Source organism: Ammodytes marinus (assembly GCF_949987685.1).
Source record: "Ammodytes marinus genome assembly, chromosome: 17".
NCBI lineage: Eukaryota > Metazoa > Chordata > Actinopteri > Uranoscopiformes > Ammodytidae > Ammodytes > Ammodytes marinus.
In genome coordinates, this window is record NC_137221.1 from 22,473,884 (window position 1) to 22,595,779 (window position 121,896).

General features: G+C 42.6%; 3 protein-coding genes across 11 annotated transcripts; 1 reads left to right on the plus strand and 2 right to left on the minus strand.

Annotated features, from left to right (window-relative positions):
- Nucleotides 1-30,778: 30,778 nt before the first annotated feature.
- Nucleotides 30,779-41,865, minus strand: LOC307264558 (palmitoyltransferase ZDHHC18-B-like). The gene is given in 8 exon segments (XM_080045987.1): nt 30,779-32,557; nt 33,206-33,315; nt 33,615-33,719; nt 33,721-33,899; nt 34,587-34,724; nt 36,943-37,092; nt 40,024-40,184; nt 41,334-41,865. Coding segments are annotated over 8 exon segments (1,308 nt in total). The 5' UTR covers nt 41,597-41,865; the 3' UTR covers nt 30,779-32,355.
- Nucleotides 41,866-44,803: 2,938 nt separating this feature from the next.
- On the plus strand, nt 44,804-51,781 carry kdf1b (keratinocyte differentiation factor 1b). 2 transcript variants are annotated; one of them, XM_080045693.1, is made up of 4 exons: nt 44,804-44,911; nt 46,219-47,177; nt 48,217-48,303; nt 49,837-51,781. In XM_080045693.1, the coding sequence occupies exons 2-4, from the start codon at nt 46,238-46,240 to the stop codon at nt 49,899-49,901; spliced, it is 1,092 nt and encodes a 363-aa protein (XP_079901819.1). In that variant the 5' UTR covers nt 44,804-44,911; nt 46,219-46,237; the 3' UTR covers nt 49,902-51,781. The 2 variants fall into 2 exon arrangements, with proteins under 2 accessions (XP_079901819.1, XP_079901818.1); XM_080045692.1 differs by having other exon boundaries at nt 44,810-44,965.
- Nucleotides 51,782-59,474: 7,693 nt separating this feature from the next.
- On the minus strand, nt 59,475-121,630 carry arid1ab (AT-rich interactive domain 1Ab). 8 transcript variants are annotated; one of them, XM_080045425.1, is made up of 22 exons: nt 120,300-121,630; nt 105,211-105,270; nt 97,653-97,874; nt 91,164-91,859; nt 90,821-90,937; nt 89,475-89,555; nt 75,449-75,689; nt 74,686-74,775; nt 73,507-73,677; nt 72,437-72,734; nt 71,492-71,649; nt 71,264-71,367; nt 70,967-71,176; nt 70,071-70,275; nt 67,278-67,410; nt 66,426-66,601; nt 66,212-66,338; nt 65,597-65,716; nt 65,290-65,392; nt 64,103-64,925; nt 63,303-63,433; nt 59,475-62,945 (listed from the first exon to the last, which is right to left on the minus strand). In XM_080045425.1, exons 1-22 carry the CDS (start codon nt 121,230-121,232, stop codon nt 60,981-60,983), a joined length of 7,164 nt encoding a protein of 2,387 aa, XP_079901551.1. In that variant the 5' UTR covers nt 121,233-121,630; the 3' UTR covers nt 59,475-60,980. The 8 variants fall into 8 exon arrangements, with proteins under 8 accessions (XP_079901551.1, XP_079901550.1, XP_079901549.1 ...); XM_080045424.1 differs by having other exon boundaries at nt 66,212-66,335; nt 71,264-71,394; XM_080045423.1 differs by having other exon boundaries at nt 71,264-71,394.
- Nucleotides 121,631-121,896: the final 266 nt, after the last annotated feature.

Consider the following 121,896-nt stretch of genomic DNA (forward strand, 5'->3'; position numbering starts at 1 on the left):
TGTGTGTGTGTGTGTGTATGTGTGTGTGTGTGTGTGTGTGTGTGTGTGTGTGTGTGTGTGTGTGTGTGTGTGTGTGTGTGTGTGTGTGTGTGTGTCTGTGTTCATAGATCTTTGTCTTGGCTGTCTTTGTTCGCTCTAAAGTATAGTTTTTTTGTGTTCACAACTTATTCTGCCGATGTCGAAGTGGATTATCTGAATGATCTGTTATTGTAGATCTGAATTAGAAGGGAATATCCCCATTTGTAACTTTAACACAAAATGTGTATGAAATGTGATTATATCAAAGAAATGAACTGAAAGCAATGGCTAGCCTGGATGCAGGGAAAATCAAACTAAAAAACATGTGCTGTGCTTCAGAATGTTGTATATGCAATTTGTAGTTAATGGGCTAAGACGTGCAAAAACCACCAGCGTATTGCTTTAAAATGAACCTAACGTAGTGCCTTGGAACTGCTACAAGTAATTCTATATTTAAACTACTTTTTTGTTCAAACCAGCTGGTTTTGGGGTGCAAGTCCTCTTATCTAATATCAAGTGAAATGTGCCTCACCTAAAAAAAAAAGAGCAAAAGTTTCATTAGTCCTTTCGACTTAGATTAAATTAGAGGTCGTATGTGCAACGTTGAAGCTGGAGAAAACTTAATGAGGAAACCAAATTGCTATCATGCTCCATTATGGTGTTAAATCATCTGTTTTAATAGTCTATTTAACTTGTCAGGAATCAGACCACAATTACAGAGTCTGTTGTACCATATTTTTTTTAAGTGAGTAAGAAATTCTTTGTCTGTGACAAATGGGAAAAATTAGCTGCAGTTCATGAGTCAGACCCCAATAGGTGCCTCACTCTGGTCTGGGTGGCTTTCTCTGTCATTTAATTAACGATGATCTAATGAAATAATCACATGAACTACTGATCATCATTAGGAAAGAAAAACTACATGCCCTCGATGCAATCTCCCTGATTTGATATGCTATAGTAACCTTTCTTTTTAAATACATGCTCATGTCTATTTCGGTATAGGTAATATAGAGACAGTGCGGAACGCGTCATAATCGCGTCATAATCAGAGGCCACGCCCATCGTGGGGGAAAACAATTCACAGCGCTCCGTTCACTTTCTATTGAATGACACTCGTATTCGGCAAACAAACTTAATAAAAACGTAATACGACATGCCTTTCACAAATACACGTTACATACTCTAAAGCCACAACTCTTGTCTGTCTATACGAGCTGTTTTTGTGAAAATTGATTGAGTAATTTTCCATATCGAGACAAAACTCTTAACTAATGTATGCTTTATGCTAGGCTAATGTTAGCCTTCTGCTGTAGGCTAGCCAGGTCGGACGGGAAAAAACACCTCAATATCTAAAATTACTCAATCATTTTTCACAAAAACTGCTTGTATGGACAGACAAGAGTCGTGGCTTTAAAGAAAGTAATGTGTTTTTGTTAAATGGATGTTTGAATAAGTTTTAATTACGTGTGTTTGCAGAAGACGGGTCTCCTTCAATACAAAGTGAACGTAACGGTGTTCAACGGTTTCCCCCACGATGGGTCCGACCTGACAAAAACACCTCAATATTGAAAATTACTCAATTATTTTTCACAAAAACAGCTCGTATAGACAGACAAGAGTCGTGGCTTTCAAGAAAGTAAAACAATTTCGTTAAATGGATGTTTGATTAAGTTTTAATTAAGATTGTTTGCAGAAGACAGGTCTCCTTCAATACAAAGTGAACGGAACGCTGTTCAATGTTTTCCCCCACGATGGGCGTGGCCTATTTCATGCACTGTCTCTATGTCTCAGTAGTGATGTAACTGTTAACAAGTCTACAAGGCCTCAATGCAACTGAACATTGCACATCTATAGAAAAGGTTTACATTGTCTGGTGGGCCCATAATGTTGATGGTTTGTATGTACTATGTACACACGGCGAAGCCAGGAAACTGTCACATGTTGCTAAATATTAACAGGACGTTATGTTCCTTTTTCATGCTTCATTTAACATCAATGGCATTTCAAAAGCATTGGTGGCACAAGTGCAGCATGTTCCTTTAAGGAACAATGGGATATTGTCTGGTTTCTGTGAAGTTATACACATGTGTTGACCCTTTACAGTCCCTTGTTTTCTTAAGGTGTTTTGTTACTAACTTCCTTGGCAGCCATGGCCCATTAATAATCATGACGTACGAGATAACGAGAAAGTATGTTTCTTGCATCTACACTTTTCTTTTTTCTTTTCTTTCGACCATCCTCAGAATACATTACACCTAGTACTGTTTAGACCACACACTCATAAGTAGCCAAACCATGAATTTACATTTATACAATTGTTAGGGAACTCCATAGGTAGAAGCTCCTACATAGCTGATCAGCTACCTAGCTACATTAATACATTAAGTAGGATTAAGATCCGCCCAATTAGCTAACATGTATTTGATGTCAAGTAAACCCCAATACATTTAGTGAAAGAAAATAGCAATTCAGTGTAATTATCGGTTTATGCCAAATGTGCAGATACATGAAGACTAGTAGTAACACACGGTATGTTCTCAAATACATTAACATGTACAATAGACCAGCCAGTGGAAGCCAGAAATATACAACTTGAGGCTAACTGAGGCTTTTGTTGAACGATGAACATATTGGACATTCATTGGCTTACTGGCTTTCCGGTTTACTGGCTCTTCTTAAAACCAAAAGTCACAGATCATTTGATTTGAAAATTTTACAGATGACTTAACTAGCAGTTCACTTCACTACACCTTGTGAACTACCTCTATTCATCTACGACTCATAACAACACCAAAAATACCAGTTCAAGGTAGCGGAACACGGTGTCCTGCCAGCTGGATTGGAATCAAAATGAATAATTACTTCCTTGTTCCGTCTGCCGAGAAACATATTTTTCTGTTGTTAAATAAATAAATAAATAAACCCAGGTCAGATTTTTTTTTTCCGGGTTCATGGTTTGGCCAAGGAAAAGATCTAGCAACATGTTGTGAAGTCATGTACTTTATTATAACCAAATCAGATTGTATACCTCAAATTATACTGCAGACACAAACATCCCATGTTGCAATCAATTTAATACTGGGCTTCGTGGCACTGTATGTTCAAAATGAAATCGGATGTATTGTAAAAGGACCAGCGCACACACATAGTGCCTTGAAATTGAAATTCAGACCAGATGAAACCCTGCTTTATGAGGTGCAATGGCAGTAAATGCTAATGAATCTCCAGTAAAGGAACTTTCTCTATATGGCATCAAACAACCAACTGGTCTGGTGAGACCGCTTGCAGATCCAGCTCACCTGTGTGTTGAGATGCTGGAGGCCACTCAGTGTGTGCATACCTGTCTGGGTCTTTAAAGCTACAGAAGCCCGGCTTCTGGTCCATCCTCAGGGGATACACTGTGGCATGTGTCAGGTTTACCATAACTTTAAAAAAAACTATTAAATACAATATTCACATGTGGGGTTTTAATTATTGCAACTCCCCAGCCACTGGCTCAGATTACAGCTCTATTTATGTGAGATCGAGTTTTCTAGAGGCAGGTGGAGTCCTGTATTCAAAGACCAAAGAATGGCTGTCAAGCACATGTGTCAAAATCTGCCTTCTCCGAGATTTTGAACCGTCATCCAATGCAACCGAGAGCGCCCGGCTTCTTTATCTGGTGTACAATACTGTGGTTGATAACACATTACAACATTCAAATGGTCCATTATCATTAAAGTGTGGTCTGTGAGACCACACAGGAGCCTCTGACAGATAGTTTTGTCTTACTGCCTGTAGGGAAGTCATGGCTATAGAATACCTCTCATCCTCTTCGTGTGAATAACTGGAGACATTGGCGTGATCCTTTGGACTAAATCAGCATGTTGACAAACCAACTCATAACAAAGGGCACACTCTGGACCTTATCATTTCCAGAGGAATGAACATTTCAGACGTAACAGTGGCAGATATAGGTCCCCTCTCAGACCATTCCTGTTTATTTTTTGAGAGTAAAATGTCTGTGCACACAACTGATCAATCAAAAGTAATCAAAAAACGGTATATTACAGAAAATACCAGTGAAACATTTATTCAAGCATTTTCTTTAATACCACCCCTCCCCTGTAACTCAGTTAATGAGCTTTTAGACAACTTTAATGGCAAAATTACAAGTGTTATAGATGCTATTGCGCCCACTAAGATGAAGGTTGTCTCTGGTAAGAAAAGATCTCCCTGGAGAAATGCCCCGCAGGTCAGAATAGAAAAAAGAGAGTGCCGTAAAGCGGAACGCAGGTGGCGAAAAACAAATCTCCAGGTTCATTATGACATCTTCAAAGAAACTTCGCACTTTTAACTCAGAGATGAAAAGTGCAAGGCAGTCTTTCTTTTCTGACATCATCACCAAAAACAACAACAATGCACGTGCCCTGTTTGCTACTGTCGACAGATTAACAAACCCTCCTGTGTCAGTAGCATCTGAACATCTCTCCACGAGAGCCTGCAATGAATTTGCCTCCTTCTTTACTGAGAAAATTCACAAAATTAGACAAGCTGTCACTGCATCAATACAAAGTTCAACATATGTGTCATCGCTATGCCCACTTAAAATCAATCCAAATGCAATGACACAATTTTATCTGATAAACCACAAAAACCTGGAGGACATTATACAACACCTGAACTCCTCCTCCTTTTGCCTTGACATTCTTCCCACAGGCTTCTTTAAAACTGTTTTTAGCTGTATGGCCTCAGATGTTCTACAAATTGTCAACATGTCCCTTCGGACAGGTGTATTCCCACAGGCCCTGAAAACAGCAGTCATCAAGCCACTCCTAAAAAAGAACAATCTAGATACATCGCTCATGAACAATTATAGGCCCATATCTAACCTACCATTTTTAAGCAAAATCATTGAGAAAGCTGTTTATCAACAGCTAAATACCTACTTAGCAATGAACAACTGCTTTGATGTTTTCCAGTCAGGATTTCGACAACACCACAGCACTGAGACTGCTCTGGTTAAGGTCCTCAATGACATCCACTTAAACACAGACAGTGGCAAAAGTTCTGTTTTAGTTTTACTGGATCTCAGTGCCGCTTTTGACACAGTTGACCACAGCATATTACTAGATCGACTAGCAAACTGGGTTGGACTTTCTGGAACTGTACGAAACTGGTTTGAATCCTACTTAAAGGACAGAGACTACTATGTGTCAATAGGCAATTTCATATCTGAGCGGACACATATTGAATGCGGGGTCCCCCAAGGTTCCATTCTTGGGCCTCTTCTGTTTAACATCTACATGCTCCCACTAGCTCAGATTATGAATAAGAACAAATTATGCTACCATAATTATGCAGACGACACACAAATTTACATAACCATATCACCAGGAGACTACAGTCCGATACAAGCACTGAGTAAGTGCATTGAACAAATCAATGATTGGATGTGCCAAAATTTCCTTCAATTGAACAGCGACAAAACTGAAGTAATTGTCTTTGGTGCCAAAGATGAACAATTAAAAGTCAGCGCACAGCTTACATCTGTTATGCTAGAAACCACACACCAAGCCAGAAATCTTGGTGTTGTCATAGACTCCGACTTGAATTTCAAGAAACACATTAAATCAATTAATAAGTCAGCATACTACCACCTTAAAAACATATCAAGAATTAAAGGACTTATGTCTCAGCAAGATTTAGAAAAACTTGTCCATGCATTTATCTTTAGTAGACTTGACTACTGTAACAGTGTCCTTGCAGGCCTTCCAAAAAAATCTATCAGACAGCTTCAGCTAATTCAGAACGCTGCTGCTCGAGTCCTCACTGGGACCAAAAAAGTGGATCACATTACCCCAGTTCTGAGGTCTTTACACTGGCTTCCTGTCACTCAAAGAATTGATTTCAAAATACTGATGTTGGTTTATAAAGCACTAAATGGTTATAGCGCCAAAATACATTACTGATCTGCTGTTACGTTATGAACCGTCCAGAGCCCTTAGGTCGTCTGGGACAGGTTTACTTACAGTCCCAAGAGTTAGGACTAAACGAGGAGAAGCAGCTTTTAGTTTTTATGCACCAAATATCTGGAACAAACTCCCAGAAAACTTGAGGTCTGCTGCAACCCTCAGTTCTTTTAAATCGAGTCTGAAGACTTTTCTGTTTCCATTTTAACCTGTACTTTTTATTTAATTTAAATGTTTTACTTCTTTTCATTCGCTTTTAAATGTCTTCTAATGTGTTTTATGTATTTTAATCTTGCCCCTGTAAAGCACTTTGAGTGGCCTTGTGTTTGAATTGTGCTATATAAATAAACTTGCCTTGCCTTGCCTTGCCTTGCCTTGCCTTGCCTTGCCTTGCCTTGCCTTGCCTTGCCTTGCCTTGCCTTGCCTTGCCTTTGCTTCAAGCATTACTCAAAGCCAGAGTTGAACCTGTAATAATGTAACCCAAGCATATCTGTCACAACAGCATCAATGTTTTTTTTAAGATAGTTTTTCACACCAACATTCTTGGCTTTGTCACATGAAAGAGTTTCCTTACAGCTTAACAGTTTACACAAAGTGGCTCAATCCCAACTTGTGCATCAGTCAGATACAAAGCTGTTAAACTAAATATTTTGAGGATCTCAAGGATCCTTTCATAAAGCCTCTTGTGGGCTTTAACCCATTGATGACGGCTGCTGCGCGATGCCACATTGTATCTCCTGCCTGATGCTGCATCATGCAGCATTGTTACTTTATCTAATTTTCATGGCGTGCGCAACATAGAATGCACCGTCATTGGTTCAAATACACATGAGGTGGGTTTTGTTGATTTTTTAAGACCATGTGACCACCCAAAAAATGTGTGGTTTGCAGAAAATTACGCCAATCAAAAAATTAATAAATAAATAATAACAAAAAAAATACGCCAGCTGTGTCGGCGATAGTGTACTACAGAACAGTTAGTGGCGTTCGGAGTGCAGAATCAAGGTCTACTATAGCAGGGCTGTACAGTGCGACAGTTTTGATCGCATTTGCTACTGAAATTGATCACGTGCGATGATGAATACGAATCCATTCGCACCCGTGCGACAGGTTGATAATGAGGAGAGGCTGTCTTTGAAACACAGAGGAGAGATGCACAACACTGCTTAGAGGGCTCTACATTAACACTGCGGGTAAATGAGTCTTAGGCGAGTAAGTTATTGAGTCCACCCTCCACTTTGGCTGGTGAAAGATGTGTGCTCGAGATCTGTGCTCGTGCAGCGATTCCAGGAATAAAAACTTCAGGGCTTCAACGGCAATTACCGGAAGGAGACGGCACATTACCGCAGTTAAGTTAGCGCGTGTACAAACAGAACATTTCCTGTGCGCCTTCACATTAAAAGCCTGTTACTAGCCAAACGTGAGTTGACTTTTATTTTGAAGCCGGTAAGAACAGGAAGTTAGCGCTTTTTTCTAGCTTGAAAGGCAACTCCTTCAGCTGCAGAGAGCAGTCAACAGTAGCCTAGTCTATATAAACAAAGTTTTAAATAAGCCACTGAAAAGCTATTCCCAACACATTCACAACAACCTATTTAATTTATTCTAAATTGTACCAATATGTATACTTATTTATTTAATAGGCTATGTTTAATGTTTTAAAGTTTGGTTTTAATTAACAGAAGGACATTATAATAATAATTCTGAATCAGCAAAAAATTGCAATTGGCAGGTTAGATTCTTTTTTCTAAATTGCAATCAGTGCACCCCTATTCATTTTTCTACAAATATTACTGCACACACTAGGATATCATATTAATTGTGAATCTCAAATGAGACCAGGATGACATGCTCAAAGGTAATTAGAGCAAAATGCAAGGGTTAAGGTTATGCAAGTTTTCAATCATAGCCTACTTTGTGTGCTACCAAATTTATTTTTGTGCTACTGAATTTGTTTGCTTGCTAGCACCAGTGCTACCACCTAAAAAAATAAGCGTACAGCCCTGTATAGGCTACTGACGAAAATCACACAGCACATTGCATCTATTTATTAACAATATTTATGAATTTAGGCTATATTTTGCGGCTCCAACTCAAATTCAGCCCAGCCAGGTGATAGTTAAGTTTCAGTTTCGTTTTCATCTCCGTGGTATACAGCCGTTTGAACCAGCTGATCGGCTCCCGACAGCAGGAGTCAGTCTGCTTTCCAGTTGTACTGGGAAATCGGATTTATGGTGCCAGTGAAAACTGAACTAAATAATAAAATAAATCTATCTCCTCCTTCCTATATCTATCTATCTTTATCCCTCCACTGCACACTCAGTCACTACTATCCATGCTAAAAGGAAGCAGGATTATAAACTCGTTTAGCACATTATTTTTAAATATTTTATATTATTTATTCTTTTTTTTCTCCCCCATCTAATTTTGACGATTTTTAGAAAAATGTGTTGGTTTGTAAGCGCTAAGGGAGCATGTTTAAATAAAACCTGTGAACCTTACCTTTTAAATGTATTTTATTTCATGTTTCTATGTGCTACACAGGCTTAGATATTAAGGTTTTGGTAGACTTTACAATTCATACTATTTTTTCAGAAAACCCTCAGGCATTAAGGACATGCATCCTAGATTGCCATAGTCATCAATGGGTTAAAAGGAGTATGAACCGCACTTATCTAAATGAAATGAAGGTCTTCCTACATTTAGCCACTTCTGTTCTCAACTGAAGAAGATAGGATTTCAACATTTCTGTGATATATGTTTTTCACAGCTCTAAGCTGTTCCTTCTAAAAAAGGACACAGTAGAGCTTCAGAGTCCTTCACCAGCTTGGCCCCTGACTAACAAACACCCTAGTGTTGAGTGTCCTTTGGTTGAAAAGGTGTTACAGGGCATCTTAGCTTTATGTATGCAGCTGTATTCACAAGACTGTCACAGTACATGAGTTCATCTGGTGTGGGTAGACAACACAACAAAAACACCACATGGAAACGGCTTTTACTCTAGTTTGAAATGAGTGAATTCGCAATGTTTAAAGATGCCTGACAAACCAACTCAAATAAGTCATTATTACATTTGAGAATTTTTGATAGGCAGTCTATATTTTATAAAAAAGACTATTATAGTTGCTATTATTGGACATACGCTCATAAGAGCATATAGAATTACATAAGGAGAATGATGCCACTTGTGTGCAATAAAGATGAGGCTAGAACCAGGGGGATACAGTTAGTCTGGCGCCCACCAAATGCCATTCTACATAAACCAGCACATCTCAAATTCAAAAATTAAAAGTTATATCTTGTTGGTGGAATTCATTAACAAAAAAAACATAATATTAGAAATGTGCAGTTCTACTTCAGGGTGGTTTCACACCTAGTTTGCTCTATATCCCTTCCTTGGTTTCTACCAGATGCCAGTATGATACATTATTTTGTTTTCCCCCAGGTCCAGTTCTCTTTCACACCTATCGTTTCTTCTCGTCCGAATCAGTTGAGTTGGTTTAGTGAACCAGCGATATAAGCCACGTGACAACGTTCTCGTCACTCATTGGTCATATGTGTCTGGGTTGGGACCATTAATGTAGTTCCTGAACTGCTCTACAATCGGTCAGAATTTCCATTCAGAAAAACCTCAGAAATAGATTGTCGTCCTTATCCCATAACACATAGCATAGCTGTGTACAAGAGCTTGTTAAGTCCAAAAATACTCATTGCTTCCTGCAGTTGTGTCGGATAAAGTTGGATCACGTTCTCACCTCAAACGGACCAGATCAGAGCCCACCTCTTTAACAAGGTCTTGGTACGCTAATTTAGGCCACTTTTGGTGTGCACTCAAGTATGATTACTATGTTAGCACATAAATTAACCGAATCGCAGCAAAGGTGGAAACGGACACAGTAGGTGTGAAAGTGCCCTTAGTTTCCAATGGCTTTAGATTAAAATATTTAAAAAGGAAAACTATCATTTTGCTTGAACCTGCTTGTCTATTCAAATGTTGCATGTAGGTCTACAATAACGTGTCCTTTTTATCTGAAGGGTTTCCTTAGGGCCAAAGCAAAATCCAAGATGTGTTCTAATACTTCTTAAGATTGGGCTGTGGCTCATCTATTACAGGTATGAGACTCAAGGCTGACCTACACACTTTGACCTTGTATCCTGCATAAATGTGTCAGACTCTCTTCGCTTCTATCTGTGGCAGACTCAGAACTTTTGGTCAGTGCCAAGTCCTGATGATCCAGCCACATGCTTTTAAAAGCCGGCAGTATAAGACCCCAATTCAGAAGCAGAGCCTTACGCTCTATGGCCCTCCGCTAATGTTTTTCATTAGCCGTAAAGCACATACACAGGCTTACCTGAGCTTCAGCCCCCCGCCATGGCTCCCTCCTATCCCCTTGGAGAGAACAAAGGCCCTGTGATCCTCATTACACGCCATAGTGAAGATTGAAAGCAGATGTGGGGCCGTTTACGCTCAGCCCAAAATCCTCTTTAACGGCAACATAAATTCATCAGAGTCCATTTGTTTCATGTTAGCGGAGAGCAATATACATCGCAGGTGACAACATACAGGTCTTTGAAGTCTTGCAGGGATAGTCCAGGTATTTTTAAAAGGGTTATTTGATGAAATCATCGCTACTACACCTACAGTGAATCGCATCTCCCTCAAGTCTGTGGAAAGAAAAACGTCTGTTTTAAATCATCTTGCCAATTAGTTGATATATGTTGAGACTTAACATTGACACTCATGTACGCTACATGTACAGCTGACAACAATCACTCACATGTGCGCACTGTTGATTGCAATGAATGTCGTCCACACTGTGGAAAATTCACCGGCCTTGAAAATACAGTAGATGTGATAAATGGGCTTAATGTGAGAATTGTGGATCCAGCGGATGTGTTAATTGTAATGATTGCACAGTTCCTTGTGTAATACGCTGCAACAATACACCTTTGTGTGGTTTAACATATGGAAAGTGACTTAATGGCAGGGTCTTTCAGGGGTGGTCCCCCCTCATTAGGAGCTCCATCTTGATTTAGCACACTTTCACAATCCTTGTGGGCTGATGATTTGGGCGATGGCATCACACTGTGCTCACAGAAGCATGGAGAGCGCGTGGAAAAAGCAGTGAAATAAAGACCTCCCCGAGTGGCTCCAGGCCCTTACAGAGCCCCGCAGGTGTTATGGTGTAAAAATAATGTTTAAGCCATAATTAAAAGGCCCTACTTAAACATTGACATACTAATGCAAATCTCTTTTTGTTTTTAAATAAGTCACTGTACAATTCAAAGTTAGGCCTACAGGTTGCTGTCAATTTCAGAGGGCACCAAGTATCGGCAGAATATCCACTGTTAGTGGTTACAGGTATTAGCCCTACTGACTTTATCCTTCACATTGACAGTAAGCTGTCAAAGAAGCTACTTTGCAGACTAGGGGGTTTTGCGGAGCTGAAAGGCTTACTCAGCTGGCAGCAGCAGCACACATTGGACAGCAGCAGCACAGCACACTGCACTGGCAGCTGAACTGAAAGGAAATATAAAATTATCATTGATCAAAAGATGCACCAAGTGTTTGAATCTGAAGCAGGAGCAAAGCAGCAACCCACATCCACCAGGCTAGGCCCAGTCTTCACCACCGCTCCACCAGGCCAGGCTAGGCCCAGGCTTTCAGCGGCAGCTTATGCCTCGTTTCCACCGAGTAGAGCGGGTCGGGTCGGAGCGGCTCAGAGCGGGACAGCTCGCTTTTAAGAATCTCGTTGGTGTTTCCAGCGCCGACCCTACCCTTACTGGTGGAAACGAGGCATTACATTCGTATCATCCCCTCTGCACAGGGTCGAGATCTCCTTGAACAACAGAAGTTCTTTTAAAAGGACTGTCTTCAACAACAGGACAATACATTCAAAGGCTTTATGCAAATGCTCATGGAATCCTTCAACAAAAGACTAGACAGCGTCTCAAAGGAGGTGTGTGACCTCAGGGGCTGTTTATACGACGAGAAAATATTCTCGTGGTTGCACTATATCATTTACATGAAAACAGCAAACGCAGGCATGAAACCGCAAGTTTTTAAGATCTACTCCCAGGGAGGATTTTTTGGAAAACACAACGGTTTTGGTTTCTTGTAAACACCAAAACCATTTGGCCTGGTAACGCTGACGTCACGGCTCCACTTCACGTATGCGTAGTCTATAACATTTGCTGTCAAAATACCCACATGCAAGTTATAAAGATAGAAGACAACATAACATGCAAGGTGTGTCCGTGTCAGGTCGTGCAGGGCTCAAATATAACACTCGCCAATTTCGTCTAAGCGATTAGTAAGTTATTGAGACCACCCGCCACTTTGTCTGGGGAAAGATTTCTGCTCTGCCGGTTTTTCTAGCAAAATAAACGTGTGTAGCTTCTATGCCAGGGACACTGCTCTCTCTACATTAAAAAACATTATCCATAGTTCAGCGCAGCGGTTAAGTTACTGTTCAACAAAAGGAGCATTAAGGCTACAGCTTCACAGTAAAAGCATTTCACTGGCTTAACATTAATAGCATTTCACTGGGCAAACGTGAGTTGACTTTTATTTTGAAGTACACCTAACAGGAAAGTAGCCGCTCACAAAGCCCCTTCACTATCAGCATGTCTTCTGTTTTCACGAGTTCAATGCGGTGAAATAAGTGGACAGAAAGCTTGTCATTTACAATACTTGTAACCCTAAGCTTACACCAACCGCTTTATGAACGTTAGTGGCATTCATTTTCGGTTACAGTAAGGTTTTATGCATCAAATTGTACCGGAAGAACTATCTACTAGGCTAAGTGTCACCGCTGACTATTGGCTTGGCATGCCTACTACAGCGATGTCGGCCCGTTTCCTCTGAAAACATGTGTACGAGTGAATATTTCAAATAAATTGCGTCTGAAAGTTTTTTTTTTTTTAAACAAAAACGGGAAAACTGTCACGTTTTCACCGTGTAAAGGGCCCCTCAAAGCCAGTCTAAAACACACCCAGAAGGATGTGGATGAGTTCAAATCCCTTTCTGACAACTTATCTAAAAATTGTAAGGAGCCAAAATGTTCGCAGTCTTCCTAGAAATGATGATCAATTGGTACATTATTTATCATCTTTAAATCATGAGTGTTCTTTAATTGTTTTAACTGAAACATGGCGTGTCAGATAAATCAGGTCAAAAACTACTGCTTAGTGGAAATCCTCCTCCTTTTGGGCTGCTAGCTATCAGTTAGCTCTATATATGTTTAAAAATGGTAGCCCCGAAAGCTACTTGGATATTGAGTTAAGCTAGAATCACAGAAGCAGGTAGTGCTGGTTACGTTACGTGTAATGAAGCTAACCAGTTTGTCTGGTTTCCATGACCATTCTTTGGTAATGCTTTAATTGGAGCACATACTGTAGGCCTAGTCTACCTGCTTTGATAGGGCTGGATTTCATTCAGCTGATTAGAGATGCTGGAATGCAGGATGTTAATATATTTACAGAAACAAAACAACACAACGCTTAGTTCAAGCCATTTCTAAAATGGAATCGACATTATTCATTAGGATCTTCTTTGGTTCTGCTGGATCATCAAAAACTAACTTGTTCAAATTCCCAGGTCATCTTTTGCTTCTGACATAATTGGTGTCAAAAAAGAAGTTACGCATTATTGCTTTAAGCAAAAGTGTTAACTGGTCTTATATGTAGTAGCTAGCAGCTTGACAATTTATTCCGGATTACCCTGAATGTGTTGCCCTAGCTAACAAGTTGAAATGTAAAATCCAGTCAAGTAAAACGACTGGCTATGATTAGAAAAGTCAAACAACTAGGCTATATTTATGGCTCAGGCAATGCTATTGATATGACAAAGCAACAATTTTGGCTAGGGTCAGGGAGAAGCATTGGTTGTGGCAAAAAACAACAAAACCTTTAGGGCCTAGCTACAAATTAAAACTTGACAGTGTGTTCTCAGTAAATCATGAATAAAAGGCCAATGAATCACCACCTCAACCACAACACCCTAACTGTAGCCTCTCTGTCCTGCTCCTTCAATGTCAGACTGCATCCTGTGTTATGACCTAACTCCTACACACCCTTATGGAGGAAATTCAGATTTTTTTTCCCCCCCACTGTTGTGTATTGAAATGTAGGACAGTTGTCAACCAATTTTGTCACTTTGGAATTTTTTCTTTACATGATTAGACATATTGGGGTGAAAGAGTAGAATGTAAGAGGTTTGATTTGTTCAATCTTATAATCACTGTCTCTTTCAGTTATCCCTAGGCCTACCTCCTCCGTTGTCCTGCAGTACTGTGGGGTTCAGAGCTACTCTCTCCTGACAGTGTTGCCAACGCTGTGGGAAATCCAACGCTTTCCTCCTTCGGTTGCTTTATTTTGACTTGAATGGAGTCAAAAACGGATAAGGGAGTGGCGAGCCCTTTGATTATATTTTCCCATTGGATTATTTTTACTCGCATAACGCGCGGCTCATTGACAGAATTGCAGTCCTTTGCTTTATTTAAGGCCTCTTATTTTCTGGTCCTTGGTTGGGCTGGCACGGCAGGCCAGACCAAAGCTCAGGTCCATTTGCAGCCTTCATTCCCGACAACCTGCCGAGGTCAAAAAACAAGTTTAACAGGATGTCTGCTTTCTTCATGATACATAAAATCATTAGTATTCCTAAGCATTTTTGTTCATTGTAATCTTCTTGATTGACCTTGATTATTATTCAGCGATTGAATGAACAGCTCTGAAAAATCTCTCAGTGTTTCTCAGAATGGTAGCTTTTAACAAACTGGCGCAGTAGCTCACACAATTCCCAAGCAGAGCCCAAGAAATGTTTCAGTTGTCGAGTCTACTGCTAAGAAAAAACCTGGATGTCCAGCAGAAGGTATAAAATTCGTGCACGATCACAGAAGGCTTGCCTCATGCAGATGCATAAATACCCAGAATTCTTCAGGGGGGGGGGGGAGAGGGGCAACAGAAGTTACGCACTATAGCTTTAAACCACCTGTCAACTTTCGGCCCTAACGTTGATGAATCTATCTACAACTGTATACTGTAACTGTCACCAATTGCACACATGAACACACTCATCGCTCCTAAATGGGGGAACACTGTAGCTTCTTCCCTCTTGCATGGGCACTGTGTGAAAATGTGGTTTCTTGAAACAGCCAAAGCATTCTCTACCATCGCACCCTTTAAGCAAAATCACTTAATTTGCCTCAATTCTCACCGCAGGACACAAAAACACATTTTCACCTGCACGCTAAACATTTCATTCATTGGGCAGGGTTTCACGCTGGCGGACCCCACACGGTGTCAGAGGCGGAACAGTCTGTGGTGAGGAGGGTGAGGTGATGCCAGCCCACACTGTAAAACTGCCCACAGTTTACACTAATTGTACCATGAAAAACCTGACACAGGAATTCTGTCACAGTGCTTGCGCATCTGAAAGTTGAAAGGAAAAGGAGAGAAAGGTTATCCAGTCCATGCTGGACCTGAAATCCAAATCCAAATGAAATCCTGAAACATTTCTTGGGCACTTCTTAAGATTTTGCTGAGCTCCTACGCCAGTATCGGGGGGCGACACCAGTTTGTAAACACTGCCATACTGAGAAAAACAGAGAGTTTTGATGTGTGGATAGGCTTAATCAACTTTGATTCAACTTCTTTGGCGATGGCTTGAATGAGGCTGAAATTAATTTAGACGAAAAAGTTACGCACTATAGCTTTACGGTAAAATGCAAAGCAAAATGAGAAATAAACCACACCTATTTTCTCCCATCTACTCCGTGTACCATTGTCTCATTCTTCAGCAAAAACTATTTCAAGCTCCTCTCCAGTTAACACGTGGCCTCCAGGTGCTCCATCACAATTTCCATCTGCCGTCTGCTGTCAGGCAGCCTGCTACTGAACACCAACCAATGTAGAAAGAAACAAAAAAGACAGCGAGACCAAACACTTATCTGTTTTGTCTTGAATTCACACAGATTGAAGAAGACAAAAGCCAGTATGAAATGGAACAAAGTCAGCGGTGGACTTTCTGAGCTGAAGTTGAGACTCTGCGTGTACCTTCCCAAAGCATTCGAAGCTCTCCAGCATCTGTGTTGATGCTTTGGACATGTGACAAATCAACCTTTTCCCTCCGAGGAAAGACAGTGCTGACTGGAGGAATGTTCAGCATACTACTGAACCTGTTTGAATCACACACTCTACTACATAAATACAGTGGAATATAAAAAGCAGAACTCGCGGAAGCATCTGCTAGAGGTGTTGACTGAAAGCTGTGCTAATCAGTGCTTTGAATGAAATGCACATGATGATAGATTTAAAACCTGACCCAACAGGATGGAAGGTGCAACTGGCTCTGTTGGGATTTGCTCAGAAATATGAATTTAGCAAGTTACCCATAAGCCCTTAAGGCATATATGAAGTGTGATGCACTGCTAAGTTGAATTGCAGTCACTTCATCCCTGAAGTCATAAGTCAGTTTAATGTTAACACATGTATGTGATATCATCAGTGTGACTTACTCCTCCCAAGGACATCGTTACCTCCAATGTCCATTGCGAATAGACATCCATATTGAAGAAAACATACACTGTAGTCTGTGGATCATCACAGTTAAAAATATAAATCTGTATTAAAGTAAGTGATGGTTGTCTGTACATCCATGTGTTTTATTGCAAAAATGAACTGTTAAAAGCTAATTCAGCAGATGTTGAGGGGAATGGGCTTTTTTCAAAAAACATTTGGTAGAAATGGAATAGTTTATTCACAAGTATGTTTTAATTGTCTATAATCGCTTGGAAATAAAAGTTTAAGTTTCTATTAATACCTTAGAATGTGCATTATATGTCATTTATATATATATATATATATATATATATATATATATATATATATATATATATATATACTATACTGTATAGAGCGGCAGCTCCCACACAGTCCTCCATGTTGCACCGCCATTTTAAAACTTGAAGGCTTTACACATTTTGTCCTGAGGAAATGCACCTTTTGGAAGACGAAGAAGAGGTACTATAGAATAAATAATATCTTCATCTCATCACTTGATATTGTGGGAGGACTTGAGGCAATGGTGGATGATGCCATCTTCAGTAACCATAGCTTCTTTTCCTTGAAGGCCACTTGAAGGCTCTGTAAATTCTCTGAATCGAGTTGCAACTTAGAACTTTCACCACTAGATGATGGCAAAATATCACACCGTTTCCCTTTAATGGTGGCAATTGGTCCAAATTAGAACCAACACTGGCTGTCAGCTGCCACTTCAGTGCCCAACTTTTGCGACCCGCCTTCACCTGTCACGCTCTAGTAACCATCCCAGTCAGATGGTGTGTGTCCAGATGTGGATCCGTCCATCATTAAAATCCGTCTCTGAGATCCAGATCTTTAGCCGAAAGACTTGTGATCTTCAGATTTCCACCACCACTAGTCTAGACTGTTTAAGGGAATATTCCTGTGAGGGGAACTGGAAAGACTTCTTCCGTAAATTATCATATCCCAATGGATCTCTTCCCCCTCATTCAAATTGGGCAGCCTAAAGACATAGAAGAAAACTTTTTCCTCTCCTTTTTACTGCAGCTTTAAGCTCAAATGGACAATCGGTATTTTTTCAGTGGGGTTGTATGAGATACGCATAGTTAGTCAATAACTAATTAATTCAACAGCTGATTGGCAGACTGATACGGTGCAAATTAGCGTAGTTACATGGCAAAATTATGTTTGCAGAAATAAACAGATGTCTCGCGGCAAACTAAAGCTGTGAAAAAATACCTAAATTCAGTGTTCAATTTAACCGATATTTATTTTTTAAGTAGGCACTTATATACATGGCAAAACATCTCAGCTGGCCCCCTCTGCCAGGCTGACTTCTGCGACCGCTTCATCTCCCCAAACACCTTTTAGTGACTGCACTGATTGCCAGCTCCATTAGGCAACACACTAACTATGCATACGTACCTGATACAACCCCCACTTAAAAGATACTGAACTATGCCTTTGAAAATGACAGCCCTTTGTTGTCATACTTTAACAATGACTTTGAATCAAGTTTATATATTCCTGCTACCTTCATTACATCTTTTGTCAATACATGACAGTAACTAGAAACTATTTCTTTGTATATTTAGCCAAATCGAATAACGGTGGTTGAGAAACATTGGGTTCACACATGTGCAAGATTAGACAACCAAAACACTTGGTTATTGTTAGGGAAAGCTTGTCGTGTGTGTTGCATGTTTAAAAAGTCAACAGTGACCTGAGGCGTAAGAGAAGAATGAGTGTCTCCGTTGTCTGTCCTGTCCTTTGTACGCCCAAGAATTCACTCAAGCTCCTCCGGTCTCTACAATGCTTTGATGCAGTGTAAGAACATCACGCTAAATGTGTAAGTAATTCAGGCGCCACTGCAAAAGAAAATGTCCTCCAGGAGACAAAACAAATGTATCGCACGTGAATGTAATATGAAGAAGACATTGTCGGGCTTCCACACAGAAATATTCCACTGTTCTCACACGATCACCATGGATGGATCAGGGACTTTCTCCGTGGGCGACAGACAGCACAGCTGGAGAACAGCAGCCATGTGAAAAATGAAGACGCCACAGACAAAGATTCTGAATTTGCACACTGAATTTTGATATACTCAAAGGGGTTTCAAAGGAAACCCTAAAACACTGAAATCTGAAGAAGAAAAAACCTCACTTGAAAGTGGCTCTCATTAGATTATTTCCTGACAGCAGTTGTAGTCAACTTGGATTTACGGCAGATGGTGACCATAGCAGATGTTCATCTATAACAACACATCCGCAGCAGTACTGCAGACTTTCAGTCATCATTGGACTTAGCAGTGTAATTTAACATGAGTGCATCCGTCCGTTCTGTTCACCCTGTCAGTTTGGGGTCATGTTGGCAACAGGCTGACAAAAGTAGCTCAGACTGCCTGCTGACATGCTCTTTCTTCCAGTTCTTCCAGAAGATTCCTAAGGCCAGATGGATGTGCCTGGACTACCTCCACGATGAGGCATCCAGTTGGCATCCTAATCAGCTATTTGAACCACCTCAGTTGGCCATGTTCCACATGAAGGAGCAGCAGTTGTACTCCAGGCTCCCTCCAGATGTCCAGGCTCCTTGTCACCATAAGAGGGAAATTCATTTTAGGCTGCTTGTATCCACAATTTCATTATTTCGGTTACTACAGAAACCTCCAACCCATCAATGAGAACATCAAATATCTTAAAGGTCACCTATTTTGCAAAGACACTTTTGCAACATTAACACCGGTGTGTCTAGAGACTCCCAAAGTATGGGAAATAACCACCCTCTCTCATTTCTCTACATTCAACTTTTTGAAAACCTGTGTTCAAAAACCCCAGTGAGATTTATCTCCCCTTATGATGTCATGAGGGAGGAGCCACGCCCCTGCAATACCAACCTAACTTAGCACTATATATCCCCAGAAACCCCTACATTTAACTGGCAGCTAGTTTCAGGACCAATCAGAGCAGACTGGGATTTTTTCGAAGGCGGGTCTTTAGAAGCCAGGCTCTAAAATGGAGCTTTCTCCCGCTAGCAAATATCTTAATGCAGTTAAGTATAATGTAGATTCTGGGCTTATATGTCAGTTGAACGTTAGCAGAAGTCAAGTATGATATGAAAATGTTCTGGAGATTCCTGCCCTTGATCTTGACTTTGGTTGTGGGCTGTTGCACAGGGCAGAGGGCCTACACTTCAAAATGAGAGTTGGCCACAGCGCCTGATGAGATGTTATCGGTGCCAAGAAGGGAATGCATAGTGAAAGGTGATGAAAGGCCTTAATGCGCCAGACAAGGACCCCACTCATTTATGCAGACAGAGGGGAATCTCCTTGGCAACAGTACTGTGTTTACATACATGACACGGCCACGCACAGCAGACGAGGAAGGGGAGATGAGTGATGTTGAGCTGGCGGTGGTCCATAAACATTTATTTGTTCTTCCGAGGAACTCATTAAACGTGGCAGACTCTTTTTGGCCCCGGAGCAACCCTCATTTGTCTTGGCATTCCTGGAGTGTATGGCGGCGAGTGGGAAGCCCCGTCTCCCCTCGTAAGCTGCACATATGTAGGACAGACAGGTAAACCAGCAGTTAGACAGCTAGTAAATAAAAAAATAAAAATATGACTTGTTCAAGAGTTTCTAGATTCTTGGCATCTTTACAGTACAATAATCTCCAATGTTTAAGTCAGAGGCTTTTAAACCAAACAACAGTCATAATACATGACGTCATGTGAGGTCAACGTTTTAAGCTGTATACATAGGGATACGCCATGTCGGCCTAGGATGTTGTGTTTGTTTTAATTATGATGGATTATAAACAATGGACCAATATGAAGAGGATTACGAATCAGTGTAGTTTACAGTAGGGCCTCTGTAATGGTAAAAGCACATGTTAACTTCAGTGTCACATGTTGCATTTAATATTAATGGCTGCACAATTTAAAGGTCACATATAATGCTTACTTCTAGGTTAAAAATTGTAAAACTGAGGATGAAAAGAGGAGATTCAGCAATGGCAATGTGAGGAATATAGAGGGTTTTTTTTTTTTACAGGCGGGTGGGTGGCACAGGGAGACACTCGGAGGAGAAAACAAAAACAAACTTCTCTTACAAGAAAAGAGAAAAAGACGAAGACGCTGCATTGCTTACTATTAAAAAAAACGACCTCAACTCCCAATTCTGTGCTGCAGCATGTGATGCAACGTTTGGAGTATTTTATCCATGCGGAGCTGCAGGAGAAGGGGTCGTGGATCCACGTCATTCATTTGGTGCCCTGTGGTATTAATTGCACTATGAAGAAAATTGTGTTGTGGGCACGGGGGAAGACACACAGCAGGCAGTAACAGGTCTCTTCCCAGACGGGACTGTTTCAGGCAGCACCGTGCGCTTTTACGATTTATGCACGAGGCAAAGACGATCGGCCAGGATTTGATGGTGATGAATGTTCTATAATCTGATTCACACCCACACAGGTTTATACAGTGACATTAAATTAACAAAATGCAGTGAATGAACAGAAGAGAAATCTAAATCCAGCAGTGCCATAAGCTCAGAACTGTTGGAAACCAGTGGGACCCAGATACATCCATCTACTGTTCTCAGCATTGAGGATACCAGTAATCCTGATCTTCAACTCCAATTGCAGAAACTTGCAAGGAACTTCCACTATGCTTCACTGTTGCCTGCAGACACTCATTATTGTACCGCTCTCCAGCCCTTCGGCAAACAACTGCCTTCTGCTACAGTCAAATATTTCAAATTTTGACTCATCAGTCCAGAGCACCTGCTGCCATTTTTCTGAGCCCTAGTTCCTATGTTTGTGTGCATAGTTGAGTGACCTTGTTTCCATGTTGGAGGTAAGGCTTTTGGGCTGAAACTCCTCCATGAAGACCACTCCTGGCCAGACTCTACTGGACAGTAGATGGGTGTACCTTGGCCCCACTGGTTTCTACCAGTCCTGAGCTGATGGCACTGCCAGACATCTTCTGATTTTGAAGGGAAATAAGCTGGATGGGTTTTTCATAAAGTGTCCTTGGCCGACCACTGCGTCTACAATCCTCAACTTTGCCTGTTTATTTGTACTTCATCAAAAGAGCAGCACATCTTGTAACCCTAGTCTGCTTTGAAATCTTTGTCTGGGAGAGAGCTTATCCAGTTGTTATACCTTGTTCGCTCACCTAGCATTTTTTAAATTTAAAAATCAAATCAAAAATATGTTTTGTATAAAGTCCCTTTCTTCCCCAATCTGTTGCTCGGTTTGAACTTCAACAAGTTGTCCTGTCCAGGTCTACATGCTTAAATGCATTGAGTGATTAGTTATATGCGTTAACAAAAAATTGGTGTACCAAAAAAAAGTGGCCGGTGAGTGTATGTGCTATGTCAAACAAATAAAGCAAAAAATATTCTGACACAATATCATTCCAGCTCCTTGATCATATGCAGGAGACTGGTGCGATTGTTGGTAATTGGTAGAGGCTTCGGTGATGAGCTTTCACAATACTTTATAAAAAATAATTGACAGAAAGCAAAATGTTGTTTTTGTTCTCCACTATTGGCTCTGTGAGTGCCAGTGGCTTTAAGAACAAGCTGCTGCTAATAGACGTAGTGTTACTTTAAGCTCCAAAAACTAATTTGAGTATCTTGTGATGACAGACCGGAATCCAGTTAAACCTTTTTTCTCATGTTGTGAATTGTTGACAACAGGTTTTTTTTATTTTTAAACTGCAAGCCTGACAAGCAAGAAGGAAAGTAATTAACACTTGACATTCCTCATGTTTGATGGCTCATGACACAAGTATGACACGTGTTTTGAAGCTGTCCCAACCACATTTTTAGATTTGCATTTAGAGATTTAGAGATTTGCATAAGAAAGCTGAGCATTTTCTAACCTGGCACTAGTGACGTGAGCGGAAGTATGCCTTAAGGCATACTTCCGCTCACGTCACAAGTGCTTAACGTGTTTAACTTTTCCACATTAGGTCAATGAGGTTCAGGATTGCAGTACATCTGTTTGCTTTATCTACTTTATCTACTTTACTTTGTAAATATTACTGTGATGTCTTTTACTGTGACATCACAGTAATATTTACAAAGTACGTTTTTTTTTAACCCTATATTTCTCTTTCTGTGATGTCACGAGAAAGATAAATATAGGGTTAAAAAAAACACCCTTTCTGCCTTTTCTCAGGCTAGGATGAACCGATTTTAATTTTTTTTGCACATTTATACTACATAGGATCTCAGAATTCAATACACCTTCATATTCAAACCGGTGAAGTAGGCCTTTAATACATTTATCATACTGTAAGGCAGCTGTATTTTACAAAGGTTCTAAAACTTTTCCTTAGACAAAATTCCCATCGGCGGTGTTATAGATGAAAATAAGTTTGGCTTTCCCCGGACAGGTTTCTGGATTTGTTTTTCTTTCTCACCTCTTTCGGCAAATCATATGTGAAGAGAGGTAACTCATTTCCCTGGAACCGTCAGGATTTGGCAACATGGGACTCAGTACTCAGAGAACTGTCAGTCTCATTTTGTTCATTATTTTCTAATTCTCAAATGTTTCCATCATTACTTTCATTTAATGTGTTTGTCTTATTGTATATAATGATCTCATTAATAGCTATTACTTTTTTAAGGATTCTGTTTAATCATGTACCATTAAAGGTGGAATCAGTGATTCTGAAGAACGCTTATTGTCAAAATCATTTTTTGTCAAAATCATTAAATATCTCCTCATGATCCGATACCTGTACGTAGCCCAGGCCTACTGTGTGAGCTGCAAAAAAATCATCTGGTGTTAACATACAGCCTAGTCTCTGTAAACTGGTATGTTTACAAAGGGTATGTCAACGGAGAGGGCCCCCATAGATAGCATCATTCTCTTTTACAGAGCCTAAGCTGTGTATTAACACTAGGGGAGTTTTTTCAGCACACACACACACATTACAGACAGTTTGCCGATCATGAGAAAATATTAAAGGATTTTGACAAAAAGCATTCTCCAGAATCACTGACAGCCCCTTTAAATGATGACAGACGCTGGGTTGGTTTCCTCATGTTGCCAGGGAAACGCCAGACAATCAAATCTTATCAAACCAGATGAACTTCTGATGAAGAGGATCAGCTGGGTGGTTAAGCATTAAACACCCACACATTTTTAAAATGAACTCTAATTGTATTATTTACTTATAGGCGTAGACTATATTTCTATATTGTTATAGAAAAATAAGTTTCCAAACACATTTATAACACATCTCCCAAACTGACAATGTTGATTAATGTGGGCTGCTCACGAAAGAGAAGAACAGAGTTCATTCATTTCCTCCGTCTTTCACAGTCAGCTGTGGAATTCAGACCAGCAACCACACGGTCACACGTTCACCTCTCTATAGCCTCCAGAATTACCACTGCACTCATTGTACAGTAAAAAACCTGTCTGCTTTGGTTTTCTGGCATTTCTAACAATATGGGTGACTGAATTAACCCCCAAGAGACGTTATAATAAAGTCACAACACATGACATTATTACAAAGTAGGAGAGGGAGAAAAAAAGATGTACAGAGAATTGAGTGTGAGTAGATTATCTGACGGCAGCTCCATGTTTGTGGGTCATCACTGCCATCTGGTGGCCAATTGCAGCACTTCAGCTGTATAAAAAAAAATCCAAGTCCGATCGTTTCACTGAACTTTATTTTCCTTTTCCTTTATTGTATCAGCGTGGTCTGCTTTAACAACCCTTTCGTACAAATGCAGAAGAATATGTTTCCCCCTTAAAAATGCATTGCTTGCATTCACTCATTCACCGACATCCAGGAGGTGTTCAAAATAAAAAGGTAAGAAAAACGAAACTTTTTTATTATTGAGGCCAACTAAACTCTAAAACGTCTTTAGAAAACTGCCTACATTTTGGCCAAATGATTATCTTTTGTTGAGATCACTGGTCATTCACATGTAATGGAAATGTATCTTTCATATATTTAAAAACTTAAAACTGATTTTTAAATTCGACATTAGTATTAGAATGTCAGACAATAACAGATAACAAACTAAAACCACGTCCGTCAAAATGTTTATTCAAAAATTAAACAGTGTTAAAACTGTCTGAAAAAAACCCTGAACATAAAAGAATAATTTGGCACACAACTTGGAACTCTTAGTATGTAGAACTGAAACATTGAAGGAACATAACACATGAATTATAAATTATCCCAACAAAAGATGATTAGATGGCTCAAATGTCGGCGGTTTTCCTTCAAACGTAAAAGTTTTAGTAGGCCTCAAAACTCTAAAATCTAGTGAAGACTGCCTTGAAAAATTTTAAGTTTCCAAACTTTTTTTCTGACTGAGCAGTGAACAATTAACAAAGGGTGTGTGTGTGTGTGTGTGTGTGTGTGTGTGTGTGTGTGTGTGTGTGTGTGTGTGTGTGTTTGTGCGTGCGTGCGTTTGTGTGTGCGTGCGTGTGCCTGCGTGTGTTTGTTCATGCCTGCGAGTGCATGTGTGCATGCCTACTTTACAGTGCATGGAGATGATTGTTTAGGTCGTTGCATTTTTGTGCAGCTATTGCCATCAGGGTACCTATGTGGATACACTTGATACATTTCACATGGAACTTGCATATTGAATACCTAAGTCCTGCAGCCTTCCACCTAAGAACAAACCAACACAAAGGGCACAAAGTAAAAGAGTTTGAAGGAGACAGCAGGTATTGCTGGAAGTTTTCAAAAGGCAGATTTTAAATATTTGTGTGATACTAATGATAACACAGACAGGAGGTGGTGGTTCAGCACAGTCAATACTGCGTCAGCTCAGGTACAACACTAGATTGAGGAATCCAAATCACAGCTTTCCTACAAAAAGTGCTATAGGACCTCTCAGGTGTACAATCTGAATGGATGTCAATAAACAAAACGGAAAAATAACATTAAATGTATCTCAAGTCATTATCATGCAGTTGCAGTTGCTGCCATTGATACAGCACATAAATCCAAACAACGGAACACACTGATACAGCCAATACACACACTTTGACTCACTGTGCTGTTTGTGCAAAGTTAAAGGGAAAATCCACACAAAAATAGAGTTCACAAGTGCCATTTCAAAAAAGTTGAACATTACCAACCTCAGTCAGCGCTACCTCCACCATGTGAATTCAGATCCCCCTGAATCTAACTGTTAGATTCAAACCGGCAGTTTGATTTAGGGCCAATCAGAGTAGACTGGGCTTATTGGAAGGCGGGGATTAAAGACACAAAGCGTTTTAGACAGAGGCTGAAAAGAGGAGATTTAGCAATGGCACTTTGAGAAATATAAAGTTGTGTAATACTCCACCATGAAAACAGTTTGTAATAGAGAGCCAAACTACAATTTTAAACCTGAAAATGAGCATAATATGTTACCATTAAAATTCCTAAAGGTTAAAGTATGCTTGAAACAAAGTAGTTGTACTAAGTGGCGTGTTAATAGTTGTTTCTAACAGCCTCAGTACAAAGCGCAGTAGAAAGCCTGCTGTTACAGAGAGGGGTCAGATGCCATTCAAAACTTAAAGTTAAAGGTTCAGTAAGCGGAATGGTCAGTTTAGCTAACTTCCTGTCAGTGACCGCAGTTAGCAGTCCCCTCCCTCGTCCCTACGTCACCACATTAATGCACTGCGGTCTTCGTGCAGCGAGTTATCTAGCATAATCTCAGATCCATAAGTGTGATAAAACATGATAAAAAAAACATCAAAACAGACATTGGGAAGGATTTTTACCTGCTCCGCCATTGTAGGCGCATACACATTCACCCATCTGTCGCCCTGCACTTGCACCGGCAGTGAGACGGGTGCCGGTTTGTAGTGTTCTAAAAGTTTATTTGCAGATTACATGCAGAACGAGTGACTGAGAGATCGGCTTTCTAAAACGTGCACGCTGTATAAGTGATCACTGTACGAATAAAGAGCGATTTAACACTTATATTAGCATAAATAAATCACTTACTTCACCTTTAAGTTAAGTTACTTTTATAGTCAATAGTTACATTGAAATGTGTCTTTTCGCATATCCCCTCTCAAGTTACCACACTTCGGATGGGGTCAGAGCACAGGGTCAGTCATAGTACAGCGCCCCTGGAGCAGTTTGGGGTTAAGTGCCTTGCTCAAGGACACAATGGTAGTGATGGTGGGTCAGTGCTTTCGGATATGAACGGCAAAATATTCCCTTACCCCTGAAAATGCTGCATGGACGCAGTCCCATGACTTGTTCCGTAATCAACTGTCTACATTTAAAGATGACATCATCAGTACAAACGGTCTCTCTGCTGCTCAGCTTAACCACAAAATGTTATAGAATGGACATGTGTGAATTCAATATTCGGGATAGACTTTCCCTTCACTTTACTCCTAAAATTCATATTCTGAGCTCCGTACCAAGCTTTTTCAAGCTCCCACAGTTTGTCCATCTGATTCATCATTTAGTATTTCATGCTGGTAGACTTCCTCTTTTACATGAGAATCATCAGGGAGACATCTTTATTCAGTACACAGGTCTTCCATCTAACGGTGCACTCGTAGGCATTGGTACCATGCCCAAGCACGGTTACCAGCTAAGGTCTAGTTCATTTGTCCAGTGTGAACGCTCGGGGCAACTGGTCCTAGTGGAAGTGCACGCTTACAAATGCCAGGTGTGCTTTTCATTCGACCCCAAAAGACTAAGTTGCATCTTCTAAGCTTATATCTCCAACCAATCCGATCTGGTTTTCCTATTTCCACGTATGACCATACTATCACATGTCGTTGTGATTGTCGTCCTCATACACATTGACTTAACCGAGGACTTTTCAGAGACACCACTTATGTCTGACTATGTTACAGCATGCAAGCTTCAAACAGTGTGTGTTTTTCACTTGTGAAAGCTGTCAGTTAGTCAGTGCAGGGAGCTTTTGAGGCCCTCGGCTATGGAACTGGGGCCAGCGTCAGTAGAGGTAGGGGACACGGGGTCTTCGAAGGCGGGGTTAGGAATATGCAAAGCCTCTCGTTTGCTTTTCTTTGAGCAAGTCTTGGTGTGACGTTGTGGAGAGCTTTCGCCTTTGGAGGAGATGCTGGCGGTGCGTCTTCCCCCACAGCCTGTGGAAGGCTCCGGTGAGGGGTCAGGGTTGACCGCGGGGGGGCCCTGGTGGTCTGGGCTGGTAGGATGAGCTGTCTGAGGTTTCCCCTGAGGACACCTGGCCGACTCCAGCAGACCTTTAGTTCCCTGTGTGCACTGGGGAAGAGGGGGGGGGGACAAGAGTGAATGAAACAAAGAAAATCAATTAAAGGTGGAGTCGACGATTCTGGAGAATGCTTGTTCTTAAAATCACTTTTTGTCTAAATCAGTGAATACCTCCTGACGATCCTCTACCTGTCCGTACTGTGGATGTGTTAAAAAAAATCTAGTGCAGCCTAGGCTCTGTAAACGGTTATGTAAACAAAGGGGGGGCACCGTAGCTAGCCTGTTTACAGAGCCTAGGCTCTGTATTAACACTGAATTTTCTTCTTCTTCTCTGATTTTAACAAAAAGTGTTTTTGACAACAAGAATTCTCCAGAATCTGTGATGCCATCTGTATCAGGGTGAACAGCATGGTGTTAAATCACTTCAGTGAGTGCAGCAACAGCTGTGCAGGATGACTCAGAGGCCAGCAGGGAGTGTTAGCAGGCCACTAGAGTTAACCGGAGCAAGACGTCGCATATGTTTCGTGCCATAGATCTGCGTGGGGATCCAGTTAGACCTAGAGAATCAGATCTGGTAAGAGTTTACATCAGGGAAATCAGGTAAAGGCCCCAAGCTTACAAGGGGACCCATAACATGGCTCCTTTGATGGTAAAGATTGTTTATTAATTTAATTGATTATACATTTTGATTAACTATGTAACAATCCATACTCATCTACAGTATATCCAATCCATATGCCTATGCTAAAATTGCAACATATTGTTTAATTCATGAGTGTCTCCGCCTCAGCCTTTCTGTCCCAGTCCCAGAATAGATGGTGTACAGATGGGTGAAGAGAAGCTACACTAGCGGTGCCGAGAAAGAGGAGGATGCACAATAAAAAGCACAAAAAAGTAAATTACACATAGGACCTTCTTAGATAAATAAGATCTGAACAGGTGGAAGAACAGGAGATGTGAAGGCCCCCACTCCCGTGTCTGTAACACGTTTGGGGGCGCACATGAGGCAATCTGATTGTCAAAGTCGAAGCAGCAGATAGTTAGCTATGTTGACTTTTAGTCCCTAGTATGTGTCAAGTTCCAGAAAAACACTGACTACTGTACACTTCCCAGGATGCAGCTCAACTCTGTAGAGTACTGGTCACTTAAAGGTGGAGTCAGCTATTCCAGAGGGAACACTTGTTGACTAAATCAATTAAAGCAATTTTGTCAAAATCAGTAAATATCTCCTTACAATCCGCTACCTGTCTGTACAATGTTCTGAAACAAAAACATCTGGTGTCAAAACACAGCCTAGGCCAGGGGTGGCCAACCAGTCAGAGTCTAAGAGCCATATGTTTTACTGTGTTACTGCAAAGAGCCACATCGTACACACGGGTACACATGAACATCCCCCCATCCCTTCCTCATAGACACACACACACACACACACACACACTGACCTCTGCTCAGCCAGATTTACTGTAAATGTCACAGAAACCAAAATGATAATGCAGTAGCGGCCTTAACTATGTTTCACCCGTTTCAATTTTTTTTTTATTTTTTTTTTTATAAATAATACTTGTGCATGCTACCAGGCCCAGGGGCACAAGGGCTCAAGGGGGCCCTAAGCCTGAGATACTGATAGTAACTTTACATGTCGTATAGTCAAAGAGCTCAGTCACTCATGTCAATAACAGGTTCCAAAAAGGAATAAGCCTAAATATAAGGAAATAAATCATCATGGGCCCCTCAACTAGTAGGGGAGAAATACAAAAGCAAGTGCAAAACAACAGCATAATTAGCTCTGTCTTAGGGGCTTCATGAGGGGCCTCTAAGGCCCCCACACACATACAGGAATAAACTTTCTATCTGTAAATTATATACTGTTCACAAAAAGTAGCTATTCACCCCCTAGGCTCTGTCAACAGGGATGTTAACAATGGATATGTGAACAAAGGGGGCCCACTGTAGCTAGCAACATGCTCTTTTTACAGAACCAAGTAGCATCACCTACTGTATAACCAGCCAAAGTTCAGGCAGTCAACCTGTATGCTTTACTCATTTAGTCACTGCTTGTTGTTTCTGTAATTTGTAAGGAAACGCAAATGTATCCAATGACAAGACAATTTGTGCTTTGTCAAATGACACAAAGGGCGATAAGATATGAATAGCTATACATAACCCCTCAGTTTATAAGGAAGACATTCTCTAATGTCAGGTCAATCCAGCCTGGCTGTCAGCATGTCTCCAAAGATAAGGAAAGTAATTAGTGCTTCCCGCCATGGAGCCTTTGTCTCAATAGGTTCAGTGATTCCATGGCTGTAGTGACTATCATTCACTTCTGAATGAGCTTCCTCCATTTACATGAGCATCAAGCAAAACCTTGCAGTGTACAGTTGTATTTCAATCTATCATTTGTACCTTAAAGATATTTAGTAATTTTAAACCTTTAAAGTTTAAAATGTTTCCAAAACAGAGTCAATGTAAAAAAAACAGATTGTGGCAAATCTATGGCACGAAAAAATATGGAGTATAAGATTAAACCAAGAGTATAGTGGAGTTGTTCAACCCATAAATGTATGTACATTGTACATTTATTTTACATACAGTACATGCTGTACTGTTAAATAATGCACTGTGAAACCTATTCAACATGGCATCGCATGGATAAAGCCGTGCAGCAGTAGAGCCAAGAGGACATGCAGACTTGCTATCCCTCTCTCTCTCTCTCTAAACGGGCTTACCCAGCTCAAGCATCACTTCTCCTGCCACTTACACGGCTAATCATTGCCGGTGCAGGAGACACAGACACTTTTCCTCCCAGTGTTGAAGGCAGGACACAGGCACAGAGACACACACACACACACAGGCCACATATACAGGACATGAGTTAGTCACACAGGGGGGAGTGCACTGATGCTATGGCAATTTGTTAGCAGCTTTCCGTCGCTCGGAATATATAATTATACTCCGATATGTAGATTGGGGGACAAACGAAACAAGTGAAAAATGAGCAAACACAGATGATGAATTGCATAGCCAAAGAGGCATTTCTTTTATTTCCTTCTTACAGTACAAATACTGACAAAATAGATAAATGTGTATAAAAAAAACAGGATGGATGAATCAGACAAATAAAACAAATGTAGAATAAAAAGGTGTGCGTTGGGAAGTGATGGTGATTGGGCGTAATGTGTGACAAACATTTTGACACTTTAATATGCACACAAACATGACTGTTACCATGAGGCAGGAGGAAGTGAGCCAACACAGTACAACAGGCCAACACTATAAAAAATGATTTTTTCTCAAGTGTATCCACTCAATACAAAAAAAAACACGCCCACCAAACCCAACTCAACGACAAGATGGATTTCGGCCTATAAAACATACAGCTTCATCTGGCTTTCAGTTCACTCTGTAAACACAAATAGTTATATATATGTATATAAAAAAAAAGTGTATAGCTATCTCGTAAATGGACATTCCCGTATGATAAAAAAAATAAATTTACAGGCTTGTCCGTTTAGGGCTTCCGTAGTCTTGGTATTTCAGTGTAAACTAATTAACAAAAGTGCAGTTTGTCTTCCAAAATGCCAAACAGCAGCTAACTAACTCTACTACTTGATATCAGAGCGCTGTGTCTCATACTGCAGCTCTATCTGAAGCACATATACTCCGTCATCCCTTAATATCTAGGCCGACTGTTTTCAGAGAGAGAAAGAGGAGGACTACGAGCTGGAAACAGCATTGGAGTGTTTACTTCGTACAACTCCCGCTCCGTTCCTCCCTCAGTCAACACAATGAATACTGAGGTGTAGAGAAAATAGCTTTAAAAAAGGTATGAATATATAAAAATACAAAGTGTTTCTTGTTTCAAATGAAATGTGTTGGTAAACCTGATGTGTTCATGAGGTAAACGTGAGCTGTTCAGATGTGCATGAGCAGCGGTCTGAACCAATCAGACTAGCACAGCCAACAGCCAATCACACGTCACTATAGTATAGCATAACGTTAAATAACAGTTTCACTTCTTGCAACAACAAAAAAAACACCTTACTTTTTTCTCTCCCCTAGAGTGAGATGAAATGAGACCACTTGTGCATTTACACTAAATATGAAGCCACTGCCAGCAGCCGGTTAGCTTAGCTTAGCTTAGCTTAGCACAAATAAGACACACACACAGACCAACACTTATACAGTTGTCTTATTAACATCAGGAATGTGGGTGGTTTAATCCGTGCATAAAAAGAAACGTTATAAACAAAGTTCTCATTTTAGGGTGAGGTACGTGTTGAAGTTTTCATATATAAGAAAAAGTTAAAAAGGAAAATATGAGAACAGCCTAACAAGATAAATGATGTTAATGTGTGTGCTTTAGAGGTGCAGGTGGAACTTGCATAGAAGTCACTGTGTAACTGACATGACTAAGTCGGTTAATGCCGTAACTTACTGTGTATATGTGTCTATCATTACCACATAGTTGCAGGCTTAGGTTAGCTTTAACACATGAGACTGACATTGATCTGGTCATCTCACTCTGTGTATAATGTTAATGATATGTGAACCTTGGACTGCAGTGTAAATACAGGATAGGTAAGGGTTAACCCACACACATTGGTCACCAACAAGGCAGTGCACTGAGGCTGGGTTAAGGCTAGAGCAGGCAACAAGGCTTCAGTCAGGCACAGGAAGACATTTGGTGGGAGTTGTTGGGGGGTGCGGGCACAGGAGAGGGGGATTCCTGCAAGCCAAAAGCCAGTGGACAAGACCCTCCTACCGCGTGTGTCTGGCTCTTGGAGGCCAGAGAGGGCAGCTCCGTGTCCACGCCGGCCGTCTGCACACACTCATCTGAGGGCAGGAAACCCCGTCGGTCAATCAAACTGGAACACAGGGAAACAAGGAAGATCAGAGTTATTAGGTCTGCATGGATTTCAGGCAGACACATTTATTATTACTTCATTTATTTTGAAATTCAAAGTAGCTATGAGGAATGCTCAGTTTTGGTCGATTCTAGCATCACCTTTGGACAAAAGTGGATGTGCTTTTACAACACAAGCAGTTTAGGAAGCTAGCTAAAGAGAGAGAGACACCACAGTAGAGGTTATATGACGATGGTGAAGCGAAGTAAACTTTGATCTAGTAGCATTCATAAACACTGGATGTTCCGGTCTGCCTGCCATAAATCGTTTTGTCTAAGACCCGAGTAAAAGGCATTATTAATAACTATATTAAAATAGTGTTGATTTTACTGATGGTCTCGTTTGCCGTTACAGATCATTAAAGTTCATCAGAGGAAAGTGTCTAAGTGTCAGACATATCCATGATAACAGACATATTATGACATGATGAAACATGCAAGGCAGTCTGATTTTGTTTTCAAGGTAAAACCTATCCATGATAGTTACATCCATCAGTAAAACCCAATGTAGCCTTTATCTGGATGAGACATGCTAACGCTAACCGAGTGGCTCTGAATCATGCATCGATTCCCTCGGTGATTCAAACGGTGTGTGACAGTTAAGCCTTACCTGGGTGGCATGGGTCCACAGAGCACAGAGCAGCAGTTGATACAGATGTTTCTATGACTGTATGGGTTGGTGACACATTCTCCACTCTTCCCCGACCAGGAGCCTTTAATCTGGGTGAGAGAGGATATAAAACAGTTCTATTCAACATACTTTCATTTGTGGTTGAGAACTTCTGCATTTTAGACATTGTTCTGTGTGTATAAAACAAAATGTTACAAAATCTACTTCTGAGGATATTCTTTCCTTTTTATAATTAGCCATTACTAAGTAGGAGCAGTTGTTATATTAATATTTTATTTTGTATTCAGATCCTTTATTTGCATTTCAATTCAATTCAAAACATGATTAGTGTGATATCAAGGTGATACTGCTTTTATTTTGTAAATTCAACTGGGAGACAGCCACTCACGTCTTCATTGGTGGTCAGGTTGGAAGCCACCAGGTATGTATGGAAGCCCGAGAGGCCCAAGATGGACCAGACTGAGAAGAAGCATATCACCAGCTCCACTGCAGTGACAGCTTGGGGTCAAGGAGAGCATCGGCAGATTGGAGAAGGGACAAATAAAAGAGACAACAATACACACACTCGATGACAGTGTGAACTTGCTGGAGAAATGTTGGAACACATCTGGTAAAGGATATCTGCCTGGACTCTCCTGCAGAGCGAACACCAGGCCTTTACCACCTTGAGCCCCTGAAAGAGATGACAACATGTCACAATGCTCAAAGTCTGTTACGTTCCCTGAGTTCCAAATATATCACACGCTTTCTTTTCACTATTCCACATACTACAGCTGGTAATAAACAGTATGTAGTCATCATGCAGTAGGCATACAATTGGGACATGCTTTTTACTTATTTATTTCATCATAATAGTGCGCCCTAAACTTGCCTCTTGCTTATATATCTGGTTGTTTTCACACAGAGGCTCCGTCAATGTGACGTAATTTCCAGTGCAAAGTGGAGTGTGGGTTTTTAAATCGTCAAAAAAAACATGCCAATTTCCCTACTAAAAGTTCCAACAGGATGTAGTGGGGCATCCAGGTATTTTTCAGCATGCTGCATCTGAACCTATGTGTTGGGACTTGGGACATCCTTCTACCATACTAAATAGGAAGGAAGTATGGGTATTAGAATGCAACCTAAGGGCTAGTGGATAAAATTGAACAAAGTAACAAATTACTAGTCACAACCAAACATGTATTTTTCTTATCTACACCTAAGCTGTTCTGATGTGGTAAACCCACCCGTCTGGCGCCCCCAAGCTAGACAAAACAAACACTCTATCGTGCTGGAAGGTGTGTTAGCAGTTATTATCAGTCATATACTACACTGTTTTATTACTAGCAAACAGCGGTGAACCAGAGCCCAACCCACATACTCAGCGCTAGATGCGTGGTCACACAGCCGAAGATGAACGCGGTCAGGAAGGAGAGCGACACGATGAAGGTGTAGAAGAAACGGTAGTTGCGCTTTCCCACACAGTTCCCCACCCAGGGGCAGTGATGGTCGAATCGCTCTGGAAGAGACACGCACCAAAAGGACACACAAATGAGAAGACATTTTTAATTTAAGGCCAGGCACTTTTTTTTTTTTTTTTTTTTTTTTTAAGCTCTGGACGATTTTGAGATTTTTGTCTATTTTGCTGCCATAACATGTCTTCTTTCATACTAGTACAACTCAAAAGGTCCAAAAAGCATATTAAGGTGTTCATTTGATTAAAGCCTCGTCTATTTTAATGTCTGTATATTCCTCCTATACAATCATCTTCAATGGAAATTCTTGACATTAGTTTTTTTTCCAATACTCTGGAGCAGAAAACTTCTAAAGCCTTTGCATCAACTTAACTTTCCATAATCATTCTTTGCTCTATTTGCTTTACAGGACTAGGAGTTACTAGTTGTCTGATTTATGATACATTTTGTTCTTAAAAACATGCTGAAAATACATTTGTAAGACAATATAATAAAAAAAGTACTGTACAGACATTACTTTTTTTATTTATAAAATGAAAAAAGGCTGTATCCAAAATCTGTTAAGTAAAATCTTGTTGTAAAAATGAAATAAAGATTTTAACCCTGGCTTTATCCAACATCTACATTTTATTTAGCATTCGATACGTTCAAAATGTTAACCCTATTCACCTGCAGTGTCTTACTTAAAATGCAATACGTCCAACAATCAGGCCCGGTTCTAGACAGTTAGATTAGGGTGGGCCTGTAGAAATTTTAGGTGGGCACACTGGGCAGAGAGACCGAAGATGCGCAGAGCGCGCGAGCAGAATTTTTTTGCCCTTGTAAGATCTCTGCGTCTACTTTTTGGCACATTTACTGTGAATTGTGTAGAACACAATATGCAAATAAACTTTGAGTGTTGTTGTGTGGGAGATTTGATTCTTGCATGTTTTTTTTCCCAAATTTTTATGAATAAGTTAACATATAATATACATTATATAGAACATAATGTTTTTTTTTTTTTTTTTTTTTTTTAAATCGCAGTATTAACTGTAGGCAGCCTGAGCTGATAGAAGAGAAAGCTTTGGGACTGGGCAACCTGGATGATGGTAGTCCAGAGCTATATACTATACACACTAGTATATCCGTTAACTAGGCTCCAATGTCCAGCTGCGTGAAAATAGTAGCCAGCTGAGGTCACGCCCCTGCTAGGGGGGTCCGGGGGTATGCCCCCCCGGACCTCCCTTTTACCTTTTTAAAGTGAAATGCATGAATCTGGTGCACTTTGAGCGGAAAATTAATAGGCTAAATGTGAGGAATTTTGTGTGAACAAATAATTTGGAGACACTGGGTCGGATGAATTAGAAGCTATTGAAGAAAGACACATGGATTTTCCATAGAAATATAAATTTGAAATAAAATATTATGCAGGGTCCTCTGGGTTGGGCTTGGTGCTCTTTTTCTTTTACGGGACATACTTTTCTGTAGTATAATAAATTCATTTAAATGCAGTGAGAGGAACGAAGCAGAAGAACTCTGTTGTCCAGTTATCTTTTTTTCCACAGACGAGGCTGAAATAGGCTATAGACTATACACATATACAGTGCATGGGCAAATATTTTTAAATAAACTCAATACACACTGTGCATGCCATGGACTTGAACGTGACGTGATCAGTTAACCTCGGATTACCTCCCAGATGAACTGATTCAATTATTAAGCTATTAACTATCTACCAAAACATTGTATTCCTTTTATTGTATGATAATTTAAATTTACATAATATGATGCTGATATCAAAACACACAAACTAAAAAAAAAACTAAATAAAAAGAAAATTGGGGGGGCCCCCCTGGCAGTCGGGACCCTAAGCAACCGCTCATTTCGCTTATGCCTCGGGCCGGCTCTGCTGACCAGTGACCACTATAAGCGGGTGGGTAACTTGGAGGCAGGCTGTCCTGCCCACCCAATAATACAATTAGAACCAATGCATGGTAATGGTATATTCTTTAGTATTGATGAATTGTCTGAATTGTACATTTTCTTGGACAGCGAATGAACAGGTCCGTCCGATAGTGGGTCTGGACTTCGACCTAAAAAACCCTGGCCGCCGCCGGCCCTGCCAACAATGTGGTTAAAGTGCCTCAAGCCAGTGCAGCCAAGCCTAGAGTAATACATTGATGTTTAGCGCGACCCTAGCAGGCCTCTGTGAATGATTTATCCTGTGTAAATGTCACTGTGTAGGTGTGTAGGTGTGTGTGTGTATGTCTGTCCACAGCTCACCCACACAGTTGTCACACAGGCTGCAGTGGGAGGTGCGCGGGGGCCTGAACATCTTGCATGTGAAGCAGTACTTAAGCTTGACCACCTGCTGGTTGATGAGCACTTCCTTGGTGCGCGGTGGAGGCCGGTAGCTGCTGTTCCCAGGGTTATCTGTAAAAGAGACACAACAGGACAACATTCATACAGTCACTCACAGTATAGCACCCAGGGTAAACATGAAATGAACACAACCTCAGTGTTATTATCTACATTTGATTGACAACTTTTCCTGCTTGGAAATGCCAAAAGGTCTCCTGTATATTATTTTTTTTTTTTTTTAAATAACGCTGTTGCAATTTCTCATTACGTGCTTTTTACTTTCTGCATTTCTTACTCTGTGTTGGATGTTATGCACAATACAATTATAGAACTTGATTTGAGTAGTTATCAGGGATTTAACCCTGTTAATGTTTTGGGTTCAAGAAATTGTTGAAACAGGTATTTTCTTAAGTCCATTAAATGGTTCACTAATTAGATACATTGACTCATCATATTGACATAAATATTGTTAGGCCTTGACTTGATTTGCCCCCCCAGCAACAGCAATCGTTAAGGTGTGCAATTTCTTATACTCCATATGTACAATATACAACTTTTTCCCCGACTCAATAAATAAGAAATAAATGCACAGTACTCGACCATTTTGTACCAAGAGGATAAATGTTAGGAGCCGCCTCAGGCACATGTCAATCAAACTGTAGGTACTTTACAACATTCCTGGATCTGTTTTGCCGCCATCCACACTGACCTATTTTCACTTTTCAGAACACTGCGTTGTCACTTTTCAAGCATAAAAGCACACACTACGTACTAGGGATGGGAGTATCTAAGATTTTTCATTTTGAATAGCGCTATTATAACCCTTACAGTATGTAGACGGTGGTGAAGAATTACCATTATCAGGTTAATGTTAGTATCCTCGTGAGTTCCTGATTTATTGGCTCAAGGAGCAGCTGCATCATTCCACTCATACCTCAAATCATAAAGCTGTCACCATGGCTGAAGACTTGACGTCCCAGAAGTAGTTATTCTTTAAGGTTGTTGAATATTTTTTCACATTAAAAAGGGAGTGTGTGAGATCAAATGCAATAAAAAAATATTTGATTTGATTTGATTCAATTTATTTCAGACATATCAACATACAAAACAAAATGAAAAGCATGGAAATACAATAAACAAAAATTATGTTTTCACAAAAAAAAAGAAAACAAATTTGATTCTTACAAAATAAATCAAGTGATTTCAATATGTTTTAAAGCCATTTTAAGGGTTTTAATAATATTATGATTATTTTGGGAAATTTACACAATTGTTTTGGCCAGGATGACCATGGCATGAAATGTTTATTTCATCCCATATCTAGTATGTACTCAAAACCTGCTGAGAATCAGTGTGTAATTGGGGCAAGGCTCTGGTTTACGCTACAGAAATATAGAATTCCATCCTTTACACATGCTGTGTGCTTTTGAATTATTAATCACATTTAGCAGGGGACACCTGTTCAGAGAAGATAAAGTCAAGCTAAATGTCTATTATAAAGCATGTCCATGGGAGCTTAATACTCAATACTTATGTCAGAGTATTACATCTTTGTTTTAAAAATAGCTGCGACAACAGCAGTTCAGTGTTACATCAAAACTAAACTTAGGCCGTGAGTAGGAGTGAGCGAGGCGCACAATGACAGGAAGGCAATTTTACAAACTAAGGTGGTTATATTGGAGCGTGCCATAGAGAAAGGGGAAGTTGGCAAGACTTCAAACTGCCAGTGATCAGCAGTGATGGGCCACTCTGAGAAGGACACTGTAGAAGAAAAAAAATGGCAGCCTGGGGTAAAGGAATCTGTACTAGACCTTGGCAGAAAGATAGCAAATTGTCCTGTCCAAAATTCACAAGTCAGCAGGACACAATGCTTCCAGAAAAACTTGCAGCCAAAAGGCATTCATCACACCGGGTCATGTCTTTCCACAAATCCTACTTAAGATCTTCTCTTAACGTGGCGAGGGGGTTCGTCATCATTAAAATGAACTGGCAGCAGACTGGCCCCATTAGACTTTGCTTCAGAGTGTTTCAGAGCAACAATGTCTTCCTTCTCAAATGAGAATTGTGCTCTGAGGCTTAATAAACCGTGTGAGAGCTGTTGCGACGAAGCCACAAATAGTTTGCCTCTTGGAACTTTGAGATTGTTGGATGCCACACTTCCGGGAGCAACGTATAGGCCTAAAAGGTTCATTATTTTTAATTAACTGAGCAGAAACTGTTTGAGTTTAGGAATCAGGGATAAGGAGAGATGTAGTGCCAATGATGATCTACCGTATAATCTGGTGTATAAGACCCAATTTTTAACACATTTAATTTTTCATCCAATAAGTGGGGTGTGTCCAACTATATACTGTTGAGACCAATATAAAATGCAGAGGTCTTTTATTGTGTTACTGTACTTTACTATAAAAGAGTGTTTTAACCAACAGCATGCTACCAGAAATTACATTTGGTTCGTTTTGGGGACCTAGCTATCTTGCTAACAATTCATGTTTCCTCCAATTTGATCTCTTCCCTCATGCTTTCCAACTGCCATGTTTGTTTGGAGGTTTTAAGCTGGCTTGATTCCTTTGTGACTTGTTTGGGCTATTATATCCACACTGCTTGTGACAGACCCATGATGCTCTGTGATCGCTCTTACAGCAACGCTGCACTCTGACAAGGTTGACTAGGTTGGTTCCATTTTGATGACGCACATCCATCCACAGCTGATGTTCACTCTGCGTTGTTGTTTGTTTTTTCGGATCTACATAAATCACGGAGGTGGCCGATTTTGGCGTCAAAGGTAACACGTTGGCATGAATGCACCTAGACAAAGACTGTATCTTATATTGTAGACAGGATTTTACAGTATAACTTTATCACAAAATGGCAATGGAAAAACAGGGAAAACTTAAAAGCTGTATATAAAAATAAAAAATATTATACTGAATGTCAAAGTCAAAAGCATTTGACACACAGCCACATAGCTCTGAGCACTCGTATGACTGAGGTGGTCCTTACCAATCTTTCTCTCGATGTCTGCAGCCTCGTCTGGGGTGGCTCTGGGCAGGATGCCGGGGTCAGTGAAGCTGGTCTGGAGCAAGGTGATGACCACAAACACAAAGAGGCTTCCTCCAATCACAGGGATGCAGCTGGTCAGGTGTTTGACCAGGAAGGGACAGCTGGGACACAGAGAGAGAGAGAGAGAGAGAGAGAGAGAGAGAGAGAGAGAGAGACCATGAGTGACCTATACTACTACACACTAAACATCAAAGACGGCAGGATAATCAGCCTGCTCTTTACACCCAGAAGGGAATCTACTCTCTAATTAACACTCCATGCCTTTAATCACCATGTGAATCCCTTGAGACAGGACATGCTTTTCACTACACTGTGCTATCCTCAGTCATTATCAGAGTACATATCATGTCACATTAAAAAAAAGCTGCGAGAAGAGTATGTATCAAAATTTCATGTAGGACTAAAATAGATACATGTACAGGCCAAATGATGGGGCAAACAGCGCTGGCGGTGTGTTCCTTACTTCAAAACCTTGTTAGGCAGACTACATTATGATATGTGGCCGTTTTAAAACTCCAGACACTCAATAACTAACATACAAACATATTTATTTAATTCCAGAAATGTTTGAATAAATTCGGAAAAACATTTTGGATACAGTCAATTTAAATTTTATCCCACAGGTCTTTAATATGCTTTTTCGGAAAGTTCAGTTGAAGTAGGCTATGTGCTTTTTAAAAGCTGAGATTTTGGTTCAGAGTATTGCAATAAAATATATATATAATTTGAGATAGGCCTAATGGTTAAAAAAAACAGGAGAAATATACAGACACACACAGACAAGGTTTAGTAAAATACTAAATGCACATTTTGGTCCTTTTATATAGCCATCTTGTATAAATGAATCATATGTTATGGAAGCAAAATTGCTTGAAAAAAATATGTTTTTCCCTGCTTTGTCTGGTCCATTGCCTCACCTTGTTTTGCAGACACTGCTGTTGTAAAACAATACAGTTTATGAAGTGTTTATGGCTCACAGAAGTCGCTTTACGGTTCGGCGTAGATCAGAAAGGAAACTCAACAGAAAGGAGTAGGCTAAATACGGTGAATTAAAGTCCATTTACACAGCTGGTTTGCCTCATAGGCTACTGTTGTTGAAGCTGAGGTGTATTGAAATGTGGTCGGCTAAAAAATTGCATAGCCTACCTTTGTCATCACGAGTGAACCTATTATTTACTATCTATGGAGTGAACCAGCAGTTTACAGCCGATGACAAACCCCCTATAGTAGGCTATGAAACATGAACTCACTCGAATATAAAGAACAATCCACTGGTGACGAGAATGAGGCCCAGGGTGAGGGGCAGTACGCCGCTCTGCCGGGCCACCAAGATCCGTCCATCGCAGTAGAAGCGGTTCTTCCCGGGGAAAACTTCCCACTTTCTCCTGGGTCTCTTCCCCGGCTCCTCTCTCCTGCCTCCGCCGCCGCCGTCTATTCCCTGGTGGGGCGGAGGGGTCGGGGCTGGTGTCGGAAGCGCCAGCGGGTCGATCTGCTGATACTCACAGCTTTTCATGGTTTATCAGAAGAACGTATATTTTGCGTTGCTGCTCATCCCACTTCGGACAATCGGGTCGTGTGGACCAGCGACACACAGCAGCAGCATCACCTCCGTAGCCCATGTACCGAGGCAGCTGCACGGTCGCAAATGTCGTCACTCGTTCCCTCCACGGAAAAAAACAGCTAGTAGTCCTATACTATAGGTGTCCAGTTGGAAATAACCCGAAGACCCCCGTACTTGGAAATACATCCCCGTTCCCTCCCATAGGCTAGCCTATACCTCTTCATTTACACGTCTGACTCCAGGGAGACATGGCGACGACCCTGCGCTCATCGTTTAGCTTGCTAGCTGTGCCAGTCCAGACTATCGGTTAATAATGAGCCAGCTGCGGACTATTTAACATCAGCAAACCCCACACACCGTCAACCCTGCTAGCCTGTTAGCATGATCGCATTGTCGTCAACCCTAGGCTACAGCCAACACCATTTATTAGAAAAAGAACCAAAACTTCGTATTGTTCGAGAACAAAGATAATACGCGTGTAGAAATCTGACACATTTGTGGCTATTTTTTAGTTATGTTGCCAATAAAACGACTCATATGTCCTGGCAAATTCGCTGTTGTCAAATTTAACACAAACAAATGTGTGTATTTCCGGTTATTTTCTTTCGAAATAAATATTAGCCTACTATTTTAAACATTCGTTCATTATATTAAGCTACATTACCCATTAAAGCCTAACTGATACACACAATGTAACCTTTTAAATGACATCTTGCCCTTTTATTATAGGCTACTTTCTTTTTACTAAACTATAGGCCTGCATGGCAACACATTGTCAAATGCCAACAGTCGCCAAATTGGTAGGATATCCCTTCATCGGTCACTGTGGGGACAAACGAGGGCATTTGAGGATTATACGATGGAGCAGATGTTGTGATAAACGCATGTATACGCATGCGCACATCAAAAACCAGAATAATAATCTGGGATGAGAAGCAACGATACAAGCTTCTCTTTCGGGTTCATCATTGTTTGATGATAAATGATCGTAATCAATCCTAGAGGGTTTATGAATGTGTCATGGATGTAATGGGTCTTGGAGCAATATTCAGCAGAATTTATGAGCTGAGATGTGGGGGGGTAGGGAGTCCTGTCTCCAATGCATTCAATGATGTCATTAATTGATTTGAACAGGATATATCATATACCATTCTTCTATAGGGGATGTCATATCACACAGTGTTCTCTGTGCAGTTCATTGGACAGACTTGAAAACACCTTGATAGTGAAAAGTGACAGGCACACACAGCCCTGATTGAGTGTCTTATGTGGTTTCCTTCTCTTAAAATACTTTGTACCGATATGTTTGTGCCTCTCCTCACATTGATAACATACACACACACATATACTTTCTCTGATCAGAAAAAGAAATAGCCTCATCTCACTCTTAAAATTAATAATAATAATTCAGTAGATATTAGCGCTGATAAAAATTCATGAAGAAAATGACAGATTTATCAGAGCATAATGTAGTTTAAAACTAGGCTAGTTACAACGTGTAATGTTCCTACTTGCTCCATTCATTCTGGATTTAAAAAAGAACTTGGCTATACACAGACTTTCAAGACCAAAAACCCTGTAGGCCTACCGTAACCTACATGAATGCCCCGAAGGAACAACCTGCAGCTCACACGCAATAGTGGCAGCTCTGCAGTAATCTGTTACCTGACTGTCTAATCATTTGTTTTGGATAAATGTTATAGCTGTTAGCTTCCCACACATACAATGCTGACACTTCATGTTCTGGTGCAGTATACTTTGTCTCAGATGGCCAATATTTTTTTTGGGCCATTTGAGATTCTAGTCTGTTGTGTCTTATGCTGGGGTATCATTTTACAAAGTGGTTGTCCGAGACATCCTAACCCTGTCAGTTACTTTTAGGCACAAAGTTCCTCACCACTCAATAACTCTTATCGAGCCTTGACTGGAAAAACATCTTTAATACTAAAATCAGAATTTGTACAACAATGGCGCATACTGTTAACTTATCAATACTGTTTTACTAAGCCTACTCAACAAAGCTTTTCACTGCTAATTGGCTCAACAGTGTCAGATGTAAACTCTTAAGGATACTGGCTGCTAGATATTGTGTAAGTGTCTCCTTTTGATTGTTCGACATTTCTAACCACTGTGTTCTATGAGACACCAACAAATATTTGGATATGGCTGTTAGGTCAAATTAATAAAAAACTCTTTTAGTTGGAAGAATAAAATGAAAATCAATAAAGAGGCCTTCTATACCACAGTTTTGACACAAGGTTCCTTGATCAAAGGCACAGCTCCTCCAAGAAGATACATTATAAGCATAGGCGGAGATCCTGTGTGTGCAACATGAACATATTTTACTATGTATGTGAAGCAGAACACCCAGACACCTGCTGCCATCAGAATGAACAACAATGGTGCACATCCCAGACATCAGGAGGGACTGCGGGGAATCAAGAATCATTTCCCATATTAGCAATGTGCTTCAGAATGCCATTTACATTTTGTGCAAGGCATTCTACGAATAGGCCTGTTTGATTTAGAACAGGCCGACCCGCCATGGTCTCATTCGTGTGAATGTCGATAGTTAGTCTGCTATCGGTGTATGAATGTGTGTGTGAATGGTAACGTGGGAAAGGAAAACAGGTCTCCCTTGCAAAAGAGTCTTCGGTCTCAATGGGATATACCTGTATAAATAAAGGTTAGAATTTTTTTTTTTAAAAGATAGCTGGCGCTTTGAGAGATTTGACCTTACTCCAATTAGGAAGTGTGGCCCAAATGTAAACATTTTTGAATCACTTTTTTTGTTCTGCAAAATAATGGAAATAATTGGGCGTGCAGTTCTCTACCAGCAGAACTCAGCACAATACCAGACATCATTTATAACTTAAGGATATACACAAGGCAGGCAGAAACCAATGACTAAACTTTCCATAGCCTAATCATAAGCACCATTCTGAAGGTTATAGGATTTATTTGTTCATATGGTGATAAGCCTAATTGTTTTATTAACGACGCATTTTCTTCACACCTGTAAATACGTAGCCTATATCTTATTGCATCATGCTAAGCCTAAACTACAGTGGAAAATTAAATTGCGTTTTATTTTTTAAGACAAAACCGGAAGTCCAACCTCTTGCTGTAACTACCTGGTGCGTTTCCGTCACCTTGACGCTCAGGTAGACACGGATTTGGACGAAAACTTTCCCGAAAGCGACTTTTTGGAGCGGGGTGGACGTTGGGAGCGTTCAAAATGGATTTATAGGAAATGTTTAATCTAAGGTGAAGAAGACAACATTATTTCGGGAGTCAGTTAGTGGATGCACCGTGTATACCGTGAGTAATGTTTAGTGTAAAGTCCCTAAGTCCTCTAATGGAGGAAAGAGCCCGCGGTGACAGGTCGCCATTAAAGTGAAAATGATTAATATACAAGAAAGGGATTGTGGTTTAGTGGCAAACGGTGAAGCGAAATTGGAGAGTGCAGTAGTTTAATGAGGACAATAATAGCTAAAAAAATACATTTCAATTTGTTATTGTTTATAAGCTTACTACAAGAGTTAACTACTGTAAACATTGTTCCCAACATGCCATTTTGGCACGGAAAGCCAGACACTATTTAATAATCTGGCGATTTAACACTTATTATGTTTACAGTGGCTATATATACTCGGCAAAACAAAAGTAAAGATTATTTAACAATCAGAAAGGCCTTTTCTTTAATTCGGCATTCATTTAACACTCTTACGCTTATTAATAGTTGTGTTTTTTCCATGTCTCCACATTTGCTGTTATAGTCTGTCTTCAAAATTGTCCCACTTTACCAGGTCTTGCAGCAAATTGACTGAATCAGTTTGAGTGATGGCATTACTACTAAATAATAAACTAGGTAGTAGCGCTTGTTTGTTGTTCTCCTTGAGCTTCCTCGTCAGGCAGGGGGTATTGAATTCCGTCATTTTTAAAGGAAATGTGGTCCGCCTTGATTCTGCGTCACAGTAATGTTTTGCATGCTGCAGTTGTGGATGAATGGGATACAGATATCATCATTTCCTACAGTCCCTTTGTCTTAATTGAATAGCTACTGTCGAATTTGGGACATGATCAATTTTCAAGATCTCTGTGACATCCAGTGATATTGTTATAGGCCTATTTGAATAATGAATTGTCATTGTCTTTGTGCTTCCACATCCTGAAGAGAAACCAGTCGGGTTACCTTTCGTGCCAATTGGGGATAGTAGTTTGTTTTGAAGAGTTGAAGAGAGATAGGCCTACCCTACAAGTGGCTCAAGTGCCGGATCGGATTGATAGCGTAAAAATCAAGATGTTTATTGACATGTTATGCAAATGCTCAGGTTCAAATTTAAAATGTGGGTTTCTACTAAAACATGTTTTCATGGTGTCATAAGGGGAGATACATCTCACCGGGGTTTATGAACACATGTTTTCAGAAATGTGGAGGTGGAGAAAAGAGAGAGGGTGTTTTTTCCTCATACCTTACTCTAGTCACACCGTGTTGAAAAACCATTAAGAAGTAGTCAATAGGTGACTTTAAATTAAAACTAAATCCACCTCATTCTCTCCTGCCCGTCCAGACCTTAGAGCCAGTAAGCCATGTCTGGGGGCAGCACCGGCAGCCTGAGACACAGCTCCGGGCCTGGCAGCTACATGCGCGGCCCCAGCCAGAGCAGCAGCCAGCGGTCGTCCTATGAGTATGAGGAGCGCTGTGTGGACCCTGTGGACGACAGGCTGCCCTCCCCACAGCCAAACACTGCCCACAAAGCCGACCTGAAAGAGGCTAACGGAAAGGAGTCGGAGACCATCGGCTTCATCCCCGGCTCCGCTAAGCCTCCCCCCTCCTCTGCTCAAAGCTGTAACCCCTGCTCCTCACCCCGCAGCTGCCGGAGCTTCCTGTGCAGCGTGATCACCTGCGGCCTGTACACAGTCTGCCAGCGCGCCCCCTGCCTGGCTCCAGACGAGAGCTCTCCGGACCAAGCCGAGAAGGTCAGCCTCCAAACTGTCAAACCAGAAGGCGCCAAGGAAGAGGACGCCGCCGACTGGCTAGGGGACGTCCGCATCGCCGGCGTCAAAGTCGACACTCAAAGAGAATACTTAGAGGTCGATTCCAAATCTCAATTATACGCGCCTTCGCTCGGCGGTCGCTCCCAGCTTTCCCATCAGCCCCTGCACGATTCGATGAGGTTCATAGACTGGGAAGATGGCGGTTTGGAGGAGGAGGACGTGGACTCTCTGATAGCCAAGAAGCTGCTGGAGCTGTACTCTGAGTATCAGATAGAGGAGCTGGCCCGCTGCACCTCTGACTCGGTCTTCCTGAAGAAGAGCAAAGCCATCGACCAGCTCATTAACTCCGTGGCCCAGGAGCACCAGCTGGGCGAGCAGGAGGCAGAGTGCCGGCTGGTCAGAGGCATCATCCGCATCAGCACGCGCAAGAGCAGCAGGAAGAGGCCGGCCCTGTCGCGCAGGGAGAGGACGCTGTCTGACAGCGGCAACGAGACCATGAGGGACAGCGACTCCTTCTCATACAGCAACAACAGTAAGTCTTTGGAAAACTTTTTGACTCCAAAACAATATCAATGGCTACGTTTACAAGCACAGCAGTATTCTGATTAAGGTCCATAGCATCATAGCATAGCATAGATAGTATATGAAATGGATGTAGCATCCGGGCTGTAGTTATTCCTACTGCACCCAATTCTCCTGGCTTATGGTCGTCGCCATCTTGTGAGATTTTTTACTCCGCCTCGCTCCTCTTGCCGAAAAAGGGCATTGATGTGACGTCGGGGGGAGGGAGATACGCCCATCTAGCTGACGTATACCTCCGAGGCGAAGTGAGGGACATAGCTGTCACTCAAGAGATCGCGCCCCTAATTATTCATACATTTTAACCTCCAAAAGAATAAAAACTAGCCTGCTAGAAAAAAATTCACCCCCCTCAGTGTTGTTGTCATGGAGATATGACCTAAACATACAGACTCAAATGTTTTTTTGGACCAGCCCGTAAATAGGTTTAATAAGACTGTGAAAACGGCCTGTTGAACAAATGAGTCAACGAAAAATCGCTCACTTTTGGTACCACCTCGTAGTGGCCACCGGAAGCTACTGCAATGTTTGTCACTTCCTCATTGGATGCCGAAGGTTGCTGTGGTTGGGGCTTGGTCCATAGTCTGGTTAATATTCCTATTAAGGTGTTGACATACTGCAGATAGGGGAATATTCCCGTATCATGCAACGTTGACTAATAGTAGTGGTAGAAGCGCCATGACGTCAGATGACAGCATGTTCTTTTCCAAGCAATAACTCCTGTCCCTCCCAAGGAAAACCAACACTCTTTACGTCATTACGGTTGTCTTAAACCAGGGAATAAACTAGTCACAGACAAAAGAGGTGATTAAAGTTTAACAGGAACTGCTGTTTTTACATGGTGATGCCTTACTCAGATTGTGATCTTGACCGGGTTACTATTGGAATATTGCTGTGCATGTAAACGTGGTCATTGTTGCCTCTGAAACACCACAGAAACTGCTTCTCTAACACCGACCAAACCATGGCTCCTTTCTCTCTGTTCCCTCAAGATGACTACAAGTCCCACCCAAACATCCAGATATCAGAAATCACCTCAGCTGATAAGTGTGCCAGAGACATGTGGAGGAACAATGGAGGTAAGAAATCAATCTGCCGGGGCGCTCCGGTGGCGTAGTGGATAGAGCGTGTACCATTTCGGCTACGGCCTCCGTTGCAGTGGTCGCGGGTTCAAATCCGACCCGTGGACCTTTACTGCAGGTCATCCCCCCCCCTCTCTCTCTGTCTCCCCATTTCAACTCTGTACTACTATCTAATACAGCTTGAAAAAAATAAAAAATTCCCACCCGCGGTCGTTCTCTGCATGTCACTCCCCTCTCTGCCCCATTTCACCTCTGTCTCTCTGCACTATCAAATAAAGCATAAAAATGCCCAAAAAATAATAAAAAATAAAATAAAACTGTTCTCTTTGGATTGAAAAATAACAATATGAGAAAACTATATTGGACTTAATACAATACAAGTTTGCACTCTTATCTTAAACTTTTTTCTATTTTTCCGTGAGGCAAATGTTGATTGACCACACAGACCCTTTAGTAAGAGGCTTGTTTGATCTTGATGAATGCAAGCTGTTGTGCTGGGTTACCAGAGCTGTGTAGAAGGTAATAAAATAATAAAATGAGAGGTGTGACACAGGACTGAACACCATCTGTTTTCATGGAGAGGACTTGATTGAATATAATTCGTGAACATCATTTTTCGGAACACTTTTTAACATTATTTAGAGCGCATATCTGCAGGATCTGAACATGCAAAGTGACTAGAACAGATAGTGCCAGAGTGCACCGTCAATTTAACATGAGCTGGTAACGCACCTGCTTTGTCTGCAAGTCAGCAAGTGCAGTGAAGTGGCCCAAATAGCATGCCGTTTTCAACACTAAAAATCTCGGACGGATCTAGTAGACACTCGGGTATTTTAAAGCATACTAAATCGACCACAAGAATTGGGACATTCTAAATCTTTTTTCTACCATACTAAATAGGAGAAGGTATGGGTATTGGAACGCAGCTTCACTCTGTCTGTACATGAATGGAAGTGTGGAGCACTCATGAAGTTCCCTTACCACATTGAAACCAGATGCAACAATTGGTCGTTTTGGTTGATGTCACTGTTTTAAGACACATGTGATTTGGCAAACATGGCGTCGACATGTGTAGTTAGTTACAGCACTGTTACACGTTGAAACATCTGTCTTTTTCGTTTATCTATTTTTTTTTCTTAAACGGTAATGGGCAAAGGCAATGACTTACAGTTATACAGTTACACTTATTTTTCATAATGTGTTGCTAATTTATGTTTTAAAATGTACTTGGCACATTTTACATGTTGAACTCTGGTGTTCATGTTTATTAATGTGTGTTGTCCATTTTAAATAAAAAAAAATCTAGGTCTACTTAAGGGCAAAGGCAATGATCCACAGTTAAAGCCGAGGGTTTAGGCTTTCAAGTGGTTTTTATTGCATATTTCTATGTGCCACAGAGGCTGAGCAATTTGATAACTGATCATATTTATTATGATTGTCATTGATTTATAGTTAACACCTAGGGTTTAGCGTTTTAAAAGGTTTTCAACCCATTTTTAAATGTTTTTTATTTCATGTCTGTTGTTGTAGGTCCTCCCTCCTCAGCCTACTCCCAGAGTAAGTCTTCAGGCGTCCCCCTGTCTGTCAGAACATAAGTCCTCCGCTCCACTCTGTGCCGTCCATGACTGAGTTAATGGTCGTGCTGCGTCCACAAGGTCACGTATCAACCTGCTGGCACAGCCCAGCTCTCTGTGGAAGAATGAAACAATGAAGGACTTGAGTGTACTCAGGGCTCTGTGTGTACATATTTATGGTAAATATATGATATGATGTGTATATTTGAAGGATTGCTTGATTGAGAGCTTGCCCTGCAGGCAGATATAGTCTTCTCATTTGTGCTGGTCCATTTATTTTGCCCTTGACATTTGGATATAGTTCTGTAAAAACGAAGAATTCAATAATAGTATATTTTTGGGCACATTTCGTCATCATTCAAAAAAAAATGTTTCAATGTTTAGAGATGGTTGGTTATGTGTCACATTTTAAAGGCAGTGACTCTTCATTAATTGTCAGAAATTATGTTTTAATAGTTTTTCGTAATTTGACATATTTCATGTTGATGCAATATAGTGTAAAAATATAAAGTCATGTTCAGTAAGAAGAAAAAATCCTGTAATTACCATATTGTGTAGCGTCTGCTTTATGGTACACTACAAACAAGAATGGCTTCTTAGGATTACTTTGAATTGTATTTCCCTTTTGGGGGAGAGTTACACGCTACAACCAGTTAGCTTAGCTTAGCATATCAAGTGGAAACACGGAGAACAGCTAGCCTGGTTCTGCCAGAAGGGACCAGAATCTGCCTAGCAACACTTTCAAAGCTCGCATCATATTTTTTTATATTCATTACACACAAAAAAACTAAGTGAAACAACGACAAGTTTTGGATTTTCAGGGGGTTATACACCAGACTATTGTTTGTTCCCCACTGTTTCCAGTCATTACGCTAAGCTAAGCAGCTGCTGGCGGCAGCTTCAAGATACCATTTGAACTTAAGAGAATAAGTCAATAAAATCAGTGGAGGAGGGGAAAGAGAAAAAAGTTCAAAGTTAGTACTCTGACCTTGAGTTTGGATTTTTCTTTTAATGGCCTTTTCTGTGCCTTTTATGGCCTTCATGGCGATGTTTAAAGTGATTTTATTTTCCTTGTGCTCATATGAAGTGTTTTAATGCATTCTGGGTAATGTGTGTGGCCGTCCCGTCTGTAACTTGAATGTAGGTTGTTTCATGTACCACAACTATAACTTCTGTTGTTAGTATCTTTGTCCCTGGCTCAGTCATGAAGTGAATGTTTTCTTACTAATGCTATGCTGTATGTAGCCTAATGTTTGCCCCTGGCTGCCGATGGGAATTTGGCCAGCTGACTCAGTGGAATTTATTCAGCTCTGCGTCCCTCTTATCAGCATTAGATTATGGTTAGTGTTGGCCCTATTGTAGTGCATTAAGTTAATACACATGTTGTCACAATGACACTGTTCTCTCCCAGGGTCTATTCTAAGTCTAAAGAATGAACTGCTTTTGTGGCTCAAGGTAATATGCACCGAGACAATTTGAATAACTTCAGAACATAATGTTAGTGTGTGTGTGCAATTTGGCCGCAACACCCTGGGGGGGCTGTTGTACGCTGTTGTGAAACCGGTTGCTCTGGTTCAGGCCAAAAAGCAGAAAATGACGAAGTGATGAATGTGTCTGTGTCATATGAACAGCGAACTGTAACTTTCTCTCAAATGTTTTCTCATTATAGTATTCACTGTTTGAACTGTCTGTCAAAGCATAGCATTTAGTGTACCATTGGTAACATTAGATTCTCTCAGAAGGGTTTCCTGAATCCCAAAGTATATAACCTATAATGCTTTGGCCTTTCACCAAGGTATGGAGCATGATTCTCTATGAATGTTATGTGTTGGCAGGCTCTTGTGTTGGGCAGTTAGCCAACTGTAAACTGATGTGTCACGGTAAAGTAATAAAGTAATGAAGTGAAACAAAGACATATTGTTGGCTTGTTGTTTGCGTCATGTGGCCACACGAGGGTGTCAAAGAAGGCACTTGTGCAGGAGATTTTTCCCATCAATATTTCGAAGAGGTACATTTGTCCCCCCTCAAACATAATATGAAAGACAACCCCCCCATCTCCACACAAGAGGTTATAGAAAGAAAAAGCAGGTCTAAGGGTGGACCCATACACTGTATCCTTCTCATCTGTAACTATGTATTACCCAACGATGTCAGACGTCCCTGAGGTGGATAGTACCAACAATCCCAAAAAAGTTGTAAAATGTGAATAAAACAGAAGGTGATCATTTCCTAATCCTTTTCCTTTGTAGCCTGATAGATAGATGGATGGATAGATAGATAGATAGATAGATAGATAGATAGATAGATAGATAGATAGATAGATAGATAGATAGATAGATAGATAGATAGATAGATAGATAGATAGATAGATAGATAGATAGATAGATGGATGGATGGATGGATAGATAGATAGATAGATAGATAGATAGATAGATAGATAGATAGATAGATAGATAGATAGATAGATAGATAGATAGATAGATAGATAGATAGATTTTACCAGATGATACATATCCGTGTGTGGGTGAGTGTGTGGGTTTGTCTGGTATAGATGTTTTCATCAGAATAGGGAACATATACAAGTGATTAATAGCCATGAGCTGTGTTTAGTGTAAATATTCACATGTGATCATTTTATGAGGAAGTGGTCAGCCACTCAATCAACTTTAGAATGATCTAAGATACTCATGAAATCAACAACATAGTCAAGGTGTTTAGGTGCATAATAGATTCCCAGAACTTATAGCTTTTTTGGAATCGGGGTTGTATAATGCAAGGCAATGCAGACAGTGTAGTGTGTGTGTGTGTGTGTGTGTGTGTGTGTGTGTGTGTGTGTGTGTGTGTGTGTGTGTGTGTGTGTGTGTGTGTGTGTGTGTGTGTGTGTGTGTGTGTGTGTGTGTGTGTGTGTGTGTGTGTGTGTGTGTGTGTGTGTGTGTGTGTGTGTGTGTGTGCGCGTGTGTGTGTGTGCGTGCGCGTGTGTGTGTGTGGGTGTGTGCGTGTCTAAACGCTAACAGGTAGAAGTAGAACCTTTATTTTGAAGAGCAACCATAGATCACACTAGCCAATCAGAAGCAATTGGACACTGAACGCCCTCCCACCAATGGAAATACAACATTGAGAGGTAAATGTGTTAGTCAGTAAGAACAGTTAAACAGGAAATCAAGCTGGATTCTTCTTTGTGTTGATATTGGTCAAAATAGAAAAAAAAACGAAATAACAAACTGTTTCTCTTTTCTGCCTGTGTCAATTGTATCAAAAAAACAATGTAACAGTTCAAATCTGCCTTGGTCAGGGACACGTTGTACTTTGCTGTTCTGACCAGATGAGGGCGACATGCTTTTAGGGAAGAAAGAGGAGCCAGAAAATAAAAATTAAATAAATACACAATTGAAATAAAATGTTTTATCGGTGCTATACAAATATATGAGAACAACTCATATGCTCAGTTGATACACATGTACAAATATATATATATATATATATATATATATATATATATATATATATATATATATATATATATATGAAACTCGAAAAATTTGAATATCATGCAAAAGTTCATTTATTTCAGTAATTCAACTTTAAAGGTGAAAATAATATCTTATACAGACTCATTACATGTAAAGTGAGATATGTGAAGCCTTTATTTGTTATAATTGTGATTATTATGGCTTACAGTTTATGAAAACCCCAAATTCAAAATCTCAGAAAATTAGAATATTACATAAAATCTATAATAAAAGGTTTTTAAATACAGAAATGTTGGCCCTCTAGAAAGTATAATCATGCATATGTACTAAGTACTTGGTTTGGGCTCCTTTTGCATGAATTCTTGCCTCAATGGGGCGTGGCATGGATGCTATCAGTCTGTGGCACTGCTGAGGTGTTATGGAAGCCCAGGTTGCTTTGATAGTGGCCTTCAGCTTGTCTGTATTGTTGGGTCTGGTGTGTATCATCTTCCTCTTGACAATAGTCCATAGTTTCTCTATTGGGTTCAGGTCAGGAGAGTTGTCTGGCCATTCATGCACTGTAATACCATGGTCAGTCAACCAGTTACCAGTGGTTTATGGTACTGTGGGCAGGTGCCAAGTCTAGCTGGAAATGGAAATTGTCATCACCATAAAGCTTGTCAACAGACAGAAGCATGAAGTGCTCTAAAATCTTCTGGTAGTTGGCTGTGGTGACTTTGGACTTGATAACACAGTGGACTAACAGCAGCAGATGACATGATACCTCAAATCATCACTGATCCAAATTAAATGTTGTGTTTCATTTGGAAATCAAGGTTCCACAGTCTAGAGGAAGAGTGGAGGGGCACAAAATCCAAGGGGCTTGAAGACCACTGTCAAGTTTCAACAGTCAGTGATGATTTGAGGCACCATGTCATCTGATGGTGTTGGTCCACTGTGTTATCAAGTCCAAAGTCACCACAAGTGTCTACCAGGAGATTTTAGAGCACTTCATGCTTCTGTCTGTTGACAAGCTTTATGGAGATGCTGAATTACTTTTTACAGCAAGACTTGACACCTGTCCACAGTGCCAAAACCACAATTAACTGGTTGACTGACCATGGTATTACTGTGTTGATTGGCCAGACAACTCTCCTGACCTGAACCCAATAGAGAAACTATGGAGTAATGTCAAGAGGAAGATGAGACACAACAGAACCAACAACACAGACGAGCTGAAGGCCTCTTTCAAAGCAACCTGGGCTTCCATAACACCTCAGCAGTGCCACAGGCTGATAGCATCCATGCCACGCCGCATTTAGGCAATAATTCATGCAAAAGGGGCCCAAACCAAGTACTTAGTACATATGCATGATTATACTTTCTAGAGGGCCGACATTTCTGTATTTAAAATCCTTTTTTTATTGATTTTATGTAATATTCAAATTTTCTGAGATTTTGACTTTGGGGTTTTCATAAACTGTAAGCCATAATAATCACAATTATAACAAATAAAGGCTTCACATATCTCACTTTGAATGTAATGAGTCTATATAATATATTAGTTTCACCATTTAGGTTGAATTACTGAAATAAATGAACTTTTGCACGATATTCTAATTTTTCGAGTTTCACCTGTATATATATATATAAACAGCATAACTTTGATCTAATAGTATATTCTATTGACCTTTTCTGTTTTAAACACAGTGTCCTGTGATGCAAAAAAAAACTAATTTTACAACCCGGGAAGGCAAAGCGTGGAGATCAGTGACTGTGACTTCTGCTGAACATCAATATCTGCGCATATGATATTGACAGCTGCACTGTATCCCTTACACAACCTCCTCTGAATCAATGCTGTCAGTGAGTTTGGAAGCAAAATTTACATGAGAGACGATGGAAGAATGGATGGATGGAGGTCTCTGATTTTTTTGTGTCGGGGTGGATGATATATAGATGTGACGGCTTCTACATTCCTATACATGTTGTCTGTTGTATAATACCATCCAGCTAAAGATGCACAATGCACATACCTTTGTGCATATCAGACGCTTATTATACATTGCAAGGGATACGTCTATTTAGTGCAATATACTACAATATAATCATTTCTAGCCATTCACTTCCTGAAATGTCTTGGCTGAGTTAATGTGGTGGCATTACCACCAAATGTCCTCTAGAGAGCGCAATAGGACAGACTATGAAAACGCCACTACTGGGATTAAGAGCTATGTGTTTGGTACACAATAATGTAAAATATATATTAAAAAAAAGAGAGAGGTGTTAACCGGGCCACAAACAGTCTCATATCCCACGGTGCGACACTCAAAAGTCAAAGCTGTATTTTTTTTAAACTAAACTCCAAACAGTGCTCGTCATCAACACAGGTTTTTTAAACCTTCTGCCAAAATCATCCACGTGACATTCTACGTTTTTTCTTCTTCATGGAATCTCTGTCATTACTGCTCCACTAGCATTTGATTATGTGCACATAAAAGCATTTCCTCTTTTTAGCATGGACATTAGCCTTAAAGCTATACTGTACGATCTGAGAGAGCTAGCATGATTTGAAATTAGCTTGTCCTCGGAGTTCCGTTTAACTCCTCCCTCTCCCCTCGGGACTCCCTCCCCCACCCCTCGACACACAGCCGTGCACGAGCGCTGCTGGCTGCACTTCCCAATTGCACTGTTTACCAGTGATTGTTAACATTTAACTCACACACACAAACACTCACACATAGGCTACATGCAGAAAAGGCCCCAAAGTTTATAGGTTACAGTGTTGTTATTTCTTATAGAGTGTTGAGATGAGTTTTGTTCAGTGTGGATGACAGTAGGCTATAGCTGTCAGTTAGTGGCCGTGACGTCAGTCGGCCGGAGGGTCTGTCTAGTAAGTTCCTTTTCTCTTCTCTCTCGGTCAGGTGTGTGAGCGCGCATGTTGCCGCAGTAGTCGACACAGTTGAAACGTGTTTATGTGAATCACCCGTGTGTGAGTAAGTACATGCAGTCCCGATCGCTGTTATAAGTTACAGTTTATGGATGTTATTGATGGCCGCGATTCGCAGGTGGCAACAGCTGTTCTAACGTCTCCTCACGAGCGGAATGTAAGCCTGTGTCTCTTTTCCTGCGATCTATGCTGCTGTGCCTGTGAAATAAGGAAAATAAAGAGCGGAAAAACCATACTCCTCTTCTCATGCTTATAGTCTGACGTTTTTGGCCTTAAGTGGTGTTCTGGCCGACACCTCTGAAGTGAAACCAGTGATAAGCAGATCAGCGCGGTACCGGTAGGCGACATCCACCAGTTTCCTCCGCTACACTAGGCTACATGATGAAAGATACAGAGCAGTAGCCTACTTAAAAATATAGCCTACTATTTAATCTTTGGGTTTTGGGGAAAGTAGCAAGTCTTGTCAAGTCAAAAGGCTCAAGTCACGAGTCATTGATGTTAAAGTCCAAGTCAAGTTGCAAGTCTCTTTACATTTTGTCAAGTCGAGTCTCAAGTCATCAAATTCATGACTCGAGTCTGACTCGAGTCCAAGTCATGTGACTCGAGTCCACACCTCTGGTAACTTCTGTGTAGGTTCCATTGTGTAAGCTTGTTATGCTACTTCCACTAGGTCTAGTCCACTGCCAGGTAGCCTACTACGATATGGCACGAACGCTTTCTCTGCCCTCCGTGAACGCGCTCAGGCTCGCACACAGAGGGGAGAGAACGCGCAGGATTGTGATTGGTTCTTTAGATACGGGTCCATCGTCTCCGATTGGTCAGCATTTTAACAGGTTTATAGAAGGTACAGAATTTGGGGGTTTTTCGTTTCTTTTTCATTGCCCATAAGTCATTTATTGCTGTTGGGGTGTAAAAAGCACTTTTCACAACATATTAAAAAGTGCATATTGCAGATAATCTCCTATGATGCCTTTAAGCAGCAGCATGGCTCTAGTGTGATGCATTGTGGGTCGGCTCGTCACCACTTTGGGTTTGGGCCACACTGAAATATCTCGCCATCTCTTGGACGGATTTCCATTCAATTCTGGACAGAGATCTATGGTCTGATGTAGATGAATCATACTGACATGACTGGACTGAACGATTTTATATAAGAACCAATAATGTAATAATTAATGTCAAAAAAAATAAAAAATACTTAATAAAATCCATAATGTGATAAGTGGCAGATAATGTAAGAAAATGCTGAGTCTATAACTTAATATGCAACTTAGTATATTTTTTTGCCAATAGTTTAATAATTTTACTTCATTTAGATCGCGTCAATAATGTAGGCTATTGATTAAAGAGGTAGTTGCATCAATGTAAAGTGTGGTCTATTCAATAAAAGTACCCTTTCAATACTTTTTACTGTAATTTAATGCTAATTTTGTAACATTATCGACCGGTTATTACATTTACTTAATGGGTTTTATTTAAAAATAATTCTACATATTAAATCATCAGGTCTTTTACATGCCTGCTTATGCCATGAAATGTGGTAGCTACATAGATAGGACTACACATTAATGTCAAAATTATAAATGGAAAAAAAAAGTTTTATTTGTTCAACACAAATGCAGAAGTTATCTGTCCTTTAAGCCTCAGCGTTACTTTGTGTTTAGTTCTAATAAGCTAATGTTAGCATGTTCAACCAAGATGTTAAAAATGACACTTGCTTAAAGGCATAGTTCAGTATTCTTGAAGTGGGGTTAGGTTGTATGAGGCATAGTTAGTGTGTTACCTTACGGAGATGGTGATCAGTGAAGTCACTATAAGGGGGGATGACGCTGTAGCAGAAGTCAGCCTTGTACTGTTGCAGACAGGGCCAGAAGAAAAACTGCTTTTTTCTTTTTCTTGATGCAGTTATTGCAAGCAAAGGATTAGCAACAAAATATTAGGTTTTATTTACTTTAATTTATTTCAAGTCTATCTGTTCCAATACTTTTGCTCACCTAAAAATGTAGTGTTCCTTTACAAAAAATGCTTTCTTCTCAGTTCGTGTATCAGATCCAGATGTAAATACCTGGAATTGAAAGCTGAAATGTTGATCTCTTGTCTCATATTCATCTTTTGTTGTCAAACACAAATGTTTCCAGTCTACAGCAAAAATAAAGTAATTGGCCTCACTGTTCCGATACTATTGGAGGGGACTGTATAAAACTCAGTTGAAGAATAGGCTAAATCAGTGCACTCAGGTTGACTTTAGGAGACCAATGGTCCTTAATGCATTGAACCAAGTCAGAGTGAGTGTTGTGAGAAGGAAGCGAGGACTTTACGTTGGATTACTTTGTCTTGGAGTCTCTTCTGCTGAGTAGATGTCCATCTCAATGAGATTTCCTGAATAAATAAAGCTTAGCCGAGTGAAACCACATCAAGAGGCGGCAGCCGTCTTTGAAGATGTAGACGCTGGTGCCATATTTAGCTCAGGCTATTTTGTTTTTATCAATGCTATTTTGCCTCACCGTCGAGGACTACAGTACAAATACATATTTTATTATGCAATTTACTGTGTGTGTGTGTGTGTGTGTTTGTGTGTGATTTAGTGCCTCCAGAATTACAACTGGCTCACCTAATGCAGGTCAGACTTTTGGTTTCTTCGATTGGCTGCATGTGTGTTGTTTGGTAAGAGCAGCATTAATAAGGTTTAAGACACACAAATATCCCTCTACTGATTGATTCTAAAAGCCAATGCAGCTTTTGTCATGATGTCAGGAACAATATTCAGATACAATATTCAGTGTTTATGTGTGGGGTGGGGGGGGGGGGGACTCCAAGGTCCTCTGTATGTATCGCACAGACTGCCTGTTCCCACACTCATGGAAATATATATGGAAATATCAGCATGTGTGAGCCAGGGACAGCATCAGGGTGAGATGTCAATCAATGCGACAGAAAGAAAACATGGCGGTGCATGTGATGAGCAGCACAGTCGTCTCTGTATCCGATGTGTAAATATCAAAATCCATCAACAGAACACACTGTATGGCGCTTTAGATGTATCCAATCTTCTCCCAGAGCCAAAGGAGAACGAAAACAAGACTTTATAAACTGCTGCCTCAACCGTGTATGACGGGGGGGGGGGGGGGGCGATAATAAATAAATCCACAGCAAACGTCTTACGAAGATTTAATGTACATTTATTCTTAACACGTGGAACATATAGTATAAAGATTTCATACTGAATAAATGATATTCATTAAGCCAAAAAAGGAAAAAAGAGGAATTTACATCAAGTTTTTAGCTACATCATCTGAAATACAAATATGCAGAATCCGCATCACTGAGAAGAAGAAAACAAAAATTAAAAAGAAAGAAAAAAAAAGAAAACAAAAAAAATGAAAATGTTTTTTTTCTTCATGGAGGTGTAGTTTCTGTCATCATTATATGAAGGAGCTCAGAATGGAACGGCGGACATGATTGGGTTTTTTTCCTGTTATATTATTCTCTACACCCAGACCGCAGACAAACTGAAAACTTGAAGTTGTGTTGTTTGTTGGGGGTGGCGTTGGACAGCAGCTAAACCCCGCCCCTCTCCCCCCCATCGGAGCGCCATACGAGCAGGGTGAGACGCTGAGTCATGGAGGGAGGGGGGGGGACTCAAGTTATCACATGATGCATGATGGGGGGAAAACTTGTAATCGTCAAATATTAAAAACGGTGAAGAGCAACCAAAGTCGAGAAAGAGAGAGAGAGAGAGAGAGAAGTGTAATGTACAACATCATATATACAGTGCAGCTCGGACTGCATCTAGAGTTGAGGACCAGTCCTAAAGAGGTGACTTTTTAATATAAGGGTCAAGTCATACAATCAAGGGACAAAGAGAAGAGGTCGGGGTGTTGTAGGTTCACCATACTTTGGGGGGAAAGCCGTTGTTTCTCTCTCGACGTTTTTAACTAAAACTGTTTTTAAAAACTACAGTTTGCTGCCAAGCCAGCGTATCTCAGTGTGAAACAGTATTATTACAGTATGTTTACAGTTTTTTTTTAAAGGTGTACAGTACAGAAAAAAGTCCTACAATCTACTGCACAGGCCTCCCAAAGACAAAGATGTCTGTTCACAGCCAATAATGTGGTTCCATCATGTGTGGGGCTGAGTATATAGCATCCAAAGTTACAGCAATTATACCACACCACAGTCCGTGAAAGTCTATGTCGCCCCTCCAAACAACGAACCATAATATAGTTTAGTCCGTGCCCCTCTTTCCCCCTGCCGAGCACACGTATCCCCCAAACTCACTGTAAACGAGACAGCAACTTTGGTTACAGTTTCTTCTTCTTTTTTTTTCTGGAGATTTTTCTTTTCATTAAAAAACAAGTCCTTTTTATCCACGCAGGGCAGCGTACTCTGTCCTATGCCTGGGTCCCAAATCTGCTCTTGTTTGTCAGTAATCTTTCTATTCTCGGACGCTTTTAAAATCCACAGCTACTTCATGATATTCCTTCCTTTTAGTGAGAAGAAGCAGGGGGGGTAGAAAGACAGTGGAATCCGAGGTGATTTTGCATAAATTAAAAAAAAAAAAAAGAGAAAAAAGAAATAGGACAGTCAAGTTTTTGCTCTTTTCACTCACACGCAACAGACACGCACACATACCAAAAGTAAGTGGGAGGAGGGGGGTGAGAGGGAACGGAGAGAGGCGGGGCGGAGACCTCCCCACGGCTGTCATGACTGTCCGATCAGAAAGAGTACGTCACAGATGACCTGGGACACCACAGAGTTCATTAACGGGGACACGGAGATGTCCAGTAGCCGCGACTCGTACAACGTGAACTCCGAGTGGTTCTCCTCCACCTTAGCCAGGGCGTGTAAGGCCCGCGCCGCCCGCCGCATCATGTCCACGCTGGTGGGCTCGTAGTGAGGCCCGGTCTGCAGCCCTAACAGGGAGCTCTGGCTCTGCTGGTACTGTGTGGCTGCTAGGCTGTCCTCCAGGAAGCCCAGCAGGTTGCCCACGCTGGCCTTCTGCACAGCGATGGAGCGCGCCGCTAAGCTGTCTCCCTGGGCCAGGTTAGCCAACAGCACCACGGCCATCTCCCGACACACCGCCACCTTACGCTCCCCGACCATACGCACCAGCGAGCCGAACAGCTTCTCCAGGCGGCTGAAGGGGGGCGTGGCCAGGATGAGGTCCACGTTGTTGTCCTGGATGCTGAGCTTGCTGAGGGTCTCCAGGACCAGTCTCTGGGGGGACAGGGAGGCATGGGGCCCCAGCGTGGGGAAGGGATCCAGGGCCTCGGCCGACGGGCACACGGCCCAGTGGAGCAGGCCGTCCAGCAGAGGCAGACAGATGCTCTCTGGGTAGATGGAGAGGTCCAGCTGGCCAGAGATGTTGGCCAGCGTGACCAGGCAGTTCTCCCTCAGCACCTCCAGGCAGTCCCACCACCACTCGTCCCTCTCGCAGCTCACGCCCTCGTCCTCCTCCTCCTCCTTCTCGTAGGTGACGGGGGCCTGTTTGCGTTCAGGATGCCTGTGGTGGAGCAGCACCAGGCGGCCTAAGAGCAGCAGGAGTCCGGGGTGTTTGGAGAGCTCCAGGTCGTTGCCGGGGACGAAGGAGAGGCTGCGTACGATGTTGGAGATGCAGATGCAGCGCCGGGCCAGCGAGTCCTGCCAGTCGGACAGGGTGCTGAGCGGCGTCTCGTCCTTGCTGTGAGGCTCGTCCTCCAGGATCTTGATGTTGCGTCGGCTCTGCAGCTCGGGGTTGATGCTGAACAGATACTTGCCGTTCTCCTTCTGCTCCTGCGCTCCTCCGCGGACCACCTCCTCCGTGACAGAGCCGGGGCGCGCCGACAGCACGTCGTCGATGGTGGCGGTGACCGGCGCACCAATGGGAAGAGCAGGAGGAGGAGGGGGCGCGCTCTTCTCCGACAGGGACTTGTGAGCTTCGGGAGAAGACTGGGGCTGAGGCTTATTATCATCCCAGCTGGACTTGGATTTGTCTGGGTTTTCCGTCAGTGTCGTCTCGCTGGCCTGGACCTTCTTGCGGCTCTCCGCGGCCTTCGACTTGCGAAGTTTCCGCTGCGTGAGAAGGTCCGCGCGGCTCTCAAAGTGAGTCTGGATGTGTTCGGTGGTGTCTCCGCCACCGACGCTCCAGTGTACCAGGCCACTGTCGAACATCTGCCTCTGGCCCAGCTTGGACGAGTGGTTGGCCAAGAAGGGGTTCTTCTTGCGCACCACCTTGATGGGCAGCTTGTCGAACTTGCTGGCCTGCCTGGGCTTCTCCGAGTGTTGGACGTTGGGATCCTGGGTCGACCCTGAGGTAGAGCTAGTGGGTTCCTTGACAGAAGACTCCTCCTTCTTCTCCTCCTCCTGGTCCTCTGAAGACTTGCTGTGTTTGTGTGAGCTGCTGTCCTCCTCCAGTTTGACCTGGAGCAGTGAGGGAGCGTCCTGGGGGGTCTTGGTTGTCTCCTCTGCATCTTCTTCCTCCTCCTCCTCCTCCTCTTCGTCCTCCTCGTCCACGTCCATGCCCTCTCCCTCGGGCATGGGCATCTCATCATCACAGTCCTCGGCTGCGTCTGGGTCTATGAGCGTGCGCTGGCCGGGGTCTCCCACCTCGTACTCCTTCAGGATGCCAAAGATCTCGATGAGGCAGCGTCTGAAGTACTCCACCACCAGCTCCAGGAATCCAGGTAGCTGAGAAATATGAAAAGGAGGAAATGAACCAATAGTCCTATTAGCTCATACAACATGTGATAAGAATTGTAATGTTGCGTTGTGTTTAAAGTGGCTACGAGAGAACTTGTTAATTCTAGCAGGCACCTTTTGGACTAAAGTGTTTTTAGGTCGCCAGCTGTTGTTCCTGGGTGAGCGTACCCGGACAAAGGTATTAAGAAAAGCGATTTTTTTAAAAAAGCATTCTTTTGCACTGATGGTCTCAATTGCTGTTAGATGTAATTTATGATCATCAGAGGAAATACATGAATGTTTTCAAAAATATTTAAAAGTTTCCTCGTAGCTACTTTAACAGATGTAGGTGTGGGAGGGACTTACCTGGCATAAGTTAAAAGTAGTAATGCTATTGTCATCGTACAGTAAAATGTTAATGGTGTCCAAGGCCCAGGTGCTCTCAGCTAGTAAGCCGGACTTTAGGGACATCATCACTCTCCAAGCCTCAGGAGTGCCTGTAAAAAGCACAAAAACACAATGTGTATGAGTCAACAGTGAATGGTAAGAGTTTGATCAATATGTTAGAATTGCAATTTAAAAAAAGGTAGAGTCAGAATTTCTAGAAAGTTTAGACAAAATCAGTGAATATATCTCTTACCTGTCCGTACCGTGTGAGAAATCTGGTGTTAATACACAGCCTACGCTCTTTAAAACTGGTATGTAACTAAGGGTTTGTTAACAAAGGGGGGCCCACCGTAGCTAGCAACATGCCCGTTTACAGAGCCTAGGCTGTGGTTTAACAATGGATTTTCTTTTTCAGCGCACACATAGTACAGACAGGTAGTGGATCGTGACGAGGTATTCATTGATGAGCAGAATTGTGAACTCTACCTTTAATCTAAGCTCAATTGTAACTTATTCAAAATGAGCATCTTTTATCTGTATCTGTATCTGCCCAGCCAAGGGTATCAAATGACAAAGTCCAGCCAGTCTTGGGGTCATTCATTTAAAGACATGGTCAACACAACCCTTTCGGCACAGCATGCCAGATTTTTTTAAAGGAACATTTTGACATGCTATAGTATACAGCTAACATTGTATAGCTTTCATTAATTATACATTGTTCAGGGTTAATGCATGCTTATTAAACATGCTGAGGGAAGCATGAATGATAAGTTGTGTACCGATGTCTTTCATGGTGAGCCTCCTGCGGGGCTTGAGGTGTGGTTGAGAGGCCTCCACAGAGCCAGGGGGGAAGGCCACGTCTCTCCTGATCATGGGATGCTGTACGGGGGCCTGGCCGATGTGGGAGGCTTGCACCGGGTGTCCGGCTTTCAGCACCTTGTTGCCAGGACCTGGATGCATGTAGGGAGACTTGCTGGGCGACGTCCTGCTCTCCATTTGCCGGGGCATGGGCGCAGGGCTGGACACTTGAGGAATGTGGTTCTGTGAAGTCTGGTAGGTGGAGGGTAGAGGGCGGGTCATGGGAGGTCCAGTCCCACCAGGGCCAAAGGGAGGCTGTCTCTGGACGTGTCCGGGCCACTGTCCCTCGTGGTTCATGCGTTGGTCCGACGGCATCATCTCCTCGCGGTTCATGCCGTGGTAGCCGCCGGGGCCCTGACCTGGTACGGGAGGCCCCTGTCGGTTGGGGTAGTTGGGGTAGCCCATCTCGTTGCGGCCCTGCCACATGGGGCCCTGGGGCCCGTCAGGACCTGAAGGCATGGGGTTGGCCATCATCTGTGGAGGCATGGGAGACTGGGAGTTGGGCCCAGCGGCGGACGGCCCTCGCTCCCGGCCAAATGGAAAGGGGAACTGGTTCTGTGGGCCCGGTGGTCTGCGCTCCCCCCCTGGGTAAGCGTTGTATTGGTTATACATGTCCTGCTGGCCCTGGGGCCCCGAGGCCTGGGGGCCAGGCTGCTGCTGACCGCTGTATGGGACGTTGTACATCTCTCCCTCATGGCGCTTGGCTGGAGGACCGTACCCTCCTTCAACGGGACGCTTGTAGTTCTGTCAGGAGACAACATTCAGCATTACACCTTTATATACATTATACAGTTTACATTACATACACTTATAAAGGTTTAACAATGCTTCAATCTGTTCAATAGGATGCTAACACAGATAGGGAAGTTTATCTGAATACATAGTAAAAGTAAATCTTGATGTTTTTTAATCAATGGTTGAGGGGATAAGTCTATTAATTTAGTTTATGAAACAACATGCGCTGTAATAACAATTTTGTTGCTTTTTATTTCGAAATTACTCTTCATATACTTTTTGATTTTAAAAACAACTCTTTTTGAAAATGCTATAAAGATATAAAATCGAGTTGCATTGAGAGCACTGCAGAAGCTGAACAAAATGTTCTCACCGGTTGCTGCTGCACAGGATACATTCCTGGCTGTTGATTTGGGAATGGGCCACCAGGGGGCGCTCCTTGGCAAGGGAACTGATTGCTATAGGAGTCAGGATGTCTAAAAACAAGAACCAACATTCACAGCATTACTTTCTTGTTGTTTTCTTTACAGAAACTGCACAGACAGTTGTAGTATGAAATGTAACCCTTAATAAAATCTTTCAGACTGTTAAACTGATCACAGTGGCAAAATGACTTGAAACAACCATCTCCCTCCTTTGACAGAGTTGTGTTAGCATTGTTAGCATTGTATGGTACTGACCGTTGCTGTGGTGGAGGGCGGCTGGGTGAGTACATCCCCGTGTCGGCTCCTGAAGGCATCATGTTGGGCTGTGGAGCTCCTGGTCCCATGGTGCCTTCAGGGCCCATGCCTGGCTCCTGTCTGTTAACACAACAAAGAATACTTATCAGTTGATTTGTCTAAACTGGATGTGCATACAGACATTGGAATAGTACATGACTAATCCGTATCATGGGTTACAATGTTGCGTGACAGGATTGGGATCAGGCCTTTCATAAACACAATATGTAATATTCCGCTGTAAGGGGGCTCACAATCAACACATTAACAAAACACATAGTTTGATGACATCATGGACCATGGGAACAGCGTGGGCCAGAGAATACGCAGTGGAGGGAAGTCCTATTCCTCATTGACAGGCGACAGAGTGAAATTGTGCGTAACTTTCTCTGATTTAGAAAATTGATGGAAACATTTGTGATGTTTTTAGTACACAACTCAACAATAATTACTTATGTAAATCTTTGAGGTTTTAAAGCAAAATAAAATACATATTGTGCCTTTAAATTGTTTTATAAATCCTTATAATTATAAAATCATGCCGGCAATAGCAGCAGAATAAAACGGCATGTTTACCTTCGGTCATATCCGTAGGGGTACTGTTGCCTCTGGCCTAGCTGCATGTTGGCCATGGGGCCTGGTGGGCCTCTGTACTGCTCTGCCATCCCACTGTTGGGGCCTGGCTGCATGAACTGCTCTCCTGCTGACAGAGGAAAAGACAAACAGTGTTAGTTTCAGCTTTAACAGAACCTCTGAAGTCATGTGACCTGCTGCTTAGGCGATGTCTCACCTTTCCTCATGCCACTGAAGGGGTCCTTGGTGGCTTCATAAGGGCCCATGCGGCCCATCATCTCAGGGCCAGCCATCCCGGGCTGGTAGCCCTGGGAGTTGGGAGTCATGGCGTTCCTTCTGGAAAAAGCTGGGTCTACACCGTCGGCAAAGGGGTCCTGCAGATTAACACTACTCCTATGGGAGAGCAATAGTTAGTTAAAAAGAGATTGTTCATGAAAGACATTTTATTTTTTGGTTTGCTTCATAAATCAATTTCAATATATTTCCAATATATTTAGGACTCCAACACGGTTTGCTTTTTGTCAATTTCTTGTTTTGAAGGGAAGTGTCATGCCCCTACTGACTTTTCCTTGGCATCCTACCTAAGTGGTATAAGTTATAGAAATGAAAGATAGAAATCTCCCATAGAAATTGCCTTGCATTCTGTGTTACAGTGTTTTTGTGTAAGGCAAAATCATACCAGATCTGTTTTTCCATCCTTAAATGTCAAGATAATTTGCAAGCCCCACTTTACAGTGAATGCATCTACTGTATTTATTCTAGTATTTTGGGAGATTAATATGACTTTACTTAAATATTTCATATAGTCATTGCCAAACCAGACACACTTTTTAAAATCTGTCTATTAGACTTTCATCATTCATTAACTCTTATTTCCAATTATTAACAAGCTTGTTGTTTGGTGAGTGTATATCCTGACATGATCTAACATTAAATGGCTTAAAGCATATTATTCCTCTTGTGCTTTATTTCCTACTGCAGTGATTACTGGAAGGATCAGCTTAGTCTTATTGTGATTGCTGACATGGTTATCCAAAGGAAACATGATATGGTAGCTTCTAGCTCATACCTGACTCCGGGCATGGGAGGCATTTGTGTGTGCGGTGTGGAGGCTGGAGTGGGGGGCTTCAGGTCTCCCCCCTCTGCCATGGAACTACTGGTAGACTGAGGAGTCTGCGGCCCTTGCAGGGATCCAGAACCAGCTGCAAAGCAATGATCATAACACACTGAGTATCTGGAAAAGGGCAATAAAGGTCTGTAAGGGTGCTTTGCCATGTTTGGTTCGATGAAAACTAACTGGTTAGTTTGGACACGTGAGAACAAAGCAATCGTATTCAGGTCGGTTCCAAACAAACTCATGAGCGGACCGAGTTTGACCCAACTGCAGGAAGCACTGCGTAACAAGCTCCCGTAGAAAGCTACGCTATGCATTATGGGATGGGGGAAAGCAATCTACTTCCTGTAGTTTCTTTCTGTAGTTTTCCCGCATGGACATTTTGACCAATTGTAGAGCAGTTCACAAACTGAGTTACTGCTCCAGCCCCAGACACATCTGACCAAAACAAGAAGGTTCTCATAAGAGCTGCATGGAGAAACACAGTGTGTGTCCAGCTGACTGAGCCTTTGAGTACACAGCATGCCAAAATGTGTGAATCTACCACCTCTGACTGACAGATTACTGCCTGACCTGTACAGACAGCCAGTTGAGCTTGTGTGACTGTGATAGTGTCTGATTGTTTTGTTTGGGTTTTGTGTGCGTGCGTAGGTGTGTGTGTGTGAGTGACACATTCTTTAACTTCAAAAGCTCAGGACTTCTCATTATTAAGCAGGCCAGCAGACTGATGACTCACAGGTTCCCATTCATTAAACTGGCACACACGCACACACACACACACACACACACACACACACACAACACCAGGGTCACTGGCAGGTCACATTTATTCACATTTTCTCACATCATGCTCACGCCTCTCTTGCTCTCACGCACACACACACACACACACACACACACACACACACACACACACACACACACACACACACACTAGCCGGGCTCACCCTCCCCCTCCCTCTAGGCAGGGATTTCCCTCTACTAAAGATGTAGGGAGGATCTCGTGAGGACGGGGAGAAAAAAGAAAAAGTGTGGTAGAGAGAGAGAGAGAGAGAGAGAGGCATGACTTTAACGCACACACATACAAGCCTCTTCCCCTCCATTCATCATTTCTGGCTCAGCACTAATCTCCAGGGAGTGATGCCTTGCCTCTGTAGCCCTGCGGCCAGGCACCAGCCAAGCAAGGACACGCCAGTGACGGAGCGAACGCTATCGCCAAATCACCTCCTAGCCATCCCCCCTTTCTAGCTCTTCCTTAGAGGGGCTGCTGCCAGCTGACATGCACCCTGATGTCTCCTGTAACAACCCCTCCACCCCCCCCCCCCCCCCCCGGCGCTGACTCAGTGCCCTGTGTCTGACAGCCCTGGGTTGGGGCCAGACTTTGGAGCAACACGTGCTCGCTCGCGGTGTGGTTTCGCTCCTGGCAAGCTAAAAGCCCGGTCCCTCCAAAACAAACAGCTTCCAGGCGACACATCATCCGAGAACCCCTCCCACACCCCCCTATAACCTCTCACTGACTGCCAGTTTACACACACACACACACACACACACACACACACACACACTGACTTTCTACCCAACGTTCAGAGTTCATTGAAAGATTTGGCATGCTGTGTTCGCACCAAAAAAACCAACAGGGGAGAGTGTGTGAAAGGACAAGTCTTTCTCCGTCACGTCTTGTGCAAATGCCACAAAGAGTATTCCCCCAAAGGAGACGTGTGAGTGGAAGTGTCCGCTGGTGCAAACTTGTGTGACTTACAGCTTCGCAGCCGTCATTTACAACTCCTCCGATATATGCCAAAGAAGCAGTGATCTATGGAGGGACGGATGGCGGCACCATACAGCACATGACAAACGAGGAACTTAAATCGGGCCGTTTAACACCGCAATTAATAGGATACAATAAAATACACTAGTTTATAGGGCAGATGACGTGAGGCAAATACAGTGGAGGGGGATGTGATGAATGGCCTGGACGCCACACTGCACCCCAAGGGAGAAAGGTGAGAGTGTAACAAGCCTTCACTTATTGGATACGAGGGGGATGTTACCGAACAGTAAAGGGGCCATGGGAGAGAGAGACAAAAACAAGGAGGAATTTCTCTTTTCATCATGCACTTTGAGAATATAGTCCAACGGTCGTGGATAAAGACAAAATACAATGTGGAGAATAAGCGGGAGAAGTAAAGACTGCGATAAAGTTGGTAATAAGTTGACAGATCTGAGCTGCTGGTGTCAATAACTCGTAAGCAATACTTTATTAAAACACAAACGATGCTTCTTTGCTATCGTCTTAAGGCAGACAATGGGCTACAACTTTATTTCTGCTGAAACCAGATGCCCTTTAAGCTCGACTAATAATACATTGCTCTCTATGTGCAGCGGGCTGTGAGACACCAAAGTGATGAATATTCCAAATACCGTCACTCCTATAGAGTTCAGTGCAGTTATTAGTAGAGCTTAGAGGACGTCTGGTTTCGGTAAAAAAATGAGGTTGTGGCAAAGATGCATTGTTTTTGTCTCCATAACGTTTTGCTGATAAGTCTGTTAATACCATTCCAGCTTTACTGCAGTCTTGAACTAACACATTTTCGAAATTTTTACTCGAAGATTATTATTAAAATAAATCCTCCAATTTCTTAATTTTTTCCTCCCGCGGCCCAAATACTCTTCCATAGTGCTTTAACTCCTGGGGAAAAGGCGGACACCAGTGGCTTTGCGCTTTAGGGAAAGGTGTTAGGCGCTCACCTGGGCTGGGGGGCTGGACCTTGGGCTGGTTCTTTTTGGTGTCCGTGTTGAAGAATTCGGGGGCCGGGTCCTCGCCGCGCTCGATCTTGCACTCGAAGGCGTACAGACACTGGATGTACTGCTTCTTCAGCGAGCTGGCGGCGCTGCTCGACGTGCCCACGTTCAGGTTGGTGGCCAGCTCCCTCCACTTCTTGTTCTTGTTCACCTGGTGGGCGGGACACAGGGAAAAGAGGCTTAGAGATGCTGCTCACACACAACAGCCTTAAAGGAATGACACTACAACCCGGAGTAATCTGTGATATTAGGGCTGGGCAGTGAAGTTTGACCGAAATGCCTCCATACCATCGAGTATCGAAACATTGTCTTGTTCTTTAATACCAAATTTCAATAGCTAAGGGGTTAATCTCATCAACGTCACACGAGCCAATAAGCATGCAGCATTGCTTGATGTGCCAAGATGTAAAGGTGCTGGTGATTGGCTATTTGGAGGCATCCAGGAAAATACATTAGGTTGCATACATACATTCTGACTCGCACCGTTACATCTTGCACTGAAAACTATTTGCACTGTTTCATTGTATTTGGTCCCTGTTTGCTGGTATATTTGGTTGGGAGCTGCAGTGGCTCAGGAGAGTGGGAATGTGTGGAAATGTGAAGGCAGTTAGTTTGAATTCAGCTTATAGTATATTAAGTTTGATTTTATTGATGTTATGTAAAAATGACGAGTAGCTTAAAAAATAAAACTTGTGTGGTGTTACCGTAATGTATGCCATCTTGTTACTACAGATTTCATATCATTGCTATCAAAGTCAAGGTATCTGTAACGAGAACTACATTTTTTTTTTAAACAATATCCAGCTTTAGCGATATTGACTAAGGCAGACTTTCTGGCGTACCTGTGTTAGTCCTCCTATCTCTTTGACGCACACGTATAGTCTGAATAGATCCAGGGGCTTGCGTCCAACGGCGGGCAGGTTGGTCATGCCCATGGCTTTCTCCTCGGCGAAGGCCAGGAAGCGGTCCACCCACATCTTCCTCTCCGGCTCGGGGCCCAGCTCGTACAGACGCGTGATCTTCTCGTTGGTGATGGTTGAAGAGCTGGACTTCTACAGGGACAGACCACAGGGAGGAAAGGGTGAGGAAAAAGAAAAGGTCTAATGGCCCACAAGAAATTCACACTGAGGATTTCTCACCTTTTTAGGGGGTGGGTCGGGTTTGGGAGTCCCTTCCACTTTGTTGTTAATTTTCTGAGCGGGGTTTATTTTCTCCATGCCAAACTCCGAACTGGGTGGCATTCCTGGATTTTTAGGGGGTGATAAGAGGACTGTAAAAAGTCAAATTAAAGATTATACTTCAAGGCCCACAGTAGCACTGCAGCCACATGGTGGGGGGGGGGGGCTTTCAGTCGAGCCTTTACTCACCTGGCGTGTTGTTTGGCATGTTTGCTCCCATTGGGTACGGCCCTGGCCCTGGCCCCGGCCCTCCCTGGTTCATCATACCGTGCATGCTGTTCATGCCGGGGCCGTACGGAGAGCCTGCTCCCATCATGCCCTGGGGCATGTTAGGGTAGCCAGGTGGCCTACAGAAGAGAGAACTTCTTTAGAAGCTTGGACAATTGAGACACAGCTAGTTGATACAAGTGAATTAGTTAGTTAGTTAGAGTCTGTAACAAATGCTTAGTCCTTGTCTTGCATTTACCAGGTTTTAGCTTTATTCTCCAGGAAAGCAGTTTACGTCATGTGATTCTAGCAAAATGCCAAGCCCACGAGTTCCCCTCTCTGTAGGCTGAGCTGGCATCCTGGGCTGGGGAAAGATGTGACTCACTCATGTCACCGCCCATCTCCTGCTCTCTCTCTCTCTCGCTATCTATCTCTCTCTCTCTCTCATTCTCTCTATTCTTTCTCCTCTCCTTTTACAGGCAAGTGCTTGGTCTACTGCCATCTACACTGAGGCAGCAAAACACACAACAGACCGGCTTGCAAGTGGGAAGAACCAATAATCTCTCATGGTCAGACACACAGCCAGTAGGTTACAAGGACAGACATTCAGTATAAGATATGAAGGAAAAATAAAAACCTCTTCAGGCTCCAGAGTCTTAAAGCAGTAGCTGAAATACGCTTAAAGAAAGGGCGAAAAAACAGTTTTTCTGCCGGTCCCCTCTGCAACAGTACAACACTGACTTCTGCTAGAGTCTCATCTCCCCAAAACTCCTTAAAATGACAGCACTGATGCCATCTCCATAAGGTAACAGACTAACTATGCAGAAGTACCTCATACAACCCAACTTCAAAAATACTGAACTATCCCTTTAAAAAGGACAGTGGACTGACCCTTAACTGCTCCCTTAAGTCTGATCAAATACCCACCTGTTGTGTATGGAGTTAGTGGGTCCGTGGTGCATGGCGGGGCCTCCGTCCTTCCGGTTCATGCCTGGAGGTGGACACATCCCAGAGGCCACCTGAGGAGGCAGGGCCATGTTGGCAGCCATGGCGGGACCGTATGGCCGAGCACCCATCTGCCCCGGGACTATCCTGCCGGGGGGGATGTTGCCGTACGGAGCCCCGCTGCCCTGGCCCGGCATGGGGTTCATGGAGCCGCCCATGCCCGGCCCACTGGGGTAGTTGGCGTTGGGCATCCCCGTGTAGCCGGGCTGCCTGGGGTAACCTGGAAAGGGTTAGAGATCAGACAAAACATTTTGAGCATGCTACACACAATCATCTGATAGCATTTTGTATGTGTTTGTAAACTGTGTTTCTGTATCAAAGGAAGAAGTGAGCAGGAGGACCTGTACTCATCTCCCCCTGATGAGATAAAGAGTTTGAGCAGTCCAACTCTAAATTTACCTCGGTGCTGCCTGTTCTGACAAGCAGCCTGATGGAGCGGCCTTTATCTGTTCGCTGCTATGAATCACAGCACAACTTTTTATAAAGCCCACAGAAACCATCTGGACTTCAAAGTGATGAAGCCCGAGGAAACTTCAAAAGCTCTCTTTTGAAAACTGGGCTGTCTACGAAACTGCGATGGTCACAGGATGACAACTGTAAACTCATTCAGATTATTTTTAGAATTTGAAAAGAAGAGAAGAGAAGAGAAGAGAAGAGAAGAGAAGAGAAGAGAAGAGAAGAGAAGAGAAGAGAAGAGAAGAGAAGAGAAGAGAAGAGAAGAGAAGAGAAGAGAAGAGAAGAGAAGAGAAGAGAAGAGAAGAGAAGAGAAGAAAAGAAAAGAAAAGAAAAGAAAAGAAAAGAAAAGAAAAGAAAAGAAAAGAAAAGAAAAGAAAAGAAAAGAAAAGAAAAGAAAAGAAAAGAAAAGAAAAGAAAAGAAAAGAAAAGACCCTGTGTGATTTGAGTGCACCACTCAACATTGTACTCTCCTCTCATCATCAGTGTGGAGGGCCTTTTAAAGCACCAGCACCAACACATTGACCCTGAGGCCTCACCTTGTGGACCGTACTGGCCCCCCTGAGGCCCATAGTTCCCCATAGAGTTGTTCTGTGGATAGGGTCCCATGCCGCTATGCATCTGGCCTCCCGAAGACTGGCGTGGAGATAAGGCGGAGCCAGGCTGTCCAGGGGAACCGTAGGGAGGCATCTGAGGGTTACGCATGTACACTGGAGGAGATTGGGAGGGAATACCATCAGATTAACAATTCTTTATTCGTAAAAACAAAACAAAAAAACCTGGTTACATAAGAAATGATGGCTCTTGTCTGATAATACTAGCTCTTTACTTCATCAAAAACACACAGCAGTACTTCCTTCCAATATGTATTTGATTCTAAAATGACAAAGTGCAAAACAATATTAAGCCAAACCTAACGTGGCAGGTTATTAATAAGTCACAAAAAGCACACAGAACCTTTAAGTGATGTTGTTAAGAGTATATTCTGACTGTCAGCGGAGGCATGCTAACGCTGCCCATTGACTACAATTATTTGAGCTAAGCTAACAAGCGATGAGTGACCTTTGCCCATTTCTTCTTCAAAAATACTCGCACAGTTAAAGGAATGGTTTCTGTCGCCTTGTCTTGAACCCAAGAGTGAGGCAACAATCTAAGAGAATCTAATATTTCTTTAAAGCTACAGCTGCAGGGAGTGTTTACGGGAGGAAGGGATGCATACAAATGCACATAATTGCCAAGAAAGATGCTGAAGGCTTGGCACACATCCATGTACAGTTGGCCACTGATCTGAGGATCTAAGGATAAGTGTATTTTTATTTATATATATATATATATATATATATATATATATATATATATATATATGTGTGTGTGTATGTTTTAATTAGGCTATATTGTACTTTCACCCAGTTAATTTTAATTGCTGCCACTCTTCACCACTGTGTAAATGTTTCAATATTTTTTTTTTCTCTTCACCTGTTGTTGTGTATTTGATGTATTTGCATTGAATATTTTGTATGTATTGTTGTTTTTCCTTTGAATTTGTTTTGAACTCGACGTCATTGTAAATGAGGGTCACCCCTCAATTGGTCTCTCGAGGATAAATAAAAGTTAAATAAATAAATAAAATAAATAAATCTATATATTTTCTTAGAGGGAACCTCCGTTTTGACAGCGTCTTGTTCAAAAACCCTCCTTAAGCATGACTGAACACTCACCCCTTTCCTGGCCCATCGCTGACTGGTTCATGGAAGAGTGCATGATGCTGTCCGACTGGACGCTGGGCGGCCGCGGAGGCATCTGATTACCTAAAAGGCAGCAACAACACAGCGGTGAACAACTCCAAAAAGGTTGTGGAATTACAACAACTTTGGGGAAATTATTGATTGTTGTTAAAAACGTTGTCTTATTGAACATAAAAAGGAGCATAAGGAAAGTCCAATGCTAACAATAAAATCCCTTCAACGAGCCCTGGGCATCGTAACTTCTGTATCGTTGGTGGCTGGATGGTTTACTGGCATCATGTTAGGGGGGGAAAAACGCTCCCATCTGGCAAGTCACTTCATGAATTGCAAATGTGATCTGTTGTATTTTGTGAGAGAGTGAGTGCTGAATTTAAACTGTAAATCTCTCCTGTTTGTTTACAGGATGTTTCACACAGCTCAATATTTGAATTTCTTTTTGAAAAATGTAATTGTATAAATTACAGTCAAATGTGCTTCAGTCCAAATAGGTTTGGTAAGGTATTTTGGTTGCATCCTGTACTTCAGATACAGCTATGAAATCATGAAACAAGGGCATCTGTGATTCAATTCTGTGATGACAATAAACAGAGTGCTACAAGGTACTCCTCTGGGTTGTGGAAACATTGGAATCGATGCGTGTATGTATTTTAATCCATGTTGACCTTGTATTTGTATTGTCTTGTATTTGTATTGTCTTTTATATGAAGTCCCGAATAAAGTATTCATTCATTGTTACCTGGCACAGCAGCGGGTGACAGAGGGCCGGTGCGAGAGGGGGTGACGCTGGCGGGCGAGCCCACGGGTGACGGCGAGGGCCCGCGGATGCCCGGCAGGTGTGGAGAGGTGTGAGGGGAGAAGGGAGACTGGGCCGGGTTGCTCTGCTCGCCCTGGCTGCTGGACACCCCCGAGGTGCTGACGCCCGGGCTCAGGGCCCCCTCTGTACCGGTGGGAAGGTCGTCTATGGAGCCAGACAGGTCCTGGTAAACGAGAAGGGGGCAAATGGTGTTAAGGATGGCGATAATAGTTAGTCTCATCTTTAAAAATGCATTCCACCTGCATCGAGATGAATCATAAAGAAAGAAAGAAAGAAAGAAAGAAAGAAAGAAAGAAAGAAAGAAAGATATGGAACTCATGGAAAATTTTCTATGAATAAAAAGAAAGCATTTATAGTACAAATCTGTTAAGTTAGTTCTTAGATTAATTACCAGTGTCTTCAAATTTTGATGTCAACTAACTTAAATATTTTTTAACGTTAATTTTTCTTCTTTTGGGTAAAACTGTGAAATATATAATAATGAGCTGAAGCCAAATACTTAACTTTTTTTTTTTTTTAAATTGTATAATTTTTTTTTATAGCTAACGTGTACATTTAAAAACTCATTTATTCAGCTGAAATCATCTCATGGCAAATAACTAGTCATATTTTAATGAGCAAATTAAACAGCTTGTAATGGGATGGGTGAGATGGCATCGTTTAAAAAACAAATCAGGTCGAAAAGAAAAAACAAATCACTTCGGCGGATTTGAGGAAGATTATGAGGTAGGAGGGAAATTAAGTGGATAAATGGTATCAGAGGCAGATCAGAGTGTGTCTGTCTGTCTGTCTGTCTGTCTGTCTGTCTGTCTGTCTGTCTGTCTGTCTGTGCAGAGATGTAAATAAAGTCCAATTTGGTTTTCACTCCAACGTGTGAAAAGGCTTGAGAAATAAAACTGGAAATGTGAATCATATTCAGGTTTTTCTTCACTTGAATAAGGTGATTGAGAGCATTTTATTTCAGAGTCGTGTCAAAGTCAAGTGAAGTCAAATCAAGTGAGTGGGAACCCAAATGGCCACTGATGCGTTCTCAGCAATCTTCACCTTTTCACTGGGGGTGTGTCTGTCATTCTCTCATACTAACCCTTTCATGCCAGCCCTTAATATATTGCTAACACACATTCAGGTACAAAAGAAGGACTGCTTTTTTTTTTTTTTAAACACTCCACATCACTCCTTCAGAGATGATAATGATCCATCTTGGCAAGAAGAACTCTCTATAGAGATAGTGGTGGTGGAGGGGGGGGGGGATATTTGAAGTAGCAAGTGATATGGGGAGGTAGTTTGAAATAATTGGTGCTGGGCAACGTGCTCTGGTGCCATGTGGTGTTGTTATTGAGCCTGGCTGGCTGTGACACAAAGACAGGCAGGCAGGCGAGGAGCGAGAAAGGCAGCCGGCGGTGATTATGTTTGTGGGAAGGTGAATGTTTACACACTGGCCCCGTGGCTCACGTGGAGCCCATGTGCTCCCGCTCAGAAATGCAAGCTCATCTGCCAGTCACATCGGAAGGAGGGAAAAAAAATGGGTGGGAGGAGGAGGAGGGAGGGAGGGAGGGGAAAAAAGCATTCACTCATTGGAGGGTGGCCAACTATTCCCATAGAAAATCTCACACTCGCTAGGCTGGCTGCAGCCCCAAAGCCGGCGGTTTTGCACTTGAAACGGCGCCCGGTTCTATTTTTGGGAACGTGACCTGATGGAGGAACCCCAGAGGGAGTGACAGGAGGAGAACGCTGAATCAGAATCCAACCCCTCCCTCCCTCTTCTTTCAATCCACCCCCACCCTGCTCCCTCCCTACATCTCTCTCTCTTACTTTAGTGACTGCACAAAAAGCAAACCTAGGCCTTTTTGGTCCAGACAGGATATGTCCAAGATATAAAAACATGTCAAACACAGCAAGAGGGCCGTATGTACGGAAGAGTACTAGGGGCACAAGAGAAAAATTAATAAATGTATTATGCACCTCGAGAAAAAGATGGTCCATGCACTCTAGTCTCACAGCCCGCTGCACGTAGAGAGCAATGTTATTAGTTTAACTTAGAGTGCACTCACACTAGGCCTTCGTACCGTGCCCAAGCACGATTGACGGCTATAGTCTGGTCTGGCACAATCGCTCTTAAAGGCCTACTTCACCGGTTGGAATATGAAGGTGTATTGAACTCGGAGAACCTATTTAGTATAAATGTGCAAAAAAAAAATGAAATCGGATCATCTTAGCCTGAGAAAAGGCAGAAAGAGTGTTTTATGGTCTCACTGTCTAACCCTACCTTTTCCTTACTGTGACATCACAGTAAGGGTTAGAATTAACAGGACAGCTGGGCCAAGGGAAAACTAATGGAAGACTGAGGGAAGAAAAACCTCATTCATTATATTATAATAGTTATTTTATAATGATAGAACGCTGGTTCCGTATGGGTGAAGTATTCCTTTAAGCACGGCACGGATAAACAGGGCCGAGTGTGAGTGCGCCCTAAAGGACAGAGCAGATCCATGCTGGGTGACCGACACGGAGCAGTGGGATCTCATTGCTCTAGAGATCAAACAGCATGACATTCCTTGCTTAAACAGCCATGGCGGGATCCTTTTTTCCAGCAGCAAGCATTGTCAGCTGACCGACAACCCCACCACACACACACACACACACAAACACACCCTCTCTTCCCAACCAGTACCACCCCACCCCTCCACTCAGACATCACAAGACTGGTCATCTGACAGTCAGAGGGCTGGCTCTAAAGGCTCTGGGCCAGCCGCCAAGATGACCACCTCAGCAACTGCCCCAGTCAAAGCGCATAGAGATCACCGTACAAAAAAAACCCGGCCCCACACACACACACACACACACACACACACACACACACACACACACACACACAGAGAGGTCAAGGGTTGATTCCTGGAGTTCCACACAGGATCCCTGTCTGGGCAGGAGGTCACTGTGGAAGGCTGAATGAGTTGAACATGCTTTAGTCACAAGAATGGAAGAGTTTCTGTTAAGAAATGGTCTCCATTCAAAGTGGGATTTGGGGAAGTCCAGGGGCCGTTGGGAGTGTTTGAGTAGAATGATGATTGAATAAAAATCTACTGCAGAAGGTGCCATTTTATTTTAGGAAACCCCCCCCCCCATTTAGAGCAGTTAATGCACAAGACGTCATTTGGAATGAAATTTATCACAAGATTTGTTAGCTCAGAATCGCGCTGGACTTCTACCTCCTCAAAACAATTTCCTTAGGAAAAACTACGTAGCTATGGTTCTATGAATGCTTAACGATTACTATGACCGCATGTGTTTATTTATTATTAATTTTTGTATATGGTAATTGGGTGGTTTTCTCACAGTGAGGTATTTTTTTTTAAAGAGTAGCTTTTGATAATCGCCAAACAAGTGTGTACAATTCAACACTAAACCAACAATAACAAATACATTCCATTTCTTGGGACTAATTCTCATCAAAACATTTTAATGCTCATTAACAATGCATAAGTAAGGAAAACCATACTAGCATCTATGCAGCATAGAGGCTTAGCTCCTCTGTGAATAACTGACAGCGAGACACACACACACACACACACACACACACACACACACACACACACACAGAGAAAGCTCCAGCCTACTTGCACTCTGCAGTCATTGATTTTTCCCAGCTCGATACTGCACAGCACCAGCCTGTTCTGCTGACTGCACAAGCCGGACAGCGAGAGGAAAGAGAGGAGAGGAAGGAGGGAGAGGGGGAGGAGGGGCTGGTGATACTGATGCTGCTGCTGCTGCTGTGCCTCTGCTATTCAACACGCTCCTTATTAGAAAAGCAAATGATGAAGAGGACAGGGACCAGGCTAGAGGAGGAGTTGAGGGACAGTGGGGTTGGACTGAGGTGGAGTACAGAGGCCATATGAGCTCGGTAGGGAAGGCTACAGCAGTGTCACATGTGACTACTATAACAGTGAATAACGTGAGGAACATACGATGAGATGCCATTCTTCAGCATGCAGGGGGGGGGGGGGGGGGTTGGGGGGGGGGAAGTGGGGGAAGATGTGAGCTGTGTAGTGGGAGAGAAGCAGAGAGAGCTGCAGCCTCTTTTTCTGTGGAGCTCCAAGCTCCTCTCTATGGCAGCCATTTTGTGTTTTTTACCCAGCACTGCCTAACATGGAACTTCAGAGCACAGCAGAGAGAGAGACTGCAGAACAGAGTTGGTAAGGTTTGGAGTGAACAAAAAATTGAAACTTGGAGTTGAAACTTCCAATGAAAATCCTTTAATAATAATCATCATTCTAATGTTATTATTGCTGGTGAATGTGGATAATGGCAGAGAAAGTCTGTACCATTCCCCCCCATTATTCCTATGTTTCTCCTGGGCTCCTGTGAGTGTGCTGTCTCTGACTCATCTGCTCTGCTCTCCTCTCTCTCTCTGCCGTCCTAATGTATTCCATTTGCAGATTACTTCACTGAATCAATCAAGCGCGACCACAGCCATTAGTCTGCCAAGGCAGCCCATTTTTTTTTTGAGGTTGTGAGAAACAGAAAGTGAGAGAAGAAGAAGAAGAAGGAGAAGAAGAAGGGAAGGACGAGAGCATAGCGGCCCTGAGATAATGAAACAGATCTGGATTGTGTGACCCTGGCCAGTAGTGTAACTAGATCTGGTAAAGGAGGTGTGTGTGTGTGTGTGTGTGTGTGTGTGTGTGTGTGTGTGTGTGTGTGTGTGTGTGTGTGTGTGTGTGTGTGTGTGTGTGTGTGTGTGTGTGTGTGTGTGTGTGTGTGTAACTGTGTATTAGGGGGGGCAGAGTTCATCCCTGAGTCACACACTCTCCCTGACCCACTCTCCCTCTGTCATTCTCAGACCGCGGGGTTTTCACCGACCAGCCGCCTTGGTTGTTGGCTGGCTTCCTTGTTCTCAGGCCTCCAGATGCTAAACACAATATACATGTGGGGGGAGAAAAAAAAAGAAAAAGCTGGGCTCACTCAGTCTGCACACATTCTCCTCTGTGGTGAGGTGATAGCTGAGGAGGACAGACTAAGGCCAAGGCACTCACACTGGCCTGCTCCGGGTCCAACCGGGCCTGAGCACGTTATATAGAGGCTATGGTTAGATTTTAGAAAAGATTTTCACCCCAGCCAAATCTGCAGCAAAAATTCCACCTTTGCATCAGACCAACACAAACCTCTTTTATTTGCCGCCATCGACTGGAATAGGGATTTAACAACAGACGGCAGTACCGCCCTTTACGATGCTAGTGCTCATACATGAGTGTTTATACCGTGTAAGGACACCTCTTCCAACTGGGCCAGGGCCAAGGAAGTGTACAGAGGTATTCACACAGGTCAAACAAACTAGACTTTAGGCGTAAAGCTTGCTTGGGCTCAGTACAGATTGCCTAGTGTGAGTGCGCCCTTAAAAGGAAGGGGGGTTGTGGAGAGATAGGGGAGGGAATAACTGCATCTCAAGGGCTGCCATGGTTACTGTGATCCACGTGGTTGACACATTAGAGTCGACACAGTCCCTCCCCCCTACTGCTTCTCTCTCTCTCTCTCTCTCTCTGTGTGTCTCTCTCTCTCTCCGTCTCTCTCTCTCTGTGTCTCTGTCTCTCTCTCTCGGGCGGCCTCCCTGCGTGCCTGCCAGGTCACGGTGCAGTCAGCTACTACAAAAGAAGCAGCCCGTCATTGTTACAGGAAACGCAGACGCACCAAAGCCGTGTCTCCCCACCACAACCTCCCTACCCCCCTCCCCCCTGCTCAGCCAGCGCTTTAATTACACACTCAGCCTCCAGGCCTTCTGCGCTGAGGAGGCCTGGGATACACACACACATACTCACGGAGAGAGCGAGAAAGAGAGAGAGAAAGTGGACACACAAAACAGTTAAACCTTGAACTTCTTTCGCTGTCTTTTTCCTCGCTGATGTTGATGTTTATGTGCCGAACGACCTTGTCGGTGAGAACACTCCAGCTCCGCGCCTTTTACCATTCACTGATGGCAAAGTGGGCTTTTCATATCCAAACGGGGTCATGGGAAAAGTCATCGCTTCTCTTTTAAGCTTCGAGATCAAGTGAAATTGTCGCCGTGCCTTTCTCTAAGAGGAGCTTTCTCTTTCTCCTGAGCTCAGCCCTGGAACGTGCTGGCTTGACTTGAGCTGAGCCCAGAAGCGCTATCGTCTCCAGGCCACGATCGGAAGGAGCCTCTATCTGTACGCACAGGTGACAGATAGACCACAGGCGTTCAGACCAGAGAAATCTTAGCCTGTCTTTTTCTATTTAACCACCTGTAATGACTCCACACTGCGATACAGTGAGTGTGACAGCGTTAAATGTCCAGGTGTTGGACTAGAGGACAGACAGGAGGCCACCTCCCTTCAGAAGGTCCGGCCTGCGTCCCGGGGGCCGTGGTGAGCCGCGAGGAGCTTGTGTGAAGTCCACTGAAGGCTCGGAGAGAGGCAGCTCCGGCCCCAGCACCAGGTTTGCAGGGCTGAGCTCAACCATAAGGGGGCACTCCCATCCCACTATGAGGGAAGTACTGGAGAAAGGAGAGGAGAAGGCAAGGCAAGGCAAAGCAGGCCCCTGCCTCATACAGCAGCAGCCATTACAGGGTTTCACATACAGCAAAGGATACTATACATAGTAGGAGCAAGCTATAGGTGCACCATGCCACTCTTAACCAATACACACCGTGGTATAGATAGTTGAGCAGACGGATCAAAAAACACAGAGGATTGAGTTCTGTTCATTTCGGTAGCATTACTCCAGAATGTAGGGAAAGGACAAACGTGGGCAGTATGGTGACACAATGCAGCAGCCTACCAGGGTGGGTTAGATATCTGCTCCTGAGTTTCAGTGCCCCACAGACACAAAGTCTACTGCCTCCTCTGACGAGCTCCCTCCAGCTCCCCAGAGATCACAATTACACCAGCAGCCACGTGGGAAGGATCATAACACGGACGGAACAAAAAGTCCAAGATGAAAGGGTGAAACAGCAGAAATGAGAAAAAGGGTCTAAGGCAGTAGAGATGCAATTTCCTCCGACGCTGATCAATACTGTGCAACATTCCTGTGTGATACGGGCTAAAAAGAAAATAAAGGCCAACTATGAATCTTAATCAATGAGTAGGGAGTGCTTTTTTAAACGCTGCACATTTGCCTAATTGAGCTTCTCTGTGGGGGGTAGGGGGGGGTGGGGGGGGTCGCAAAGGCACACAAACACTGCAGTAGCAGTCTGCGTGGAGCTAACACAGAGTAGATGAAGGGGAGGAAGAGTGTGTGTGTGTGTGTGTGTGTGTGTGTGTGTGTGTGTATGGGGGGGGGGGGGGTCCTGATTGCTGTGAATAATGGGGAGATGGTGTGTGCGTGGGGGGGCCCTTTTGTAGATGATCACAATAGTAGCGGGAGTCCCAGGGCTAGCGCACAGATGCCCAAGTGAGGCATGCAGCTGCCCAGCCTGAGGTGAGGGGCTGCTGGGATACGGAGTGCGAGAGAGGGGGGGTTACAGTTAGGGGGGAGGGAGGCTCCAGACCCCCTACAGCCAGTCTGCCTACTTCTCTAGAGCAGCGACGAGGCCCCTCCCCTTCTACTGCCAATCACACACACACACACACACAGCGTGTCTAGAGGGCGCTACCAAAGCAACTGACACCAGTGAATTAACTGAGGAGAGATTGGGGGGGGGGGGAGAAAAAAATAATATACAGGTGCCTTCATATTGGGAGAGTTAATGTCACTGTGTAGGCCACTTTTATCCATCCAGGCTTGGGCAGCGTGTTCCAGCGAGAGCTAGTAGAGAGAGCACAGTGCTGCAGTCAGCCACAGTCTTTGTGCTGCAAAACTAGCTCAGCCCAGCACAAATGGAGGAGGCAGAGAGAGGGGAGGGGAGGGGCATAGGAGAGAGTGTGTTTGCAAATGTGTGTGCGTGCGTGCGTGCTTGCGTGCGTGTGTCAAGCGTGCGAGCGATCTCACAAGAGCGAAAAAAAACAGGGCTAGGGGTTTTTGAGCGGGGCTGGGAAAGAAAGAAATTCACTGAAGCAAATGCAAAACAACACACTCTGTCAGCAGATTGAATTTTCTCAAGTACATTAATTAAAAATCACATAGAGGGGATAGAAAGAATGGTGAGAGCGAGAGGGAGAAGGGGAGAGAGAAACAGACGAGCTAGGAGGGAGTGAGGGAGGGAGGGAGGGAGGTGGGTGAGAGCGAGTGAGCGAGAGGCGCCCTGGAATCTGAATAAGACATGTCCGCACAGGAAGCAAACGGGCCCCAGAATAGCAACAGGAAACCGGCCCCGGAATCTGAATGCCGTCGGCGTCAGAGCCTTCGCAAAACAAGGCTGCGCTGCACAGCGTTATGAAAGCTGATTTACCGAGAGGGGAGAGAGATAGAGAGAGAAAGGGAAGGGGAGGGCGCAGGGAAGGGAAGGGAAAAAGAAAACGAGAATTTAGATCGAAAGAGGAACGAGAGAGAGGCAGAGAGAGTGGAAAATATATTTATAAAAAGAAAAAAGGAGAGAGAAATGCAGCGAAAAAACAAGAGTGTAATATTGAGAACGGCAAAGGAGGGGGTTGGGCTCGGTAGAAGAGGAGAAGAGAGAGGAGAGGAGAGGCAGAGAGAAAAAAAAAAGTGGGCCGGCCTTGTCAGGCTGATTGCTCCAGAGCTATGTCGCAAAAACAAGCTTAGCTGCAGGAGCAGAGCAGAGCTGGGCTGGGCTGAGCAGGCTGAGAACGGGAGGGGAGAGGGGGGGGGGGACTCAAGAGTTGATCAGTACCAAGACTGGAAGATCCCTCAGTTCTAGATCAGGAGGCTTGGCACATAACATTAAAAGGTCATTAAAAGGAGGAGGGGGGTTGTTTGTGTGTGTGTGGGGTGGGTGGTCCCTGTGCTTTGCAAAATGCACCAGAGAAGACTGAAGTAAGCATGGGGTGAGGTCCCTTAAAGGCAGTGATGTAGTGATACATTTTTAAAAAAAGGTGGGAGAACAACACCTCCAGATGATGAAGGCAAATGAACAAAACAATAGTCATCTGGTAGAAGATAGGAGAATGTAATGTCTTTCACTAGTAGAATAACAACTCTTCCCCTCGTATCAACAGCAAATTATACTTAAACGTGAGACACTTGAGATTTTTGGCTATTTCTAATGCAAATGTAGGTATTAATGTGACCAAAGTCCTAGTCTGTCCATATATTACTGCTATACAATCCTCTGTAACGGCCATTATCTCAACATAAGTTTTTTGTTTCCTCGATACAATACAAATTCCCAACTTCTAAAGTACATAAATCAACTAAACTTTTCATAATCATTCTTAGCACTATTCTGTAGTTTTTTTTTTTTTTACTGAAAGATATTTTCATGAGCTGTGAATTGTCTGAATTATGATACTTTGTTATTTTGTTCTCAAAAACATTCTTAAAAAAAGGCCTCTACATATAGTTTTTTTAATAAATGAATAAAGGTTGTATGCAAAATCTGTTCCCTAAAAACTTTAGTCACTTATATGTTGTCAACTCTGGCTTTTTCCAATAACTAGACTTTTTTTATTTTAAAGCCAATGAACGCATAACTAATTGCATATAATTCAAACATTTGAGGAATGATTATACAAAAAAATAATACATTTTAATTTCAGTTATAAACTGCACCATATTCACCTGCAGTGTCTCGCCTTAAGTTGTGAGTTTCACATAGAGCCGAATGAAAGTAGTGATCCTACTCCAATACACTATTGTTAATAGGCAAACATTCATCCCTGACACAAGTATACAATTAAAAATAAACCCTAACCCTTAACCCTCGGCCCTTCCTTCAAGATAACACCACTCCAGATGACGCCTCCCGGTTGAAAAGGCAAGAGGAAGACAGAAAAAAAACAAAGTCAAGCGTGAGTGTGTGACCAGCATGTGACCCTCCTCTCCAGACACATGGGCACAGAGGAGCATCTCACCCTGGAGGGCGGTACCCACTGGGATTAGCCCCACGCTGGTGAAAGGCTGGACTCAACGCGTGGGAGTGAGAGAACAAGGAGATTAAAAAACAGAAGGAGTGGGGAAAGGGAGCAAGGTAGGAGGGAGGGAGAGAGAGAGAGAGAGGGAAGTAAGTGGCGGTCTGGAAGTTGTTCTCCTTCCCATGGCTTGACATGGAGAGGAAGTGTCACTTCCAGAGAGCATGAAAGCCTGCATCACAATGGAGGAGCTTTGGATTTCTGCATTGGCTTTACAACTATCATTTTTCTTCCCTTAATAACAACACTGGACTCACTAAGCCAAAACACTACACCTAGCACTAAATGTGATTAGCTAGCTTGTTCATTAAAGGGGTACTCTAGTGATTTAGTATTGCACTTTCATTCACCTGTGTGACTTGTGAGGGACAGATTTTTTTTTTTTTTTTTTTAAACAGAATGGTTAATATTGAAGCAGTGGACACTGAGGCATCCTAATAATGCCTAAAATGAGTTTAACAAGATCCTACATTTACCATGATGCATCTTTCATTGGACCTTCCCTGTCTCTAAAATGCACATATCTTTGACACTCCACATCTCCAGTTTTAGCACTAAATATTTGAAGTCTCGTGCCCACACGGAGATCACCCTGATGACATCACTGTGACACAATCAGTTATTTTCTTTTGTGTTTCACGCATAATTAAGAATGAAGTCAATCACGTGTAATATTGGGAGAGCCCCTGTATTCAGCAACTATGGTTATGTATTACAAACCAAGTCAATCTTTTTACGAAATTAAGTCAATAAATATATGTTTTGCTTGTTTTAGCTTTCTTTCTAAGAAATGACATCATTACCATCACAGGGATATTTAACAACCAAAAAGACGACTACATTACTTTCCAGATGTATTGCTTTCTGTGCTGTACTCACTGTAGGTCGTTTTAGACAGGCATCAGCTACATGGCTACACTGTCAAATGGTAATAGATCTCCGTGAAGAAAATAGATCCAGGGACGAGGCAGTGAGGCAGACACTCAACTGTTAACTCTGTGCATGTGTGTGTCCTGGAGCCATGAACCAGCTCAACCTGCTCAGCTAGTTCCCCTATGGCTGGCTGTTTACTTCCTCCTCCACCTCTTATCCACAACCCTTTCTCAAACTGACTGTTGCTCGCTCTCTCTCTCTCCTACCTGTGCCTTCCAGCCTCCCGAGCGCCTTTATTCCCACCTCAACAACGGCCTAACAGACGCTAGGTGTTTAGCACCTGGCTCGAACAGGCCCATCTGTGCTGTGGATAAGGTGTCTAGCTGGCTCTGTACTAGAGCTACTAAAAGTAGCTAAACAGCGCTAACCCCCTCAGCCGTTGGATCGGGATTCAAACACGTTCCGAGGCAGATTAAACTTAATGCGTCTGAACAAATCCCTGTTGGTTCTCACTAAATAAACACCTTTTCCCCATCAAGTTACACCTGCAGATCTGTAATCTGTCAGGTGCATTTTACTCTGTGATAACACAATACAAGATAGACAATGAGACAACCTAATAGGCTACACAATAAGTTATTTAATGTGACACACTTGCTTTCTGGTGAGAAAATAAGCTTGCTGGTAAAATAAAAAATATAAATTAAAAAACACCTTGAACTATATAACACCTTTCTCCCTACTTTTTTTTTTTTTTAAAGTAATAATGTCAAAAGCGATTTGTACTTTACAATGCTTGATTTTTTTTCACTAAAAGGATACTAACAAAGAAAAAGATTAGATTTTTGTCCTTTCTTTGATGAAATATTTGTTTCATGGTATGATATAATATGATATGATATATTTGGAATGGAGAGAATAACGTTCTCCGTGAGGCTCCAGCAGAAAAGTGAAAGAGATATATCTCCCAGAAACGACCTTTTTTTGTCTGATTCTGTTGTCTTTGGGTTTTTTTTGTGTGTTTTGTTTTTCTTTTTAACCCCTGCTGTATTTATGATTTTATTTTTTGAAACTGATAACACCCCTTGTTCCGTTTGTTCTTTTTCTATATAAAAAAAGGATGGAGCAGCGTATATATAACATCAATGATGATTGTAAACTGTGTATATAAATGTGACTCCAAATAAAGATAATTAAAAAAAAATATATATATATATATATATATATATATATATATATATATATATATATATATATATATATATATTTTAGTGCTGTCAGTTTAATGCGTTATTAACGGCGTTAACGCAAACCCATTTTAACGGCGTCAATTTTTTTATCGCGCGATTAACGCTCTTCATGGCCTAGCAAACGTGGTTTTTTCACATGCTGTTGCATCAACTAGTAATGTTAGAACAACTGAAACACCACAAACTATTCATATGGCTCGCCATTAAGTTACTGTTAAGTCAACCGCAACATGTCCTACAGCGTAACTTCACATTAAAATCATTTAACTGGCAAACCGGCTAAACGTCAAGTCAACTTTGATTTTGATTTTGAAGCAGAAACCAGAACCTGGCACTTCCTAGCTCAGCTGCGCGACCTTCAGTAGTCTTTCGTGTGTGACTCGGGGACTACGCGGAAAAAGAACGGAAAAGAAAGCTTTTCATTTGCATCTACATTGTTGTCTATTTGCACTGAATTGGAAATTATGATATTTTAGGAGAAATACACTGAATTACAAGGGTGTAGAGAATGGGTGTGAAAAGAGCATTACAATGAGAAAAAATAATGGGACAAAAAGAAATCAAGGGACATTTAGGCTAGAATAGATAAAAATGTGCGATTAATCGCGAGTTAACTATGACATTAATGCGATTAATCGCGATTAAATATTTTAATCGTTTGACAGCACTAATATATTTGTTTCACACAAAATATTAGGTAAAGTGACCAAGGTCTAGTGTGTTTGAGAGACAATGTGTGAGATTTAGTATATTTCGATGATTATCAAAATACACTAAGGATGGGCATGTTGCTAGCTACAGTGGGTGCCCTTTGTTAACACTACCTTTGTTTGGACACCAGTTTACAGAGCCTAGGCTGTGTATGAACATATACCTTAAGTTATTTCCAAGGTAAAAAAGCTCCCACGGATGCATATATCTACTGCTAACACCTGTAGGAGTAAACACAGCTGTTGTGAATGCTCTCAGACAGCGTGCTGTAATCTGCACACGGTGTCATGTGCCCTCAGCAGGGGAGGGGGGGGGGTGTAGAGAGAGGGGATCAGCTCTTCTCTACCGTAGCCAGATGAATGGCTCTCTCACACGGGCCAATCACAAAGCCCCGATAAGGGAATCCCCGAGAAAGTCAGAGGGAAAAGAAATAAAAATAGCCCCGGCCCTGGCCCCCCCGCTCGGCCAATGGCTGAGCCTCGCCGAGAGATGTATAAATAAATAAGAGAAATAAATAAAAGAGCAGGGAAACACATCCTGAGGGCATCCCCCACTGGCATAGACAGAGTTGCCTCTCATCCCTCCCTCCCTCCCTCCCTTCCTCCCTCTCTCTCTCTCTCTCTCAGCATCTCCCACTCCAACCAATCACTCACACTATTTCAAGTTATTTGCTTGCACTCCCTCAATCCCACATACACCCCCCCCCCCCCCCTTCCCTTCCCGCTCCGCCGCCGCCGACTCCGCTCTCTCACTTTCATTCTCTCTCATTAATGATCTCATTTCTCACTCTCCTTCCCCGAGGCCCAGAATGAGGTTAGCTCCGCAGTCTGACCTATAAACACTGCCATGGAAACTGCAACGTGTTACAGCTAGACACCTATTTAACAGGGAAGATTGGGAGGGAGAGAGAGAAAGTAGGGAGAGGAAAAGAGGGGGCTTCTCTCACCTTTATCTTAGCCACAGGGCTATCAGGCACCAGATTTGCTTCAACAATCCTTTCTCTGGCTTAGCAAGTTTTTTTTGTTGCCCCTTACAGAATCTCTCTCTTTTTTTTTCTCTCTCTCTCTCTCGCTCTCTCAGAAGAAAGTTGGAAAGAAACCTGCACTGCTTGAAAACGCTTTACTCTTTTGTCATCACCTTGTTGTTGTTGTTGTAGTTGTTGCTGCTGTTGTGGTATAGTGTGTGTGTTGGGGTCAGAGGCAGCAGCGGAGGTGGGGTCTGAATTTAAAAAAAAGGACGAAAAAATACAGACGCAGGTTTTTACTCGTCTTGCCACTGCCTCTCTAACATTGAACAGATCCCCCAATATCAGCAATAACTTTCATTTATGGACAGATACTGGGCCCAAAAAAAAAACATGGCGGCGCCAAATGGGGGTTGGCATTAGGATAAGGTGGAATTATGAATTTATATGCACACTTCAGTATTTCCAAAGATGCCAGTCATTTAAAAAGGCATGTCAACAGCAAGCGGTGGCCAAAGTAATGAATAGTGACTGTGTTGTCTAGTAAAAAGCATGCAATATTCACAGTCGTTATAAGCTCTGAAAAGGCATACAATCAATGTTCCTCACCCTGCTCTGAGAAGACTGATGCAGATGAATTCAAGTCTCGTTTGCACACTGGGACAAAAACTACAAGAATGATCTAACAATTTATTATCCTCACTCAGATCGCACTGGTCCCACTGCCAAACCTTGGTTTATGACCGTGCCTACTTTCTATAGGGTAACACCGACTGCTGTAGGGCGATGCCTCTTAATCAGTTATGAACCCTTTATATTTATTCAAATCAAGGGAATTTGTTTTTGGCTAAGAATTGACTCAGAGGCATAAAAGAATCAAAACCAAATTGTGGGTGTCCCCTATGATTTCCAACCCTATCAACTGTGTAATTTAGTGGGCCTTTCACTATACTTGGACTTGGACTGGGCATGGCAGTGAGTCACTACAGCCTAAGGTTGCGTTCAGGCGGGGGAGTTTAGTCCGCTTGCATGAGCGGTTTTGCCTACATACATAGAACAACATACTTTTTAATGACCCTGGGTGCAGATCAGGCAAACACGTGATCTGGTCTAAGGTCTGTCCCAGTCAGTCAGTGCATGTGCATCCATTAACAGCCTGGAAGGACACTAGGTGTATTTCCTGCTGCATGGTGGTTGTCAGAATTTTGACAAATAAATTCTACAGGTCTACAAATTCAGAAGCCAGCCCCCTGATTTGCTTCGACTATAAAAGCTTCTGAAAAGATGACTAGATATTGTCCTGTCTGGACAGAGCTACAAGGGACTGTCATTACCAACTACTGGAATTGACTTCAGATTTTTTTTTTTAAACTACTGTCTGTCCTGCTGCGGTGGGATTTTTGGCATGGTCTGTGGATTATAAAATACATATCAACACGGCGAACTGTGGGTGGGTATGGTGGCTATTGAAATGAGACCCAGCTACAACAAAATAAAAAGAAACAAGTGAGATGCTCACCGGCAGACTGGAGGGCCGGCCCTGCATGCTGTCTTCTTGACTGCTCTTGTTGGAAGCCATGGGCTGGTTGGAAGGTGGAGCGCTGGACTGGGAGCTGAAGGAATCCTGGGAGAGTTCCTGATTGGAGGGACAAGACGGAGATGTTACAACAGATTCCACACGTTAATAGTAATAATGTTTGCAATGTGGAGCAAAACAGACAACAGATCTGCACTGTGCTGGGTAAATGTAGTGTGCCGTGCCTTGAGTAGCTTTTATGGAATTTTATGGAAAATCTAAATGCATACAAGTAGGGACATTGCATTATAGCTAAAGAGTGCTACCAGAGTTGTTGGAAAGTTACCTGTGGAGGAGGTGGGAACCTCTGATATGGTGACTGCTGTTGCTGCTGGGGCGGTTGCTCCCGTTGTTGCTGTTGTAGAGGGGGTGTCTGGGAGTAAGGTGACTGCTGACCCTGCTGACCCTGCTGACCATGACCAGGAGGTTGCTGGGCCTGAGGTGGAGGACCTCCTGGTTGTTGCTGTTGCTGTTGTTGTTGTTGTTGTTGTTGTTGTTGCTGCTGCTGCTGCTGTTGTTGTTGTGGTGGTGTGGGCCCTTGCTCCTGCCGGGTTTGCTGCTGTGGCGGCTGCCCCGGTCCAGTGGCTTGTGGGTAACCCGGCTGGCTCTGAGGGCCCTGCTGACTTTGAGGACTTGGTCCCTGCTGCTGCTGAGGCTGCTGCTGGGGAGGGGTGTAGGGAGGCTGTCCTGGTTGAGACTGAGGGGACTGGCTATAGGGAGGCTGGCCCGCAGCAGGGCCATGGGGACCTTGGGATTGTTGGTAGGGGGGTCCTGCCTGCCCGTGTTGGCCAGGAGGCTGCGTAGGGTGGCCCTGCTGCTGGGGGTAGGAGGTCCCAGAGCTACCTTGGGGTTGGCCAGAATACGGAGGCTGCTGCTGCTGCTGCTGCTGCTGGCCGGGGTGAGTAGGAGGGCCGTGCTGACCGTAGTAGCCCTGACTCTGCTGGCCGTAGCCACCAGGCCCCTGTTGTCCATAGGCTGACATCTAGACATGAAACACAAAGAATCGTCAGGATCATCAATAGATAATCTAAAAACAACGCTATACAATGCTATATATCATATGTCATGATACATGGGTCACGATGAATCACAATACACCCGTCTGTAGGATGACATCTGGACATGATAAATACAAAGACTGGTCCTGATCAACAATGGATCACCTTAAGAAAGGTAGGGCTGGGTATTAGCAAGGGCAAGGCCGTCAAGATACAATTCGCATCACGATATAATGCATATTGCGATATTGCACGTAGTTCACTGGAAAATGGAAAAAGTCTACGCTAAATACAAGTTGATGTGTACGATCTGTGTAGTCTTAAAACACCACTTGACAATGTTATTGATAATTCAGTGGACAAATTGAGTCAAAATTATTACATTCGAAACCAGACCATTTGAAAACAAACCGTACGGCAACATCTACAAACGGGGAGGTTGACGTTCACAATCTGTTTGAAGCCAGAGTTTCTTGGAAATGCGATACAATACAGAAAATAAATATCCCGATATATTGCTGTATCGTTTTATTAGCACATCCCGATCGAAAAGGTTAAAAGCACTCAGTAAATGTGAGACAATATTATCCAGCACAGATAAATTGGCTGGGAACATTAACCGCTTTGTTCCTGTTGAACATAGTGTTTCCTTCAGGTTTACTATTCTGAACTCCCTCAGTGGGATATCAATCACTCCTTGAACACAGTCTGTGTACTGACAGGATCCTTTCTAACGCTGCAAAAAAATATATATACAAAAATAACCACATATCCACAGTCACCTCTTTGATTTATTTTACCATTCATTCCTAGCAGCGTAATCAGAGCATCTCTTCATCTTACTCACAGATGAATAGGGAGAGACAACTGTTCAGTAAGAGAGAGGAGTGTGTTCTTGCTACAGACTGATCAGTCAAAGCACATAAGAAAAACCATCTAAAATGTAGCAATTCAGCCGTGTGTATCACTTTAAATTACAGCCGGGAAAATAAAAATTGAGTTTTGACTTCATCTCCTTGAACTCCGTCTCCGATATGAGGCTTTTCATATTCTAGCCAATCCGGCACGCGGAAAAGCCTTTCAATATGGCATTGTCGTTTCATTACCCTCAAGGAGCATGGAAGGAGAAAAGGCCTGACCTTGTAAGGAAACAGTAATAAAAACTAAGAAGAGAGAAGGGGAAAAGAGGGTTCTCGTTCACTCAAGAATCCAAAGAAAAGAGATAGTAAAGGGTTGCCACGCATTTTAAAACAACATGAAGTGGCTGTATTGTACATGTCTGACAAAGACAGGGAGGCTGTTTTTCTTCTCTCCAGGCCACTTATCGAGTCCATGGTCAGACACCAGGCAGGCCGGTATGAGATAATCATGACGCACAATAGGCACAGGACCACAGACGGCGGACGTGGATGAAAAGGCTTCACTCTACGGGATTCCCTGCATGCATTTCTCTGTTAAGACGGATCGCCTGGCTGAGAGGGTTCAAAAGAGGTCTCATTCCTAGCTATGAGTAAGTATCTGCAGCAAACTGGGTGTTTGCTGTTTTCAATTGGACGACGCTGTCAGAAAGTGTTGCCCACTGTCACCGTCAACACAACGGGAATTTTCCCCTTACTTTTGCTTTGGAGTACAAAAATAAACCCGACGGTGAAAAATTGATGCATTGCTCTATTTGAGGCCGTTCCTCTTGAAGCTTTTTACATCCATCCATTTTTAGACCAACATTTGGTTTTGTTGGGCTCGCCAATAACATCTGTTGGTCAGATCACATAGGCATAGACCAATAAGGGTGGGACTCAGAAAGGGGTGCACTATTTTCAGGATTGTACTCCGCTGAACTGCAATATGAAACATAACTGACAGTTTACTGAACTCCCATTAACATTGGATATTTTCTGGGTGATGGGGTACAAAGTGTCCACAAAACATATCCATCATGTAAAGTAAATTATTAAGATATTAATAGGAAATGCGACCAAACGCTCGCATTTTATAAAGAACCACAAAGTGCACCTGTGGTCAAGTTCTGCTTTTCTTGTCCACAAAAAAAACTTTTTGAACTGGATTGATTTAGTGCAAATTTGAATAAATGTTTTGGACAATGCCAATGATCAAGTATAGTCCTGTCAAGATCACAGACCTTTTGGTACAACACCTTGTTACATTACATATAATCTATGGTCTGCTTAATGTGAAACTACAGCAAGCAGCCGCTTAGCTTAGCTGAGCTTAGCTAAGCAGAGAAACTGGGAGCAGAGGGAGAATGTAAAGCTGACTCTGTTTTAAAAAGGTAACAATAGTATATCTTGTTGATTTAATCAATTGCAGATCATGATTTTAAAAATTGCAGATAATTAGTGGTTTTAATGGAGGATTACATGCAGGACCATTTCTTGGCCAAAAGAAACACCTTTGAACGGAGCCAGGTTACCGTTTTCAAGTCTTCATGCTATGCTTAACAGTGTGGTGTTGATTTTCTAATACAGTGTTTGGCAAGAAGGAAATGAGTGCATTTCCCAAAATGACAAACTATTGTTAAAAAATGTCAGCTCGACTTCTACCTAAAAGTATACATGATTGGTGTATTTGTTTGTATCCTATTGTAAGGATTAACCCTACATTTTCATATCCAGACCATGACCACTCACCACGATTAACTGCTTTGTAACTACTGCCATCTTCCACACATCTGACACCCAATAGTCCATTCCACAAAGTCAGTTTATCCATTAAACTCCATCTTTCTTTTAACTGTAAGTCACCGGCCAAATAAACGCTCTAATGCCTCAACTAACAGGAATGTTATATAACTTATTAACTTGTGGTCCAAATTTCAAACCACCACCTGCACTGTGAACAAGTACCACAGCCATTCAAATTAGCCTTGTTGAATATCTTTGGGGCGACTGTGGCTCAGGTGGTTAAGCGGGTTGGCCAACGATCCAAGGGTTGGAGGTTCGATCCCCGCCCGGCCACCTGTGTCATGGTTGTTGTTTCCTTGGGCAAGACACGTCACCCACCTTGCCTTGTGTGAATGTGTATGATTGCTGTATGTTTGAGGTGGTGGTCGGAGGGGCCGTTGGCGCTGAATGGCTGTGTGTGAACGAATTGAACCAGGAACCCTGTAAAGCGTCTTTGAGTGCCTAGGCAATAAAGCGCTATATAAAAACCTATCAATTATTATTATTATTATTATTATCTTTCATTATTTATGCTTGTTTTGTTTTTTTAAACTTAAACCAGGACTGTGCCTTTGGGACTGTAATGCAGATTTACTGCCGGTTATTTCCTCAGCTCACCCAAAAGCACTACAGACTGCGGTGATGGTTTGGTACTCATTTTGAAAAACATTGACCCCTTTTTAGTATTGGACAGTTTACTTTAGTGAAATGACATCCTATTTACACTTATTCATTTTGCTGCTATCCCAAGTTTAAAGTAGTTTCTTAATATCAGGTGATTTCAACACTCATGTTGATGGTTAAGATAAGTTTGGTTTTGTGTTTTTGGTAGTGCTGTCAGCTTAACCCATTTTAACGGCATCAATTTTTTTATCGCGCGATTAACGCTCGTCATGGCCTAGGAAATGTTGTGGTTGTTGTTTCGGTCGTTTCACATGCTGTTGTATCAACTAGTAATGTTAGAACAACTGAAACACCACAAACTACACATATGGCTCGCATTTAAGTTACTGTCAATTCAAACGGAACATGTCCTACAGCGTAATTTCACAATAAAATCATTTAACTGGCAAAACGGCGAAACGTCAAGTCAATTCTGACTTTTATTTTGAAGCAGAAACCGGAACCTAGCTCAGCTACGCGACCTTCACTAGTCTTCCGTGTTGTGACTCTGGGACCTCGCGGAAAAGAACAGTAAAGAAAGCCTGTCATTTGCAGAAGTCCTATTTATAACCCTGCGCTTACACCAAAACCTCCATGAATGTTAGTGGCAGCCGGCAGTCATTCATTGTCACTTTAATTTTTGCTACGAAGCCTCGGCTGTAGCAGCACCATGGCAACCACCTGCACGCAGGCATATGGCGCTTTTCCACCGCAAATGTAGCTCAACTCGACTCAACTCGACTCGACTCAACTTGGTTTGGTAGCAGCACGGGTCGTTTTCCACCGCAAATAGTACCTGCTGAACGTGGGCGGGGTCGTCGTAAGGGGCTGAAAGCCTACTCCGGAGCAAAGTAGCAGAGCAGAAATTGCGAGCAGTTGTTGCACTATTAACTGAACCAACCGCCAAAAACACGGATGAAAAATGTTTAAGAAATACCCCCCTTGTATCTGTTTGCTAAAAGAAGTAGAAGAATATTGCTACGGGCCATTAAAAGGGATGGTTGTTGTCCCGATGTGTGACTCTGCCACACAGTCAGCTGTAGGGATGCGTCACGTACATCCCTATGCACGTAAACACGGGCATGATAAAGTTGACTGTTTAGTGCTTGTTTCAGGATACGTGTTTTCAAATGCAAGCCGTGTCCCAGCCTGAATATTTTATTGAGGTAATCAGTTCAGTCCGAGGCTTGTAATGTAATCGCTCGCTATCATGTCTGTCCCAGCTGGTTACTATTAGCCTAGCTGCTAGCTGCCCTACATGTCTCCTCTCGTATGATAAGTAACTTCCCCAACAACCAACACTGGGTGAGCTTAGCGAATATATGGAAAATAAATTCAGATCTGTGATGCAAATCAAATGAAAAAGAGCCAGAGAAGGCTGCACGCGGCGTAAATACACTCAAAAGTCCCGGAGAGTTGGGGAGAATAAACAACAGAATGAAGCCGGTAGTCTCTGGCCACTGATTGGCCAGACAATAGTCTCTGGCCAATCAGTGGCCGGCCGTCTGCCGACGTCACCTTTTAGCATCGGCTCAGCTCGCTTGGAACCTAGAGCGAGGCGATACCAAAAAAGCAGCCGCTACGTGGTACCAGGTACCATGAAATTGCGGTGGAAAAGCCAAAAATGCGAGTTGAGTCGAGCTGATACCATGCGGTGGAAAAGCGCCAATAGTGTGTCCACTCCATACACAGTCTGAAATAAGCCGTGGATGAAAGACTCCCAAAACATTTAGGCCTACAACAACCAGTTTAATTTAGCCTTAATACTAATTTGTTTTATATACCCTATGTTGTTTTATGGTTTGGTTTTTAAATTAAAAAAATAAGTTCCAATGTGTTTGTGAATGCTGTTCTAGGGTTGGGTGCAGGGGGGGGGGGATATATAGCCTATTGTTAATTGCACTGAATTGCAAATTATGATATTTTAGAAGAAATACACTGAATTACAATGGTGTAGACATCATTGTAATTCAGTGTATTTCTTCTTTAATATCATAATTAGAATGGGTGTGATAAGAGCATTAAAATGAGAAACAATAATGGGACAAAAAGAAATCAAGGGACATTCAGGCTAGAATAAATAAAAATGCGATTAATCGCGATTCATTAATCGAGTTAACTATGACATTAATGGGATTAATCGAGATTAAATATTTTAATCGTTTGACAGCACTAGTTTTTGGACATACAACCATCTTTAAACTTTGGCCAACATGCCTCTGGACCCAGACATGACCCTGCAGCACTTTGAAGATGCCCAAATATCTTATGTTAAATATGAATTATATTGAAAATAAAAAGGACAGAAACTGTTGTTTTATAATATCAATATTTATAAAAGAAAAACTGGGACAATCTGGGACTTCAGAGAGAGTTTTGTGCCAAGTTAAAATTAAGATGTGGGGAAAGTTGTCTTAATCCATAGTTACTAACCTGCTGTCCGTACTGCATGCCGCCCATAGTGCCAGGTGTTCGGTTCTGCATCCCCATAGGGTATCTCTGAGGGCCCGTGGGTCCATAGCCCTGCCCTGGGTAAGAGCCTCCATGTTGAGGACCAGGCCCTGTGGGGGGCCCTTGCTGCTGCTGGGAGTAAGGGTTGGGTCCTCCATATGGCTGGCCACGCATCTTCCCTACCTGGTCCATTGGGCTTGGAGGCTGGAGGACAACGGAGAGAGAACATGGAATGTTTCGGTGAGCTGGATGGATGGTCTGTTCTGGCATCAGCACGGAAAAAGTTTGACTCGAGAGATAATTGTCTGTCATTCAATCATTCATGGTTTTAGGGGGGGTTGATAGTAATGGTCTACCTACTGCTCCTATTAGTCTGTGCAGTCACACATCCTAACAAGCTATAACAAGCTTTATAATGATGCAACTGATGGGGATATTGTTGAGAATCCAGTGATGAGACAGGAAAAGATCGGAATATGAAGTCCAGTTCAAATATAGATAGCCAAAAGTTATTTTTAGACGCTTTTAGTGGGGTTTCTTGAAAAAGCATTACTCAGCAGCAAACACAAATGATGATCTGCCGTCGCGCAAGCATCATCTCATAAACCAGTCAAAGTATAATCAGGCAAATATAGAACAAAACGCAGAAGGGGGAGGGGAAAAAAACAGTAGTGGATTTTCTTTGCTACTAGAAAGGGAAAAAATTGGCCATGAATGAATGAACGAGCCCACTACATCCGCCAGAAGCGTTTCCCTGCCCGGGAGATCATTGTGCCAGTGGGTGGATACTGTTACGGCGGAGACGTCAGGGAGGGTTTCTATGAAAATAATCTTAAGGAAGTGGAAGTATCTGCGGTGGCTGGAGCTGGGCCCGACCCCCTCAGCTGGAGCCATGTCAGGATGGAGGCCGGGGGCCTGGTGGGGGCTGACCTTGGCCGGCTTGGATTTGGGGAGATCCACATGACCCGGTCAAGCAATGTATCTGAGCCAGACGGCCTTTTTTTTGGCTGGAGAGCCGGGGAGGGAAACGGAGAGCACAAGAGGGGAAAAAATATGGGGTGGGGGGGTGCTCGTAATGAGGTAGGCTTGTCTGTCAACAGCTGGAGCCAAGGTCATAAAGTGGCTGGTGCTGTATGTGTGTACATAAGAGATAAGTTTGGCGGAATCCCCCCAAACCATCCTCCAGTGTAACAAAATATATAATATGAAAAAAAGATGGATTCCGATGACGAAGTGGTCATCCACTGCAAATAAAAAAATGCACACGGGGGCCGTTTGGTTGGCACAAACCAACGCCATCAACTCATCACACCGCTGGCAGACCCTGTGTGTTCCCATCAAAGCCCACCACAGCGCCGTCTGCAAGTACGAGCCACAATGGGGCCCTTTGAGGTAGCAACACCTCCTGGCCCGCTGACCTTGGGCAGCAGACACAAAGCTTTCATTGCTTCCCACGGTTATTAATCTGTGTGTGTGCGCGCGTGTGTGTTTTTTTTACTCCCCCCCAAAAAAAAACCTCCTTTCCTTGGTTAAGGGAGACAACCACCGGGGCTATTTATAGCCAAGCGAGACGGAGAGAGGGCAGTCTGCCGAAAATGTAACAGGTCCCAGCTGCACTGCTGTTTGAACCCGGGCCAGGCCTTGCACTTCCTGGGGTTTAATAAAGCAGCAGGGCTTTGGCACTGTATGAATGACAGTGTAGCGATGAGAAAGATGAGGTCGGGGTGGGGTGTGGGGGGTGGCTCAGCAGGAGACTGGTGGTGTGTGTGTGTGAAAATATGTGTGTGTGTTGTTGGGAGGGGTTAGGGGGTCTTGTAGGTGTTGGCAGTGGTTGGGAGGTTGGGTCGCAGTATGGGGTGTGGGGAGAGGGGGGGGGGGAGGGGAGATCAACAGGCTGTCAAGTGCAGTCAACTAAAATTACCCTAGATAACAAATTCCACTCCAGGTTTTCACTCTACCCTCCCCCAGGCCACACTCTCCTGAGCTCCTCCAGGTTCAGGAAAGTGTGTGTGTTACGTTGTGTTTGTGTGTGTGTGTGTGTGTGTGTGTGTGTGTGTGTGTGTGTGTGTGTGTGTGTGTGTGTGTGTGTTGTAGAAAAGGAAGGGAGGGGGTGTGTTGTTACAGCACTCCCCAGGGTCATTACCGACCACACCGCGGGGGAAGAGGTAAGAGGCCCTGGAAGGCACTCTCCTATGACCTCGAATGCACTTTTAACCCCAGTCTGCAAAGGAAGGACACCGTACCTCCCTCCCACCCCCCACCTGACATCATGCACTGATGGGAGTCCACACAACACACAAGATGATTGAAGAAGAAAGACTTGTGAATAGAGAATACTGTGAGCTCAATCTGGTAGATGACATTTTTCTGTATATCGTATCATATCTAGCCTGGTCCAACCAGACCATCGTACTTCATTTCATTTGTACAGAAGGTCTGGAAGTGCTGTAATTGGCAAACGTTCACTCACTTGGAGGCGGGTGTCTGTTGAAGTTTAAAACTATTGAATCTGCCCAGTGCCACTCTGGATTAGCCAACCAATCGCACAACGTTTGGTCGTCACGTGTGTCATGAGCCGGCTTCTAACGGTGCGTTCAAGTTGGAAAGGGAACTCGGAAATTTCCGACTTCACTACATATTGTGGTCTATGGATCTACCGGTACCTGGCAACGGTAACTTGTTAGAGCCTAATGTTTAGTTATTTGGACGAGAAAGGTTGTCGGCGTCCATACTTTCGTGAGCAGATGCACTGGAACACAGACAGGTCGGAACTCGGAACTACCAAGTCGGAAATCTCCTTCTTCCGAGTATAAAGGAACGCAGCATTCAACTGAAACTGGAGCGCGACTTCGACATCAACGATCTCAGCCACTCGCTCTGTTCGCTGATTGGACGGCTCTAGATTAGCCGGAGAAAACTGAGAAATTCACCGCACACCCAGACTGACTACTGAAGGGAAAATGAAATTTGGCCGGAAGTAGGTAGGCGGGCGGAGCCAGGCTACTTCATATCATGATTTGCGACAAATATTTAGAAAACTTTATGCTCACGATTTTTCACTCCATATTGAGTATGGAGCTATAATTGAATTCCTTTTTGACAATGTTATTGCATTTTCTTAATATGTCAATATGGAAAATTTGGTCTGTTAGCTAATGAGCCATGTGGGATGGGTCATGTGCATAACTGGAAACATTAATAAAATATTCATTCATTCACTCATAGATGACCGGTGTAGTACAATTATGGCAAACAATTCTTCACATTGCCCAAAAAAGTAAGCCGGAGGGACTTCTTTCTTTCACTTGATAGAAATAATGCTGGAGCTCTCTCCTAATGAGCTGCTTAAGCAGTGAGACAGAGCCTCCTGTGTCATCCGTATAAGAGTGCCGCCAACGTCCTCCGATCCACATGAAAAATGTACTTTGTATGCTAACAAACTACAGAGCAGCAACGCTAAAGGTAAAATCTATTTCTCATTTAGACAAAATCTCTCAGCGACGTCCAGGGCCCATAAAACAATCAACCCTTTTTTCCCCCTCACCAATTTCGGTCGATATGTCACTGGCGGTGAGAATATTTCTACGCTGAGATTGTGTACCCCGCTTTTCCATTAAGAACGCCTGACAGCTCAGTGGGGAAGGAGCTGGAAAGTAAAGCTACACTTACAGACAGGGTTCCCAGCTCCCTGGGCCACATGGAGGATCAGTGTTGGATGGACGCTCCCACAACAAAACACTTATTCTTTCTCCTTTATTTTATATTGTTTTATGAATATGTTCATATTCTGGACTGCTGGTAGTTGGTAAGATAAACATGGCAATTTAAAAAAACGTCACAGTGGGGTTTTAGAAGCAGCAAGACAATAACCATAAGCACATAAACCAATCGTGAAAATCATCATTAGTTGCAGCGCTTTTAACTGTGGAATAAATCTAGCATTCAATAAGATGCTGATACGTGCATAACAAATGGACGTGACTCCCATCTAAACCATGCACACTATTATGTAATAACTTTCATAAGATGACATAATGGCTTTAGAAGTATGTGGTCTGCAGCCCAGTGTAAATACAGAGGATGTTTGGCCTGAAACCTACATGAGATGTTTTGGTTGCATTTTTTATTTATTTTTTTGACTCTTTGACCTCATTCCATCATCTCCACAACACGCTGGAAGCTAGCTGTGGCCAGTCTGCTGCTCGGGCATTCATTGATCTGTTTACCTGCACTTACCTCACATTGCTTAAGTTGTTCACATCTGACACACCGTTACACATCCTCCCAAGATCCCAGAGAGCTTTGGCTGAGACCCTTTGAGAGAGAGTGTGTGTGTGTTTGTGTGCGTGTGTGCATGTGTGTGTGTGTGTGTGTGTGTGTGTGTGAACCACACACAACCTTTTACTCGCTTGATGTGTACAGAGGTCAGGGACTTCCACAGAAGACTCTGTTCCCCTTTCTCTTAGTTATAGAATGAGTGGCCTGGCCCTTGAGCATTTTAATTTATTTTCCCACGTTTAAAGAGCCTCATTCGAGAGTTTAACCATAACCAATGAGACTATGCTTAAAAGGATTATTACAGGTACAAGGCTGAGAGAGAGAAAAAAGTCTATTCATTGGTCGATTGAATGGAGAACATGTCAAGGTGAAATAAGATGCAAGTGGATGCATAACTGAATTAATTTAATATTATACATAAAAGATTGAGATTGCTGAAGCCTTGGGTCATGGAAAGTGATTTGGTTTAGATGAATCAGAGGAAACTGTTGGAGGTGGTGCGGGAGAGATAGACACAGTGTGAAGATGATAAGAGCTACTGAGGAGAGTCATGTCTGAATGCTGGAGCTTTGACAATCTTTTTTTTTTAACTACAATCGTGGCCTTACACCATGACCTGTCAACTGCCACAATTTTTTATTTGCCGATACAATATCTAAATAAAAGCTAAATCAAAAGCTAATACAATGAATATTGTAAATTATTTAAATATTGCAGTGTATTTCATCTTGATTATTATTAAGCTTTGAATAAGAACGTAATATTAACAGAATATAAATAGAAGCTGTTTTTGTATATGATAATAAAATACACAGCCAAAAAAGAACAATACTCCCAATCGTTTGTTTCTATAAAGCCAAATATTCCTTCCAAAAAGGGACAATGGTTTATTTTCTAATTTTCTAAAGATATTTTTTAGGTATTTTAACCTTTTATTGACACTTGATAGGAGAGAGTACAGAGTGGAAATGGGGAGAGAGAGGGGGGATGTCATACAGTAAAGGTCCACGAGTCGGATTAGAACCCACAACCACAGCGACAAGGACTGAGCCTACAGTATATGGTACATACGTGCTCTACCCACTAAGCCACGGAGCGCCCCACAATGATTTTTTTGATGGATGTATCAGATCAATCATTCATGCAAAAAATAAATAAAAAATCTGATGATCAATGTACTGAAAAATGTACTATAATTTTCGGCATTTCCTCAGCTATTTCAATTGTGAAATTATTCAGACTTCAGAGGTAGATTAATAGCATTCAAACAAAGGATATAACTATAAATATGAATTCCCTACTCAACCCAGTTTAGACATCATAGAGTAACTTTCCACACACAGCAACACAATCTCTATTGCGTACACTGGATGGCAGTTAAACTCATGACACTGTCTCTTTTTTTTCTGCTCAGTCATCTAATCAATTTCTGGAGGAAACTCTTCCCCTCCCTTTTTTTCTCTCTGTCTCTCTCTCTCTCTCGCTCGCTCTCTCTCCACTCCATAAAATAAATAAATAACCATACAATTAGCACATGGCTAATCTGCATAGAGGAAAAGCCTGAGAGCTCTTGGCAGAAGAGGTTGCACTGAGGATATTGTGTCATGACTGGCTGCTGGTGGATATTACAACTATTCAAAAAACTCTTGTGTTTATGACATGGGGATGGGGATTTGTAAAGGGACGGGGAGGGAGGGAGAGAGGGAGGGAGCAGATGGACCGGGGGGGACAGAAGATAAACAACTGCTGCTAATTTAATCCGCACACGGCCACATGGCCTCGGCTCGGCACACACACCATTGTTCTGCCTTAAAGCCCTTGGACACGCAACACACCAGTGGAGTCACACGCACGTCACATGTCAAACAAGGACGGGACAACCTAGCCCTTTTGCCACCAGTGTCAACTCTAGCATGGAGATTTGTTTCCAGGAGAGAGTGAAATGAATCTGTGCCACTTTTGCTTTAAATAGCTTAACTTTACTTTACTGCAGTTATCCAAGTTCACAGTGGGAGCCGTCTACTGTGACCAGTCTTTCACTGTTTAAGTATCCTACTGAACACTTCCACTGAAAGTGACAACAAAAACAATAGTAACGTGATATCTGCATCATTTATTTGCCATCAGTCGACCTGCTCTCTAAAGGACGGTATCAGCAAGAAAAAAAAAAAACACATCGGGTGAACCACCATTAAAACGTTATATATTTTGGAACTAGAATAAAAATATATATATATATATAATAGCCGTGTCTGAATTATGCACTTCAGCACAGACCAGCCATCGTTACCAACTTCTACATTAATGATAATCAACACGGCTGCAATGTTACACACGGAGGATTTCAAAATGGAACATTAACATTTTGTAGCCGAGCAACTTTATTTAAATTATAACATATTACTGTAACAATTCATGTCATAAAAGTTCCTCTGTGTTTGGGAGTTTGTATTGTTTTCTATAACTAATAACACCACACCAAAACACACAGGGGAAACACACAGCTGAGTCCCAGCAGCACAACAGCATAGTGATGTACTGTTACTGCAGCTGGACTGGATCAAAACAATCCACACCACTTGTTAAACTGAGCTTCTTAAAAGGAAAGCTAAACTATAGCCTGATCTGTAGCCGAGCGGGAAGAAGCTAAAGACTGAAAAAAATGCCTCCCAGTGCAACAACCTGGGAAGTTCCACCTTTGGGCTGACCAAAAGGCTCACCCTCGTTCCAAATCACATACTCTTCCTTTTTACTACACTACATACTAAAGTACAGAAGAGTTTAAGGGCCACATGAGAGGAAGAAAATCAGATAAGGAAGTTTTTTTTTCTTTCATTATGTCGAGAAATGTCAAGATGAAGACGAATACACCAAAATGCAATTGGAGTTAGTGGGGCATTTATGTATTTTCAGCATAATACAAAATTGACCTGCATGTATTGGGACATCCTAAATCTTTTTCTGGCATACTAAATAGTATGGTAGTATGGGAATTGGAACGCAGGGACAAGATAAAAAGAGGGGCCTGGGTTTGGTAGAGTGGGCGGCAGCTAGCTTGTGCCTGCTGCTATCATCCACACCCAGCAGGGCACAGTACCCCACTCACCCAGATGTTCACCCCAGCTGTTGAAGGAATTCTAAAAAGATGTTCAGGGGAGGAGCCGGCGAGAACAAGACGCACGTTTGGGAAAACACTTTTCTACACCTGCATCAATTAAAGGGGTAGTCAGTGATTCTGAAGAATGCTTATGGGCAAAATTACCTTTTTGTCAAAATCGGTGAGAATATCCTCCCGATCTGCTTCCTGTACAGTATGAGTGCGCTGAAAAAAAAATCTGGTGTCAATACACAGCCTAGGCTCTGTAAACAGGTATGCAAACAATGGGGGGAGGAGGAGGGGGCTACAGTAACTGGCAACATGACTGTCTTTGATAGCAGAGGAGATTTTACAACTTTTTCTGGACTAGTGGATCCTTTCTATTGGTATCGTTTTAAGCCAATGCAGTGGGAGAAATAGATGATTTAGCTCACATGATGACAAGTGTGCTATTGCTATAAGAAGACTGGAATGAATGGTCAAGAATGGACTTTTAGGATCACAACATAGTATGGGACACTTCTCAATCTGTCTATGATTTGACAATACAGGTTAAGGGACACTCCTGGATTGTACACATCGGTTTAATGGTCAAGCTGAAAACTTGCATATGACTTGTGTGGCTCTAGAACAAGTTATTTACTGTGTCTGAAAAGGTAACCCTGTTGATGTCAATACATTTCTTTCATTTGAACATGGTAATAGCACAGTTTATCTACAGGTTACAGAAACATTTTTACTACTCAACCAGCACCACAATAAAATAAATAGACGCGAAAAAACTGCTTATTTCAAATTGAGCAAACTATGAACTGCAGACCGTATGTTTCAGAACCTATTTTTGGTTCAATACGGTAAAGAAAAAAAAACATTCCTCACATGGAAAGACACTTGATTGATCACAACTAATTTGACAGTGTGGATTAGCACAAGCACAGTGAATGTTAACTGAAGAATACCAACATAGCTACTACCAGGTGTGAACTGGTGCCCAGCACTGTACTGACAGGCCCAGTGCGCCCTGGGAATTTAAATAAATAAATCCCCCACGTTAGGTAGATCAGAGCAGCTTGGCTGTCCAGTTATTGTCTGAGAAGAAGAAGAAAAAGGAGTGCTGTCTGCTGCTGCCTGGCCTGTCAGTGTGATGTTCAGGTTGGAGCTACAACAGAGTGAACACTGGCCCTGACTGCCGGCTGTCAACCTGTCAGGACAGACTTATATTTCCAGGTGACAATGGCTGTTTCTCAGGAGTGAAACCAGCAGGGCCAGTGAGGTATAAGGTTCAATGTGATTAGTTTTCCATATCTGGCTAATTTTGCACAGTTGAGGGAAAACCTTTTGTAGAAGAAAAATATAGTGCCAAATTTTAGTTTGGAAAAGGTAATGACACACAAGCTGGGCATCAAAGCCTAACACGGTTTTGGTACCTACCTACCTAATGTCTCCATAGCTGATAAAACGTCAACCACCGTAAACTGGCCACAATTGCCTGGTGAGAATCCTTCTTATTCTTGGGGGAAAATATATCCAGATTTGTGTATAAATGTTGCCAATTGAAGACGTTGTTGTGGAGGCAAGGTACTTGTTCTGCTGTTGCTGTACAGACAGCAGTGTTTTGGTGTTGGTACCAAAAGCTCTGAAAATAATTGTACATTTTGAAACGATAGCCAGCTGTGTGAATGACCGCTTTTAAATTTAAATTTTTAGTGTTTGGGTTGATTGAAACAAACTTCATTTTCACCTTTGCTGCGGTTTGTTTGGACAGGTGAGAAACAGCAATGGCACTAAGGTGCGCACCAAAAGCAGACCAAACCAGTGTTTAAGAGGTGGTCTCTGTACGCTTCCAAACAAACTCTGGTGGTTTGTGGTGAGAACATGAGTGGACTGAGTCCAACCCAACTGCAAGAAGCACTGAGTATATTTGGACTAAACGAGCTCCCGTAGCCAGCAATGCTATCCATTATTGGATAAGGAAGATCTACTTCATGTAGTTTTCCCAGTAGTTTTTCAAGGTAATTCTGACCAACTGTAGAGCAGCTGAGGAACTATGTCATAGCCCTGCCCAGATACATCTGACCAATGAGTGACAAGAACGTTCTCATGTGGCTTGTTGTGACGCTGCATTTTGGTTGGCTTCAGACCAAAGGAACGATGTGTGGAAAAGAGAATCAGACCTGGTTGAAAACAAAGTAATGCATCATTCTCACATCTGGTGTGAACCAAAGAAGCGTACCACAAGTGGACTATCAGCTGTGAAAGCGTCCTAAGATAACTGCTTGCCTTTGCAAAGAGTGTTTACAGTTACGGTCCACCGACATCCCATAATACACAGCGGTGTGGCTTATTTAAGGCCACAATGCGAGTACAGTGCAAGATTGGCAGAGCAGCTCAGATTACACGAGCACTTGACCAGGTCTCTGTTCACAGATGAGACAGTCTGCGTGTGCGTGCGTGCGTGCGTGCGTGCGTGGCGACTCCTCGGCCAGCATCTCAGGCAAAGACGCTGATGGGTTACATCACAGTGCCGGGAAGGAAGGATGCTTATTCAGGCTGACCATTGGCACCCTGGACGACCCATTACGATAACTGTGTCACTCACTACAATGCCAAAAATACCCCAGTGAGGAGAAGCCACTTAAGGACCTGGCTGGGTCACCGCCTGCCTCATGGTTAGTCACAACTCTGACAGTGACGTCACACACACATACACACACGGCCAGAGGGAAACATGCTTGGTCATAATCTGAAACACAGGCTTTTAATTTAAGGCGAGACATAGCAGACCAAAACATTGTTTTTTTTCTTCAAGTTATGGTAAATTTAGAGATTTTTGGCTATTTTGCTTCCGTAACATTTTAGCGGCCATTATCTCATTAGTTTTTTTTTTTTCAATAGTCTGAACCACAAACCTTTACTAGTAAATCACTTAGATCAATTAATTTTTCCATAATCCTTCCTAGCACTTCTCTGACGGTTATTACAGAAAGATTTGTTCATGTGTTAATTGTCTGATACATTCTCTTCTAAAAAACAAGAAAATCCTAAAATTCACTTGTAAGACATTGCGTTTTTATTTATATTTTGAAAAATGGGATGTATACAAAATCTGTTCAGTGAAAAACTTTAGACACTCGTGTTGTAAAAATGAAATGGAGATTTGAACTCTGACTTCATCCAACATCAAGATGTTTGGTCTTCAAAGAGATGCACATTTACACATAACTAGTGAGATATTGTCAAATGTGCACATTAATTCAGAAACTTTTCTGAAAAAGAAATAGAAAAAACGATTGTTTTACATAATTAACTGGTCGAGATGATATTAGTTAAAATGTTACACTATGAACCTGCAGTGTCTCGTTTTAATGGAAATATTGAGTGTGTGCATTGTAGCAGAGCTCTTCATTTTCTTTTTATCTCGACCACTGAATGTGGGAAATAGCGTTTAAGATGCATTGAAAAACTGTTTGCAAAGAATCTCCAGCCTTAAACACTAGTGTCAGTTTTAACTGGAGAGACTGCTAGGACTGTTAACCTGCCCTCCCGTTGCAGAGGCACGGTTATGCAAATGTTTGTGGCTGAGGGAGGAACGTGACGAAAAACTGTTGCAGCTCTTTCCATAGCCACACCACCAAGCTTTCAGGTGTCACAAAAAAAAAGTGTCCCAACTTAGCATGGGCCAGGCGCCAAAACACAGTTCAAATGTGTCGTTTGGTGCATAAATCACCGTCACTTGCCACGCCAGCCAAAAAACAATGACACTAAATAGCCTCTTCGCTTGGCTTTTGTCTGTGGAACTTTGTCCCTGCTGACCACTGGCTGCTTTTCTTTTAACCGTGAGCCCCATCAAATCAAAAACCAAACAATGGCTCTGTATCAAACAGGCTGCTAACCGGCCCACACTGACACTGCTGTTAGGAAAGAGGGGGGTGGGGGGGTTAAACTCGTGCAGACATTCGCCCATTCCTATGAAAAGTGCACAGGAACTTTTTTTAGGACAGTTAAAAATAAGAACTGGCACGCACGCTTTTGAAATGAGATGAAAAGTTCATTTTGGACTGTAGACAGATTCCAGCAACAAAACATAGTCAGAACTCTTATAGTTGTTTGTTGTATAACACATTGTGAACTTATTGCTATGGCTGCTAGAACTACTAATTACTGTATATTTACTGCCAGTAAGCAAAGGTTACGTTCCAATATTATCTGATAGTCCAAAACCCAAAAGGGATCCAATGGAGGGATGCAACTAACTATTATGTTCCGCATCATTTAATCATTTGGTCAATAACCTGTTTGAAAATAGTCAATTTTCTATCACAGAAAACTAAGAAAAACCAGCCAATTGTGTGGAAACAGTTTTAAAAATTGCTCGATTAATTATTAAAAGTGTTGGTGATTAATTTTCTGTTGATTAAACAAACCTAGGGCTGCTACCGATTGTTTTCAGTATTGATGCATCCGTCAATTCCTTTCTACATGAACAGATTGGCACATAAATAGGTCATAAAATGTTTTTTTCTGATATCAATTCCAAAGTCCTAATTGATGTAATCAAATCGCTTGTTTTGTCCAAACATTCCAAAACAATGATATTTAATGTAAGATCACACTGATTCAATAATCAATTATTGAATCAATTTATCATTTACCGTAACAATTATTTCAGCTGTTTGTAAGCAGTAAAACCTCACATAAGAAACTAACACACAAAATTATAATTTTTTTGCTTCACATTGTGAACTTATCGCTATGGCTACAACTAATAATTCGTCGTAGCTTATTTTAAAAAAGTATTACCATTTTCATTGATTTATACTCTATCCCTCGTTTAGTTATTTTTTTTCAGCACTAGTTACTGCTTTTGTCATCTAGATCTACAACATGAGGACTGGATTGCACTGGATTCAGGATTTACGTATTGATCCGCCATCAGTTTGCTAAGATCACTTCAGTCTGCTCTTGCTTTCTGCCAGCTGCCACTTGCCTTAAGTGCACTCTACAGCTTTAGTTGTATCAACCTTAAAATAAAAGGCATACCACATTAGGCAACAAAAAAAGGAGAGCAGGGTTATGGCCAGAGGGCACAATCCTCAAAAAGCGGCCACAGAATACAGAGTGGGGGGGAAAAATGGTTCCACGTGCGTACTGTGTATGTTCCCTATTTTCCCGCTTTCTATATATGAGCCACTGTGCTTTATGGAGAGAGGGCAGGAAGCATCATTCTCTACTGTCTAGCATCAACAACTGAACCAATTTAAAAGGTTAACCACTTTATTCCAGAAAAACAAACACACACACACCATACGTCATGTAAATGAAGTCTGGAGTCTGGTGCTGGCTTTAGGGAGAAGGATATTACTATGCTAATCTGGAGCATTTTTAGAAGGTAAATGTCAAAAGGAATGAATTACCTTTACATTTCCGGCGTGCCCTGATGAGACAGCCAGAGTTTGACATTTGTCCATGGGGTAACTTGTTTTGCTCAGTGTAATTTCAACTTGCAACGCCGGGCAAACACCTATAGGCATATTCCGATTAAACCTTGTTGCTGTCTTTTTCCGGTTTCAGTATTTAATCCAAAGATTTATACAGAGTCGCCAAATGCTGTTGGCTGGATAACTTTGTATGGTTTGTGGAAGTCGGCAAACCTGGAAAGCTGCTACATATCCTAGTTATCCTAGTCTTACGGATAGCACTACTAAGGAAATAGTAATTTAACTCGAAAATAATAAGTTGGAATACACAAACGCAGTCTGTGGCGGTGTCATGAAAAGGGCTGATGTTAGGATACGGCGGATGGCTGGTGACACGTGGAGTGAGCAGGTCAGAGAGACTCCTCTTGAGGCAGCACACGCACCCACACAAATACACACACAAACGACCAACAAGTAACTGCAGCACTTTATACACAAATACACACAGCTGTCAGGGGCAGACGAAGATCATTCACAAAAACACCCACCCCCCTCCCTCCCTCCCTCGGGTATCACTGACACCGTTTCTCCCTCATACATACACACACACACACACACACACACACCATCCTGTCTCACACACAAAAACACACGCACAAACACAGGGTTGCCGGGAGGCAGCATGCTGTCCATGTGGCCTGTAGAGAATCATTACTCAGCAGTGGAAGGCTAAAGAGCTGAGAGTGAACTTCCTTTTTGAATGCTGGGGCTTCCTCTTCCCCGCTAACAGTATAGCTGGAAGTTGTTCTGGGTATTTTTTCTTAGAAACGTGCGTGGTGTTTACTCAATAGGAACAAGTCACAGAGTGTAGGCGTCGGCTGTCAAGACAGACAGCAGTAAAAAGGCTTTCTAGTGATTGTGTACAGGTTGACACTTACTGTGCTGTCGAGTGATGCAACGCGTGTCCAATGTTAACTCATTTGAATAGAAGAACTGAATCTTCATTCAATTAGCCAATGAATCATTAAGTCACATCAACAGATCAGCATTACATCTCAGATATAAAAGTCACATTTTAAACAGCAGCAGATCCTCACATTTGAGAGTCTGGTCGGAATTAATGTTTGACATCTTGATGGCTCACTTAACTATAGGGCTTTAACAATGAATTACTTAATCATTGATTCAACAGCCATACACTATTAAATCAACTAATCTAAGCTGAACTAGAGCCATTTGGACTTTAACAATTATTTAAAGAATAAATAGATTTTAAAAGCTAGCTGGCTCAAGAGCCAAAATGCTAACACATATTGAGGTTAACTCAATCAACAAAAACGTATATATCACCTAGGCTTCTTGTGAAGACATTCAGGCAAAATATGCATATGTCAATCGCAACTTGACATATGCGATTCTGTCCTGCTTTTCTTTTAACCCAAATAGTAAATATCTTTAGGTTTATGACTTAAGATATTTCCCGCTGGTATTTAGGAAATTGTGTGTAATTTTTCTGTATTTTCTTACTTTTATAAATGATAATGTAATAATCAATTAATTAGGAAAGTTCAATTCCGCAAAAACTAGTATTCTGTGGAACTTACATTAACTTTTTTATCCCTTCGAATCTCTTGGGAAAAGACAAATTTAAGGATGTTTAAATCCTATTATAGTGTTTGTCCCTCACACAGCCCCTTTTCCAGTATTCTTTTAAAATTCCAGTGTGATCTCAGATAGGATTCCCAGGGAACTCTCAAACAAATGAAGCATTTAGCATGGCTGTAGTGTGCCAAATTATACCACACCGCTCTGTTAAAAGCTTTAATTAGTTTAACTTCTTTATAACCGCAGAGAGCCAGGCGAGACGTTTGCTCTAGTGAACATTAGAAACATTCCATCTTCATTTCTTGCAAGAGTTTTGGACACAGTCAAACTGCCATGAAACTGGTTATTTGTACGCTGCTTTCCAATTTGCAGTGGGGCTTCCCCCTTGAACATCAGCAGCGTGAGCAGTGCGTCTATTAGCAGCAGTCAATTTAACACCCTCGCTTTGGTATATCTCATTATGTTTTCTGACTGTGGGACTTCCTCAACAAAAAAAAGAGAATTTACAAAGTGAGTTCGATTATGATTTAATTCAAACTCAATTTGGGAAGTCAGCCTTGCAGAGCTGAGGGTATCCCCGATGGCACGCTCCCATGTGTTCGGCGGAGGGAAACACCTGGCACTGTACCATCAGAAACCACCACTCTACAATTCCACATATAATGTTTGTTTGTGTAATGAAAAACCAATAAAAGTAAGCCCTCACCTACCACTCAATTAACGCATTATTCATCTCCAGCACGTGGCCCAAGGCAGGTGAGCCGCCTCATAAAATGTATCCGTCGAATCATTACTGCCAATATATCCTCAAATTAAAAGGCCAGTTGAGCCACTGTTAATGAACGTTGAGTTGAAGCGTTTAATAAACTCTGCGAGAACAGCACTTATCCTTGGACAGCTCTTCTGCAGAGGAGAGTGTGAAAAAAGACTTTTCTGGAAGTAAATTCCCCCATTTAGAACTTCCATTGACAATTGTCAACAATTTATTTTATGAATATATTTTAATCGTGGAACCAGCTACCTGAATAATAATAATGAGTATAAAAAAAAATATTGGAACACGAAGTGAAGGAACTACTCATCCCACAATTTTTATAGCGCTGTGCAAACAGCATTTAGGGGCATTGCCGCCACCAGACAGCCAAATTCCACGCAGGGGGTAAACATTTCCATGGCCATAGCAGGCTCCACCAATCAGACGAAGCTGTGAAACTCTGAGATTGAGGGTATTGTAGTTCTTCTCCGTGAGATTTCAAATAAACCATGTTTTTCTTAAAAGACGGTTGATATCTAATAACTTATGTAATCTTCTGGTGGAAATACCATTGTTTCACACTCTGGTAGCTCGTGGTAAGTATAACTTGGATAGTTATGACCAGGGCTCAAAATTTACTTTTTGGCTTAACAGCTACCAGCCATCTGGGAGATGAAAAAAGTTACCAGCCAGACAGATTTTTTTTTTTTAATCAGCCAGAAACAAATGATTACGTTTTATATGGCCTGTTGCTCTCATTACCTTTTAGCATGTCCTCTTGGTCTCATGTGAGATTCTCAATCGTTATTATATCCTAATGTACAGATATAATTGCTAATACCAGTTTTGGCCGATCAGAATTTTCTCTGTGGTGACAACAATAAAGTGTGGATTTACGCTCAGACGTAAGGATAATAATAGCGGCGGCGATCCGGTCGCAGACTAGCTTAGCATAGCAATAGCTTTCCCACTTCATTGTACAACTTTCCCCGGGCAAAAATAGACTCAAACTCTGCTAAATGAAGCGCGGGGGTTTGGATTGAGCAGCGGACCTTATGACCAGCTAGATTATACGCCGTTCCTTTATTTGGTGGATTATTTCTGTCTTTTTTTGTTGTTTGTTTTTTTACTGTGGATTCGCAACAAAGGCTTCAAATATGTCCCATGTCGCTGCTCTCTGCAGCCGAGGCTCAAGGCACCATGCTTCGTAGCGAATGTAGCGTACATTGGAAATGCATGACTGGCGGCTGCCACTAACGTATATGAAGCTTTGAGTGTGAGTCCCAGTTTCGCAAAATGACAAGCTTTCTGTCCTATTTTTTCACCACGTAGAACTCATGAAAACAGAAGACATGCTGCTAGTGACTGGAGCGCTGCGGTTCAGTGTCAGCACAACCTTCCTGTTCCTTTCTGCTTCAAAATGAAAGTCAACTCACGTTCGTCCAGTGAAATGCTTGTGTAATGTGAAGCCGCAGCCGTTGAAAATGTTCTGTTTGCATTAGCAGTTACTTAACTGCTGCACGTTATATATGTGTTGTTTAATGTAGTAAGCCACGCGCGGCAGAGCACACATCTTTCACCAGCAAAAGTAGTGGGTGTTGTCAATAAGTTACTACTCGCTTAGACTAAATGTACGCGCATTAGGCAAGTGTTAATTTTGAGCCCTGGCTATGCCTTATACTGGCTAATAATCAAATTCGCTATGAAGAAAATGAATGGGATTTTTACTTCCAGAACCGCACTGTTGAGCATTATGTGCGCGTGGTGGAGGTTGCCTCATGCCACATCTCCATGCCTTCATTTGACAAGCCGTTCAGGCTCCAAAAATGGAAACTATTCATATCATCTCTCTGTCCATTAGGCCGTGTGAGAGGTCCTGTCCCCCAGGTAAGGTGTCTGGGAATATATCCATTAAGGTAATGTGTTTCCTGCACCTGTACCACTGACACACAGACAAGGGGGGGTGAGGAAAAAGAACTCCTGCAAAAGTTTAAAGTCACCCTAACGCTTTCCCAAATTCAACAACACACAGTGACACAAATGAGATTTTGACATCGCCCGTTTTGCCTCTTGCAAAAAATACACTTTCTGCTAGCTTTAAGTGCGCTTAAGAACCCCAAGTGTTCAATTACCTTCCCAGGCACTCCTCTTCCTAGCACAATAACGAATGAGCCTGGCCTTTTTTGGCAAAGAAAAGCTCTGAAAGCACATTAGCCCATGTGGGGTGTAACAACCCGGTGTGGATGGTAATCTAGTAATGAAATAAGTGTTAAGAGTATATGGGGATAGACATCAGTATTTTTGCTTCAGAAACTGACAGGATATGGTTTTTAAAGCTGTGAGGGTTTGCCGCAAACTAATCACAACAGCGATTTCACCTTGACGTGTGCCTGTGTGCTTTAATGGTGACACGCACTGACCTAAGCCCCTTTAAAGGCCAGGACACACCAGTCCGACATGTTCCGACTACGCAAAAAATGGAGTCGGCCGTTTCAGGAAGCTCCAGTCTTCCCGTCGGGGCCAAAGAACACACCGAGACGACTGTTTATTTTCCGTACGCTCGCGGGACGTAATGTCTCCACAACAGCAGGCGGCGCTAATCTGTATTGTGGCCCGAAAAAATACGAAAGCCGGAAATGATTGGACATCTCTCTAGAGCATAAACATAGATAGAAATACGTATTTATATTTATGGACCATAAGAGCACAATTTTTAGCAGAGAGTGTCGAGCATGGTGTCGAGCAGTCAACAAGGGTTGATGCATGTGAGTACTCTCAAAACGAAACGAACAAACACATTAAAACGATGGCTAGCTGTTGTTAGCTGTTTGTGCTACCCGCCTCACTTCCGGGCTTCACTGATTCGCTAGTCCTCCACCAATCAAATTGCTCCAAATGAAAGACGGTCGGCCGACGATTGAACAAGTTCAATCGGCGGCCGACAGGCTCAAAACAAGCCCGACGACCTCTACGTCGGCCGACGTCACGGCACACACCAAATAGATTCGTCTTTTTTTTTGACGACGGCGATTATCGGGCTGGTGTGTCCTGGCCTTTACACAGAGATTGCGGCATCTTGACGGAACAACATCACTCCAATATGCCGGCTTTGCTTGCTTCTGTGTTATTTACACAGAACCAAGCAACGCCGGCCTGCTGGCGCATCAGTAGCCCCTTTTACACAGCGTTACGGAATGAAAGAGGTGCTTGTAAATAGCGTCAGGTGTGACGTAAACATTTAGCGCTGCGTGAATTGAGAGCAGAAGGGCTGGAGCTTGCAGTAAGAGGGCCGTATTTTACTGTCCCCACGATGTGCCAGTTGATCTTGCTACGCGCTGAGTCCAACATCACTGGGACTGTTAACCGAACTGACAAAATCAATCCGCTCACTGCTTCACCTCTGTGTCTGGGTTTGTGTGACATGTTGGCTGTGAGCGATTCTCTTTGTGATGGCCGTGCTCTGCCATTCAGACATAGCCTACACATACACAGTGTGTGAAGTCACGTTACTGTAGACAGAAATAAAGTGTGGATAGTGTGGATCAGACGTAAGGATAATAATAGCGGCGGCGATCCGGTCGCAGCCTAGCTTAGCTTAGCCTAGCTTTCCCATTGTACAACTTCCCCTGGGCAGAAATAGACTCATACACTCTGCAAAATGAAGCGTGGGGGTTTGGATTGAGCAGCGGACCTTATGACCAGCTAGATTATACGCCGTTCCTTTTATTTGGTGATTTTTACGGGACATCAGGCCGCCGTGGTTAATGTTAAACACACGTCATTCAACTGCTAACATGGTCGCATGTTTAGAACGTAGGCTATGGAACGTCAAACGCCCCCGTTCCGCATCAACAAGCTGGCCGCATTTAAACAGAGGCGGAACTGATTGTGTCGGGAATCTTACTACCCCCCGAGGTAGTAAAATTCCCGGAACAATCTCTCGCACCTTTCTTCCCTCGTTCCGCAACGGTCGCATTTATACAGCAGGGTGGAGGGCCGAAATTCCGGCATATTCCCGGCTTTCACTGGCTGTGTAAAAGGGGCTCTAGACTCACCTAAAGAACGCATTATTATATCCGGAAATTCAAGAAAAGAAAAAAAACATAGAGGACTTCTTTGCATGCTGCTTTACCGAGACATTCAGACGTTGCAAAAAACATTTATTCCAATTTAAAAACTCTTGATTTGACACCTTGAGCACAAAGAACAATTTCAAATTGTCGTCTTGTCCACAACACAAGCAGAAATAAAGCTACACAAGTTGATGCGCTTATAAGATGACTGTTACAGAGAACTGGCAGTTAAGAAATTAGAAAAACTAAACAATATATGTGCAATATACAGTCACTGATTCTTAGGAGAAATAGAAAATACCTGAAGCGTTTCTTAACTATAATCTGTTTAAAAGATATAAGAATGATATGCATGATTAAAAATGACTTGCAATTTACTATATAAGCAATATAAAAATAAAGACCTAACACATGTTGTCATCTCAGTAGTCTCACTGAAAGCATTGCTGAATACATGGCCCCAAAGAAGAAGTGCATGATGGGAAATATTGACCTAAGTGAGGCTTAAAAAACAAAAAAAATCTATAGCATGAAAACACGTGTTTACAGATCGACTTAACATTTGTGTGTAAAAATGCGCCTTTGTTGAGGTTCTCATCCACACTCCCTGAGTAAACTGTAAAGCTGCCCTTTGGGTGAGGACACTTCTCTTCACACATTAAGTGACTAATTGAAACCAAATTTTTAAAAAAGGGAAATCCAAACTTTACTCTGAACAGCAGGAAGCAACAGGCTCATCACCAGCTTGACAGTTCTTATGCCCTTTGGTACATGTTTGTAACGAATTATGGTGATCTCAGTGAGCAATATATGGACATTTGGGTCAAACCAACCAAACACTTTTGCTAATATTTAAAAATTAAAGTTTCACTGTGTACATTTTCACAATAATTGAAAAGCTTGCATTATAAAGATTCAAGCAACAAGTGGGGCTATCTCCTCTCGGGATGATCAGCGTGTCCTTAATGACCCCTCGATTGCTAGAAATAAAAAGTAAAACGCAGTGCATCTACCTTGTAGAAATAAAACAAAGTGACATAGCCCCCATGAAATATAGAGTACTATGTCCTTTGACACGATACTTACAGCATATTTGATTAATAGAGGCCTCACGCCAAATTTTACTAAATGATGTGAATATTTGGAGGGCATACAGACACATTATGATTGTGGAGCAGCTCATAACATGTCATATGTTGGCCAAAGTGTCATAGAAAACAAAATGTAAAGTGCATTTCTTTCCCTTAAGAAATGCCAACACGATCCACATATGATGAGACAAATATGACGACTATGGAGTAAAAACACCACACGTGTCTGTAACCACTGGAGAGAGAGAGAGATGTAGGTATAAGCCCTCTTGACATGGTTGAACTATCAGCATGTGGAAGTGAATGAGTCTATTGTTAATCTGCTGAAAGAAAAAAAAAGAAAAATGACACTAGTCTGACTTGCATGTAAACAAAACTCCAGCGTGTCCGACTCTATCACGTGGCCACGAGACGTTCCAACACACACAAGCGTTTCCTCAATTTTCTGATTTGGAAGCAGTGGGAAACACAGTAGTACAACTTGGCTACATGACCACACCTACTCTTTATGTGCTGTACCGGAGTCAGCAGACTCCCAAAGAGCAGTGCATGCACAGAGTGTACCAAACTGCACAAAACTTCAAGTGCATGTCTGAAGTCAACAGCTATATAAAAAAAAACGAGAGTGGAGATGTGACTCACGACGAGTGACCTTAAGGTTTGATCAAACGAATACTAAAAAAAAACAATATAAACAACAACGGATCTATAGCAGTACAGTCATCATGCAAATTACTGCAGCGGGGAGGAACTGAACAACATGTGGTCAAAAAATGCTTTCATTACAACCATTGAGTTTAGTCTGAAACTAATTGTAGTTTCTGATGTATGGGTTTGTTCATATGAGAAAATAATCAGATGGATCTATGAATATAAAAATATCAACATATTTTTAAGACTACAATAATGGATAAAAGATTGATCAAAATAAATAAAAACACTTAAAAGCCATTGAGACTATTTTCTTTTGACACCGTGGAGGATATAAGCAAGCTGAGGGGGCTGTTTGTCTGCAGCCTTCCATTAAATGCAATAATAAATCGCCTATAAAAAAAAATCGAAACATATTTTTCAGACTACAATAATGCAAAAAATATTGATCAAAATGAATAAAAACACTTAAAAGACATTGAGACCATGTTCTTTTTGGGGCTGGTTGTCTGCATCCTTCCATTAAATGCAATAAGAAATAGCCTATAAAAAAATCTAAACATATTTTTAAGACAATAATGCAAAAAGTGTTGAAAATGCATAAAAACACATAATACACTGGGACTGTGTTGTTTTGACACAGCGGAGGATATAAGTGGGCAGAGGGGGCTGTTTTTCTGCAGCCTTCCCTTCCATTAGATGCAATTATAAATGGCCGAGAGCGGAGGGATGGGGGAGCCAATCAGATCTCGGCTCGCATGTCAACCTAAGACCAACTGTCTCCTGGCTCTGACAGCAGGATTTTTACCTCCATAATTCAAATCCCAAAGCAAAGGCAATCTGCACTTTGCCAACTCCAACCAGCGGGGCCGTGTTTACAAGGCGGCACATGGAAGAGAGATGGAGGAAAAAAAGGGCGAACCGAGCCGCAATGAATGAAACCCCCTTCCGTTAACATGTATCAATTGCGGTCATAATCACACTTTGATTCCGAGTAAACACTTTAAGAGGATGTTAATTGTTGCCATTCGCTGGACATTTTGATACATCTCCTACTTCAACGTTCGGCTGATTTTCAACAGGACGAAAAGGGGGGTATTTTCTTAATGATTATGCAAATGTTGTTTAACGGCTTTAGCCTAGCTGTCATTTGCATCTTGTGTATCGCCCTTGACAGCCATCGACACAACTTTTGACCGAGAACGACACCGAAAAGAGCAATTTCTCACCGGAATAGCGCTAGCTTACAGCACTTAAACCCACAATGAGGCTGAAGGAGCACTGCGAAGAAATATCCACCTTATCTCCCTCTCTGCTCGCTCGTACACACACATACACACTCTCGCGCGCGCAAGCACACACTTTCTCCTGACAAACTCTTGCTCTACTTAGTCAAACTCTTGGCCTGTGCTCAGCAGGGACACACACACTAATACCCGCGACTCTGAAAGTTGTTTCCAACAGAATACGCGGCTTCTTTCTCTCGTCAAAACACTATTGCAGGGGGTGGTGTTGGGAGAAACAGAGAAGGCAGCCATTTTAGAGCTCTTGCTACATAGGCTACATAGACAATGGCTGGGTCCAATGCAATATGCAACTCTACACTGCTTTTCTCTGAGCTACTGCGTGGCTTGAACTCGGCCAAAGTGTGAGTGATGTTTACCTGATTTCTGTTTGGAGGCTGTCCAGTGTTTCCCGGGCTCATGGGAGGCGGATGGTGGGTCCTTTGTTGCCAACCCGGATGGACCCCACCACCACCAACATACTGACTGCTGCCCATGTCTCCTGGTCCCTTATTGCCCCCTTCCTGATTGTTATAGTCTCCTTGGGGGTAATTCGGGTAGCTCCTGGCAGAGCTGGGGGATGTCAAAAGCTGATTTAAAGTTGGCGTGGACGTGGGCTGTTGGCTTCCCATGTTATACCTCTGATTATTGTACGAGGCGGCAGCAGCAGCAGCAGCCATGGCTGTGGTTCCTCCTGCTGGCTGTTGCTTGCCTGGCTGCCCCCCGGCCGCCGTAGGCTGGTTGTTTCGCGGGGAATTCATGGCCCCGTATCCTTGGCCCTGGTAAGAAGAAGAAGTCCTGTTCTGGAACGGGCTGTAGTTATTGTAATGGTTCGGGTAGCCGTGTTCATGTGAATTAGGGGGGTAAGGGTCCATCATGCCCGGCCCCGATGCAGCTGCCATGCCAGGGCTTTGTTGTCCGCCATGTTGATGAAAAGGGGCCCGGCTGTAGTGCTGGTTGTAACCGTAAGGAGGTGGAGGAAAGGGGCCCTGGTGGTGGTGTCCCATCCCGGGATGGTTATTCCCTTCGGGCCCGCCGCCGCTATCATTCTGGTTACTGCTATTATTATTTACCCTGGGCAAATTCCCGTTGCCGTTCTTCATGTCAGGCTCCCCTCCTCCCCCAGCATTCCCAGCGTCGCTCCCGTCCTGCAGCTCCTTGTGGCCGGGCGATCCGCCGTCACTTCCCTGCTCCTTATTTTCATGCTGTTTCTCTCCCGGTACCGACTCCTCCTGCGGGTCCCGATCCGGCTTTTTGAGTTCGGATGGCGGGCTAGTGTTGAGAGTGGCGACGCTGGCGACCTGAGCGGCCATGATATCGCTCTCTCGCTAGCTCTCGCTCTCTCTCTCTCCCCCACCACCACTCTTTCTCTGCCTTGCTCTCTCAGCACAGCGGCGACTCACTCCCAGTCAAACTCCGAATAACCATTGAATATAAATACAATTATTTTTGTAACAACGTACCCGTCGTCCCGGTTCATTCCCCCCTTCTTTGCCCTCCACCCGGACCGGTATCCGGTAGAATCCACCGCGACTCCGTTTTAAAGTTAAAACAGAGAGGGGTAAAGTTTGCGAAAGGAAAAATATATAAATACAGATCCCTAGAAAATGAATTTCACCGACACAAGTGAGTGTGCGTGCGTGTGTATGTGTGTTAGAGGGGGGGCTTCTGTTACAGAACGAGAGCGCGAGCTCGAAATCAACCAAACCAGCACGAGGCTCCGCGAGACACAGCCATCTTACCGAGCTGTCGCGAGAAAATAAAAACCCGGAGCGGATCACTAGGTTAACACTGGATCCGGACTGCCTGCGCTGACCTGTCTAATAACAACAATGTTTATACCCAAGAAGGGCCATTATTGTAGGTTTAATGCGCTTTAAACTGAGCTCGTGCATAAAAATGTCGACGTCTTCGAAAAGCCTTGTTTGTTAACATAAAGTACTGGCCATTCAGGGACTAAGTAAGTGTTGCGTGTGG

Excerpts from the sequence above, each read along its gene's own strand:
- kdf1b (XM_080045693.1), top strand. The coding sequence starts at position 46,238 with ATGTCTGGGGGCAGCACCGGCAGCCTGAGACACAGCTCCGGGCCTGGC. Across the intron at positions 47,178-48,216 it reads CTTCTCATACAGCAACAACA|ATGACTACAAGTCCCACCCA; the intron begins GTAAGTCTTTGG and ends TGTTCCCTCAAG. Across the intron at positions 48,304-49,836 it reads CATGTGGAGGAACAATGGAG|GTCCTCCCTCCTCAGCCTAC; the intron begins GTAAGAAATCAA and ends CTGTTGTTGTAG.
- arid1ab (XM_080045423.1), bottom strand. The coding sequence starts at position 121,232 with ATGGCCGCTCAGGTCGCCAGCGTCGCCACTCTCAACACTAGCCCGCCA. Across the intron at positions 73,678-74,685 it reads AGCGATGGGCCAGGAAAGGG|TGTACATGCGTAACCCTCAG; the intron begins GTGAGTGTTCAG and ends AATCTCCTCCAG. Across the intron at positions 66,339-66,425 it reads CTTCAGTGGCATGAGGAAAG|CAGGAGAGCAGTTCATGCAG; the intron begins GTGAGACATCGC and ends TTCCTCTGTCAG.